A 144,179-nucleotide genomic window follows, 5' to 3' on the forward strand; every position below is an offset into this window, starting at 1 on the left:
CACTTTGAAAGAGTGTCAGCACACACCGCCGCAGCAGCGCAGACTCAGAGACACTCTGCCCAATGGGGGCCGGGAGATCCTAAACAAAGCCACACGAACAAGCCAATGGCCTTTGAAAGCCCTGCAAAGTGTGTGTGCCCAGGAAGCTGGGCTGAGGTGACAGAGGGTGACAGACAGAGGGAGGGAGAGGGAGAGAGAGGGAGGGAGACAGAGGGCGACAGAGGGCGACAGAGGGAGACAGACAAAGGGAGGAGGGTGACAGAGGGAGGGAGAGAGGGAGACAGAGGGAGACCAAATCACCCTTGGGTGGTGTGGGCATGCCCGCTCGTCAGCAGGTGGACTGTGTGCATGTTGACAAGGTTTGGCAGTGCGTGAACCACCCCTTTTTCGGTTGGAAATCACTGGGCCATGTGTCAATCTGTGCACGAGTAGATCCTTGCTGCAGGCACAAACCTAACCTTACACCCAGTATACCCACTCACTGTGTTTGTTAGAACCCAGTCACAAATGCATAAGTTACCTACCTGCATTCTCCAATAGATATGAAAAAGCACCATTTGCCCCCATACAGTGCAACACGTAAGGCGGTTCTGCATCGCTCGCTATGCCTGCTCGCTACACTGCTTACTGCGTTCCAAAATGATGCATCAACAAAGAGTGTTTCACACATAGGAAAAGTGTTGAAAGCTGTGGCCAAGGGACATACCCATGCACCATGCTCAATGCACAGGGACTTGCCAAGTACAGACAAGGTAGATGACACTTGGCCCTGCTGTAGACAGCACAAGGCACTCCTGTGACCACTGTACACTCAAACACCAACTCCACATGCCACCTACCTACCACAGGAACTCACATTCACTGTCATGCCAGCATGCACCATGAGGGGATAGACACATCACCTGGTAGACCCAATGACAAATCACACCACACCCAACAGCATGCCCGGTCACACACACCCCCCTTACACAAGCACACACCCCCGGGGCAGCCAACGGAAATTGCCACTCCCACAATGGACATGTGACACAACAAGACCAATCTATATCCAAATAAGCATCCCAACAATCATTAGACAGGCCAAATAACCAGGAGTACATATCAATCTGTCCCCCGCAACATACCCATCCACAAGTGCACTGTGAGAGGAATGCTAGACATATCCAACTACCCAGAGGAACTGTGCCAACTTGAATATGTATGAAACATGGATGTTGCATGAAACACCATTAACATTGTCTCTCTCTCACACACAGGGCAATGTCGTCGATCTCCCCCTAACACTGGGGAGGAAGAATCACAGGACCAGGCTTGGCGTGACGATGATCCCACCGACAGCGACAACTCTCACCACTCCGTGGATGACCCCAACCAACCTGGCCCCTCTGGTGCCCAAGCACCTGCAGCACCTGGGTCAGGTACAACTGTGCCAACCACCACCCCCATTCCTGCCACATCCCAGGATACACCCAGGAGCCCTGCTCGCACCCAACAACGCAGCCAGTCTGACCAGGTGGGACAAGGTACTCCGGGCACCCAGGAGGAGGCAGGCGACCCCGCAAATGCCATCCCTCAGGGGTCCCGGAGACCCGATGTGCCCACAACGGCAGGCCAGGCTCAAGTGGGCAGGGGTGGTGGGAGTGGAGGACGGCGGAGGCGCGAACCTGACCAGCCAGCTGAGGAAACCGGTATGTCACACGTACGCAACATCCTGGACACATACCGGCGTGACACCAGGGGCATCAGCCAGGTTGTGTCCACCCTCACAGACATCAAGGGGACCCTCGAGGAGATGAAGACCCTGCAGGCCGAGCAACATGCCAGTCAACGACAACACCAAGGACGGATGGAGGCAAGACTGGCTGAGCTTGTGGCGGTGCAAACAGACATGAGCCGTTCACTCCGTCGGATTGCCGAAAACATGGGCAACCCTCCCTGTGCCACCAGGCGAAGATCACCACCAGCCACAGGGAGGGATCAGGAGGAGGAGGATTCGTCCGACGGAGCATCACAGACATCGTCACAGCCTGCTTCTGAGGGTCCCCGGAGGAAGGTGGGTCGTCCATGCAAAAGACCATGAGAGTCAGCGGACCATCACCATCTCCCAGGTCACCTGGCCTGGCACCTGGCCCTCTGGCGCAACAGCAGCACCTCATCCAATGACATTCTCTGCCACATGGACTTGCTGGTCACAGTCTGACCAATGTTGACAAAGACTGTGGCATGGACTCTGATGACTTCCAATGCCAAGGATACCAATTCCTCCTGTGAACTTTGGATTCTAGACACCCGGCGAGCACCTCTTTTTATCCCCCCAAACACGTACCCCACCACTAATAAAAATCATCAAATCACCAGATGATGCCGTTATTTTGCATTATTCCATGACATGTGTGTGTTGTAATGTCAAACCATGCCTGAGTTTTGAAGTAACTCTAACCATCCATACCCTGGGGTCTGAGTCTGGCAAAGGACACACATGGGTCACAATGTATCATCCAATACAGACATGGAGCACCATACTCACCCGTGATGGCCTCAACCAGCTGAGGGGGTGCCTGCACAACTGTGCGGACAGACCTATTTCGAAGAGCAACAGTCATGCACAGAGGTCAGGGATCATGCGGAGTGTCCTGGGGTGGGAGTCCCAGGTATGTGTAGCCAGGTGGGAGGACTATGTCCTGCATGCTGGAGTCAGGTGGATGTGGAGAATGGTGGCCAGGCCAAGGTTGGATGCATGGAGATGGCACAATGGGGTCTTGGATGACAGTGCCACAAGGTTGTGGTGGGGTCGTGGTCATGGGCTGCATCCTGAGTGTGGGCGTGGATTGTGAAGGTCATTCTGCAGCTGACAGTGATCCATTGCAGCTATCTCTGTTGGACGGTGATGTGGCTGGGTCGCCGGATGTTGAAGCAGAGCTGTGCAGATGCACCCTGGATGTGGACAAGTATCATGGGAGTTGTAATGTACTTGTCCGTAGAGGGCAGGGTAGGATTTGACACGGATGTTGTAGTTGACATGGGGGATGGTCTGTCTTGCCTTGAAGTGGATCGAACTGTGGATCTTGTGCATAATGAAGAGTGTGCTGCAGCCTAAGGTACAGATGCTGGTGATCAGCATAGCACATGTGAGCAAGCAATCCATGATGCACACCAGCTCGTGTGCGTGGACACTGTGTGCCTGTGCAGGGCCCTTGCGGGTGGGACACAAGCAGTTGAGCCACCTGTAAGGGGACAATCCGCAGATGAACACCTCAGTCCTGTACAAGTCCAGCATCAGGTGGCTGATGTTCAGCCATCTGTCAATGGATACCATGCATTATTCAATATGAGAACTGGCAAGGACTGCGTCTTTGGGGAGGGTGAGGAGCACCTGGCTGTCAATCGGACACCAGATGATGATGAGATGCAGTGCGCATGTCATGGTGTAGAGGGGGATCCTGGACACATTGTAGACTGACACGCTGAGACATAATACCTGTGCCATGTGTCCCACAACGACACCATACTGCATGCAGAGGCCTGGAGTACCACTCCCATGGCCTTGTTGGGGTACAGAGCCGGTGGGGAGTATGAGGGACATGACCTTGTTGTTGTGATAGGCCCTGGAAGGCGTGCCAGCGCTGTGTAGGCAGTTGTAGTTGCACACTCATTATGCAAAGGTGTTGTGTGGGCGATTACTGCATGCCTGAGTGCATGCAACAGATGTATTGGATGGACATTGCTTGGTGGGTGGCCTCAACATCATGGTGTAGCGTGATGTGGCACATGCAAGGACATGAGGCACGTGCAATGTGCATGTAGCATGTGCAGACGGTCCAGCCTTTGCCACCGCAACTGTGTCACACACAAGCTGATTACACCCAAATGAATGGGTGGAGGGAGGAAGGGGGGTGCATCTTAGAGGCGTGTGTGTGAGGCCAAATATAGAAACTCTGTGGGGCCGATTCACAGAACTAACTTAAGGCAAAATCCTAAACTTACTACTTTTGGTATTCACAGAAGTTAGGATTTTGTCTTAAGTTTGTCTTAAGACAGACTTAAGACAGACTTAAGACAGACTTAAGACAGACTTAAGACAAACTTAAGACAGACTTAAGACAGACTTAAGACAGACTTAAGACAAACTTAAGACAGACTTAAGTTAATGGTCCCCTGGGGCACCTTTCCTAGGTATCATGTGTGTCATCCAACAATGTGGACATTCTCTGTGTCTTCAGCATAGGTTGGGCTCTGTGGCATTGTACCCTGGCCTAATTTGTATTTACGTTAAGTGTGCTACATGTGTCCACTGTACAGGGTGACCCAATTTGGCTTGTGCATACTCACAGTGGCCAGTGCCTGTGTGTCTTGGTACAACTATCTGATGATGGTTGTTTGTCAATTATATGTGTGGTCAGGCACACGAGGGGTAGTTCAGGATTTATTGTAGGGCATTTTTTTAATCCCCGAGTAAGAGGTGTAAGTACTTCCTCTGTCTCAATCACATTGTCTCAGGTAGGGGGGGGTTTGTGCGGGCAAGGCCTACATGTCCAAACCGTATGTCTCCTTGCCAGGTCTGGCCTGTGTGTGATGATTGTCTGAACATACACTCAACATGCAGTGACCCAGTCATGTTGGGCATGGTTTAATGTATTTGCTAAGCAGCATGTGCCAAAAGTTAAAAGACATGGTTCCTGCTCATCCCTTTTTTGGCAACGGTGTGTGGTCCAGATGCTGTGCTCGACTGTCCCCAGACACTAGCTCCTCTGTCTAATTTGATATCAAGTTATTTGCTGTTGTGTCATGCTCTCCATTGTTTCTCAGTGGCATGGTGGGTCAACCAACTGTGTGGTGCAGGGCCTACATATGTGCGTAGTATTGTAGATGTTACTCATGTTGCTTTTCATGCTATGCACTGTGACCTATGTAGTTTTGACTCATGTGTCATATGTATACAGGTGTCTGATTATTTCCTGTCTCTTCACCTTGCCCACAGCATCGTCGGGGGAAACCGAGGGAGACACTGGCACGGACCTTGAGGAGGGATCCAGCACCGGTGCCACCATTGCTGGCGAGTCTGGCGTAGCGAGTGGCATGGAGGCTGAGGGTAGTGAGGCGGAGGACCTGTCCAGTCTCACCACCGACTATGATGCTGACGGGTCCGAGGCTGAGCTCCCAGAGGGAGTAAACGTAAAGAGTCAACCCATATGAAGTCACTGGGACCTGGGTAGAGAACAGTATAGAGAAAAGTGGTCCCAGCATACAGATCATTCAAAACAAAACATTAAAAAACACAGTCGACCAAACGGCTCAAAAAAGTTCGAATGCCATTTAATCACATCGAATAAGTTAAGATGTTTCAAATGGAGTCAACAATTTAAGCAACAATTTGTAAAAGTAAAACACGTGCCCAAAGAGAGGGATAGGAGAGTGAGTGAATTAGTGCGGAATTTGAAAGGAAGTGAACACAGTGGTAAATATACTAAATTAAAATCAAATTGATCTGCATACTTGAATCTCTGCCGTATTTTATACACAGATTAAATCATAGTCACAATATCCACAATTCTGAGTAATGCCATATAAAGACGATCACAGTGCATCCTGTACTGTTGATGATATTGGCCAAAGATGTTGAGTCGACGTTTCGACCCCTTGAGTGTTGTAGGTGTTTGGTGCAACCTTACGAAGTGGGGTCTTCATCAGGACTGGGGTAAACAAAAAAGGAGCATGGGCACCTGAAGAAACAAAAAATGAATGAGTATAAGACTCATCGATCTCTTATTCAGGGGAACTAAAATAAATTAAAATATCAGCAAAAGTTACCATGTCTGTCGGAGGCCAGGCCTCTAAGACGTCCGAAGGTCGTCAGAGAGAGAGGGGTTCAAACTCCTCGGTGGTAACAAACGGTCATAGAGAGTGGTGGACACCTAAAATGAAATTAGGTGGATCAAAACACAGAACCAAGGTAATTAGTTCAAAAAGTGGTCGCTCCCATAGTAAGCGGAAATAATTTACCGTAGACCGCAATTCTTTCGGGTTGTGTCTTAAACTTCAATGAACAGCAATGCCTGGAAATAAATCCAGGTGATTTGGACGATTGAACTGCTGAGAGTTAAACACCGCTAGTTCACCATCAGGGAATAAATCTAGAAAGAGGAAAATAAAAAATCGTTTGAATGGAGAGAGGGGACCCTGCAAGTGAACAATCGAAAAATTAGCTAGATACCAAATGTCAACAGAATTGCTCTAAAACTTAAAGCTATTCTAGGAAGGGTTGCGGTGAGACATCTCTGTCCTGTGCGTGAATCCAGTAGGATCACGAAGAAAGTAAAAATTTAAAATAAGGGGCACTGGATCGAAACAAATAAATATGACCGTCAAAATCAAGCACAAAACATAGATAGCATTGATGGCCCAACTCAAAGGCTCCAAAGTTCTTGGATGGTCGGTGTTGTTGCTGTTTCTAGGAAAGAGTGGACTACATAGTCCTTCACGTTTCTCGCTTTCCTGAAGGAATTAGCAGTCCTCCACATTTAATCATTGGGAACTATATCTGTATATGATATATCTGTTTCTCTCCTCTCCCTAGGTCAAGGAGTGATGTCATCAGTGATGTCATTTGAGATGTCATCAGTGATGTCATGAGTGATGTCACTGACCATGTCATGAGTGATGTAATATGTGACGTCATCAGCAGTGCATTGCGGGCGCGCGAGTTATAGTTAGCTGAACTAACTATAACGGGGGAATTTCAATGGTTTTGTACAAGTGAAAAGTCCAGCTAACTATAAGACCCCTGAAACCTATGGTTTTTTCAGTGAATTTCTGATGTTTTTTAAATGCTAATTCCTAACTATAACGTGCCTGAAACCTATGTTTTTTTCTGTGAATTTCAAAGGTTTTTTAAATGCTAATTTCTAACTATGCCTACAGAGATAGGACATGTGGAGAAAGAAGAAAAAATGCACAGAAAGAAAAAAAAGAAGTGCAGAAAGAAGCAACAGAAGTCCTCGAAGACAAAGAAAAGTGCAGGAAGAAGGATAACGTGCAGAAAGAACAAAAAGAAGAGCAGAAAGAATCCTTGTTGCAAAATCATCCTGTACCCTCAACTTTTTCAGACGGATACTGGTGGTAACTGAGTCTGACTAACCAGTCCTAGAGCCAGTGCTATGTTAAAAGACACTTAGAATTCAGTGAAAACACCTACATACACTAGGGAACATTATGTGTTGGGGGCCCCCTGTGATTAGCATGACCTCCTCTGTAAGCCCCTAGTTTATAATAGGGCAGGGGGATTACAACTACCTCTTAAAACAGGCCACAGGGCGTTTTTGCACACGTTAACTCAGGCCTCGTCCCCTCCCTTCACCACTGTGTAAACACGCCCTGTGTCTGTTTTTAGTTGGGAGATTAAGTTCATTTGAATCCTGAGGGTCCCTAGGGTCCAACTAGCCCACTAGGTACCTCCAGTAAGTGCCACAGAGCTGCATTGCAGAGAGGTGTAAAAAGTGGCAGAGCCTGGACCACCTCTCTGCAATGCAGCTCAGTGGCGCTTACTGGAAGCACTTGGTGGGCTAGTTAGCCCCCAGGGGCCCTCAGTATTGAAGGGAAATTATATCCCCAATTTAAAACGTGCCATAGTGCGTGTTTGCACACGTCACCTCAGGCCCCATCCCCTCCCTTCACCACTGTGTAAATGCGCCCTGTGGCTGTTCTAAGTTGAGAGATTAAGTCCCCTTGAATCCTAAGGGTCCCTAGGGTCAAACTAGACCACTAGGTACCTCCAGTAAGCGCCACAGAGCTGCGTTTCAGAGAGGTGTAAAAAGGGGCTTGGCCTCAGAACAGCTGTCTGCAGCGCAGCTCCCTGTCGCATACTGGAGATGCCTGTTGGGCTAGTTGGCCCTCAGGGACCCTCAGTATTGAAGAGGAATTATTTCCCCAACTTACAACTCGCCAGGGGGTGCGTTTGCAGAGTGCTGCAAGGAGGGGGCGTGGCCTCCGGCACGATGCCAGTCTTTTATTTATTTTAAGTTTTTTAAGAAGGGGGGCTGTGTGGTTCCCCTTCTTATTCTAATTTATTGGCCCTGATGACCCCATCCCCCAGGGCCTGTCTCCTAATTATATTTTTTTGACCCCAATCCCCAGGGCCGGCCACTGTTTTTTATTATTTAAAAAAAATATATATTTATAGACACACCTAGGACATGCTGGGCAAACCGTACGTACCTATCACCATGACGATTTGAGTGATATTCATTAAAAGGCGACTATGCATACAATGAATCCACGTGGAATGTATTTACACCACTAGTGAAGCTCTGACATGTCTGATGCCCTACCGTGCCTAATCCCGGTAGACACCCTTGTCGTTTATTTATACAAACATGGGTAGCTATTGACAGGCACATTTAATACACATGCACACCAAGCCATTCAAAGGGGATTCGACAAAAATTCGACCAAAACTATGTAAGAAACCCCCCTCACGGTTAATAAAACACACATCCACTGCCGGATGTGTAATACTTTTTATTTTACTCTCTGGAAAGGGGACGAACATCACTTGAGAGTCACAGCGCGCTCCTGGCATAGCCCAATGCTGTGTTACACCCACCATTGCCTGCCGAGTGCCACACACCTCTGTGTTGTATTCCACCAGCTAGTGCATATGCTATGACACTCTCTAGCCCATGTGCACTGTAACACCACCCCGTGAATATGTCATGCCACACTTGTCTTCGCACGGATTATATTGCCCCATCTAACGTGCCTTCCTCGATGCCTATGTTATAACGCACAGTGCTATGCCATACATATTACAATCTGGGATCCATATCTTTGTCACAGTGCATATGCAACGTTACACTCCCCAGCACATATTTTATATTACAACTTTAGAGAATAGTTAGGTTACACAACACTGCCCTGTGCATATTACACTCCAAGGCGCACATCGCATAGCGCGCGCTAGTGCCTGTGCTATCTCACGCTCTCCAATGAATCTGTCATTGCGCACAATGTATTGCATATTATATTTCACGCCCGGTTCATCTTATATCACACTTTTTGGTGCATAGTTTATACCATACACTATATCTAGTTTTCATTTTCAATCGTGCTCTCAGGACTATGTTCTATATAACACTGTGTTCACCTACCCTTTTCACGGGCATTACATTTTGCGATAGGAGGTGGAGGGTCAGGGGGTGTTTCTGCCAAGTGAGCCCGGAGTCACTGTCACAAACGTCCTCTTCTTCCTGAATAAAAGTGAGATTATGCTGCATACTTGTTAATATTTTAAGTAGTTCGCACAGACACACGTTTTAAAAACAATAAAGTTCCTAATACTCGCCTTCTCTGAACAGTTAGCTTGCTGCCCCATCCCCCTCCTCCATTTCCTCTGTTGTGTGAATCCATGGACTAGCCTCCTCCCTCATGCCATGCATGGTCTGATATGCTGCCACTGCCCTCAATTTAGTATGATGTACCAGTCCCCTCCTCCTGCCCTCCATTGCCCAATTCTATGCCCCATCATTGACCTCCTGTTAAACTCTGTGCTTAGCTTGCTGCCCCTATTCTCCTTCCCCCTGCCCTCCGATGTCTTTGTGCATGCCCCTGCTCCATCCTTTTTGCCCACCATGTTCCATGGACCTGCCACTCCTATCTACTCTGAGTGTTCCGTTGAGCTGCCACTCCCCTCCCACCTGCCTAGCATTGTCAGATGACTGTAACCTGTCCCTGCCACCTCCACCCTGCCTGTCCACATGCCATGCCCCTATCCTCTTCCTCCTGTCCTACATGGTCCATTGTACTGCCACACCCTTCTGCCCTCCCTGGTCTGTTGTGCTGCAACTGCTCCTCCTGCCTGCCCCGTGCGGTCTGTTGTGAGGCCCCTTCCCCTGAACTTTCTTGTCTGTGCACAGGTCCTGACCCTCCCTTCTATCCTCCATCGTCCTTTGTGTATGCCCCTGCACCCTCCTTCTTGCCCATCATAGCCATTGTGCTGCCACTAACCCTCCCACTTGCCATGCATGGTCTTCTGTGCTGCCATGGCCCCTCCCACCTTCCCTGTGTGGTCCGTTAGCTGCCCCTGACCCTTCCCACCTTCCCTCAATGGTCTGTGTGTATGCCATCACAGTCTCACTGTTGCTCTTCATGGTGTGTCTTGCTTATAGTGCCCATCCTGCCTGACCTCCATGGCTATCTTGCTGCTCCTGCCCTGCCCCCTTGCCCCCAGCCCTCTGTTTACATGTGCAGACCCCTACTCCCTCCCTCCCTGCTTGTCTGTTCCATTGTAATGCCCCTGATCCTTCCCTACTGCCCTTTATGGTCTGTTATGCTGCAGCGTTCTCTCCTGTCTGTCCATTATGGTCAGCTAGCTACCATTGCCTCTTGCCCCTCTGTTCTCTGTTGTCCATGTGCATGGTCCTGTCCCCTCCCTCTTGCTTTCTATGGATTGTTGTGCTGCACTCCCGTCCCGCATGCCCTGTGTGGTGTATTGTGCTGCTGCAAACCCTGATGCCTGCCCTGCAGGGTCAGTTTGGTGCACCTCTCCATGTCCCTCCTGTCCTCTGTTATCCAAGTCCATGTCCCTACCCCATTTCCTTCCATGATCCAATGTACCATACTTGCGAACATTTTGAACTTGGTAAGAGGGAGATTTTGAAAAAAAAACTGGGGTATTGATTTTCCCCTTTGAGTTACATTGAAAAAGAGGAGATTGTAGACAGGAGACAGAGCAAATAAAGCCCATTTGAGCTTAAAAACATTGGACGTTTCCTGGCTGAATCGGGTCTGGTGGCATGTGTGGTTGTACTACCATTGCCTCTTCCTTCTGCCCACAATGGTCTATTACATTGCCACAGCCTCTCTTGCAAGTCCTGTATTGTTAGTTTGTTGCCCCTGCCCCCCTTTCCACTGCCCTCCATAGTCTGTTGTGCTGCCACGGCCCTTCCTGCCTGCTCAGTGTGGTTAAATTGTTGCCTTTGCACCCTCCTACCTGCCTTCAATTTTCAGAGTCCGTGCCCCTGGCCTCTGCCTCTCAACAGTATCCTAATGAACAACTAGATTGCTAACATTCTATATTTATTACAAAAGTGTGGAACGCCTGATGTCATCTTGATGTAATCAAAACTGTAATACCAAGAGCATTTCCTTTAGAAATTACATATATGAGAGGGTCTTATTGGCATCAAAATTATGGTTAGTGCTCTAAAAGACTAAAATAAGGACATATTTTCTGAGTTTTCAAATAGCGACAAAGCACTTTTAAATTATTTGTTATCTTTATGTTTTTTTATCCAGTTGACCACTTGATTAAATGTTGCACTTAGGAGAGAGGATGTGGTGTTACTTCCAGAACTGCAGACTTTGCAACTGGGGAACCAGGTTGGAGTTTCTGCTTCAGCTCGACATTCTGTGATTCTGGTCAAATCACTTAGTCTCCCCATGTCTACAACCAAAATGAATTTGTTCTTGTGTGATGTAACCAATGCTCATGTAAAGCACTCCAATACCTGACAAGTCTGCACTATATAACACTGCAAAAACACAAAATAATAAGTGTTTTGCACACTTCTGTCATTGGGCTATATTTGGGCTACATCTGGGAGATTTTGGGCTACATTTGGGCTCTTTTGTCTCCGGTGGCCATCTTGGGAGATTTATTTGTTATGAAGTTTCCTAATTTCCTCATGTACTGCAGTCTCCTCAGTAGGAAATGCTTTCAGTTTTTTACTTTGATTCCATCATGAAGGTATTCAGATATGTCACACATTTGCCATAAATTCTGAAAGTTAGCACTCTAGTTGCTCATTAGATCACTGTAGTAAAGCTACTGTTCACCATGGAAGTCTGCTCCTGGTATTAAAAGTGCATGTTTCAGTCTGCATGTCAGAATTTTTTAATGAAATAGAATAGGATTTGAGAAGTCACTCAAAATGTGCCCTCATTTTCTTTCTTCAGCATTAATCATAATTTCTATGGCAAAATGAACCCCCTCATTGTGTTCCTTTTTAAATTAAATGTTTTAAGTGTTACCAGTTTATTCCAATCAAGATGGCTTCAGGTGTTCCATACTTTTGTCATAATGACGGCAGTAAGCGCTCTAGTTGTTTTTAAGAACACTCTGGGACATTCTGTCATTGGGCTATACTTGGGCTACATCTGGGTGATATTTGGGCTACATTTGGGCTCTTTTGTCTCTGGTGGCCATCTTGGGAGACTTATTTGTTATGAAGTTTCCTAATTTCCTTATTTACTGCAGTCTCCTCAGTAGGAAATACTTTCAGTTTTTTACTTTGATTCCATCAAGAAGGCATTCAGATGTGTCACACATTTGCCATAAATTCAGAATGTTAGCACTCTTTTTGCTCATTAGATCACTGTAGTAAAGCTACTGCTCACCAGGGAAAACTGCTGCTGGTATTGAAAGTGCATGTTTCAGTCTGCATGTCAGAATTTTTTAATGAAATAAAAGAGGATTTCAGCCCCCCCAAGAACGTGCCGCACCCCCAGCCCCCGTATGTACGTGCCGTATCCCCAGCCCCCCAAGTACGCGCCGTACCCCCAGCCCACGTATGTACGCGACATATCCCCGCCACCCCCGTATGTACGCGCTGTACCCCCAGCACCCTGTACATACGCACCGTACCCCCAGCCCCCTGTATGTACGCGCCGTACCCCCAGCCCCCCCTCGTATGTACGCGCCATACCCCCAGCCCCCCGTATGTACGCAACTTATCCCCAGCACCCCCGTATGTTGGTGCCGTGCCCCCAGCCCCCTATGTATGCGCCGTACCCCCAGCCCCCCCGTATGTACGTGCCGTACCCCCAGCCCCCAGTATGTACACGCCGTACCCCTAGCCCCCCCGTATGTATGCGCCGAACCCCCAGCCCCCCGTATGTACACGCTGTACCCCCAGCCCCCCCTATGTACACACCGTACCCCCGGTTCCCGTATGTACGGCATGTACCCCCAGGCCCCTACACCCTGCCCGTGCCTGTACGCACCCTACCCCAGGCCCCTACACCAGCACCCTCACCCAGCATCGCGCATGTACGAGTCATACCAAGCCATAGCAAATGTGAGCACTGTACAACAACATGGCCGATGTACGCACCTTACAGATGCGAAAAACACTCGTACTGAACCAGGACACTGCAAAACACCACAAGGAGAGTCAATTCGAATCGCACAACACCACAAAAAACACGTCCAACAAGCCCAAATACATCCAATACACTGACCTGCAACAGCCAAACAGGTAAACAGAGGCCCAAACCACAACCACTTCTTTTAACACACCCACCCAAAGTTCAAACACAGCCACACCCACAAATGGACCAATAAAAAGGGCCCACACACACAAACCATGAGCCTTTGCAACAGACCCACTGCTGCCAGACCCCACAGACAACCCACTGCACCATACTTGAACCTTGACTACACCTTACACTTGCACACCTTCACACAACCACCTTCACAAACACCCCCTCATCACATTCACACACACACCTTCACAACCACACCCACACACCCACAACCATCCACACCCACACCCCACACCATGCCCACAAACAAGAATCCAAAGTTCACAAGGGAGGAGCTGGACATCCTTGTCGACAAAATCATCAGAGTCGAGCCACAGCTCTTTGGAACATTGGTCAGACAGACCAGCATAGCGGAGAAATCAACCATGTGGCAGAGGATTGTCAATCGGGTGAATGCTGTTGCACCCATCCGAAGGACCAGGCACGAATGCCAAGCAAGGTGGTACGATCTGCGGAGGACGGTCCGGCGCAAAATGACAGACGAATATGCCCAGGGGAACATCACCTGCAAAGTGTGTGTGCCCAGGAAGCTGGGCTGAGGTGACAGAGGGTGAAAGACAGAGAGAGGGAGAGGGAGAGAGAGGGAGGGAGACAGAGGGCGACAGAGGGCGACAGAGGGATACAGACAGAGGGAGGAGGGTGACAGAGGAAGGGAGAGAGGGAGACAGAGGGAGACCAAATCACCCTTGGGTGGTGTGGGCATGCCCACTCGTCAGCAGGTGGACTGTGTGCATGTTGACAAGGTTTGGCAGTGTGTGAACCACCCCTTTTACGGTTGGAAATCACTGGGCCATGTGTCAATCTGTGCATGAGTAGATCCTTGCTGCAGGCACAAACCTAACCTCACACACAGTATACCCACTCACTGTGTTTGTTAGAACCCAGTCACAAATGCATAAGTTACCTACCTGCATTCTCCAATAGATATGAAAAAGCACCATTTACCCCCATACAGTGCAACACGTAAGGTGGTTCTGCATCGCTCGCTACGCCCGCTCGCTACACTGCTTACTGCGTTCCAAAATGATGCATCAACAAAGAGTGTTTCACACATAGGAAAAGTGTTGAAAGCTGTGGCCAAGGGACATACCCATGCACCATGCTCAATGCACAGGGACTTGCCAAGTACAGACAAGGTAGATGACACTTGGCCCTGCTGTAGACAGCACAAGGCACTCCTGTGACCACTGTAAACTCAAACACCAACTCCACATGCCACCTACCTACCACAGGAACTCACATTCACTGTCATGCCAGCATGCACCATGAGGGGATAGACACATCACCTGGTAGACCCAATGACAAATCACACCACACCCAACAGCATGCCCGGTCACACACACACCCCTGGGACAAGCACACACCCCTGGGGCAGCCAACGGAAATTGCCACTCCCACAATGGACATGTGACACAACAAGACCAATCCATAGTCAAATAAGCATCCCAACAATCATTAGACTGGCCAAATAACCAGGAATACATATCAATCTGTCCCCCGCAACATACCCATCCACAAGTGCACTGTGAGAGGAATGCTAGACATATCCAACTACCCAGAGGAACTGTGCCAACTTGAATATGTATGAAACATGGATGTCGCATGAAACACCATTAACATTGTCTCTCTCTCACACACAGGGCAACGTCGTCGATCTCCCCCCAACACTGGGGGGGAAGAATCACAGGACCAGGCTCAGTGTGACGATGATCCCACCGGCAGCGACGACTCTCACCACTCCGTGGATGACCCCGACCAACCTGGCCCCTCTGGTGCCCAAGCACCTGCAGCACCTGCGTCAGGTACAACTGTGCCAACCACAACCCCCATTCCTGCCACATCCCAGGATACACCCAGTAGCCCTGCTCGCACCCAACAACGCAGCCAGTCTGACCAGGAGGGACAAGGTACTCCGGGCACCCAGGAGGAGGCAGGCGACCCCGCAAATGCCATCCCTCAGGGGTCCTGGAGACCCGATGTGCCCACAACGGCAGGCCAGGCTCAAGTGGGCAGAGGTGGTGGGAGTGGAGGACAGCGGAGGCGCGAACCTGACCAGCCAGCTGAGGAAACCGGTATGTCACACGTACGCAACATCCTGGACACAAAGGCGTGACACCAAGGGCATCAGCCAGGTTGTGTCCACCCTCACAGACATCAAGGGGACCCTCGAGGAGATGAAGACCCTGCAGGCCGAGCAACATGCCAGTCAACGACAACACCAAGGACGGATGGAGGCAAGACTGGCTGAGCTCCTGGCGGTGCAAACGGACATGAGCCGTTCACTCCGTCGGATTGCCGAAAACATGGGCAACCCTCCCTGTGCCACCAGGCGAAGATCACCACCAGCCACAGGGAGGGATCAGGAGCAGGAGGATTTGTCCGACGGAGCATCACAGACATCGTCACGACCTGCTTCTGAGAGTCCCCGGAGGAAGGTGGGTCGTCCATGCAAAAGACCGTGAGAGTCAGCGGACCATCACCATCTCCCAGGTCACCTGGCCTGGCACCTGGCCCTCTGGCGCAACAGCAGCACCTCATCCAATGACATTCTCTGCCACATGGAGATGCTGATCACAGTCTGACCAATGTTGACAAAGACTGAGGCATGGACTCTGATGACTTCCAATTCCAAGGATACCAACTCCCCCTGTGAACTTTGGATTCTAGACATCCGGCGAGCACCTCTTTTCATCCCCCCAAACACGTACCCCACCACTAATAAAAATCATCAAAATCACCAGATGATGCCGTTATTTTGCATTATTCCATGACATGTGTGTGTTGTAATGTCAAACCATGCCTGAGTTTTGAAGTAACTCCAACCATCCATACCCTGGGGTCTGAGTCTGGCACAGGACACACATGGGTCACAATGTATCATCCAATACAGACATGGAGCACCATACTCACCCGTGATGGCCTCAACCAGCTGAGGGGGTGCCTGCACAACTGTGCGGACAGACCTATTTCAAAGAGCAACAGTCATGCGCAGAGGTCAGAGATCATGCGGAGTGTCCTGGGGTGGGAGTCCCAGGTATGTGTAGCCAGGTGGGAGAACTATGTCCTGCATGCTGGAGTCAGGTGGATGTGGAGAATGGTGGCCAGGCCAAGGTTGGATGCATGGAGATGGCACAATGGGATCTTGGATGACAGTGCCACAAGGTTGTGTTGGGGTCGTGGGCTGCATCCTAAGTGTGGGCGTGGATTGTGAAGGTCATCCTGCAGCTGACAGTGATCCATTGCAGCTATTTCTGTTGGACGGTGATGTGGCTGGGTCGCCGTATGTTGAAGCAGAGCTGTGCAGATGCACCCTGGATGTGGACAAGTATCATGGGAGTTGTAACGTACTTGTCCGTAGAGGGCAGGGTAGGATTTGACATGGATGTTGTAGTTGACCTGAGGGATGGTCTGTCTTGCCTTGAGGTGGATCGAACTGTGGATCTTGTGCCTAATGCAGAGTGTGCTGCAGCCTGAGGTACAGATGCTGGTGATCAGCATAGCACATGTGAGCAAGCAATCCATGATGCACACCAGCTCGTGTGCGTGGACACTGTGTGCCTGTGCAGGGCACTTGCGGGTGGGACACAAGCAGTTGAGCCACCTGTAAGGGGACACTCCGCAGATGAGCATCTCAGTCCTGTACAAGTCCAGCATCAGGTGGCTGATGTTCAGCCATCTGCCAATGGATACCATGCATTATTCAATATGAGTACTGGCAAGGACTGCGTCTTTGGGGAGGGTGAGGAGCACCTGGCTGTCAATGGGACACCAGATGATGAGATGCAGTGCGCATGTCATGGTGTAGAGGGGGATCCTGGACACATTGTAGACTGACACGCTGAGACATGATACCTGTGCCATGTGTCCCACAACGACACCATACTACATGCAAAGGCCTGGAGTATCACTCCCATGGCCTTGTTGTGGTACAGAGCCAGTGGGGAGAATGAGGGACATGACCTTGTTGTTGTGATAGGCCCTGGAAGGCGTGCCAGCGCTGTGTAGGCAGTTGTAGTTGCACACTCATTATCCAAAGGTGTTGTGTGGGCAATTAGTGCATGCCTGAGTGCATGCAACAGATGTATTGGATGGACATTGCTTGGTGGGTGGCCTCAACATCATGGTGTAGCGTGATGTGGCACATGCAAGGACATGAGGCACGTGCAATGTGCACGTAGCATGTGCAGAGGGTCCAGCCTTTGCCACCGCAACTGTGTCACACACAAGCTGATTACACCCAAATGAATGGGTGGAGGCAGGAAGGGGGGTGCATCTTAGAGGCGTGTGTGTGAGGCCAAATATAGAAACTCTGTGGGGCCGATTCACAGAACTAACTTAAGGCAAAATCCTAAACTTACTACTTTTGGTATTCACCGAAGTTAGGATTTTGTCTTAAGTTTTTCTTAAGACAGACTTAAGACAGACTTAAGACAGACTTAAGACAGACTTAAGACAAACTTAAGACAGACTTAAGACAAACTTAAGACAAACTTAAGACAAAATCCTAACTTAAGTCTGTCTTAAGTCTGTCTTAAGTCTGTTTTAAGTCTGTCTTAAGTCTGTCTTATGTTTGTCTTAAGTCTGTCTTAAGTCTGTCTTAAGTCTGTCTTAAGTTTGTCTTAAGACAAACTTAAGACAAAATCCTAACTTCTGTGAATACCAAAGGTAGTAAGTTTAGGATTTTGTCTTAAGTTAGTTCTGTGAATCGGGCCCGGTGTGCCCTTGCTGCAGGGCCTGCAGCAGCAGGCGCCATGTCTTGAAAACCATGCCACAAGTTGCACACAAAGACAAGGATGTCAGAAAGGACTACTGCAAAAGGTGGATGTTAAGGAAGGAGTGTCTGGTTCAACATGGCACACACACAGACAATGGATGCATAATCAGCAAAGTGGCCGTTGTGGGGACTGAGATGGCAAAATACCTACACAGCCATGGGCATCATGCACAATACAGATTCTAATCCCTGACAAACAGCTTGCATCTTGCTACTCTACACATAGACTCATATGCACAATATGTGATAACTATGCCAGACATGCCGCATGAACAGTGGCAAGAGACCTGCATTGACAGAGATGAGGCACCTTGGAGGCTGAGGGACACCTTTATTAGTCATGTTCGCCGGTAGGCAAATGCATCTATATTAACAGATGCACAGGTCATGTGGATGAACATGTGGGACCTACACTGGCACCCCCCTTTGCACCACAGATGCTGGAAATCCATAGAACTGGCACACAAGTGATGGGTTTGAGCTAAACATCCCCTGCTGCTCACGGAGAGGCTGCTATTCACCATTGAGCATCTAATGGGGATGTCCCACACTATGTCAACCCGGTGCATCCCATATGTTTCCGAGGGCAATGTTACACACATTGATGCATTCAACACAATCCACAATCCCATTACAAATGACTGTCACCAAGTGTGACTATCAATTCATGTGAATACAGCTCCATGTCATGTGCCCCATGGTGATTCTACATGTATGCAAAGTAACCAAACATGAACAGCAGCAGTGCACACACATTCCAAACAAATACCACACCCAAAAAGCCGTGCTGCATCCCTGACCCTAAGGAGAATTTTCAACATGTCCGTGCATGTAACGCTGATTCAGCAGTGCACACGTTGCTGTATTCATGAGGAATAGCAGGAGCACAACGATGCCACCAGCAGACAGCATGCGCAAATACCTGGGGATGAGAGACACACAAGAAGTCAGCCAAAAGAAGCACATCCGCATGCATGGGCATGTACTCGACACGTATAAGGTTGTCAACATGCTAGGTCAAAATAGTGTCTCAGGAAAAACCTTATTTTATTACACCATCACTTGAGTGACACATCCAAACACACCTCTGACTCACTTGGCATACATGCAGATGGACACACACATTGCAACACATGCCACACACAGCCCAATGCGTGCACACTCAGACACTGGAACTCACCACTAAGCAAAGAAGTTGCGTATGAGCCGACTCCGGATGTCCTCTTTCTCCTCCTCCTCCACATCACTTGCCTCGTCACCAAGCCCTTCATCCTCCACGGGTGGATGTTCCTGCTCATCCGGATCCAGGATGAGTGGCACAGCTTTCTCCACTGCCATGTTGTGCAGCATGCAGCACATGAGGAAGATTTTGCAGACCTTCACCGGTGCATATGGGAGGGACCCGCCGGTCTTGTGGAGGCACCGGAATCGGCTCTTCAGGAGGCCAAAAGTCCTCTCTATCACTCGCCTGGTCTGCCCATGGGCGTTGTTGTACCGGTGATCGGAAGCCGTTCTGGGGTTGCGGAGAGGCGTGATCAGCCATGGCATGTTGGGATAGCCAGAGTCCCCTACATGGAAACATCATGGACAGAAGTGGGTCAGGAGAAGCAGTAAGACATAAAGATGATGCTAAATACAGGACTAACAGAGTATACCCACCGACAAGACATGCTCGTTCGTTGCGCAGCTGCAGCATCATTTCAGGCACCCTGCTACGCCTCATGATGTAGGTATCGTGTGCTGATCCTGGAAAACGAGCACAGACATGGGAAATCACCATGTTAGCAAGACACACAACAAGGGCATTAATGGAGTGGTAATGTTTATGGTTGGGATAGGCTACCTCCTGTGCCTGTGGTGGTACCAAAGCCACATGTGTCCCATCAATAGACCCAATGACATGGGGCATCCCTCCCAGGGCATAGAACTCACCCTTGACACCTGTCAACTGCTCACGAGTTGGGAAATGAATAAACTCATCCAAGTGAACCAACATGGCCTCTAAAAAATCATGCAGGACACGGCTGAACATGGTCTGGGACATGCCACCAACATCAGCTATGGTATATTGAAACGTACCCATGGCAAAGAAATGTAGGGCTGCCATCACCTTCATCTTGGGTGTCAGTGCAGTAGGATACCTGTGTAGCGGTTGGAGGTGTGGTGCTAGCCTTGCGGTCAAGTTCTCAAATAAAGGTTGGGAGAAGTGGTAGCGGAGTATACAGTCACTTTCCCTCAGGGCAGCCAAGTCTGGCATTGGTCGGGGGAGAGGCGGAGCCCTCCAGTAATTTGGAAGGGATAACGAAGAGTGAGTGCAGTACAACAGCAATGTCAATGTACTGAGCACATGTTCAACAGCCAATACACATATGCTACATACATAGTCAGGTCTGTGCAACATATCCTGGACACGTATGCCAGGCAGGTGACACTCCTACCAAGAGCCAGCTACAAACGTGGATTCTCAAGGTCAACATGACATGGCATGAAACTAGCTGTGGGCCAGTGTAAGTGAACAGGCAGATGCATTACAGGAGTGACAGATATCCACATATGTGCAGAAGAAGGATGTTTATCATACAGACAGGTTGCGGAACACTAGAGGCACAGGTCACATGTCCTTGAAAAAAGGACAGACCACACACCTTGCCATGAAGGGGTACATGTCAAGACTTAACACACACATTGAGACTACGCAGATATGTCCTTATCTCGCAAGTCCATGTTCGATGCATATATACACACGTTACGTCTGATTCCACATGTGTCCCGGTGTGCATAATAGTGTGCCATGCCCATCTACACACAGACACATGTTGGATGCAGCAACTGCAGATGCATTTGACGGAACACCAACAGCAAGCTTATGTGAACAGATGACACACACATGACATAGTCACATCGTGCCACGCCGGAATTTACATGTCAGGTGTAATTATCCGTGTACCTGGCATAAGGGGATAGTTGCGGGTGTTGGTGACTGTGCCATGCCAGTGACGCATTGCTCAACAAGTCTGTACTACATGCACACATGTCAAAGGTGTGAAGGGGATGTGTGGCACATAGTGCACCATCACACATGACATGTGTACACAGCTCATCATACATATATTGGGTTCAAACATGAGGAGATATGTGCCACATCACAGCCTGACACACCTAGTCCCGAGACATGAAGGACTGCACTGACAATGACTTGATATCCAGCCTTGGCCAAGTATGACAGCTCAATTCCTTTCTGTGTGCCGCCTGTCACCAGTGTAAGGTGTGAAACGCACCATACACATGCTCTGAGGGCGTGTGTAGGGTCCGTATCACTATGGTAGTGTTGCCATAGGCGTACGCCATAGGGATACTGTCCGTACACGCGTGTGTAGGGTCCGTATCACTATGGTAGTATTGCCGTAGGCGTACGCCATAGGGATACGGTCCGTACACGCGTGTGTAGGGTCCGTATCACTATGGTAGTGTAGCCGTAGGCGTACGCCATAGGGATACGGTCCGCACATGCGTGTGTAGGGTCCGTATCAATATGGTAGTGTTGCCGTAGGTGTACGCCATAGGGATACGGTTCGTACACGCGTGTGTAGGGTCCGTATCACTATGGGTAGTTGTACGGACCCTACACACGCGTGTACGGACCGTATCCCTATGGCGTACGCCTACGGCAACACTACCATAGTGATACGGACCCTACACACGCGTGTACGGAACGTATCCCTATGGCATACGCCTATGGCTACACTACCATAGTGATACGGACCCTACACACGCGTGTACGGACCGTATCCCTATGGCGTACGCCTACGGCAACACTACCATAGTGATCCGGACCATACACACGTTTGTACGGACCATATCCCTATAGCGTACGCCTACGGCAACACTACCATAGTGATACGGACCCTACACACGCGTGTACGGACCGTATCCCTATGTCGTACGCCTACGGCAACACAACCATAGTGATACGGACCCTACACATGCATGTTCGGACCATATCCCTATGGCGTACGCCTACGGCTCCACTACCATAGTGATACGGACCCTACACACGCGTGTACGGACTGTATCACTGGAGTAGTGGTGCCCTTGGGGCGTGGAACGCACCTTACCTGTGTGTGTATAGTGAAATTACATAGGGGACACATGAGGAACAAGTATAAGGGCCTAAATGCATGCTGGTTGTCATGGAGACCGAGTTTCAAGTTCACATTTTTTCATCAGGTGCCCAGCAAAAGTCGGTTGGAGACAATATACTATGTTGCAAAGTGGTTGTTGACTTGACATCATGCTCAATTTTTTTAAACCATGCAAAGGCCCTCACTGGGGTAGGTTTAAAGGTATTGGAGGAAACGTAGGATGCAAATGAGATTGACCAATCACTCTGTACTCCTGTAAATGAAACAGGCCAGCAAGGCAAATATAAGGCAGCCAGGTCCCATGAGAGAGCACTTGCCTGCACAACCTTTCATTCCACACCACTGCTGCTGCTTGTGATTCCTCTGGCACCATGTCCAGGTCTGTGGAGAGGGCCCAGCCATTCACCCTGGAGGAGAATGTGGCATTGCTGGATGTCATCCTCCCACAGTACCCCAGCCTGTATGGGAGACCAGGGGAGCAGGTGAGTGCTGACTCCACTAGCTTAGACTGTGCCCCTTTTTTGTGACTGTCACTTCTGACATTGTGTCCAGGTGTGACAGACATGCAATGTTCTTTAGAGTGGGTCCCGGGAGGGGGGGGAATGCCTCATGTCTCCCATGCAGAGCATGCTGCAGTGCATGTCTGCACTCCTCACTTGCATAGTGCTTACTGTGACAATCACTGCATGGTGCATACCACATTCAGCCTGGCTAATCCTCTTGGGAATGTTGTTTCTACAGTCCTGATGTGATTCTGTGGTCCCCCCAGTGTGACAGGTGACTGTACCCACAGATGTGTGTGAGTTGAGTGTACCTGTGGTGAGAGTGTCCAAATGATGTGTTCGTCCCCTGGACATTGGTGTGTGTGTAAGTCCCCTGTCATGTGGGTGAGTGTCTATGTGGAGAGTTGCAGCCCAGATGCATGAGGGATGCATATACCCTACCCATCTGATGTGAGCAGGGAGCAGTGCTGTGTGTCTGACGTGCTGGGCTAGCCCAACACCTGTGACACCCCCCAGTCAAGTGGCAAATGTGCAGAGTGAGGTTTGTGCCCGCAGTTGCCAATGGCAGGTGATTGTCCTGTGCCTGTGTGTGTCTGTGTACTCTGCTGAGGTTGCGTCAGTGGCCTGGGGCATGTGACTGCTTTGAGGTGCTGTACATAATCCTGGTGTAGCTTGTGATGCACAGTGTGAGCCAGGATCATTGATTGTGTTGCACCCCTCATTCCACCTGTGTACTTTCAATGCCACGTAGTGCATTTGGCCTTCCCCAGAGGATAATGTCCCTATGACAAAGGTGCAATGAGTTTGCTGCATACTATGCCCTGTTCAAACCAGCCAAATTGTTCAAATGTGTGTCTCTGTGACATGTAGCATGTGTATTTAAGTAGTCTCACTTTGTCATCCTCACAGGTAGGTGCCTATGCCAAGGGGGAGATTTGGAAGCAAGCCGTCAGTGCCGTGAGGTCGGTGGAGGGTCGGAAGCGGCGCCTGGCCCAGGTGAGGAAACGCTGGCAGGATATCCGGTGCTGGACCTGGAGGATCGCCCGGGTCCTGCTGGGGGACTCACCAGAAGGAAATAAGAACCGTGTGCGCCGGCGCCTGACCCACATAATGAAGCGTGTCCTGGCGGTGGTCTTCCCAGAGATGGATAGGCGCTTACAGGAGAAGCAGCAGCAGGAAGGGGGTAGGTACATGTGTGTTTGTTGTGTGTCACCAGCTTTTGGAAGTGTGCAGTCGCATGGATACACTGCCAGGGTTTATATGTGCAGAGCATATCCTGTTCCCCAAAGTCAACCCGTGCTGTTATTCCTCCCTTCCCCTCCTTGACATGTGTTCCCTGGTCTGTGTGTAGTCACTCTTGCACAAGGTTATCTAGGCTGGCAGTTAATCCAAGTGCCCAATGCTTGCAGCATCATGTGTGGGGGTGGTGTGTGACATGTGTTGGGACCTTGCCTGTGCCCTGGCCAGTTCAGTCATTGTGGGGTCCATGTTAGTTGGCACTGATGCTGAGTCTCGACATAGGAGTGTGTCTTAAAAGTGTACTGCCTTACAGCATGCATGACCAATGTTGTGCCCTCAGACATGATGTGCATGAGTGTGAGATATGCATAGTGCAGGGACGGTCGTTTCTGTTGCAGTCATATCCATACAGGACCATGGAGGAGTGTGGCCACTACAGTCCCCTGGGGCACCTTTTCCTAGGTATCATGTGTGTCATCCAACAATGTGGACATTCTCTGTGTCTTCAGCATAGGTTGGGCTCTGCGGCATTGTACCCTTGCCTAATTTGTATTTACGTTAAGTGTGCTACATGTGTCCACTGTACAGGGTGACCCAATTTGGCTTGTGCATACTCACAGTGGCCAGTGCCTGTGTGTCTTGGTACAACTATCTGATGATGGTTGTTTGTCAATTATATGTGTGGTCAGGCGCACGAGGGGTAGTTCGTGTACAATCAGGATTTATTGTAGGGCATTTTTTTAATCCCTGAGTAAGAGGTGTAAGTACTTCTTCTGTCTCAATCACATTGTCTCAGGTAGGGGGGGATGGTGCGGGCAAGGCCTACATGTCCAAACCAGATGTCTCCTTGCCAGGTCTGGCCTGTGTGTGATGATTGTCTGATCATACACTCAACATGCAGTGACCCAGTCATGTTGGGCATGGTTTAATGTATTTGCTAAGCAGCACGTGCCAAAAGTTAAAAGACATGGTTCCTGCTCATCCCTTTTTTGGCAACGGTGTGTGGTCCAGATGCTGTGCTCGACTGTCCCCAGACACTAGCTCCTCTGTCTAATTTGATATGAAGTTATTTGCTGTTGTGTCATGCTCTCCATTGTTTCTCAGTGGCATGGTGGGTCAACCAACTGTGTGGTGCAGGGCCTACATATGTGCATAGTATTGTAGATGTTACTCATGTTGCTTTTCATGCTATGCACTGTGACCTATGTAGTTTTGACTCATGTGTCATATGTATACAGGTGTCTAATTATTTCCTGTCTCTTCACCTTGCCCACAGCATCGTCGGGGGAAACCGAGGGAGACACTGGCACGGACCTTGAGGAGGGATCCAGCACCGGTGCCACCAGTGCTGGTGAGTCTGACGCAGCGAGTGGCACGGAGGCCGAGGGTAGTGAGGCGGAGGACCTGTCCAGTCCCACCACCGACTATGACACTGACGGGTCCGAGGCTGAGCTCCCAGAGGGGGCGAGGCTGCTCCCAGAGCTGAAAGCAGCACTCCAGCTCTCGCCGCCCCCTTTATTCCCATCACCGGCCTACCACTTGCTCGGGTCCCTTCTGTCCGTTCTAGGCGACAACATGTCTCCTTCGTGCCAGGCACAGCACCCCCTGCCCCTGTCTCCCCTGCTGCCGTCAATGCCGAGTCTGTGGACATTCTGCGGCAGTTGCAGGTTGGTCAGACATCGCAGCTTAATGCCCTCCATGGCCACACCAGACTGCTGACACAGATGGTGTCGTACATCGAGGGCATGTCAGCAGCGATGTCTGACCAACGGATGTTGCTGAGGTCCATAGACTCATCACTGACTGCAGCAGTGGGTCTCCTGCAGCGCTCTGTCCCCCCCTACCCCTGCACCATCCACACTTCCCACTCCCATGCCTGTCCCACGCACACCCAGACATCCCCATGCACGCACCCCACCAGACACAGGCAGCACACCACCAGGGAATGCCAAGCGCACACCTCCTGTCACGCACACACAGGGGGAAGTAGGCACAGCCACTGGGTCGGGGGGCAAACAGCAGCCATGCAGCCACAGTGGGAGTCCGCAGTCCTCACAACCCACTTCCTCCAAAACCACTCCCCTTAGCTCTCCTGCCCCACTATCGGATAAAGAGTCCTTCATGGCCAGTGTGTCCCTCAGCCCCAGTGTGGCACCACCCCGCAAGCGGTGGAGGCAGTACCCGGGCAGGGTAGTTGAGTCCCCCCCCTGTACACACCCTCCCCAGTAGTGCTGCAACCCATCCCTCTGACCCCCCCCCCCTCCTTGGGGCCTGTGGTTCCTTCGGGTGCAGGGGAGACGCTGGAAGACCTTACAACTGTGTGCAGCGCCCTGCTAACCACCACCTTTGGCGCTGCCCCACCCCTGCCCCATGGAAAAGTGAACTGTGCAGGCAAGCTAGGGGAGACGCGTCCCAAAGTGTCCCCCACCAGGACTTCGCACATGGCCTGGCCTATGGGCCCTGTATATAGTGGACATTTCTTTTGCAATCATTTTTTATGCTGAATAAAGCATTTTGTTTTTCATTTGCACACTAATGCTTTTCTTGTCTTGCTGTTGGTGGTGCTGCTCCATGATTTGGGGTGGTGATAATGTGTTAGGTGTCTGGGAAATGTTGTAGTGTGCTGCTCATGGGGTGGACCCTGGTATCTGTGTGGCATCACAAGGTATCTGCAAATAATCTTTGGTCATGTAAGCTCTTACTGTATGGTGACATTGTCCCAAGGTGTGTTCCTTCCTCTGTGGACGCTGACATCTTCTCTGCAGGGTGTTTCCCAATTGTTGTGCTGAGCTGTGTCTACATTTCCTGGGTGTGTGACGAATCCCTTCAACTTTAGCCATGCATGCTCAGCAATGTCTCCACCTGCATCATTTGTGGCATCCTTGGTGGTCACTGTACTTGTGTATGGAGTATATTGACATGACTTCATGTGGATATGTTCCTTTTTCCGCACTATGCATGTGTGTACTCCCAGCCTCGCACACATGTGTTACGTGTTCTGCAGGGTCTTTGGGTCTTTGGGCACCTGACTGACAATTGTGGGCATTGTATCTGTGGGTACTCCACCCTTTTCCTTCCATGGGAGGCAACAACTTGTTGGCTGCCCCAGCACCTGTACATTCCTATCAGTCCTGGAATGTGCGTGACAGTGTGTGTTCCCTTTGGGTCTCTTAGTTTAGTAGGGTGGAACATGTTGCATGCTCTCAGTGTGTGTATTGTGCTGCCAGCACCAGGGGTGGGTATGCATGTGTCATTTGTCATCACACCCACATGTGGTTTGTCATGCAGTGGGGGATGGACATCCACCCTCATGGGAGTAGGACACCGCTGTCAGTGATGTGTTGGCATGCCACTCTCAATATAGTCGCACTTTGTGTATTTTTTCATGCACCCATGGAGTTTTACTAATTGTAGGATGGTGTACACACCACCATGTCTCTGTCCACTGCTGGGAGTACTCTGCACCCTCCCCTAATATGTCTGGGCACTGCTGGGAATGATAGGCACCCACCCCTCCTATGTCTGGGCACTGCTGGGAGGACTCTGCACCCACCCCTCCTATGTCTGGGCACTGCTGGGAGGACTCTGCACCCACCCCTCCTATGTCTGGGCACTGCTGGGAGTGATAGGCACCCACCCCTCCTATGTCTGGGCACTGCTGGGAATGGTAGGCACCCACCCCTCCTATGTCTGGGCACTGCTGGGAGGACTCTGCACCCACGCCTCCTATGTCTGGGCACTGCTGGGAGGACTCTGCACCCACCCCTCCTATGTCTGGGCACTGCTGGGAGTGATAGGCACCCACCCCTCATATGTCTGGGCACTGCTGGGAGGACTCTGCACCCACCCCTCCTATGTCTGGGCACTGCTGGGAGGACTCTGCACCCACCCCTCCTATGTCTGGGCACTGCTGGGAGTGATAGGCACCCAGCCCTCCTATGTCTGGGCACTGCTGGGAGTGATAGGCACCCACCCCTCCTATGTCTGGGCACTGCTGGGAGGACTCTGCACCCACCCCTCCTATGTCTGGGCACTGCTGGGAGTGATAGGCACCCGCCCCTCCTATGTCTGGGCACTGCTGGGAGTGATAGGCACCCACCCCTCCTATGTCTGGGCACTGCTGGGAGTGATAGGCACCTACCCCTCCTATGTCTGGGCACTGCTGGGAGTGATAGGCACCCACCCCTCCTATGTCTGGGCACCGCTGGGAGGACTCTGCACCCACCCCTCCTATGTCTGGGCACTGCTGGGAGGACTCTGCACCCACCCCTCCTATGTCTGGGCACTGCTGGGAGTGATAGGAACCCACACCTCCTATGTCTGGGCACTGCTGGGGCTGATGGCCACACACCCCTATGTGTCTGTCCACTGGCGTGATACGACCCGTACCCACGTCCTTAAGGCCTGGGTATGGGCTGTACCCCTACGTCACCCCAACAATGGCGGTACGGCCCGTACCTACATCCCAAAGGCATGGGTACGGGCCGTACCACCATTGTTGGGGTGCCGTAGGGGTACAGCCCATACCCACGCCTTAAGAGTGTGGGTACGGGTCGTACCACGCCCACCCCTACGGCACCCCAACAATGGCGGTACGGCCCATTCCCACGTCCCAAAGGAATGTGTACGGGCCGTACCCCCATTGTTGGGGTGCCGTAGGGGTACGGACCGTACCAATGCCTTTAGGACGTGGGTATGGGCCGTACCGCCATTGTTGGGGTGACGGAGGGGTGGGCATGGTACGACCTGTACCCACGCTCTTAAGGCGTGGGTACGGGCCGTACCCCTACGGCACCCCAACAATGGGGGTACGGGCCGTACCCATGCCTTTGGGACGTGGGTACGGGCCGTACCGCCATTGTTGGGGTGACATAGGGGTGCGCGTGGTATGACCCGTACCCACACTCATAAGGCGTGGGTACGATGCGTACCACAATTGTTGTGTTGACGGTTCGCGTCCATGTCGGCTTCCGTAGTGGCGGACGCAGGCCTTGGTTGACACGCCCCCACCCCCGAAGTGACCAGGCCCTGGGGGTCAGGTATGTACAGGGAATGCATGTTTTTAACTTGGGTGGGGGTTATATTTCCTGCCCCCCCCTTTGCCTCTGGGTGTTGTTCTGACCTTCTGCGGCGTCTGCGTCGGTTCCTGTACACCAGGTCAACTGCTATGAGGGCCGGGATGACACGTAGGTTGGGGTCCATGGCTGTCCGTTGCGTACAGGTGCTCCTTCTGCGCGTCGTCCTGATTTCTTGGCAGTTTTTGGCTGCCGTAAAATATAGTCCGTGCGGAGTGACGTGGGCACGGATCGTACTTGCTGGTTCGTGAAACGCTGCCTGACTCCGTCTGGACGTCACGTCCGCGGTGTCCCGGATCAGAATTGTGGGTGTGTTTTTGTCGGTCAGTGGTTTTTACGGTTCGTACGGAAATGGTGTTTCCGTACAAATCGTACTTGCATGTTTGTAAGGTGTTATTCCTGGGTACGAGTCGCACGGTGAAAACGATCTGTCCGATGGTTCGTACCCGGGTTTTACAGGATCAGAATCGGCACCCTAGGTGCCGATTCCGATCCGGGTAGGAAAGCACTCTGACTGAGCCGGATCCAGTGTGTTTTCCTACCGAGCCGGACTCCTACAGTCCGACCGAGCAAGTACGATGCGCACGTATGCTGTCGGACTCGGTTCGGTCAGACTCCCATAGAAGGCAATGGGAGCCAGTTGTACGACGTATACATGTGCTCCCATTGACTGAATGGGTACGTCTCGTACAAGTTTGCCCACTACAGTGGGTATGCGTCGGTGCCATCTGCACCGTACATGCCTGTGTGGGGGAGACCCATGGGTCTCCCCCTGTGTGTGAGTCATACGGCTGCGGGTGTCGGGGGGTCCGACACGGAACCCTGAAGTCCGACTCCGGGAGCTTTTGCAAGCCAGACGTTTCAACTCGGTCGAGCTGTCCGATTTGAGCATCGTACTAGTTTGGTTGGGAATCGTCTCCACTGCGCGTGTCGGTTTGCATGCGACCGAGTTGGACGGATCCGGGTCGGAGCCGGGAATGAGTCGGTCGGAGAATTCGCGCATCTTCGCATCGTACTTCGTCGTCCGGACCCATGTACGGATCGGTCTGGAAAGTAGTATTGGAATCGGATCCGCTACGGCTGAACTCGATTCGGTGCCCTTCCGACCTAGATCAGAATCGGCCCCTTAATGGAGATCCAATGCTAACTATTTAGTTAAATTTAATGGACAATGTTGAGACATCTACATAATAATTGGACAACATGAAATCACTGTTAAACCCAAAGAATTTCTACTGGTTAATTAAAATAAAAGCACAAACCCCTGAAAAGCTTTATATTAATCATCCACTCTGGTGGCGGAATGCAATCAGTGACAGTACCAGCTCTAGTGATGTGGCAAAGCAAAAGCCCCCGATATAGCCTTAGAGCCCGACTTTGCAGGCTTTACCAGCCATTCAAGGCCCGCTCCAGCTTTGGCTCGGGCATTTACCATGGGAGCGGGCCTTTAATGGCAGGTAGAACCCTCTACGGCTATTAGAACGTTCAACCCCTCAAGGCCAGAATGTTCTAATTTGTAAATACAAAGGCTCAGAGAGGCCGTTGTTCACTGCAACAGCTGTGAAACGGAAAAAGAACATTGGAATTTTGTTCTCTGGGTTCTAACAGCCATTAGAAGACCGGAGCACTCTACATTCCAATGTTCTAACATATGTTATCATCTGAATTTTTCAATATTTGTTAATATGAATCTTTCATCGTGAATGCACGCAAAACCCAAATGGCAGGGGCATGATGCCTAGAGAACATTGGACAGAGCACAGATGGGTCTCATGTTTTGTCTAATATGTCAGCCAACCTTGCTTTTAGCCATGGTGACTTGCATTCTGGGACACGTATATTTACTTTTAACATTGAATGCACTTTTTCAAAAAGCACAGCCTGCAACTGTTGTTAGATAGTCATCACTGGCTAAAGGCGGGATATCTGCCCTGGAGAAAATGTTACGTTATGAAGTAGGTGGATAACAAAATACGATTTATAAACATTTTTTGATTTCAAGTAATTTTTATTGAAGATTTTAGAGACTAGAACACAAAAGAACTAAGGAGACAGTGAACATAAATACCAAACACAAGAAGAGATAAGATTAAAGCAGATGGGCAAAGACGCAAGTGTCCGTCATTGTGTAGAATTTGTTAGCGAGATTGAGTCATACCTGTTCATAAATTTTTGTTAGCAATAAAGACAGTGACATATTGAATAGCATTAATAATAATACAGTGCTACATATTCCAGGTTAAGAATATCTCAGTGCCTACTTCTAGGAGTTAAATCCTGTTATATAGCTAAAACATAATAAAGAATAAATAATAAAACCAATGGCTCGCAGTACTGAACACAAGGTGCACTTGAGGGATATCTGTAGTAGGCATACGAGGTGAATATCGAGCAAAGTTCAGCTAGGGAGCGTTAATCATCTTATATACCCCTAGGTGAGTTGATTCTTAAGGGTTGTCATGGAGGCTTAAAGATGAAGGAGGTTGAATCCATAGCATTCCACATTTGTTCTGTGGGCTGAGTGCCATGGGAAAAGTTGTAGAGCAGTATTGTTGGCCCCTCTCTTGCCAAATCTTGAAGTTGATTTGCTTGAAGTTCTTCCAATTACACAGAATTATTTTGCACGCCATAGGGAGCATTAGATCGAGAAGGTCCTGTTCATTGTCATTATGTATTTTTGGATCTAAGTATCCTAGCATAATATATGAGAATTCTCTGCATGGTCTAATGGGTAGAATGTGTGTTATATACTTGTAGACCATATCTCAGAACGGTTGCAGGATCGGGCAATAAAATAGCATATGAGGTAGGTCTCCTACATGAGAGACACAATTCCAGCGTAGGGGAGATTCAATGAGATTAAGCTTGTTGAGTTTAGCAGGAGTCCAGTAGGCTCTATTTATAATCAAATATTTTGTTTGTGAGAGTAAGGGAGAGACTTTATTCCTAAAGGGGGTTGTATGTTTGTTTTTGTAGACTCCAGTTTGTGAAGTAGGGCTTTCACCAGCATGCACCCAACTGGTTTTGGGGACCAGGAATAATTTCATGGCATCAGAACTACCATGCAAGGATGCAATGGGGGGACTGTGTTTACACTAATGTATGCCAGTCTAGGAGGTTTTGAACTACTGAGTCCTCACATCAAGTAGGCACTCTGTCTGTGTGTGATGTCCTGTGTTACAACTCTCACCCACATAGGTGCTGATTCCGATCCGTGAAAAATATACCCCGTACGATTCGTATCTGTATCTTTTTACGTACGAATCGTACAAGTCCCGTACAAACTGGCAAGTACGATTCGTATGTGAAAAACCACTTACAAATCGTATTGGGAAAATTCCCTGACATGTCCTCGGGTCGGGAAAAGTCCCCGACACGTCCCTGTACATTTTTACGTACAAATCGTAAAAATGAAGTCCGACCGCGCAAGTACGATCCGTCCCGTCCATCCGAATGTACAACCATATGGAAAAAACACCGTACGGAGCGAACATCAATAGCAACCATGGAGACGTCCAAACATGTGCCCGCATACGCGCCGAACACCCCCAGCCCCCGTATGTGCGCGCTGTATCCCCAGCCCCCCCGAAGTATGCGCCGTACCCCCAGCCCCCGTATGTACATGACATATCCCCAAAACCCCAGTATGTATGCGCCGTACCCCCAGCCCAACTCCGTATGTACGCGCCGTACCTCCAGCCCCCGTATGTACGCGGCATACCCCTAGCCCCCCCGTATGTACGCGCCGTACCCCCAGCGCCCGCATGTACGTGACCTATCCCCAGCCCCCGCATGTACGCGACGTATCCCCAGCACCCCCTATTGTAGGCGCTGTGCCCCCAGCCCCCCCTATGTACGCGACGTACCCCCAGCCCCGTAGGTACATGACATATCCCCAACACCCCCGTATGTACGCACCGTACACCCAGCCCAATCCCGTATGTACGCGTTGTACCCCCAGCCCGCCCGTATGTACGCGCCGTACCCCCAGCCCCCACATGTACGCGACGTATCTCCAGCCCCCGCATGTATGTGATGTATCCCCAGCACCCCCATATGTAGGCGCCGTGCCCCCAGCCCCCCCTATGTATGCGCCGTACCCCCAGCCCCCCGTATGTACGCGCCATACCCCTAGCCCCCCATATGTACGCGCCGTACCCCCAGCCCCCCCGTATGTGCGCCGTACCCCCAGCCCCCTCCTATGTACATGCCGTACCCCCGGTTCCCGTATGTACAGCATGTACCCCCAGGCCCCTACACCCTGCCTGTGCCTGTACGCACCCTACCCCAGGCCCCTACACCAGCACCCTCACCCAGCATCGCGCATGTACGAGTCGTACCAAGCCATAGCAAATGTGAGCACTTTACAACAACATGGCCGATGTACGCACCTTACAGACGCGAAAAACACTCATACTGAACCAGGACTCTGCAAAACACCACAAGGAGAGTCAATTCGAATCGCACAACACCACAAAACACGTCCAACAAGCCCAAATACATCCAATACACTGACCTGCAACAGCCAAACAGGTAAACAGAGGCCCAAACCACAACCACGTCTTATAACACACCAACCCAAAGTTCAAACACAGCCACACCCACATATGGACCAATAAAAAGGGCCCACACACACAAACCTTGAGCCTTTGCAACAGACCCACTGCTGCCAGACCCCACAGACAACCCACTGCACCATACTTGAACCTTGACTACACCTTACACTTGCACACCTTCACACAACCACCTTCACAAACACCCCCTCATCACATTCACACACACACCCACAACCATACACACCCACACCCCACACCATGCCCACAAACAAGAATCCAAAGTTCACAAGGGAGGAGCTGGACATCCTTGTCGACGAAATCATCAGAGTCGAGCCACAGCTCTTTGGAACATTGGTCAGACAGACCAGCATAGCGGAGAAATCAACCATGTGGTAGAGGATCGTCAATCGGGTGAATGCTGTTGCGCCCATCCGAAGGACCAGGCATGAATGCCAAGCCAGATGGTACGATCTGCGGAGGACGGTCCGGCGCAAAATGACAGACGAATATGCCCAGGGGAACATCACTGGAGGTGGGCCGCCCGCAGACCGGTACACTACCATCCCTGGGAGGAGAAGGTGATGCGCACGCTGCCGCCGGTGGGAGTACACGGAGTAGGAGTCGCCGAGCCTGGTGAGTACACAAACAACTCACGTCACATAGGGGAACCGCCTCCACAACCCAACTCCCAATAATGCACGCAACTACCCCAAAGCCATCACTGGACACAACCACACTCAAAAAACACGCACATGCCACTAACGGCTCCATGCCCCATGCACCAAGCAAGGCCATGCCAAGTCACAGGCCACACAAAACACCAACACAAGACAGGATGTCCGTGATGCCGGGAGGGTGGGCCTCACAAAACACATTGTGCAACTCAGAAGCAGACACCAATGCCCTCAGCCCATATGGCCTAGGGCAGAGCTATACAAACAGTGTGTCCCGACACAGTACTGTGTCGCCTGCAAATGGTGGCCGCGTCGCAGGATGACATCGGTATGAAGGCCCAATTTGCACATAACAGCAGCTAATGAAGAGGCATCACTTTGAAAGACACTCTGCCCAATGGGGGCCGGGAGATCCTAAACAAAGCCACACGAACAAGCCAATGGCCTTTGAAAGCCCTGCAAAGTGTGTGTGCCCAGGAAGCTGGGCTGAGGTGACAGAGGGTGACAGACAGAGGGAGGGAGAGGGAGAGAGAGGGAGGGAGACAGAGGGCGACAGAGGGCGACAGAGGGAGACAGACAAAGGGAGGAGGGTGACAGAGGGAGGGAGAGAGGGAGACAGAGGGAGACCAAATCACCCTTGGGTGGTGTGGGCATGCCCGCTCGTCAGCAGGTGGACTGTGTGCATGTTGACAAGGTTTGGCAGTGCGTGAACCACCCCTTTTTCGGTTGGAAATCACTGGGCCATGTGTCAATCTGTGCACGAGTAGATCCTTGCTGCAGGCACAAACCTAACCTTACACCCAGTATACCCACTCACTGTGTTTGTTAGAACCCAGTCACAAATGCATAAGTTACCTACCTGCATTCTCCAATAGATATGAAAAAGCACCATTTGCCCCCATACAGTGCAACACGTAAGGCGGTTCTGCATCGCTCGCTATGCCTGCTCGCTACACTGCTTACTGCGTTCCAAAATGATGCATCAACAAAGAGTGTTTCACACATAGGAAAAGTGTTGAAAGCTGTGGCCAAGGGACATACCCATGCACCATGATCAATGCACAGGGACTTGCCAAGTACAGACAAGGTAGATGACACTTGGCCCTGCTGTAGACAGCACAAGGCACTCCTGTGACCACTGTACACTCAAACACCAACTCCACATGCCACCTACCTACCACAGGAACTCACATTCACTGTCATGCCAGCATGCACCATGAGGGGATAGACACATCACCTGGTAGACCCAATGACAAATCACACCACACCCAACAGCATGCCCGGTCACACACACCCCCCTTACACAAGCACACACCCCCGGGGCAGCCAACGGAAATTGCCACTCCCACAATGGACATGTGACACAACAAGACCAATCTATATCCAAATAAGCATCCCAACAATCATTAGACAGGCCAAATAACCAGGAGTACATATCAATCTGTCCCCCGCAACATACCCATCCACAAGTGCACTGTGAGAGGAATGCTAGACATATCCAACTACCCAGAGGAACTGTGCCAACTTGAATATGTATGAAACATGGATGTTGCATGAAACACCATTAACATTGTCTCTCTCTCACACACAGGGCAATGTCGTCGATCTCCCCCTAACACTGGGGAGGAAGAATCACAGGACCAGGCTTGGCGTGACGATGATCCCACCGACAGCGACAACTCTCACCACTCCGTGGATGACCCCAACCAACCTGGCCCCTCTGGTGCCCAAGCACCTGCAGCACCTGGGTCAGGTACAACTGTGCCAACCACCACCCCCATTCCTGCCACATCCCAGGATACACCCAGGAGCCCTGCTCGCACCCAACAACGCAGCCAGTCTGACCAGGTGGGACAAGGTACTCCGGGCACCCAGGAGGAGGCAGGCGACCCCGCAAATGCCATCCCTCAGGGGTCCCGGAGACCCGATGTGCCCACAACGGCAGGCCAGGCTCAAGTGGGCAGGGGTGGTGGGAGTGGAGGACGGCGGAGGCGCGAACCTGACCAGCCAGCTGAGGAAACCGGTATGTCACACGTACGCAACATCCTGGACACATACCGGCGTGACACCAGGGGCATCAGCCAGGTTGTGTCCACCCTCACAGACATCAAGGGGACCCTCGAGGAGATGAAGACCCTGCAGGCCGAGCAACATGCCAGTCAACGACAACACCAAGGACGGATGGAGGCAAGACTGGCTGAGCTTGTGGCGGTGCAAACAGACATGAGCCGTTCACTCCGTCGGATTGCCGAAAACATGGGCAACCCTCCCTGTGCCACCAGGCGAAGATCACCACCAGCCACAGGGAGGGATCAGGAGGAGGAGGATTCGTCCGACGGAGCATCACAGACATCGTCACAGCCTGCTTCTGAGGGTCCCCGGAGGAAGGTGGGTCATCCATGCAAAAGACCATGAGAGTCAGCGGACCATCACCATCTCCCAGGTCACCTGGCCTGGCACCTGGCCCTCTGGCGCAACAGCAGCACCTCATCCAATGACATTCTCTGCCACATGGACTTGCTGGTCACAGTCTGACCAATGTTGACAAAGACTGTGGCATGGACTCTGATGACTTCCAATGCCAAGGATACCAATTCCTCCTGTGAACTTTGGATTCTAGACACCCGGCGAGCACCTCTTTTTATCCCCCCAAACACGTACCCCACCACTAATAAAAATCATCAAATCACCAGATGATGCCGTTATTTTGCATTATTCCATGACATGTGTGTGTTGTAATGTCAAACCATGCCTGAGTTTTGAAGTAACTCTAACCATCCATACCCTGGGGTCTGAGTCTGGCAAAGGACACACATGGGTCACAATGTATCATCCAATACAGACATGGAGCACCATACTCACCCGTGATGGCCTCAACCAGCTGAGGGGGTGCCTGCACAACTGTGCGGACAGACCTATTTCGAAGAGCAACAGTCATGCGCAGAGGTCAGGGATCATGCGGAGTGTCCTGGGGTGGGAGTCCCAGGTATGTGTAGCCAGGTGGGAGGACTATGTCCTGCATGCTGGAGTCAGGTGGATATGGAGAATGGTGGCCAGGCCAAGGTTGGATGCATGGAGATGGCACAATGGGGTCTTGGATGACAGTGCCACAAGGTTGTGGTGGGGTCGTGGTCATGGGCTGCATCCTGAGTGTGGGCGTGGATTGTGAAGGTCATTCTGCAGCTGACAGTGATCCATTGCAGCTATCTCTGTTGGACGGTGATGTGGCTGGGTCGCCGGATGTTGAAGCAGAGCTGTGCAGATGCACCCTGGATGTGGACAAGTATCATGGGAGTTGTAATGTACTTGTCCGTAGAGGGCAGGGTAGGATTTGACACGGATGTTGTAGTTGACATGGGGGATGGTCTGTCTTGCCTTGAAGTGGATCGAACTGTGGATCTTGTGCATAATGAAGAGTGTGCTGCAGCCTAAGGTACAGATGCTGGTGATCAGCATAGCACATGTGAGCAAGCAATCCATGATGCACACCAGCTCGTGTGCGTGGACACTGTGTGCCTGTGCAGGGCCCTTGCGGGTGGGACACAAGCAGTTGAGCCACCTGTAAGGGGACAATCCGCAGATGAACACCTCAGTCCTGTACAAGTCCAGCATCAGGTGGCTGATGTTCAGCCATCTGTCAATGGATACCATGCATTATTCAATATGAGAACTGGCAAGGACTGCGTCTTTGGGGAGGGTGAGGAGCACCTGGCTGTCAATCGGACACCAGATGATGATGAGATGCAGTGCGCATGTCATGGTGTAGAGGGGGATCCTGGACACATTGTAGACTGACACGCTGAGACATAATACCTGTGCCATGTGTCCCACAACGACACCATACTGCATGCTGAGGCCTGGAGTACCACTCCCATGGCCTTGTTGGGGTACAGAGCCGGTGGGGAGTATGAGGGACATGACCTTGTTGTTGTGATAGGCCCTGGAAGGCGTGCCAGCGCTGTGTAGGCAGTTGTAGTTGCACACTCATTATGCAAAGGTGTTGTGTGGGCGATTACTGCATGCCTGAGTGCATGCAACAGATGTATTGGATGGACATTGCTTGGTGGGTGGCCTCAACATCATGGTGTAGCGTGATGTGGCACATGCAAGGACATGAGGCACGTGCAATGTGCATGTAGCATGTGCAGACGGTCCAGCCTTTGCCACCGCAACTGTGTCACACACAAGCTGATTACACCCAAATGAATGGGTGGAGGGAGGAAGGGGGGTGCATCTTAGAGGCGTGTGTGTGAGGCCAAATATAGAAACTCTGTGGGGCCGATTCACAGAACTAACTTAAGGCAAAATCCTAAACTTACTACTTTTGGTATTCACAGAAGTTAGGATTTTGTCTTAAGTTTGTCTTAAGACAGACTTAAGACAGACTTAAGACAGACTTAAGACAGACTTAAGACAAACTTAAGACAGACTTAAGACAGACTTAAGACAGACTTAAGACAAACTTAAGACAGACTTAAGTTAATGGTCCCCTGGGGCACCTTTCCTAGGTATCATGTGTGTCATCCAACAATGTGGACATTCTCTGTGTCTTCAGCATAGGTTGGGCTCTGTGGCATTGTACCCTGGCCTAATTTGTATTTACGTTAAGTGTGCTACATGTGTCCACTGTACAGGGTGACCCAATTTGGCTTGTGCATACTCACAGTGGCCAGTGCCTGTGTGTCTTGGTACAACTATCTGATGATGGTTGTTTGTCAATTATATGTGTGGTCAGGCACACGAGGGGTAGTTCAGGATTTATTGTAGGGCATTTTTTTAATCCCCGAGTAAGAGGTGTAAGTACTTCCTCTGTCTCAATCACATTGTCTCAGGTAGGGGGGGGTTTGTGCGGGCAAGGCCTACATGTCCAAACCGTATGTCTCCTTGCCAGGTCTGGCCTGTGTGTGATGATTGTCTGAACATACACTCAACATGCAGTGACCCAGTCATGTTGGGCATGGTTTAATGTATTTGCTAAGCAGCATGTGCCAAAAGTTAAAAGACATGGTTCCTGCTCATCCCTTTTTTGGCAACGGTGTGTGGTCCAGATGCTGTGCTCGACTGTCCCCAGACACTAGCTCCTCTGTCTAATTTGATATCAAGTTATTTGCTGTTGTGTCATGCTCTCCATTGTTTCTCAGTGGCATGGTGGGTCAACCAACTGTGTGGTGCAGGGCCTACATATGTGCGTAGTATTGTAGATGTTACTCATGTTGCTTTTCATGCTATGCACTGTGACCTATGTAGTTTTGACTCATGTGTCATATGTATACAGGTGTCTGATTATTTCCTGTCTCTTCACCTTGCCCACAGCATCGTCGGGGGAAACCGAGGGAGACACTGGCACGGACCTTGAGGAGGGATCCAGCACCGGTGCCACCATTGCTGGCGAGTCTGGCGTAGCGAGTGGCATGGAGGCTGAGGGTAGTGAGGCGGAGGACCTGTCCAGTCTCACCACCGACTATGATGCTGACGGGTCCGAGGCTGAGCTCCCAGAGGGAGTAAACGTAAAGAGTCAACCCATATGAAGTCACTGGGACCTGGGTAGAGAACAGTATAGAGAAAAGTGGTCCCAGCATACAGATCATTCAAAACAAAACATTAAAAAACACAGTCGACCAAACGGCTCAAAAAAGTTCGAATGCCATTTAATCACATCGAATAAGTTAAGATGTTTCAAATGGAGTCAACAATTTAAGCAACAATTTGTAAAAGTAAAACACGTGCCCAAAGAGAGGGATAGGAGAGTGAGTGAATTAGTGCGGAATTTGAAAGGAAGTGAACACAGTGGTAAATATACTAAATTAAAATCAAATTGATCTGCATACTTGAATCTCTGCCGTATTTTATACACAGATTAAATCATAGTCACAATATCCACAATTCTGAGTAATGCCATATAAAGACGATCACAGTGCATCCTGTACTGTTGATGATATTGGCCAAAGATGTTGAGTCGACGTTTCGACACCTTGAGTGTTGTAGGTGTTTGGTGCAACCTTACGAAGTGGGGTCTTCATCAGGACTGGGGTAAACAAAAAAGGAGCATGGGCACCTGAAGAAACAAAAAATGAATGAGTATAAGACTCATCGATCTCTTATTCAGGGGAACTAAAATAAATTAAAATATCAGCAAAAGTTACCATGTCTGTCGGAGGCCAGGCCTCTAAGACGTCCGAAGGTCGTCAGAGAGAGAGGGGTTCAAACTCCTCGGTGGTAACAAACGGTCATAGAGAGTGGTGGACACCTAAAATGAAATTAGGTGGATCAAAACACAGAACCAAGGTAATTAGTTCAAAAAGTGGTCGCTCCCATAGTAAGCGGAAATAATTTACCGTAGACCGCAATTCTTTCGGGTTGTGTCTTAAACTTCAATGAACAGCAATGCCTGGAAATAAATCCAGGTGATTTGGACGATTGAACTGCTGAGAGTTAAACACCGCTAGTTCACCATCAGGGAATAAATCTAGAAAGAGGAAAATAAAAAATCGTTTGAATGGAGAGAGGGGACCCTGCAAGTGAACAATCGAAAAATTAGCTAGATACCAAATGTCAACAGAATTGCTCTAAAACTTAAAGCTATTCTAGGAAGGGTTGCGGTGAGACATCTCTGTCCTGTGCGTGAATCCAGTAGGATCACGAAGAAAGTAAAAATTTAAAATAAGGGGCACTGGATCGAAACAAAGTATCGGGAACTGACACAGCATGTTATATAACAAATGCGGACAATTCGCACTAGAATAGGGAGCCACAAAGGGCAGGTCAGGGTATCGCGGACAGTATACAAAGCCCCAATGTCAGCTTGGGAGTTTGAAATTGCTTACCCTGAGTCTCTGCTTCTGCTGCACAAGCGAATGGAAAGGGCGCGCCGGGAGCCCATATTATTAAGTAGGGAAACGCGAGGTCAACGCATGTTCTCCGTTACCGTGCTGGCGCTAGATGCCGGTTAACAAACGTAATGAAGAAAAGACTATAGTTGGAAAAGTGCAGTCGCGAAGTAAACAAAGTCTTTGAGTTTTACAATTCGTGAACATGACAGGAGTGTAAACCTTGTAACGCATGTTAATGTGTCTGTAGGTTAAAAATGACCGTCAGAATCTAGCAAACCACATAGATAGCATTGATGGCCCAACAAGAAACATTGTAATTTGTATACATATTGGTTGAAAAACGATTTAACAATAAAATTCATTTCTCATTAGTGCAAATTAGTGAACAATAAATTTACAAGATGATAACTCTTTGACCTAGGTGGAGAAGAAAAACAGATATAACATATCCAGATATAATGCCAAATGATCAAATTTAAAGGACCGCTAATTTGGGCGTCAACAAAATCATTGAGTATTGCAGTTCTTAAACAAGACGGGCATGTAAACATTGTAGCGCATACTAATGTGTCTGTATGTTATAAAATGACCGTCAAAATCAAGCACAAAACATAGATAGCATTGATGGCCCAAATCAAAATGCACTATACGTTGTCATTTGTATACATGTAGGTTGAGAAGGATTTAGCATTAGAAATCAGTTCTCATTATAGTATATTGGTCAACGAGACGTTAACTCCTTGACCTAGGGAGAGGAGAGAAACAGATATATCATATACAGATATAGTTCCCAATGATTAAATGTGGAGGACTGCTAATTCCTTCAGGAAAGCGAGAAACGTGAAGGACTATGTAGTCCACTCTTTCCTAGAAACAGCAACAACACCGACCATCCAAGAACTTTGGAGCCTTTGAGTTGGGCCATCAATGCTATCTATGTTTTGTGCTTGATTTTGACGGTCATATTTATTTGTTTCGATCCAGTGCCCCTTATTTTAAATTTTTACTTTCTTCGTGATCCTACTGGATTCACGCACAGGACAGAGATGTCTCACCGCAACCCTTCCTAGAATAGCTTTAAGTTTTAGAGCAATTCTGTTGACATGTGGTATCTAGCTAATTTTTCGATTGTTCACTTGCAGGGTCCCCTCTCTCCATTCAACCGATTTTTTATTTTCCTCTTTCTAGATTTATTCCCTGATGGTGAACTAGCGGTGTTTAACTCTCAGCAGTTCAATCGTCCAAATCACCTGGATTTATTTCCAGGCATTGCTGTTCATTGAAGTTTAAGACACAACCCGAAAGAATTGCGGTCTATGGTAAATTATTTTCGCTTACTATGGGAGCGACCACTTTTTGAACTAATTACCTTGGTTCTGTGTTTTGATCCACCTAATTTCATTTTAGGTGTCCACCACTCTCTATGACCGTTTATTACCACCGAGGAGTTTGAACCCCTCTCTCTCTGACGACCTTCGGACGTCTTAGAGGCCTGTCCTCCGACAGACATGGTAACTTTTGCTGATATTTTAATTTATTTTAGTTCCCCTGAATAAGAGATCGATGAGTCTTATACTCATTCATTTTTTGTTTCTTCAGGTGTCCATGCTCCTTTTTTGTTTACCCCAGTCCTGATGAAGACCCCACTTCGTAAGGTTGCACCAAACACCTACAACACTCAAGGGGTCGAAACGTCGACTCAACATCTTTGGCCAATATCATCAACAGTACAGGATGCACTGTGATCGTCTTTATATGGCATTACTCAGAATTGTGGATATTGTGACTATGATTTAATCTGTGTATAAAATACGGCAGAGATTCAAGTATGCCGATCAATTTGATTGTAATTTAGTATATTTACCACTGTGTTCACTTCCTTTCAAATTCCGCACTAATTCACTCACTCTCCTATCCCTCTCTTTGGGCACGTGTTTTACTTTTACAAATTGTTGCTTAAATTGTTGACTCCATTTGAAACATCTTAACTTATTCAATGTGATTGAATGGCATTCGAACTTTTTTGAGCCGTTTGGTCGACTGTGTTTTTTAATGTTTTGTTTTGAATGATCTGTATGCTGGGACCACTTTTCTCTATACTGTTCTCTACCCAGGTCCCAGTGACTTCATATGGGTTGACCCTTTACGTTTACTACTTCAGAGCAGGTGCACACCTGCGAGGTCTTTTGGTGATTAATCACCTTTCAGAAGATGGCTGAGAGTGAGACTCTTTCATACACAGAGGATTATATTAATCGGTTGTTACAGGACCCTGCTAATCAATTTTTATCGTCAGATACCCCTAATATTGACTTTACTCTGAATGATAAAGTGGCACGTTTAGAACGCCTTGAGAAGAAGTTAATACGTACCCGCCTTCATGGTCACCTACTCACTAAATATCTCCAGGCCAATGTAATACCAGTCGGTCTACAGATTAAGAACGAACCAGCTATTTTTGTTGATATACCGAAATTCAAAGAAGGCTTTAGTTTTGTGGCCAATAACGCCTCACGACACTGGATGGTGTTGGGAGTTGAAACGGCAGCAGAACAAGTACAATCATTGTCCAGAGAAATTTCCTCCCTCAAACAGGAAATTGCCGGTGACTCAACCCTAACTAATGCCAAGGAGGCCTTGGCAAATTTGGTTAAATCTTTAAAAGACTTTGAGCTCACAACTCAGAATAAAAAATTGGACAAACTTGCAAAAGACATCCGCTTCTATGAGAAAAAGAACACCTATCCCTACCTAAACGAGGATTACTACAAACAGGACAACCAAGGCAGATTCACGGGCAGGGGCAGAGGCTCTTATAGAGGTAGAAGGAACTTTACCAACTTCTCTGATTCTTCATTTATCTCTGGAAGTGACAACGAGCAACCATCCACTAGCTCTGACCAGAGTTACCGTGAAAACTGGTATCCCCCACAAGGCTACTACCCTCCCTCTTTTTTAGACGAGGGTCAATGGAGACCCCCCAGAGGACGAGGCACTTGGCAAAGGGGACCGCAGAGAGGTCGACAATCCAACACAACCAACTGGGAGAGAGGCAGGGCATCTGCAGGGAAGCAGGTGCGTTTTCAGACGGAGAACCATGGAGAAATATCAACAAGACGAAAGGTCTACAGATGGTAGAAAAGGATAACCCATTGGTGAATATTTCATCGTACACATTGACTGAAGATGAGGAACGTATTCTTTCCAAGGGGCTCTCCTTCATACCAACATCTCATCCAAATAGCTTTGATACTAGGGTTGAATTACATGCCTTTTTTAGGAAGATCCGTTTGAGATATTTTTTCAAACATTCTGCTTCTGATGTATCACAGTCGGCCACTGGATTAAGGGCCCCCTCCACCTTTGTCCCGCCCACTAATGCGATGTCCAGCAAGATCTTGGCATATGAGAACATGGTATTAACCGACGTGACGAAATTATTGGGTACCTACAAACATACCATCCCCAATTCCAGGAAATTGGAACGAACAGCGTTAACCAAATTGAAGAACAACAGAGATATTGTGATAAAGGCTGCCGACAAGGGTGGTGCCATCGTCATCCAAGATACAACTGCATACAAGGATGAGATTTTGAGGCAGCTCCAAGATGGTGTAAGCTACTCCAAATTACGATCCGATCCAACTAAAGAACTGGCAGAAGAAATTTTGCAAGTTACCTCCGAAGCATATGGACAAGGTATACTTAGCAAACTTGAGTTTGAGTATCTCAACCAGAAATATCCTCGTTTGCCTACTATATACACCCTACCTAAAATTCATAAGGATTTCCATAAACCACCTGGACGCCCGATTGTTTCAGGATGCGGTTCCCTACTGGAACCATTATGTAAATATGTGGATTTCTTTTTGAAACCACTGGCGGAGAAAACTGAGGCCTATCTAAGGGATACGATGCAGACGATCAACCTGGTCGACCAATTATCCTTTGATCCAAGTAGCCAGCTACTGGTGACCTGCGACATCGTGTCCTTATATACCAGCATTCCCCAGATACCTGCCCTGGAGGTGATGAGTGAAGTCCTTAATACCAGACCAGCACCTATGAGAGTTCCAACAGAGTTCATAATTCTACTTTTGACGATTGCCATGCAAAAAAAATTCTTTATCTTTCAAGGAGATTTCTACATTCAGACTAAAGGTGTTGCCATGGGAGCAGCCTTTGCTCCTGATCTAGCAATAATCTTCATGGACCACTTTGAACGGCTATTCATCTTCAACAACAATCCATTCTCTGGCAAGATCAATTTATGGAGACGTTACATTGACGATATACTCCTGATTTGGAATGGAGACGCCACTGAATTGGCGGTGTTTCATGAATGGCTCAATCTACGTAATGATAACATCCAGTTCACGATACACTCGGATGCCAAAGAACTTGCCTTCCTGGACATCAAAATCTATTGTGAGGACAACAAATTGCACACAACATTGTATCGGAAACCTGCTGAACGCAATTCCCTACTTAGATACAGTAGTCACCACCCACGCGGCCTTAGGGATAACTTACCTTTTGGACAGTTTTTGAGGATCCGCAGAAACTGCACCAAAAAAGATTACCTTGTCGAATCTGAGGATTTGAGCAATCGACTACTATTAAGGGGATATCCGAGGAGACTGGTTAAGAAAGCACGCAAGAGGGCATGGTTCAATCCCAGGGAAACCCTCCTAACACCCAAGGCCAAACAAGATGCAGCATTGCAGAGAATGATTTGTGTCACCACTTTCTCGACACGAAGCAATGAAATTAAGAAAGTGATCAATAAGCATTGGAAATTAGTGGCTGATGACATCGATCAACCGAACCCGCCGATGCACTCCTTCAGGAAAGCGAGAAACGTGAAGGACTATGTAGTCCACTCTTTCCTAGAAACAGCAACAACACCGACCATCCAAGAACTTTGGAGCCTGCCACCAGTGATCGGACATTTTAAGTGTGGTCACTGCAAGGCCTGCGATACCACTGACACAACGAAGATCTTTACGTATAGAGGACACTCGATTACTCTCAGCTCTTTCACTAACTGTAACTCTCTCAATGTAATTTATGGTATTGGTTGCCCTTGCGGCTTACTCTATATTGGACAGACACAACAAAAGGTGAAAGCCAGAATTCTACAACACCACAGCAGAATCCGGTGTAACGTGGCGGGAGCTCCCCTCGTTGAACACTGTTTTTTAAAAAATCATAAACCGGATGATCTTAAATGGCTGGTTCTTGAGAAGGTGAAGGTGGGCCCCAGAGGTGGTAATTTATCAGCCATCCTCAATGTGAGCGAATCTAAATGGATGTCTATGATGGACACTGTGGCTAATGGGCTTAATGAACTTGATGGCAGCAACGCCCAATTAGCAGTCCTCCGCATTTAATCATTGGGAACTATATCTGTATATGATATATCTGTTTCTCTCCTCTCCCTAGGTCAAGGAGTTAACGTCTCGTTGACCAATATACTATAATGAGAACTGATTTCTAATGCTAAATCCTTTTCAACCTACATGTATACAAATGACAACGTATAGTGCATTTTGAGTTGGGCCATCAATGCTATCTATGTTTTGTGCTTGATTTTGACGGTCATTTTATAACATACAGACACATTAGTATGCGCTACAATGTTTACATGCCCGTCTTGTTTAAGAACTGCAATACTCAATGATTTTGTTGACGCCCAAATTAGCGGTCCTTTAAATTTGATCATTTGGCATTATATCTGGATATGTTATATCTGTTTTTCTTCTCCACCTAGGTCAAAGAGTTATCATCTTGTAAATTTATTGTTCACTAATTTGCACTAATGAGAAATGAATTTTATTGTTAAATCGTTTTTCAACCAATATGTATACAAATTACAATGTTTCTTGTTGGGCCATCAATGCTATCTATGTGGTTTGCTAGATTCTGACGGTCATTTTTAACCTACAGACACATTAACATGCGTTACAAGGTTTACACTCCTGTCATGTTCACGAATTGTAAAACTCAAAGACTTTGTTTACTTCGCGACTGCACTTTTCCAACTATAGTCTTTTCTTCATTACGTTTGTTAACCGGCATCTAGCGCCAGCACGGTAACGGAGAACACGCGTTGACCTCGCGTTTCCCTACTTAATAATATGGGCTCCCGGCGCGCCCTTTCCATTCGCTTGTGCAGCAGAAGCAGAGACTCAGGGTAAGCAATTTCAAACTCCCAAGCTGACATTGGGGCTTTGTATACTGTCCGCGATACCCTGACCTGCCCTTTGTGGCTCCCTATTCTAGTGCGAATTGTCCGCATTTGTTATATAACATGCTGTGTCAGTTCCCGATACTTTGTTTCGATCCAGTGCCCCTTATTTTAAATTTTTACTTTCTTCGTGATCCTACTGGATTCACGCACAGGACAGAGATGTCTCACCGCAACCCTTCTTAGAATAGCTTTAAGTTTTAGAGCAATTCTGTTGACATTTGGTATCTAGCTAATTTTTCGATTGTTCACTTGCAGGGTCCCCTCTCTCCATTCAACCGATTTTTTATTTTCCTCTTTCTAGATTTATTCCCTGATGGTGAACTAGCGGTGTTTAACTCTCAGCAGTTCAATCGTCCAAATCACCTGGATTTATTTCCAGGCATTGCTGTTCATTGAAGTTTAAGACACAACCCGAAAGAATTGCGGTCTACGGTAAATTATTTCCGCTTACTATGGGAGCGACCACTTTTTGAACTAATTACCTTGGTTTTGTGTTTTGATCCACCTAATTTCATTTTAGGTGTCCACCACTCTCTATGACCGTTTGTTACCACCGAGGAGTTTGAACCCCTCTCTCTCTGACGACCTTCGGACGTCTTAGAGGCCTGTCCTCCGACAGACATGGTAACTTTTGCTGATATTTTAATTTATTTTAGTTCCCCTGAATAAGAGATCGATGAGTCTTATACTCATTCATTTTTTGTTTCTTCAGGTGCCCATGCTCCTTTTTTGTTTACCCCAGTCCTGATGAAGACCCCACTTCGTAAGGTTGCACCAAACACCTACAACACTCAAGGGGTCGAAACGTCGACTCAACATCTTTGGCCAATATCATCAACAGTACAGGATGCACTGTGATCGTCTTTATATGGCATTACTCAGAATTGTGGATATTGTGACTATGATTTAATCTGTGTATAAAATACGGCAGAGATTAAAGTATGCCGATCAATTTGATTGTAATTTAGTATATTTACCACTGTGTTCACTTCCTTTCAAATTCCGCACTAATTCACTCACTCTCCTATCCCTCTCTTTGGGCACGTGTTTTACTTTTACAAATTGTTGCTTAAATTGTTGACTCCATTTGAAACATCTTAACTTATTCGATGTGATTAAATGGCATTCGAACTTTTTTGAGCCGTTTGGTCGACTGTGTTTTTTAATGTTTTGTTTTGAATGATCTGTATGCTGGGACCACTTTACTCTATACTGAGCTCCCAGAGGGGGCGGAGGCTGCTCCCAGAGCTGAAAGCAGCACTCCATCTCTCGCCGCCCCCTTTATTCCCATCATCGGCCTCCCACTTGCTCGGGTCCCTTCCGTCCGTGCTAGGCGACAACATGTCTCCTTCGTGCCAGGCACCGCACCCCCTGCCCCTGTCTCCCCTGCTGCCGTCAATGCCGAGTCTGTGGACATTCTGCGGCAGTTGCAGGTTGGTCAGACATCGCAGCTTAATGTCCTCCATGGCCACACCAGACTGCTGACACAGATGGTGTCGTACATGGAGGGCATGTCAGCAGCGATGTCTGACCAACGGATGTTGCTGAGGTCCATAGACTCGTCACTGACTGCAGCAGTGGGTCTCCTGCAGCGCTCCGTCCCCCCTACCCCTGCACCATTCACACTTCCCACTCCCATGCCTGTCCCACGCACACCCAGACGTCCCCATGCACGCACTCCACCAGACACAGGCAGCACACCACCAGGGAAGGCCAAGCGCACACCTCCTGTCACGCACACACAGGGGGAACTAGGCACAGCCACTGGGTCGGGGGGCAAACAGCAGCCACGCAGCCACAGTGGGAGTCTGCAGTCCTCACAACCCACTTCCTCCAAAACCACTCCCCTTAGCTCTCCTGCCCAACTGTTGGATAAAGAGTCCTTCATGGCCAGTGTGTCCCTCAGCCCCAGTGTGTCACCACCCCGCAAGCGGTGGAGGCAGTACCCGGGCAGGGTAGTTGAGTCCCCCCCGTCCACACCCTCCCCCAGTAGTGCTGCAACCCATCCCTCCGACCCCCCCCCTCCTTGGGGCCTGTGGTTCCTTCAGGTGCAGGGGAGACGCTGGAAGACCTTGCAACCGTGTGCAGCACCCTGCTAACCACCACCTTTGGCGCTGCCCCACCCCCTGTGGTGGAGTCGTCCGTCCCTGCATCCACAACACCTACCCTTGCCGCTCCTGTCCCTGCGGTGCCTGGTCCTTCCCCCCCACATGATGCCCACCCTTCTGTGGATGATATGGAACAGTGAACTGTGCAGGCATGCTAGGGGAGACGCGTCCCAAAGTGTCCCCCACCAGGACTTCGCACATGGCCTGGCCTATGAGCCCTGTATATAGTGGACATTTCTTTTGCAATAATTTTTTATGCTGAATAAAGCATTTTGTTTTTCATTTGCACACTAATGCTTTTCTGGTCCTGCTGTTGGTGGTGCTGCTCCATGATTTGGGGTGGTGATAATGTGTTAGGTGTCTGGGAAATGTTGTAGTGTGCTGCTCATGGGGTGGACCCTGGTATCTGTGTGGCATCACAAGGTATCTGCAAATAATCTTTGGTCAGGTAAGCTCTTACTGTATGGTGACATTGTCCCAAGGTGTGTTCCTTCCTCTGTGGACCCTGACATCTTCCCTGCAGGATGTTTCCCAATTGTTGTGCTGAGCTGTGTCTACATTTCCTGGGTGTGTGACGGATCCCTTCAACTTTGGCCATGCATGCTCAGCAATGTCTCCACCTGCATCATTTGTGGCATCCTTGGTGGTCACTGTACTTGTGTATGGAGTATATTGACATGACTTCATGTAGACATGTTCCCTTTTCCGCACTATGCATGTGTGTCCTCCCAGCCTCGCACACATGTGTTATGTGTTCTGCATGGTCTTTGGGCACCTGACTGACAATTGTGGGCATTGTATCTGTGGGTATTCCACCCTTTTCCTTCCATGGGAGGCAACAACTTGTTGGCTGCCCCAGCACCTGTACATTCCTATCAGTCCTGGAATGTGCATGACAGTGTGTGTTCCCTTTGGGTCTCTTAGTTTAGTAGGGTGGCACATGAATATACAGTCTTGTTGCATGCTCTCAGTGTGTGTATTGTGCTGCCAGCGCCAGGGGCGGGTATGCATGTGTCATTTGTCATCACACCCACATGTGGTTTGTCATGCAGTGGGGGATGATCATCCACCCTCATGGGAGTAGGACACTGCTGTCAGTGATGTGTTGGCATGCCACTCTCAATATGCTAGCTGAGAGACTGCCATAGAATCTCTCTCTCCTTGCGATCTTTTAGATTTGCCTATTTGCACAGTCCGTTTTTAAAACTTTTTATCTGTACTCGATAGCTCTGCTTTTTAAAAAAAAACGAAATCTGTTGTATGTATTGTGTTGTTGCTTGTGTGCTTTAGAACATTTGGGGAATCAAACCGGGGTTATCTTTTCTAACTCAAAGGAAGTGCCGCCATTTTCTTCACTCCAGTCAGCGTTCTAGACGCTCTGGAGACTTTAAAGGGGGACGCTGCGCTAGTGCGCGCGTTTCTAGCTGAGAGACTGCCAAAGAATCTCTCTCTCCTTGCGATCTTTTAGATTTGCCTATTTGCACAGTCCGTTTTTAAAACTTTTTATCTGTACTCGATAGCTCTACTTTTGTTAAAAAAAACGAAATCTATTGTATGTATTGTGTTGTTGCCTGTGTGCTTTAGAACAGTTGGGGAATCGAAGTGGAGTTATCTTTTCTAACTCAAAGGAAGTGCCGCCATTTTCTTCACTCCAGTCAGCGTTCTAGACGCTCTAGAGACTTTAAAGGGGGACGCTGGGCTAGCGCGCGCGTTTTTAACTGAGAGACTGCCAAAGCATCTCTCTCTCCTTGCGATCTTTTAGATTTGCCTATTTGCACAGTCCGTTTTTAAAACTTTTTATCTGTACTCGATAGCTCTGCTTTTTAAAAAAAACGAAATCTATTGTATGTATTGTGTTGTTGCTTGTGTGCTTTAGAACTGTTGGGGAATCGAACCGGGGTTATCTTTTCTAACTCAAAGGAAGTGCCGCCATTTTCTTAACTCCAGTCAGCGTTCTAGACGCTCTGGAGACTTTAAAGGGGGACGCTGCGCTAGCGCGCAGCGGACGCGCGCAGCGGGCGTGCCGCGGACGCGCCGAAGGCGCGCACAAGGCAAGCCCGTCTGCGCCCGTCCGCGCTCTGTCGGCGCACGGCGCACGAACTGCTGTAGCTGGCCCTACTCACAGGAATGAAGGGAATATGCTAAGGCGGAAATACAGTAAGTCCGCATTAATTAGGCTTAGAATGCCAGCTTGTACTTGCTTTCCCTTTAATTTAGCTACTAATATGGACTCTATGGTCTGTAATGTGTGGGTACTGGGAGGCTGTACTTTCATGCGCCTCTGATGCGACTGTTTCCATCTCTAAATCCCCTCTTCAACTTAATAATAGGGCGATGGGCAGGCTCACGGCTTTTCTTGTAAATGCACGCTTAGTGAAAAAGCATGAATTTATTTTACATGATCTTTTAAGGGACGACAAGCCTGATCTGGTTTTCATTACTGAAACCTGGCTCCATGACGGCTCCAATCCCACTCTTGCGAACGCTATACCCCCTAATTATAAAGTCCACTTTGCGAAAGTTCGCAATGAGAAGAAAAAGTTTTTAGGTAATAAAATTGAGTCTACAAAAAATTGCAGCAAGGCACTTTTTAAAGTAGTGAAGGATTTCGTTAATCCTAGTGTTACCCAGAATCCATTCACTCCTACGGCTGTATGGACGGCTAATATAGCCACTTTTTTTCTACAACAAGATTAAATCCATTCAGGACTCTTTCGCTGTATCCCCACAGTTAATTTCCGAGAGCGCCTCTGATCTATTCGTTGGCTCCCAGATGGATATTTTGGAAGAATTTCCGCCAATATCCCTGGATGTCTCTCTAGCCATCATGAGATCATTAAAATCTGGTGCGCCTTCTGACCCGTGCCCTGCCAAGATATTACCATCAATTGCTGAAGTTATGAACCCGGCCACCAACCATGTGTTTAATTTTGCACTAAGTACGGGCTCTGTCCCGCTGAGTTGGAAACATGGCATGATACTCCCTCTTTTTAAAAAACTTCGGCTGACCCCGCAGTCACAAATAACTATAGACCTATTACGCTGCTTTCCTTCTTTGCTAAAACCTTAGAAAAATATGTCAATGCAGTAATTACCAAGCACCTAGAAACCACCAACGCCCTTCATGCTAGCCAATCTGGCTTTAGAGCAAATTACAGTACCGAGACAGCGCTGTTAGAAATCTCGGAAAGCATCAAGAACACTCTCGATAAGGGTGGAAAAGCAGTTCTTATACTGCTTGATCTTTCAGCTGCTTCCGATACCGTGCCCCATGACCGCCTCCTTCAGAGACTGAGGGAGTGCGGCCTACGGGGCACGGTTCTTAACTGGTTCTCTTCTTTCCTCAATGAGCGTCAGCAGTCTGTTTGGTCCCCTCCTTTCTCGGCTGCCATTTCCCCATTAAATGTGGGAGTACCTCAGGGCTCAGTGTTGAGCCCGACCCTTTTTAATATATATATATGGCCCCTTTAGCTTCTCTTGCTGAAAAATGTGGAGCTAAGATCATAACATACGCTGACGACTCCCAAATCCTGTTTTCCTATGGGAAGGATGAACCGTTTAATGAAGTTTTAATCAGGGAATGTCTGTCTAATATCTTTGGATGGTTTTGCCTGAACCAGCTAGCCTGTAATTCGGCTAAGACGGAAATCATCTTTTTTGGCCACTCGCCCGGAGACGAATGGAAAAATTGGTGGCCTCAGGACCAGCCTTCACCACCCAACCCTGTGTCCACTGTGAAAAATCTTGGAGTCTTACTGGACTCCGACTTCTCTATGAAGTCGCAAGTGAAAGCTGTGACTGGCACTGGTTTCAGGCTCATCAAAATGTTGAGGAACTTTCTTTCCCTCCTGTCCAGGTCTCATAGACAGACTGTAGTGCAGGCTCTTATTATCTCCAGATTGGACTATGCAAATGTCCTTTATTTGGGTATTCCGAAATTTCTACTGAATTGCTTGCAATTAGTTCAGAACGCTGCAGCCAGGTCTGTTCTGAGGGTCGGCCCTAGGACCCATTTGACTAGCCTGTTCAGGGAACTTCATTGGCTCAAAATAAAAAATAGAATTGATTTTAAGGCTTTGGTCCTTGCTTTTAAGGCGCTTCATAATATAGGAGCTGCTTATCTTCAAAAGCGAATTATCCCTTATTGTCCGGTGAGGACGTTAAGATCTTCTGCTCTCTATTTGCTTCAGGTGCCAAAGTTCCTTCTAACCAGAAAGGGTGGTCGCTCCTTCCAGGTGATGGTTAGCAAATTATGGAACACCCTCCCTCTTGACCTCAGAAGTACCTCTGAACTCTACAGCTTTAGAAAGCACCTTAAAACCTTGCTGTTTCTCTTATAGACTGTTGTCGCATCGCTTGGTGAGGTCTCAAGAAATCGCATATGAGCTCCTTGATTCTTGGCAGGTTACTCCTAGCGCCGGGACACTCTTTTTGAGTAGCCGAGCGCTTTATAAATCTCCACTAACATAACATAACATAACATAACAATATAGTCGCACTTTGTGTATGCCTTCATGCACCCATGGAGTTTTGCTAATTGTAGGATGGTGTACACACCACCATGTCTCTGTCCACTGCTGGGAGTACTCTGCAACCTCCCCTAATATGTCTGGGCACTGCTGGGAATGATAGGCACCCACCCCTCCTATGTCTGGGCACTGCTGGGAGGACTCTGCACCCACCCCTTCTATGTCTGGGCACTGCTGGGAGGACTCTGCACCCACCCCTCCTATGTCTGGGCACTGCTGGGAATGATAGGCACCCACCCCTCCTATGTCTGAGCACTGCTGGGAGTGATAGGCACCCACCCCTCCTATGTCTGGGCACTGCTAGGAGTGATAGGCACCCACCCCTCCTATGTCTGGGCACTGCTGGGAGGACTCTGCACCCACGCCTCCTGTCTGGGCACTGCTGGGAGGACTCTGCACCCACCCCTCCTATGTCTGGGCACTGCTGGGAGTGATAGGCACCCACCCCTCATATGTCTGGGCACTGCTGGGAGGACTCTGCACCCACCCCTCCTATGTCTGGGCACTGCTGGGAGGACTCTGCACCCACCCTCCTATGTCTGGGCACTGCTGGGAGTGATAGGCACCCACTCCTCCTATGTCTGGGCACTGCTGGGAGTGATAGGCACCCACCCCTCCTATGTCTGGGCACTGCTGGGAGGACTCTGCACCCACCTCTCCTATGTCTGGGCACTGCTGGGAGGACTCTGCACCCACCCCTCCTACGTCTGGGCACTGCTGGGAGTGATAGGCACCCACCCCTCATATGTCTGGGCACTGCTGGGAGGACTCTGCACCCACCCCTCATATGTCTGGGCACTTCTGGGAGTGATAGGCACCCACCCCTCATATGTCTGGGCACTGCTGGGAGGACTCTGCACCCACCCCTCCTATGTCTGGGCACTGCTGGGAGGACTCTGCACCCACCCCTCCTATGTCTGGGCACTGCTGGGAGTGATAGGCACCCACCCCTCATATGTCTGGGCACTGCTGGGAGTGATAGGCACCCACCCCTCCTATGTCTGGGCACTGCTGGGAGGACTCTGCACCCACTCCTCCTATGTCTGGGCACTGCTGGGAGGACTCTGCACCCACCCCTCCTATGTCTGAGCACTGCTGGGAGGACTCTGCACCCACCCCTCCTATGGTATGTCCTTAAGGCCTGGGTATGGGCCGTACCCCTACGGCACCCCAACAATGACGGTACGGCCTGTACCCACCTCCTAAAGGCATGGGTACGGGCCGTACCCCTACGGCACCCCACCAATGGCGGTACGGCCCGCACCCACGTCCCAAAGGCATGGGTACGGGCCGTATCGCCATTGTTGTGGTGACGTTGGGGTAGGCGTGGTATGACCCATACACACGTCCTAACGGAATGGGTACAGGCCGTACTCTTACGGCACCCCAACAATGGCGGTACGGCCGGTACCCACGTCCCAAAGGCATGGGTACGGGCCGTACCGCCATTGTTAGGGTGCCATAGGGGTACGGCCCGTACCCACGCCTTAAGAGCGTGGGTACGGGTCGTACCACGCCCACCCCTACGTCACCCCAACAAAGGCGGTACGGCCCGTACCCATGTCCCAAAGGAATGGGTACGGGCCGTACCGCCATTGTTGGGGTGACGTAGGGGTGGGCGTGGTACGACCCGTACCCACGCTCTTAAGGCGTGGGTACGGGCCGTACCCCTACGGCACCCCAACAATGGGGGTACGGGCCGTACCCATACCTTTGGAACGTGGGTATGGGCCGTACCGCCATTGTTGGGGTGACGTAGGTGTGGGCATGGTACGACCCGTACCCACGCTCTTAAGGCGTGGGTACGGTGCGTACCACAATTGTTGTGTTGGCGGTTCACGTCCATGTCGACTTCCGTAGTGGCGGACGCAGGCCTTGGTGGAATCGCCCCCACCCCCCGAAGTGACCAGGCCCTGGGGGTCAGGTATGTACAGGGCATGTATGATTTTTAACTTGGGTGGGGGTTATGTTTCCTGCCCCTGCCCCCCCCCCCCTTTGCCCCTGGGTGTTGTTCTGACCTTCTGCGGCGTCTGCGTCGGTTCCTGTACACCAGGTCGATTGCTATGAGGGCCGGGATGACACGTAGGTTGGGGTCCATGGCTGTCCGTCGCATACAGGTGCTCCTTCTGCGCGTCGTCCTGATTTCCCTGCAGTTTTTGGCTGCCGTAAAATATAATCCGTGCGGAGTGACGTGGGCACGGATCGTACTTGCTGGTTCGTGAAACGCTGCCTGACTCCATCCGGACGTCACGTCCGCTGTGTCCCGGATCAGAATTGTGGGTATGTTTTTGTCGGTCGGTGGTTTTTACGATTCGTACGGAAATGGTGTTTCCGTACGAATCGTACTTGCATGTTTGTAAGGTGTATTTCCAGGGTACGAGTCGGATGGAGAAAACTCGCCGTCCGACGGTTCGTACCCGGGTTTTAACGGATCGGAATCGGCACCATAGTGTGATCTACTTCATCCATCCAGCACTGAGGAGCATCCTGTGCAAGAGTTTGAGTCAGACTTATTGCCACTCTGTTGTGATTTCTTTGCTGTGAATGAAGTGAAATTGAGGTTGTTGTGCGGTTTCCATCTTGTAACGATAAATTTTAGATAGACTCCTTTCTTCTTTTGTCACCACTCCTGGGCTGCACAGCACCTTATATCTAACTGATGTAGGCCAAGAGTGAGTTAAGCACAAAGCATCGGAATTTTAAAAAGGTGAATGAACATGTAGGGCTCACTCTAGTGACAAAGGTTAACAAGCATTGGCATAGCCAATAGGTCTCGCTTTTGGAACCTTATAAGTGTTTGGCCATGCAACAATTGCATAACTAAATACTTATAAGGTCCCAAAAGTGAGACCTATTGGCTATGCCAATGCTTGTTTCTGTTTATTAATGCTCTGTAGTAACGCCAACAAGGGATTTTGTTTGAAACAAACTAATTACTTGTACATTTCCAAAAACTTAATTGGTAGGTGTTTTTAAATGAGTTAACACCAAAGTGAGGTCAATCAATTGATCTAATCATCAGCTATAAACAAACAAACACACGGGGATTCAGATTTGTGAATTAAACACAATTCTTTTTATATATCCATCAAAGATAAAAAGGAGTACAGGTGAAACAATAGTTTGAGCAATATTTCATGAAAAAAGGGTTACATCAGAGCATGGGTACAGCCCGTACCACCATTGTTGGTGTGACGTAGGGGTACGGGCCATACCCACTCTCTGAGGGTGGGGGTACGGGTCATACCACGCGTACCCCTACGTCACTCCAACAATGGTGGTACGGGCCGTACCCATGCCCTCAGAGCGTGGGTACGGCCCGTACCCCTACGCCCCACCAACAATGGTGGTACGGGCCGTACCCACGCTCTGAGGGCGTGGGTACGGCCCGTAACCCTACGTCACCCCAACAATGGTGGTACGGCCCGTACACACGCCCTCAGAGCGTGGGTACAGCCCATACCCCTACTCACACCAACAATGGTGGTACGGCCCGTACACACGCCCTCAGAGCGTGGGTACGGGCCGTACCCCTACGTCACCCCAAGAATAGTGATACGGGCCGTACCCACGCCCTCAGAGCGTGGGTACGGCCCGTACCCCTACGTCACCACAACAATGGTGGTACGGGCCGTACCCACCATTGTTGGGGTGACATAGGGGTACTCGTGGTACGACCCGTACACATGCTCTCAGAGCGTGGGTACGGACCGCATCACGCGTACCCCTAGGGCACCAGTATATCAGTGATACAAGGCATACACACGCCACGAATGTTGTCATAGGGCCTGGTGCAGCATCTAACCAGTATATTGGGGGGGTGTATGCCCAGGAGAGCAGTGTACTGCCCCAAGGGTGCAGGCGGGTGGGTGGGTGTCTGGCTAGGATTCACTTCAGTGGACAGAGACATGGGGGTGGGTGCATATCACTCCCAGCAGTGCCCAGACATATGAGGGGTGGGTGCATATCACTCCCAGCAGTGCCCAGACATATGAGGGGTGGGTGCATATCACTCCCAGCAGTGCCCTGAAATATGAGGGGTGGGTGCCTATCACTCCCAGCAGTGCCCAGACATATGAGGGGTGGGTGTGCCTATCACTCCCAGCAGTGCCCAGACATATGAGGGGTGGGTGCATATCACTCCCAGCAGTGCCCAGACATATGAGGGGTGGGTGCAGAGGACTCCCAGCAGTGCCCAGATATATGAGGGGTTGGTGCCTATCACTCCCAGCAGTGGACAGAGACATGGGGGTGGGTGCATATCACTCCCAGCAGTGGACAGAGACATGGGGGTGTGTGCAGAGGAATACCTGCAGTGGACAGAGACATATGAGGGGTGGGTGCCTATCACTCCCAGCAGTGCCCAGACATATGAGGGGTGGGTGCCTATCACTCCCAGCAGTGGACATAGACATGGGGTGTGTACATCATCCTCAGATGACCACAACTCTATGGGTGTATGAAGGCATCCACAATGTGCGACTATGTTGAGAGTGCCATAACAACACATCACTGACAGCAGTGTCCCACTCCCATGAGGATGGATGTCCTTCCCCCACTGCCTGACACACCACATGTGTGTGTGATGACAAATGACACATGCATACCCACCCCTGGCGGATGCAGCACAATACACACACTCAGATCATGCTACAAGACTGTCTAGTCATGTTAAAGGCTAGTAAACTAAGAGAGCCAAAGGGAACATATGCTGTCACGCACATTCCAGGACTGATAGGAATGTACAGGCGCTGGGACAGCCACCAAGTTGTTGTCTCCCATGGAAGGAATAGGGTGGAGTTGCCACAGATACAATGCCCACAATTGTGAGTCAGGTGCCCAAATCCCCTGCAGAACAAGTAACATAAGTGTGCTAGGCTGGGAGTACACACATGCACAGTGCGTAAAAGGGACCATTTCTACATGAAGGCATGGCAACATACTCCATACACAAGTACAGTGACTACCAAGGATGGCACAGACGATGCAGGCGGAGACACTGCTGAGCAGGCATGGCCATAGTTGAAGGGATCCGTCACCCACCAAGGAAATGTAGACACAGGTCAGCACAACAATTGTGCATCTCCCTGCAGGGAAGATGTCAGGTGCCACAGAGGAAGGAACACTCCTTGGGACAATGTCTCCAAACACAAAGAGCATACATGACCAAAGTTTATTTGCAGAGACCTTGTGATGGCACGCAGATACCAGGGTCCACCTCATGAGCAGCACAATACAACATTTCCCAGACACCTAACACATTATCACCACCCCAACTCAGGGAGCATCAGCACCAACATCAATACCAGAAAAGCAATAGTGTGCAAAGGAAAACCAAAATGCTTTATTCAGCATTAAATTAAAACGTAGAAAATAAAACTATTTACAAAGGCCATAGGCCAGTCCAGATGCGAAGTCCTGGGGGGGACACATCGCCACGCGTCTCCCCTAGCTTGCCTGCACAGTTGACACTTCCTGTTCATCCACTGGGGGGAGAGCATCATGTGGGGAAGGACCAGGCACCGCAGGGACAGGAGGGGGAAGGGTAGGTGTTGTGGGTGCAGGGACGGACGACTCCACCACAGGGGGTGGGGCAGCGCCAAAGGTGGAGGTTAGCAGGGTGCTGCACACGTCCAAAAGCTCGGCCAGCGTCTCCCCTGCACCCGAAGAACCCACAGACCCCATGGAGGGGGGGAGGTTGGAGGGATGGGTTGCAGCGCTACTGGGGGAGGTGGTGGACAGGGGGGAGTTCAACTCCCCTACCCGTGGAGTGCCTTGCCCGTTTGCGGGCTGGTGAACCAGTGGGGCTGAGGCCCAGCACAGCCAAGTAGGTGTCCTTCTCCGATTGTGGGGCAGGGGAGCCGAGGGGTGTGACATTGGAGGGACTTGGGAGTGAGGAATGCGGACTCCGACTGTGGCTGCGTGTCTGCCTGTGTGCCCCAGACCCAGTGGGTGTGCCTTCTTCCCCCTGAGTGTGTGTGACAGGAGGTGTGCGCTTGCCCTTCCGTGTTGGTGTGCTGCCTGTGTCTGGTGGGGTGCGTGCCTGGGGACGTCTGGGTGTGCTTGGGACAGGCATGGGAGTGGGAAGTGTGGATGGTGCAGGGGTAGGGGGGATGAAGCACTGCAGGAGACTCACTGCTGCCGTCAGTGACGAGTCCATGGACCTCAGCAACATCCGTTGATCAGACATCGCTGATGACATGCCATCCATGTACGATACCATCTGTGTCAGCAGTCTGGTGTGGCCATGAAGGACACTCAGCAGCGATGTCTGCCCAACCTGCAACTGCCGCTGAATGTCCACAGACTCGGCAGGGAGGGCAGCAGAGGAGATAGGGGCAGGGGTTGCGGTGCCTGCACGAAGGAGACACAGTGTTGCCTAGCAAGGACAGAAGGGACCAGAGCAACTGGGAGGGCGGTGATGGGAATGGAGGGGGCGGCGACAGATGTAGTGCTGCTGCCAGCTGTTGGAACAGCCTCCGCCCCCTCTGGGAGCTCAGCCTCGGACCCGTCTGCGTCGTAGTCGGTGTTGGTACTAGACAGGTCCTCCGCCTGACTCCCCTCGCCCTCCGTGCCACTTGCTGCGCCAGACTTGCCAGCACTGGTGGCACCGGTGTTGGATCCCTCCTCCATGTCCGTGCCGGTGTCTCCTTCAGTGTCCCCCGATGTTGCTGTGGGCAAGGTGAAGAGACAGAAAATAATCAGACACCTTTATACATATGACACATGAGTCCAAACAAAATAGGTCACAGTGCATATCATGAAAAGCATCATGAGTAACATCTACAATACTACGCACATATGTAAGCCCTGCACTCCCCAGTTGGTTGACCCATCATGCCCCTTGAAAACAATGAAAATACGGACACAACAGCTAATAACTCGATATCCAATTAGACAGAGGATATGGAGTCTGGGAATTGTTGAGCACAGCCAGACTCTGAAGGCATGCCACCTCGTGTTCACTGTGAAAGAAACAGTAGTGGTGCCCCCAAGGGCAAATAACTGTCGCCAATGCTGAAGGTGTCCCCACACTCAGAGACCTGTGAGTAATTATGAAAGCCATAATAAATACATTGTGGACCCTTGGGAATCACAACACTTTACACAATCAACGTGTTTGGAATGTGTGAATGTGCCACTTTTTGATCAGAACACACATGTGCCTGTATAACAGAAGTCACACAAGGAGGTGCACAAAAACCTACTTTTACATAGTCATTGTATGAGCTGGCAGCCCAAATCATATAAGCCACAGTAAAGGAGAAATGGGGTATCAGTAAGTACATATACATGGCACCATGGTGGTCTGGATGACTTTACACTCATAAGTTGGTATCAGCAACAACCAAGGACTTACCCAAATGCAACCACACAGTGGGAACTTGTATATGTATCATCTCTAAAGAAATATTTTTCTAAACTGTGCCTTTGTTTTAAATGTACCAGCGTGTCCAATAAGATTGTAAAGGTGGTGTCTTGTGCACTTCCTTGGGAGACAGCTGTCATGCAGGCACATTATTGTCATTCACCACAAAACATCAAAGTCATGCATATCAACTATTGAGACATGTTGACAAGTGTAGTGAGTGCCAACGCACAAGACTGCTTGACTAAAAACTTGCATCATGCCACCTGTGACATGGCCATCCGTACCATCATGACACATTTGGCAACACATCTGACCCACTACCTGTCATGTGGAGTGGCACACATGTCCAAACACAGGACAATGCCTTAGATAATGGCCCTGCAATTGTGTGGGAACAAGGAGCACCTGCACTGAGGAGACACCCTCATGGGAACCAAGATTGTCCACACAGATGTCAGCACACACAGACCAAACTACGTAGCATCTGGACCACACACCGTTGCCAAAAATGGATGAGCAGGAACCATGTATTTCAACTTTTGACACATGCTGCAAAGCACAAACATTAAACCCTGCACAACATGACTGGGTCACTGCATGTTGAGTGTCTGTCCAGACAATTATCACACACAGGTCAGACCTGGCAAGGAGACAAAAGGTTCTTGCCCGCACAAACCCCCCTACCTGAGACAATGTGATTGAGACACAGCAAGTACTTACACATCTTAATCTGGGTTTACTAAAATGTGCATCAAGAACTCCTAAATGTACTCAACATCACCTCGTGAGGCTGACCACACATATTAGTGACAAACAACCATCATCAGATAGTTGTACATAGACACACAGGCACTGGCCAGTGTGAGTATGCACAAGCCAAATGGGGTCACACTGTACAGTGGACACATGTAGCACACTTTACGTAAATACAAATGAGGCCAGGGAAAAATGCCACAGAGGCAAACCTATGCTGAACACACCGAGAATGTCCACAGTGTTGGATGACACACATGATTCCTAAGAAAAGGTGTCTCTGGGGACTGTAGTGGGCACACTGCTCCATGGTCCTGGAATGATTTGACTGTAACAGGAGCAACCGTCCCGGCACTATGCATATCCCACACTCATGCACATCATGTCTAAGGCCACTACATTGGTCATGCATGCTGCAAGTCGGTTCATTTTAAGCCTCACACTCCTATGTTGAGACTCAGCATCAGTGTCAACAATTATGGACCCCCAAATGACTGAACAGGACAGGGCACAGGCAAGGTACCAACACATGTCACAGACCACCCCCACACATGATGCAGCAAGCATTGTGTACTTGGATTAACTGGCAGCCTAGATGACCATGTGCAAGAGTGATTACACACAGACCAGGGAGCACATGTCAAGGAGGGGAAGGGAGGAAGAACAACAGGATATGCCCTGCACATATAAACCCTGGCAGTGTATCCATGCGACTGAGCACTTCCTAAAGCTGGTGACACACAACAAACACACATGTACCTACCCCCTCCTTGCTGCTGTCCCTCCTGTAACCGCCTATCCATGTCAGGGAAGACCACCGCCAGGACACGCTTCATCTGGTGGGTCAGTCGTCGACACCCGCCGTGGGGGCGTGGAGGTGAGTCCCCCAGCAGGACCCGGGCGATCCTCCTGGTCCAGCACCGGATGTCCTGCCAGCGTTTCCTCACTTGGGGTAGGCGCCGACACCGACACTCCACCGACATCACGGCCCTGATGGCCCGCTTCCATATTCTCCCCTTCTCGTAGGCGGTTACCTGTGAGGATGACAAAGTGAGACAACATCACTACACCTGCTCCATGTCACAGAGACACACATTTGAACATCTTTGCTTTTTTGAACAGGGCATAGTATGCAGACAACTCATAGCACCTTTGTCATAGGGACATTAGCCTCTGGGGAAGCCCAAATGCACTACATGGCATTGAAAGTACACAGGTGGCATGAGGGGTGCAACACAATCACTGATCATGGCTCACACTGTGCATCACAAGCAACACAAGGATGATGGACACCACCTCAAAGCAGTCACATGCCCCAGGCCACTCACGCAACCTCAGCAGAGTAGACAGACACACACAGGCACAGAACAATCACCTGCCATTGGCAACAGCGGATACAAACCTCACTCTGCACATGTGCCACTTGACTGGGGGGTGTCACAGGTGTGGGGCTAGCTCAGCACGTCAGACACACAGCACGGCTTCCTTCTCACATCAGATGGGTAGAGCATATGCCTCCTCCATGCAGCTGTGGGGCAACACTCCACATAGACACTCACCCACATGACAGGGAACATTCACACACATCAATGTCCAGGGGGCGTACACATCATTTGGACACTCTCACCACAGCTACACTCAACTCACACACATCTGTGGGTACAGTCACCTGTCACACTGGGGGGACAACAGAATCACATCAGGACTATAGAACTAAAATGCCCAAGGGGATTAGCCAGGCTGAATGTGCCATGCACTATGCAGTGAATGTCACAGTAAGCACAATGCAAGTGAGGAGTGCAGACATGAACTACATCATGCTCTGCATGGGAGACATAAGGCATTCCCCCCCCGGGACCCACTCTAAACAACATTGCATGTCTGTCACACCTGGACACAATGCCAGAAGTGACAGTCACAAAAAAGGGGCACAGTCAAAGCTAGTGGAGTCAGCACTCACCTGCTCCCCTGGTCTCCCATACAGGCTGGGGTACTGTGGGAGGATGACGTCCAGCAACGCCTCATTCTCCTCCTGGGTGAATGGCTGGGCCCTTTCCACAGACCTGGACATGGTGCCAGAGGAAGCAATGACAGCAGCAGTGGTGTGGAATGAAAGGTTGTGCAGGCAAGTGCCCTTTCATGGGTCCTGGCTGACTTATATCTGCCTTGCTGGGCTGTTTCATTTACAGGAGTACAGAGTGATTGGTCAGTCTCCTTTGCATCCTAAGTTTCCTCCAATCCCTTTAAACATACCCCAGTGAGGGCCTTTGCATGGTTCAAAATTTGAGCATGATGTCAAGTCAACAACCACTTTGCAACATAGTATATTGTCTCCAACCGACTGGAAACTCGGTCTTCATGACAACCAGCATCCATTTAGGCCCTTATACTTGTCCCTCATGTGTCCCCTATGTAATTTGGCAATCCACACACAGGTACGGTGCGTTTTACACGTACCCCTATGGCACCAGTTGCACATAGCGTTTGACACGTCCGTGTACACACTGGTCGCACACGTACGTGTACGACCAGTGTGTACACGTACGTGTACGACCAGTGTGTACACGGACGTGTCCGACCAGTGTGTACACATCCGTGTACACACTGGTCGGAAACGTACGTGTACACACTGGTTGTACACGTACGTGTACGACCAGTGTGTACACGTCCGTGTACATACTGGTCGTAGATGCATGTACGACCAGTGTGTACACGGACGTGTACACACTGGTCGTACATGTACGTGTCCGACCGTGCACCACACAGACGTGTACACACTGGTCATACACGTACGTGTACACACTGGTCGTACACGTACGTGTACATACTGGTCGTACACGTACGTGTGTACGGTCCTTACACACACGCGTACTACTACGCCAACACAATATAGTGATACGTATCGTACACACGCCCTCAGAGCATGTGTACGGTGCGTTTCACATCTTCCACTGGTGATAGGAGGTTCACAGGACAGGAATGGAGGTCTCACACTCGCACAAGGCTGAACATCAAGTCATTGTCAGTGCAGTTCTTCTTGTGCAGGGCCTATGTGTGTCAGGCAGTGATATGGCACTTTTCTCCTCATGTTTTTGCACAATAGAAGTGTGATGACCTCTGGACAGATGGCATGTGTGATGGGGCAACATGTGGCACACTTCCCCTTCACATTTTGCACATGTGTGCATGTAGTACAAACGTGTCAGTAACTGCATCACTGGTATGGCACAGTCACCAACACCCGCAACAGTCCCCTAATGCCAGGGACAGGGACACTGACACCTGACATCTCACTACCAGCGTGGGGCGATGTGACTATGTTGTGTGTGTCATGTGTTCCCATGAGCTTGCAGTTGGTGTTCCGTCAACTGCATCTGCTGTTGCTGCATCCAACATGTGTCTGTGCGTAGATGGCCATGGCACACATATACGCACGACATGCCACATGTGGATTCAGACGTTACGTGTGTCTGGATGCTTCGAATATGTTCTTTAGACATGAGGACATATCTGCGTCGTCTCCATGTCTGTGTTTTCTTTTTTCACGTGTACCCCTTCATCGCAATGTGTGTGAGCTACTAATTTTTAATGACATGTGCCCTGTGCGTGTAGTTTGCTGCCAGCTGTCGGTATGAGATGACATCCTTCAAAAGCTGATATGTGGATGTATGTCACTCCTGTGATGTCTCTGGCAGTTCACTTACACTGGCCCACAGCTTGTTTCAGGGCATGTAATGTAGAACTTGACAATCAACGGTTGTAGCTGGCTCTTCGTAGGAGTCGCATCTGGCTGGCAGACGTGTCCTGAATGTATTGCACAGACCAGACTCTGTATTTAGCAGATGTGTATTAGCAGTAGAACATGTGCTCAGTTTATTGACATTGGTGTTGTGATGTACTCACTCTTCGTTATTCCTTCCAAATTTCTGCAGGGCACCGCCTCTCCCCCGACCAATGCCAGACTTGGGTGCCATGAGGGAACGTGACTCCATACGCCGTTACAGATTCACCCAACAGTTAATTGGGGACCTGACTAACAGGCTGGCACCACACCTCCAACCGCGACACAGTTATCCTACTGCGCTAACCCCCAAGATGAAGGTGATGGCAGCCCTATATTTTCTTGCCACCGGTACTTTTCAAATCACCATAGCTGATGTGGGTGGCATGTCCCAGACCATGTTCAGACGTGTCCTGCATGATGTTTTAGAAGGCATGTTGGAGCACCTGGATGAATTCATCCATTTTCCGACTCATGAGCAGTTGAAGGGTGTCAAGGGTGAGTTCCATGCCCTGGGAGGGATGCCCCATGTAATTGGGTCCATTGATGGGACACCTGTTGCTTTGGTGCCACCGCAGGCACAGGAGGTAGCCTATCGAAACAGAAAACATTATCACTCCATTAATGCCCTTGTGGTGTGTCTTGCTAACATGCTGATTTCCCATGTCTGTGCACGTTTTCCAGGGTCAGCACACGATGCCTACATCATGAGGCGTAGCAGGGTGCCCGAAATGATGCTGCAGCTGCGCAACAAACAAGCATGTCTTGTTGGTGGGTTGACTCTGTTTGTCCTGTATTTAGCGGTATCTTTGTATCGTACAGCTTCTCCTGACCCACTTCTGTACATGATGTTTCCATGTAGGGGGCTCTGACTATCCCAACATGCCATGGCTGATGACGCCTCTCCGCAACCCCAGAACACCTGCTGATCACCGTTACAACAACACCCATGGGCAGACCAGGCGAGTGATTGAGAGGACGTTTGGCCTCCTGAAGAGCAGATTCCGGTGCCTTTATAAGACAGGCGGATCCCTCCCATATGCACCGGTCAAGGTCTGCAAAATCTTCTTCGTGTGCTGCATGCTGCACAACATGGCAGTGGAGAAAGCTGTGCCACTCATCCTGGATCGGGATGAGCAGGAACATCCACCCGTGGAGGATGAAGGGCTTGGTCATGAGGCAAGTGAGGAGGAGGAGGAGGAGGAGGAGAAGGAGGAGGACATCCGGAGTCAGCTCATACGGAACTTCTTCTCATAATGATGAGTCCCTGGGTCTGAGTGTTTACACTTTTAGCCTTGTGTGGCATATCTTGCGATGTGTGTGTCCACATCACTGTATGCTAAGTTACTTAGAGGTGTGTTCTGATGTGGCACTCAAGTGATGATGCCATTCCCCACATTGTGGATGAGACAGTACATTTAAAACTAGCATGGTGACAGCCTTATTCCTGTAGAGTCAATGACCATGCATGAGGTTGAGTATCTTTTCCGTGACTTCTTGTGTGTCTGTCATCCCCAGGTATTTGCGCATGCTGTCTGCTCGTGGCATCGTTGGGCTCCTGCTATTCCTCATGAGTATTGCAACGTGTGCTGAATCAGCGTTACATGCATGGACATGGTGACAATTCTCCTTTGGGTAGGATTACAACAAGGCATTTTGGGTGTTGTAGTTGTTTGGAATGTGTGGGCACTGCTCCTGTGCATGTTTTGTCACTATGCATACATGTCGACTCACCATGGGGCACCTGACATGTAGCATGACTCCCATGACTTGATGGTCACCTTACGTGGCAGTCATCTGTAATGGGATTGTGGATTGTGAGGAAGGCATCAATGTGTGTGAAACTTCCCTCTGAAACATACGGGAGGCTACGGGTGGACATGGTGTGGGACATCCCCAGCCTTTCCGTGTGCAGCAGGGGTTGTTTGGCTCACACCCTTCACTTGTGTGCCAGTTCAATGGATTTACAGCATCTGTGGTGTGAAGGGGGTGTCCAGTGTAGGTCCCACATGTTCAGCCAAATGACCTGTTAGTCTGTTCACATTGATGCCTTTCCCTTACTGTTGGCCTGAGTAATAAAGATGTTCCTCAGCATCCAAGGTGCCTCATCTCTGTCAATGCAGGTCTCTTGCCACTGTGCATGCGGCATCTCTGGCATAGTTGTCAAAGATTGTGCATATGAGTCTATGTGTAGATGAGCAACATGCATGGTGTTCTTGATGGATTTGATTCTCTATTGTGCATGAGGTCCATGGTTGTGTATGTATTTGGCCATGTTGGTCCCCACAACGGGCCCTCAACACCTGCTGAGGGTGTGTTTCCTGTGCGCAGCTCGGCCTTCAGTTTCATGATCCGGTGTCAGTCATCTTTGGTGATTGTGCATCCATTGTCTCTTGGTGTGCCATTGGAAACTGGACACTCCTTCCTTTACATACGCCTGTTGCAGTTGGCCTTTCTGACATCCATGTCTTTGTGTGCAACTTGTGGCATATTTTACAGGACATGCTGCCTGCTGCTGCAGCCCCTGCAGCAAGGGCACACAGAGTTTCTGGATGTGGCAACACACACGCCTAAAAGATGCTCCTCCCTTCCTCCCTCCACCCATTCATTTGGCTGGCATCAGCTTGTCTGTGCCACTGTTGCCGCCACGCGGTGCCAAAGGCTGGACCGTCTGCACATGCTACGTGCACATTGCACAACCCTCATGGCCTTGCATGACCCACATCACACTACAGTCTGATGTTGCAGCCACCCTCCATGCAATGTCCATCCGCATATCTACCGGCTGCTCTGAGGCATACACGAAGCGCACACACAACACCTTTGCATGATGAGTGTGCAACTCCGACTGCCTACACAGCGCTGCCATGCCTTCCAGGCCCTGTTACACCAACAAGGTCATGTCCCTCCTACTCCCCACCAGCTCTGTACTCCAGCAAGGCCATGTGCGTGGGAGTCAAGGCTTCTGCATGTAGTATGGTGTCGTCATCTGGCACATGGCCCAGGTATCATCTCTCAGCATGTCAATCTACAATGTGTCCAGGACCCCCCTCACCACCATCACATGCGCACAGCACCTCATCATCAGCTTGTATGCCATTGACAGCCAGGTGCTCCTCACCCTCACCAAAGACGCCGACATTGGCAGTTCAAATAATCAAGAATGCATGAGATCCATTGATGGATGGCTGAACATCAGCCACCTGAGGATGGACTTGAACAGGACTGAGGTAATCATCTGCGGATTGTCCCCTTACAGCTGGGTCAACTGCTTGTGTCCCACCCGCAAGAGCCCTGCACAGGCACCCGGTGGGCACGCACAAAAGATGGTGTGCATCATGTATTGCTCACTCACATTTGCCATGGTAATCACCATCATCTGTACCTCAGGCTGCAACACCCTCTGCATTATGCACATGATCCACAGATAGATCCACCACAGGTAAAGACAGACAATCCCCCAGGTCCATGACAACCTCCATGTCAAATACTGCCCTGCCCTCGACGGAGCTAGAACATCCACACTCCCTGGAAACTAGTACACATCCAGGGTGCTTCTGCACACCTCAGCTTCAAAATCCCGTGCCCCAGCCACATCACCGTCCAGCAGAGATAGCTGCAATGGATCACTGTGTGCTGCAGGATGACCTTCAGACTCCCCACCCACACTCAGGAGGCAGGCCACAACCCCGACCCAAAACCAACCTTGTACCACTGTCATCCGAGACCCCGTTGGGCCATCTCCATGCATCCAACCTTGCCCTGGCCACCATTCTTCACATCCACCGTACTCCAGCATGCAGGACATAGTTCTCCCACCTGTGAAAACATACCTGGGACTCCCTCCCCGAGAACCTCCAAATGAAGCATGACCTCTACGCCTTAATGATACTCTTCCAAATAGGTCTGTCCGCACACTATTGCAAGCCCCCCCTCAGCAGCTTGAGGCCATCACAGGTGAGTTTTGTGCTCCATGTCTGCATTGAATGACACATTGTGACCCATGTGTGTCCTGTACCAGACTCAGATCCAAGGGTTCGGATGGTTGGAGTCAGTTCAACACTGAGGCATAGTTTGACATTTACACACACATATGTTGCGGACTAATGCAAAATGACTGCAACATCTCATGATACCAAATAAATTTGTTTATTTGCGGTGGGGTACGTGTTTTGGTAGATGAAATTAGGTGCTCTACCGGGTGCATGGAATCCAAAGTTCACAGGGGGAGATGGCATCCTTGGCATTAGGAGTCATGAGAGTTCACAGTGATTGTCATCATTGGTCAGAATGTGACCAGCAAGTCCATGTGGCAGAGAATGTCATTGGATGTGGTGCTGCTGTTGCGCCAGTGGGCCAGGTGCCAGGCCAGGTGACCTGAGAGATGTGGATGGTCCGCTGCCTCTCACAGTCTTTTCCGTGGACGACCCACCTTCCTCCGGGGACCCTCAGATGCAGGCCTTGACGATGTTTGGGACGCTCTGTCAGACGAATCCTCCTCCTCCCTCCCTGTGGCTGGTGCTGGTCTGCGCCTGGTGTCACAGGGAGGGTTGCCCATGTTGTCGGCGATCCGACGGAGTGAATGGCTTATGTCCCTTTGCACCGCCAGGAGCTCACCCAGTCTTGCCTCCATCCATCCTTGGTGTTGTTGTTGACTGGCGTGTTGCTCGGCCTGCAGTTTCTTCATCTCGTCGAGGGTCCCCTTGACGTCTGTGAGGCTCCCCACTACCTGGCTGATGCCCCTGGTGTCACGCCGGTATGTGTGACATACCGGTTCCCTCAGCTGGCTGGTCAGGTTCGCGCCTCCGCCTGCCTCCGCCTGCCTCCACTTCCACCCCCCCTGCCCACAATAGCCTGGCCTGCCGTTGTGTGCACATCGGGTCTACGGGACCCCTGAGGGATGGCATTTGTAGGGTTGCCTGCCTCCTCCTGGGTGCCCGGAGAACCTTGTCCCTCCTGGTCAGACTGGCTGTGTTGTTCAGTGCGAGCAGGGCTCCTGGGTGTCTCCTGGGATGTGGCAGGAATGGGGGTGGTGGTTGGCACAGATGTACCTGAAGCAGGTGCTGCAGGGGCTTGGGCACCAGAGGGTCCAGGTTGGTCGGGGTCATCCACTGAGTGGTGAGAGTCATCGCTGCCGGTGGGATCATCTTCACGCCGAGCCTGGGACTGTGATTCTTCCCCCCCATTGTTGGGGGGAGATTCATGACATTGCCCTGTGTGTGAGAGAGAGACAATGCCAATGCTGTTTCATGCGACATCCATGTTTCAGACATATTCAAGTTGGCACAGTTCCTCCAGGTAGTTGGATGTGCCTAGCATTCCTCTCAATGTCCACTTGTGGATGGGTATGTTGCGGGGGACAAATTGATATGTTCTCCTGAGTGTTTGACCTGTAGAATTGTGGCTAGAATGCTTATTTGGCTATGGATTGATCTTGTTGTGTCACATGTCCATTGTGAGAGTGGATGAATCCGTTGCCTGCCCCAGGGGTGTGTGCTTGTGTAAGGGGGGGGGTTGTGACCGGGCCTGCTGTTGTGTGTAGTGTGATTTGTCATTGGGTCTCCCAGGTGATGTGTCTGTCCCCTCATGGTGCATGCTGTCATGACAGTGAGTATGAGTTCCTGTGCTAGATATCTGAGCTAGTGGGGTTAGTGTTTGAGTGTACAGTGGTCACAGGAGGGCCTTGTGCTGCATACAGCAGGGCCTGGTGTCAGCTACCTTGTCAGTACTTTGCCAGTCTCTGTGCCTTGGACATGGTGCATGGGTATGTACCTAGGCCATATGGGCTGAGGGCATTGGTGTCTGCTTCTGAGTGTCACAATGTGTTTTGTAAGGCCCACCCTCCCAGCATCCCGGACATCCAGTCTTGGGTTTGTGGTTTGTGTAGCCTGGGACATGGCATGGCCTTGCTTAGTGAATGGGGCATGGACATGTTAGTGGCATGAGCGTGGTGTTTGAGTGTGGTTGTGTCCGGTGAGGGCTTGGGGGTAGTTGGGTGCATTTGTTGTATTTGGGGTGTGGAGGCCATTGCCCCCATGTAACGTAAGTAGTTTGTGTACTCACCAGGCTCTGCGACTCCTTCGACTCCATGTACTCCCACCGGCGGAAGCAGGGCCATCACCTTCTCCTCCCAGGGATGGTAATGTACGGGTCTGCGGGGCAGCCCACCTCCAGTGATGTTGCTCTGGGCGTATTCCTCGTTCATTTTCCGCTTGACTGCCCTGCGCAGATCATACCACCTGGCTTGGCATTCATGCCTGGTCCTTCGGATGGGTGCAACAGCATTCACCTTATCGACGATCCTCTGCCACAGGCTAGTTTTTTGGGCTATGCTGGTCTGTCTGACCAATGTTCCAAAGAGCTGTGGCTCGACTCTGATGACTTTGTTGACAAGGAGGTCCAGCTCCACCCTTGTGAACTTTGGATTGTTGTCTGTGGGCATGGTGTGGGGTGTGGGTGTGGATAGTTGTGGGTGTGTGGGTGTGAATGTGACGGTGTGTGTGTGAATGTGAAGAGGGGGTGTTTGTGAAGGAGGTTGTGTGAAGGTGTGTAAGTTAAGGTGTGAGTAAGGTGCAGTTGTTTGTCTGTGGGGTCTGGCAGCAGTGGGTCTGTTGCAGAGGCTCATGGGTTGTGTGTGTGGGCCCTTTTTATTGGTCCATTTGTGGGTGTGGCTGGGTTTGAATTTGTGGTGGGTGTGTTATAAGAGGTGGTTGTGATTTAGGGCCTCTGTTTGCCTGTTTGGATGTGCCAGGTCAGTCATTGAGATGTATTTTGTCATGTAGACATGTTTTGTGGTGTTGTGCGAGTCGAATTGACCCTCCTTGAGCTGTTTTACAGTGTCCTGGTTCTGTATGTGTATTTTTCGCCTAGGTAAGGTCAGTACATACGTGATGCTGGGTGGGGTGCTGGGGTATGGTGTTGGTGTATGGTGCGTACAGGTACGGGGCTGGGGCACAGTCCTGGGGTGCGTCGCATACAGGTGGGGGGCTGGGGTACGATGTTGGGGTACGGTACGTACAGGCACTACGGTCCTGGGGTATGGTGCATACAGGTGTGGGGGTGGGGTACGGTGTTGGTGTATGGTGCGTACAGGTACGGGGCTGGGGTATGGTCCTGGGGTGCGTCGCGTACAGGTGGGGGGCTGGGGTGCGGTGTAGGGGTACGGTGCGTACAGGCACTAAGGTCCAGGGGTACGGTGCATACAGGTGCGGGGGTGGGGTATGGTGTTGGTGTACGGTGCGTACAGGTACGGGGCTGGGGTACGGGCCTGGGGTGCGGCACGTACAGGTGGGGGGCTGGGGTACAGTTTTGATGTACGGTGCGTACAGGTACGGGGCTGAGGTACGGGCCTGGGGTGCGGCACGTACAGGTGGGGGGCTGAGGTACGGTGTTGGGGTACGGTGCGTAGAGGTGCGGGGCCGGGGTACGGTGTTGGGGTACAGTGCGTACAGGTACGGGGCTGGGATAGGGGCCTGGGGTGCGGCGCGTACAGGTGGGGGGCTGGGGTACGGTGCGTACATGTACAGGGCTGGGGTACGGTGTTGGGGTACGGCACGTACAGTTGCGGGCCTGCGGTACGGTGTTGGGGTATGGCACGCACAGGTGTGGGGCTGGGGTACGGTCCTGGGGTACGGTGTGGAGAGGGGGGTACGGTGCTGACATACGGGGGTACGGTGCTGACATATGCGGGGGAAGGGGGGGCTGTACGACTTGTATCCGGGCACAAGTTTACCCATGTACATGTGTGCTACAGCGTTCGCTCCGTACGGTGCCTTTTACATGCAGTTTATTCGGATGGGCGGTACGGATCGTACTTGCACGCTCGGACTTCAGTTTTACGATTTGTATGTAAAACTGTCCGGGGACGTCTCGTAGACTTTTCCCGTAGCGATTTGTATGTATTTTTCACGTACGAATGGTACTTCACCGTTTGTACGGTACTTGTACGATTCATACGTATAAAAATACGGATACGAGTCGTACGCAAATTTATTTTAAACGAATCGGAATCAGCACCTAAATAATAATTTTTGGGAATTATTAATTATTTTTAATATATTTTGCGTTTTACTTCTGTAGCGGGTTGTGGGTTTATAGGGGAATAGGGTGGGAAGTAATTTATTTGGTATTAAGTAATTATTGATTGGTATTGAAAATTGGTTGTTGATTAATTATTAATTGGCAAATAATTTGCATTAATTGGTAATTAATTTGTATTAATTGTTTAATTGTAAATTATGTTAATTGTATTAATTTATTATTTGTAGCGGGTTGTGGGTTTATAGGGGAATATGGTGGGAAGTAATTTAATTGTAAATAATTAATTATTGAAATAATTTTAGTATATTGAAAATTAATTGGTTGTTAATTAATTATTAATAGGTAATTAATTAAAAAACATATTTGTATTTATACTTAATTAATGATTAAATATTGTGTGATTGGTAATTAATTTTAATACTTTTTTTGGTATTAATAATTAATTTTTTTTTGATAAAATATTAAATTATTATTTTCCCTACTATTGCACTCACTGGAGTGGGAATATTAATTTTTACCCCTACGCTATCCAACGCTTTCCCTACTATTGCTCTCACTGTAGCGGGAATAATAATGTTTACCCCTACGCTATCCAACGCTTTCCCAACTGTTGCACTCTTTGGAGTGGGAATAGTAATTTTTACCCTTATGCTATCCAACGCTTTCCCTACTGTTGCACTCACTGGAGTGGGAATAGTAATTTTTACCCCTACGCTATCCAACGCTTTCCCTACTGTTGCACTCTCTGGAGTGGGAATAGTAATTTTTACCCCTACTCTATCCAATGCTTTCCCTACTGTTGCACTCTTTGGAGTGGGAATAGTAATTTTTACCCCTACGCTATCCAACGCTTTCCCTACTGTTGCACTCTCTGTAGTGGGAATAGTAATTTTTACCCTCCCGCTATCCAACGCTTTCCCTACTATTGCACTTACTGGAGTGGTAATAGTAAATTTTACCTGCCCGCTATCCTACGCAAAAAATATTGAATATTTTTAATTAATACTACGTTAATATATATGTATTAAAACATTTTATTTTTTTACTTACATTAATTATTTTAAAGTTATTTATGTATTTTTAAGTATGTTTTAGTTAATTATATGTATTATTTCATTAATTTTACATTACTTTTAGGACATTTAAAAAATTCGATATTTTGACCAACTATCTTTTTTCCTCCCCACTTTGGCAAGTCGATATTCTCCTTCTCGATATTTCATCAGTGATCCATTCTTTATACCTGCAGACCCTGTGTGGACAGCCCTGTGATTTGAGACAGTTCAAACAGTAATACCTGTTATGTGCAGAAAACAACTAATTAACCAAGAAATGAGTCCAAGACATCGCACAAAAAAATTAGTTCTTTATCATATATCAAGCTCAGGAAGATAAGTTGCATTACCAGCAACGGCATCTGATTGGTTGTAGTTTCTCTGAAAGGATATACATGTCCAGCATAATTATGGGGTGCTGCCCATCACCATGGCTTCTGGGGATATTCCATCATGGCTTCCTCGATAAATGTGACTCCAGTGCATAACAAGATTGTTCCAGAGGAATTCAGATAGCTACTTTCATATTTACCAGCTCTACACCTTCATTTGTCACTGACCTGACACCAACTTGAGATATGAGCAGCCTGTGAACCAGAACATAATTTATCCACTTTACTTCATGTTGAAGTTCTGTGCACTAGAACGAGGAACTGAAGGACCTGGGCCAAGGTTATGTTGCAGCTCTCATTTTAGAGTCATAGAAAGACTCTGGGACTGGGAAAGAAGCAAACTCTTGCATGAAACTTAGGGCATGCTGAGTCTGCCACGTGTCCCGCCTTGAAGACCTCTTGATTTCCATGATAAAAGAGCTACTCAAGACATGAGCGATGCTGCTGCTCAGCCCGACCAGAAAACGACATTTTCATCTATCTCCACATCTCCCATCAGAAAGCATTAGAGTGCCATACACACATCACCTGGAGAATGAAGTCAGAACTCCAGAATCTTCGGGGTGAACTACTGTTGTGCTGTTTTTATCCTTAGGCACTTTTTCCCCTCTTGCAGCCTATTTTATGTTTCTCCACAGGTGTGGTATGCAATCCATTTGGCACTTGTACCCTGGTTGTGTATCTGCCATGTGTGAAGAGACTGCTAATTTCTCTCCAGCACCCTCTGGTTGCCTGCCCAACTGGAATTCCTTTTGTCAAAACAAATATTCTGTGTTCTTGGAGTCACTATCTGCTGCCAGATAGAGGTGTTTCCTTCCGTGAGCAGGTCACCAGGGCATGACTTCTAACCTAAGCCAATGCCCAGGACACAATCAGTAGCTGCAAAGATTCTGCTGTACCCCATGCTTATGTAAAAATGTATATCTACAAACAGAATCAGAACTTTCTGAACTGATCACTCAGTTCAGGGGCTGACTAGAACCTGGGCCACATATATATCAATGAATGCTTGTGTGGAACTATCTGGCCGCATCATAACAAATCAGGAAAATTCAAAACCTGCCTCCTGCTCTGTCTGATCATACATAGCCCTTATTGCACTACCCAGCAGCAAATAAGAATACCAGCTTCCTAGAGGCAATTGATCACTATGGCCGGGTCCTTTGCCATTGGCTTAGCACTATGTAGAAGATAAGCAAACCAGCTTATCAGTGTTTCTGGAACAATCTTCAGGATGAGGGTGCTGCTGCTGCCATCAGTCTAACACCACACATGTCACAGGGTTTGTGAACAGCCAGAGTGTTACATAGAGGGCAAGTAGTATACCAAAAGAGTCAGATGGCAGGTTTGTAGAATGTATCCATGGGTGCATTTAGAAGCACATTGTTCCCGATATGTGCATAAACCATGAAGTGGTAGGGCATGCACAGAGAGCACATTTTACATTAAAAATCCCTCTACAAAAGCCTACCAAAATTGCGTCAGGTATGAATCTGTACTTCTAAACCTATATTGTGCAAAAACAACAATTTGTAGAAATGTGGTTTTGTGCATACTTTTTTTTATATCTTTATTGGCATTTATAGTGATACATCACAAAGGTGTCATAGAGAATATAGACTATTCAATAAAAACAGTGAACATCATAACAAGAAAAGTCCTGATATTCATTTAGCAATTTCTACCTCAACCCAAAGCTTATCTAAGGCCCCAGGACCTATATGGGTTTCGCACCTCTATGAAAGGTAGATAAGTTATATGAGGGCCCAGATTTTGTCAATCGTTAAGTCCTTGTACTGCTGTTCTGTATTTTTCGATCATTCTTGACTCTAGCTTGTCAAGGGCCAACTGTAGCTTTGATTTGTTCGCGTTTTGTACCACAATCAAAACGGACCACTGAATCTCAGTCTCATTTTGTTTGCACTGTTGATAATGCTGTACCAATGGTGCACCCTGTGTAATGCATCTCAGTCTAGATTTATGTTGTAAGATGCGTGTTTTTCACAGATTGTGTAGTTTGTCCTATGTAAAACATCTCACATGGGCGTTTAAGACAGTAAATCACATTTTTTGTGTTACAGTTAGAAAAATGTTTTCATAAAGTTTTTTTGCTGTTGATCATGATAGATTTGGAGTCATCTGGCAGGCTGTACAGTTGTTGCATTTGAAATGTCCAATCAAGGGAGCAAGACCAAGCATTCCTCGTACATTTTGTTTATCTCTATAGGTTGGGTTGCCTTAATGATTTGGTGGTGTAAGTTCTTTCCTTTGCTAAAGGAAAACATGGGTTTGGGAATGCCAAGATGGCTAACAATCCTCCAATTGCGTAAAATTATCTTTTACATTTTGTTCGCCTTAGGATTGTTTGTCAGGACACATGTCAAAGGGTTGGGCTCAGATCGATTTTTTGGGGTCACAAGTTCTTCTTTTGGAGTAAACCATGCTCTTTTGAAGGCAGATTTCACCAGCTTCTTTGAATATACTCGTTTAAAAAGCTTGTTTTGCAGGATCTCTGCTTTCATAAAGTAATCTTCTTTATTGGTGCAATTTCGATGGATCCTTAGAAATTGCCCCTAGGGCAAGTTCTTTTCAGACTTCGAGGGTGTTCACTTGTAAAATGTAGTAATGTATTCCGGTCAGTGAGTTTAGTTTATAAACTCACTTATAATCTTCCATTTTTGCTCAAGATCCATATAGCTAAGAAATTGATCTTGTCATTGCTACTGGACACTCTAAAATTTAGATCTGGTGTTTAGTGTTCAACCATATATGAAAGAGTTCTAGAGTAGCATTATCCTTACCAAACCGTCAATCTATCATCAATATAACAAAACTATTGGGAAATGTGTGGTTTGAAAGGGTTACTAGAGTTATAGATCCACTAGTTTTCAAAGCAATCCATGACAATGTTCGCTTTCTCTGGGGCGAACCTACACCCCATCGCTACACCCTTCACTTGCAAGAACAACATGTCTTTGAAATGGAAAAAGTTATTCTTTAGCTAATGATACTACAAATCCCATAGGGATCTGATGCGGTCACTCTCTCTGATCTAAGGTATTCTTTAATACAACAAGAGCTTCGTCTTGGGGGATGTTTGTATACAAACCTTCAATGTCAAATAAATCCAATTGTTGTTTATTCATATCGAATTAAAGATTTTCTATTTTAGAAATCAATTCCATCGTGTCTCTTATGCATGATCTCATCTTCTTTACAAAAGGTCTCAAAAAAGTGTCTATATATTTAGCAAACAAACAGTAGGAGTAGTACACTCGGGAGACAACTCAATGTCTCCGAAATACTGGGAGAGGTGCACAAGAAGGGAAGTTCTCCTTTCTTCAAAAGACCCCTCACTCACCAACCTAGTTGTTGACATGCTTCATCATTGGGGTCCCACCCGAATAGCTGAATGCTATCCGGATGTGCTTTGACACCTGATTACAGTGCAGCAGGTTAGTTTTTTTGTGCAAGTGAGTGAAGAGTGATAAAAAATTGGCCAGATATAACTCACTAAAATTTTTTTATTCTGGAGCAACTGGACAATATTAAAAATGTTGGTAAGATGCCGCTCTCGGTTAAATTGACGTTCGGTATCTTTGTAGTGAAAAAATGTGCATAAAAAGTGCATAAAAAGGTCTACATGTTCCAACCTGAAGATGATAGTACCAGGTTTTTGTCAGGACCAGTGAACGTGACCAGGGAGGTATACACTCGCTAAGGTGCACCCTACCCGTGATCACTACAACCTAACCATGTACTCACATTCAGGCGTCCTTTCGTCCAATTTGTAGAAAGGAGAAAAACTGCAAATACAAACATATAATCACAAGCAAACACAATACCTAGCTGTAATGTAGTGTCTAGAGGGATAAGTGCTCCTTATGCTCCCAATAGCGTGTATTAAGAACGTGAGAAATACACACATCTTGACGTGTGCCTCACAGAATAAGAGGCAGTAATTGGTAGTTGTTGGACTTGGCCCTTTTTGCAGGGTCATCCCAAAACTTTTTGCCTTCCTCCTATATTTTTTCTGACCTGCTGTTGGCTGCTTTATGACTCTGGGCACTTTACCACTGCTGACCAGTGCTAAAGTGCATATGCTCCCTATTGTAAATTAATGTATGAATTTGTGATTCCATGATTGGTTGGTTTGGTTTACCTGTCAGACTCTAGTACAGTGCACCATGAGTGCCCAGGGCTTGTAAATCCAAATACTGCTGGTGGGCTTGCAGCACTGGTTGTGCCACCCACAGAAGCAGCCTGTAAACTTGTGTCTAAGATCTGCCATTGCAGAGACTTCATGCAGTCTGATACTGTCATGCTGACTGGGCAAGTGCACCCACTTGCAAGTCCCTAAACCTTCCCTCTTCTTCATATCAGACACCCCTATGGTAGGCCCAAGGGCAGGGTGCATTGTAAGGATACGGTAGGACATGCCCTGGTGTTTGTGGCATGTTCTAATCGTGAATTACAGCCATTTTCTTTTTTCACTATTGCAAGGCTACCTGTTCTCCATAGTCCAGAATGGGCAGTTTGGTTATTACATTTTATAATCCTAACTGACTCAGTGAACATGGTAGAAATTCGAATTTAGTATGCCTGAATTCAGGATGATAAAATACATCTTTTAGTGAAGTTGGTTTTAACATTCTGTGTTTGAAAATACCACTTTTAGAAAGTAGGTATTTTCTTGCCTAACCGTTCAAACCTGCCTCTGCTAGGCTGTGTATTCCCTGTCTGGAGTTTGAGTGACAGGGCTGGGGAATTCCAGGAGACAGGGTGAGGTGTCCCAGTGGTGAATAGAGAGATCTGCATCTAGATGTGTGTATTTCTCACATACTTAATAAATGCTATTGGGAGCATAAGGAGAACTTAACCCTCTAGACACTACATTACAGCTACGTATTGTGTTTGCTTGTGATCATATGTTTGTCTTTTCAGATTTTCTCCTTTCTACAAATTAGACGAAAAGATGCCTGACTGTGAGTACATGGTTAGGTTGTAGTGATCACGGGTAGGGTACACCTTAGCGAGTGTATACCTCCCTGGTCACGTTCACTGGTCCTGACGAAAACCTGGTACTACCATCTTCAGGTTGAAACATGTAGACCTTTTTATGCACTTTTTATGCAAATTTTTTCACTACAAAGATACTGGAGGTCAATTTAACCGAGAATGACATCTTACCAACATTTCTAATATAGTCCAGTTGCTCCAGAACAAAAAAAAATTGTGAGTGATATCTGGCCAATTTTTCATCACTTTTCACTCACTTGCACAAAAAAACGAACCTGCTTCACTGTAATCAGGTTTCGAAGCACACCCGGATAGCATTCGGCTATTCGGGTGGGACCCTACTAATGAAGCATGTCCCCAACTAGGTTGGTGAGTGAGGGGACTTTTTAAGAAAGGAGAACTTCCCTTCTTGTGCACCTCTCCCAGTATTTCGGAGCCATTGAGAGGTCTCCCGGGTGTACTCCTTCTACTGTTTGTTTACTTTGGTCAAAGGGAACCAGGAGTATTCCCTTTCAACTCATGAAAATCCCTTTCTCTCTCCTGTGTTTTTTGTGTATATATTTAGCTGCAGTTCTAAAAGTGAACCGCAGGCTCAGATTGATTTGGATTTGTACAGCACCTGGTTGTGCGCATTTTGGTTTATTTTTAGTTTCCTTTCTCATTGTATAGATGTGCATTTGTAAACAGAAACGCACATCTTTCGGAGAGACCACTGTGCCCCTCACAGAGGAGACAACTCAATCTGTAAATTCCCCTGGTGGCTTTTCATACTTCATTTGAATTGGTTCCACCCTGAGGTGTAATTTAGAACTTCCTTTCCTATCAAACCTATTTTCTGTGCTGGTGTAGACTGTTGTCGCTGATGCACTTTTCTCTTCGGAACTGTGTACGATATGGTATTTCTTTTAATCTTTGATAAATAAAGGGGCCTTGAGCATTTTTCTGAATCAGGGTATTCTTTTGAACCAGGGTACATTAAACAACTTTGTGTGTTTTTCTTCACACATAAAGTGGTTCGATGCATGTCTCTTGACTGAGTTTATGGACTTTATTGGCACTAATCAGTATGATATGTACATGATTGAATGATGTAACGATACAAGCAACCATTTATAGATGAATCTCACAACATACATTACTTTGTAGATTGTTTGTTCCTTTTTCCCATGTCCTAATGAGGCCCGATTTAATGGGCCGAAATGCATCGACCTTACAGAACAGAGGAGTCTGACAGAACATTAGTGTTACATAAAGAAATTGAATACACAATTTACTGGACTGTGTTGAGGGTTGAGTAATCCCCTTATGTGTGTGTTGGACTACCTCTCTCTCTTTTCGGCTTGCTTAAAACTTGTGCTTATATTTAGCAACCATTTTTTCCAAAAAATGGGTATGAAGGAATTGTGTTTATGTAAACCATTTGTTGTGTGTATATAGTTGTAACCCTTTTTGTGTTGTCAGAAATGATAAAGAATTATTCTATATTTGATTTGGAGTTGGTACGTGATTATGAAAATAAGCATGAATAATACTGTGGGACTTAGTACCTGTAAGTAGGTATTCATTTGTTTTTTCCTGCTTGTAATTTGTGGGCTATTTATTCCTCCGCATCATCCTATTTTTTGTCAGGTCTCAAGTCTGTAGGTCAGCATGGCTTGTGTGTAGTGCAGTGTACAGGGCTGAGACTGCCTGGCGATCCAGGCTGTGTGTCAGGAAGAATTGTAATCCAGAATGCAATGGGGGTTCGGTCTGTCCAGTCGATCATGTAGTCCCAATCGCGGTCACTATTGCATTATGAGCAAGAAAGGGGACTGGCCCCAATCCATGAAGCTTCCTCAGGCCTTAAAAGGAGAACAAACCACCTTCTCATGCAAGTCACCCAGCTGAGCAGTCCCCGCCTTGTGCCAAGGGGAAGGGTTGTGTACCCGGAGTAAGGTCTTAAGAGTGGGCGTGCTCCATTGGGGTACCTGCGGTGCATAAGGGACCGGTGCATGGCGAGGTCGCATGTAGCGTATCTAGACCAACTTGGCCAAATGAACAACCCAGTCTTCTTTCATGGCCCCCAGACACATCAACCAATTCAGCACAGCCAAGTCACACAGGTCTGCACATATAAGTCTTCCCTCCTCAGCTTCTATATCAGCTAGCCAGCACAAAGGCCATTGTAACTAGGCTGCCATGAAATACATTTCCAAATTTGGAACCCCAGGCCCGCCTTCGAGCATTGGACGATGAATCATTTCAAGCGAGACTCAATTAAATTAAATATTTATTAAAGATTTGGATCTCCAATGAGGTCCACATAACAATGTACATACAAATTATTACATGAAATATGATAAAACATAAGGACAATTAATTTGTCAGTCCATTAGTGACTATCGAAAGTCTTCATAGCAGGTCTTAGATTTTCCCTTACATACAATAAGTGGATATTGTCAATTAGCCTAATGAGTGAGACAGATAAGGTTCTCAGCATTACAACCAAGTGGCTCATGGGCAGCAACAAAAACATAAAAGACTTCCACCAAAACAAGTAACATAAGTTTAGGTCCATACTAAATAATAGCAGCTTCATGTAATAATCAGTATAGGATAATGTACATCACATCAGTTGCTTGGTAAAAAGATAAAAAAGTATTCTAAAACAATCAGCATAAGTGGATAAACAATACATTTTCCGTTTACAACAAAACCTAAAAAACGAAATCTAATCTAATTTTGTGCGAAAACGCATTAATGGCAGCAACTACATATACAAATTTCTAAAACATTTTGACAGCCACACGTAACAGCTTTGGTAGAAAACTGAGTTTGAAATTAGTAGCAAGAGAGTGGGAGTAACAAAACAATTCCCAAATTGTGCAAAGAGCATTTGAGTAGCAGCCAATACATGTGCAAAATACAATCCAAAATCCAACTTCGGTGGAAAATTGAGTTTGAAATTAGCAGCAAGAGATTGGGAGTAACAGAACATATCCCAATTGTGCAAAGAGCAGTTGAGTAGCAGCCAATACAAGTGCAAAATACAATCCAAAAAAGGAGAGAATATCAAAACTCCATAAAAGGACATCAGGCTCGGGGGTTAACACATAATTGAAGGGAGAGCCATGTGTCTATAAGTAGAGCCCATTTAAAAGAATATATAAAAAATTTAAATATATACATAAACTCCTTAAAAAAGTAGAATAGTTTTAAACAGACTGCTTAGTTCTTCGGGCAAAAGAGAAAGTTGCGGGCTGAAGCTACATTTTAAATATAATTTTGTAAAAACATCGGCCGAAGCCAGCGACGACGATTCAAAACCAATGCTGGACAGAAAAACAAGACATGATCCAGGTTCTGAATGCTCAGCTCACAGAAATTACTGATTTTTCAATTTTTCATGCACTAGGACCAGTTTACTGTTAAGTCGTTTAAATGTAAAAGATTCATGTGACATAGGGTAAGCCATCGTCGAATTCCATGTTCTAGATTCCAGGATAAATATTTCTGAGAAATTCTCAGAGAATTCATCCTGGCTATTATCTTTAATCTCTCTTTAAAATTACAAAATGAAATATCTCTATTATAGCTGATCTTATCACTTATGGTTTCTAAAAAGGATTTAAAATCTGAAGGCGGGAGGGTAATCACTGATTCTTCTTGTACACAGAAAACTTTTAGTGCCAAAGAAAAATCACGATAGAGGGTATATTTACCTACAAGGCCGGCGAAAATTTCTTGACACATGAAACCTCTTAATGTATAAGGCTCACTATTTTTTTACTGATATCCCCAACGTAAAACCCTGGATAAACCTTGGATATAGGAGCCTATCAAGCCAAATTCCAATCTAATGGCAGCTGATGGGACTAACGTGTTAAAATTACATATTTTACGTAAAATCTGGCCTTCAATCCTTTCTAAAAAAATCAGCCCTTTACAGGGATTGATTCAATAGCATAAGGCAGAGTCGGAGGGAATTTTGCTTTGAAAACCGTGAGCAGATGTAAAAAGTGCCTTCTGCCCATTGCACTATAGAAAATACGCAACCCATTAGTGTGAAAAGCAGCTTTACAGGAACTGTGTTCGATATGAAGTTTATTCTTTGTACTGCCTGCTATTAGTTTGCCTAAGTAGAGATATGAATCTACCACCTCAAACTTTTCATGACCAATTTGCCACTTAAAATTACATGATTTTCTACTTCTGTTACATTTCATGATTAAAATGTTGCTTTTCGATAACTTTATCTTCAAGAAATGTGCCACTGTGTAATTCTGTAATGATATCAGCTTTCTGTTCAGCCTAATAGGGGTTAGGTCCATCTCTGCTATATTGTCAGCATATAGGAGACATGCAAAAGAACGGCTGCCTATTTTTGGTGTATCTCCCTCTAACTGAGAAAAACATTCGGGTAAATCTGATATATATGAGGAAAATAACAGCAGTGCTAATAAACAACCTTGTTTCAGGCCATTTTCTATGGGAATCACAGATGAGAAGCCTTGGTTTCATCCCATTAATACCTGGCACCATGATTGAGAATGTAAGGCAATAATTAAAGATAGCAAGGGAGAGGGCACTCCCATTTTATGCAATTTTCTCCATCGTAATGGCTACTACCTTATCAAAGGCCGTTGAAAAACCTATGAAGGCCGTATACACCTTTGACCTACGAGAAATCGTGTATTTCTCCTCAATTACTTTCAACATGGAGATGTTATACAGGGTGGAAGGATTTTTCCTAAAACCTGTTTGCTCTTTCGGAAGGACCTTCTTCTCCACCACCCAGTCAGTGAGGTGATCAAGAATACTACGTGCAAATATTTTCCCCACCGCATCTAATAAGGCTATTTGCTGGTAGTTACCTGGATGGGTTCTAGGGCCCTTTATGTACAGAGGGATTAAAATAGTTCCAGACCAAGATGGTGGTGTCTTCCCCTGAGAGTAGCAAAAATTAAACAGTGGAGCTAGATAGGTGGCCAACAACATTGGCTCCTTTTTAATTATCTTCATGGGAATTCCATCAGGCCCCATTGCTCCTGAGGGTCTAATTTTTCTAATAAATCCTACCATGTCACTCATTGAGGGTGCATAGTTGAATACAGGGACTTCGAGCGAGTAGGGTACAGAAGGGACAGAGCTAGTAGAGTTAGAATTCGCAGAGTAGAGTTCTACCAGATGGAATTTCAATTCCTCTTCTTTATTAGGGATGGGGAGAGATTTCACTCTTGTGCCACAGCAGTCAGCGATTATTTCCCAGTACCTTTTAGAAATATTTTTTGAGGCCGTCTCTTTTAATTGCACCCATACACCATCTTCTTTTATGTTCTTTAAGGAGCGTTTTTTCCTCTATCTTTTCCTCTATAAAAGGTTTATTAGATTACTTCGTTCGAGAGAAAAATTCAGGAAATGAGCCCTCACTAATTTATTTATTTCCTTATTTATAGTGAGCAATGGATTAGAATGTGATCTCCGTTTAGCTGGAACATGCGATGATTTACATGATGCAGCCAGAGAACCTACATTATGGGAAAAGGCTTAGAGTAAATCAGATTGAGGAGAGTCACACACATTGTTAAGTGCTGCTGATCTCTTATCAGAACTGTCAAATTATTTTTTTGTTTAGCGGTTGCAGGAGTATTCCAATGAATTCTACTATTTGTTGCATTAAACCCTACTGTACTGCCATTAAAGTTCCAGGGGCGTACCTTAGCACAAGTAAATTCAAATTTAGAGCAGATCAACATATGGTCGCTAAAATCATTTCCCAAAACTTCCATTCTTATGAGTTTACAAAAGAAATCTGCAGAATCAATTAGATAATCTATAATAGATCTACCAGTTGGCGCCTTAAAGGTATAATTTGCAGGAATATTGTTTTCTAACCTCCCATTAGCAATTATACGGTCTAAGCTTCTCAGACCTTCAAGTAATGCAGCTCCTCTTTTGTCTGTCCTGCTTTTATTCGGAAACTGGACAGAGCGCATGTTTAAGGCTTTGTTTTTTGGGGTGTTAGAAAATACCCTTATACTATGAGAAGAGACATTAGAATTCAGATCTCCAACTAACATTAGGAACCTGCAATCTTCACTTTCCAAGGTAGAGAAGATAAAAACAAATAGGTCCTTTAGTAGATGAGAGTAAGATGCATCAGGAGGTAAATATGCATTTACAATCAACAGGGAATTTGAGTGATCTTGGGTATCCTTGAGATCTAGCTTAATCGCCTGAGTTAAGTTAGAGGCTTGAAAGAATTCTTTATATGACCATCTAAGACCTGTACTTAGCATAATAGCAATGCCTCCTTTAGCATGTCCTCTATTTACAGGGAGCGCAGGCCGGCTCAGCACTAAATTATCTTCAGTGGACCAGTTCTTTGTGATCCAAGTCTCTTGTAGACATATTATATCAGCACTCTGCTCTTTCAAAAATAAGAGTTTATTTTTGTTGGTGCTTAAGGCGGCTGCGTTCCAAGATATCACATTAATATCCTTGCTGGGGAGAATTCCCACATTTTAAGCCTAAGGATCTATTTGTTTTATTAAGAGAGCCTGCTACCCAACTCCATTTCTCATCTTCCTGATCTGCAGGAAGTGCATACAGGGTCTTTTCTCTGTGAGGAGTGAAACCCTCCTTCCTTCTTTACCAAGGGAGACCTGCAAGGGATCTCCAGGAAGGGTATGCCCCTTGTGGTGATTTCTGGATAAGTAATAGATTGCTGATTTTGGAACACCTCTTCAGGTATAAGAACATCAATACCACAGCATCATAATTTATCACTGTGTGACATTATCAAATGGGAAATAGCTTTGGATGCAAACGTTACTCTTGCTCCCCTAGATTTATTATATTTTTTAACCTGAACCAGAGCGTGATCATTGCTTTGGATCATTTGGAGGCCAGGGATTTCAGCAAAGCAACCCAGCAGTAAGGGCCTATTCATATATTGTTCTTGGTCAAAAATAAACAAGAAATCAAAGGTGTAAGGGGCAAAAGGTGAGTTATTGACTTGGCAGGTTACCTCAGGAAGATTTTCTTTAGGATTATAAATAACCTTATTACCTAAGGAGGAAGCAGATAGTGAAGCATTAGGGTTCAAATTACCCTGAACAGTAGAGGGAACACATATATCTAATACAAATGCATCTTGGGAGGATTGAATTGGAGCACTTGGGTTCAAAAAAGGAGAACATGGTCCCAATAGATTGATTTCTGCTTGACCATCTTCCTTCTACATAACGTTTGAATCGGGGTTCGATGATAGATTGAGAATTAGATTAGGGTCGCAGCGTAGCCATTTTGCACTTTTCTATTTATCCTTCGACATTTTTCCCTTTTTTCCTTCTTCTTCTTCTTCTTCTTACAAACGCTGTTACTTTTATTCTTGATATCTTTCTCCTTAGTGGGCGAGCAACCAACTTTTAGCCTCTCAGGATACTCAGGAAATTTTGCACCTGTTTTTAGGAAAATGGAAAAAACCTTTCGAATTATACTTGAATTTTCCTTCATAGCTTGCTGACAGGACATAGATACAGCCACTGAAGCTAAATTCTCAGGTTCGAAAAGCGGTTGGAGAGCCGAAGGGTGTAATTTGTTGAGTATATCTTCATTTCTTTACCTTTCAATTTGATTTTGTTTTCCTACTAGAAAAGGGCTTACCAGCCTGAACGCTAAAGTCCGGTCCTTTCACGTGGGGAAGAGAGCCAGTTTGAATAGATTTGAGCTGATTAGGGTTATCCTCCAAAAATAGAGGGGAAGAGGACAAATGTTCCCTCTAATTTCTTTCCTCTGTGTTCGGCAGTGTAAGGTCTCTGTCCACTGCAGCCAAAGCTATGTGCGCCAGGAACCAGACCGCACATGTGGGTGCGTCGACCAATGTTCCCTCTAATTTTTTGTCTCTGTGTGCGGCAGTGTAAGGTCACCTTACAGGGAACAGTGGTTGGTTGGTAACTTTAGGACTCCTAAATGCCTTCTGTGAATACCGAAAGTCTTAAAATTAGGATTTTTCTCAGTTTAGGAGTCCTAAAGTTAGGACTCCTATCTTTACTACTACTAAACTAAGAATAATCCTAATTTTAAGGCTTTCGGTATTCACAGAAGGCATTTAGGAGTCCTAAAGTTAGGAGTCCTAACTTTACTACTACTAAATTGAGAAAAATCCTAATTTTAAGACTTTCGGTATTCACAGAAGGCATTTAGGGGTCCTAAAGTTAGGAGTCCTAACTATACTACTACTAAACTGAGAAAAGTCCTAATTTTAAGACTTTCGGTATTCACAGAAGGCATTTAGGAGTCCTAAAGTTAGGACTCCTAACTTCTGTGAATACCGAAATGAGTAAGTGCCTTCTGTGAATACCAAAATGAGTAAGTGCCTTCTGTGAATACCAAAATGGTAGTAAGTTTAGGATTTTATCTTAAGTAAGTTCTGTGAATCGGGCCCGCAATGTTCCAGGAGGAGGGAAAAAAGGAAAGGAAGGTAAGCCCACACAAGGAAATTAATAATGAGCAAGCTGACAGTGAAATTAAAGCCAACCAATGGGAAGCAGTGGGCAGCGTCTAAGATCACTGCAAGTTTACGATAGGTCTTTTCACAGCCAGACAGATTGAGCTGTGTGGTAGGCGAGACCCAAACAATCCCAGATCTGGCGAGAAAGCAAGGTCTGTAGATTTATAGTAGGTGGCCCTTATGTGCGTTAAATACCTACTTTTCTGAGCACACGCCACCCTCTGCAGCAGGGTCCGCTGAAAAGTAAAGCAATTGTGACATATTATACAACACATATCAGAGCTTAGTGATATTTCAAACAAAGGTGTAGATCCATATGCAAGGAGGAGGGATCCAAGTGAACCAGTAACATTCTCATAGATTATGGGACCATCTGTGCTCCTGTGTTTATTTATGGGCATGCTGTTGAGGGTTTTGCCAAAGCTCTCCTTAGTGGTTTGTTGGACACACTAAATTTTTTGTGGTCTCCTCGAAAGCAGGCAGCCATATTGGATCCCCAACAGTGTGGCGCTTGTCCGCGTGTCCAAGCGGAGAGTCTCGAAAAAGATGGGACATCAGGTGCAAGCCACATCCGTGTGTCTCTTCCAATGGGAGAGTAAGTAGTCCCATGAATTTGGCCCCTCTATTTCGTGCGCAGTTTATCTAGTACTTTAAGGACCAAATGTTTTGTCTGCAAGCATGTCGTCTGAATATTTCTTCAGCATACATAGGTAATAGATCACCTAAGAGATTGGCATGGGGGGGCACTCTGCCTAATACATTTCTAGGCAGGGCTTTAAGTGGGCTGGGTCTCACCGGTGCTGAGCACCTGCAGTCTATTAAAGGGGGCCTCGAAATGGGCTCTGTTTTGTGGCCTGGCACAGGCGGTCCATTTTCTTCCGGACTGCAGTGATAGCAGGACCATCGATGTGCGCTGCTCACACTGCTCACTCCTCACTAGTGGAGAAGTTACGGCATGATATCATGCCATGTGAGCGTTGTAGGGGAAGGGAAATCCTTTAAAGAGAGTAATTTTCTCTCTGGATTTCCCTTCTCTTTTTGAAACTCAGGAGCAGCAACATTGTTGTGGTGTCACCAGGGCTTTAAGTGGAAAAAATTTCAATATTATATACAAGCCATAGTTGCTGCTTATTTATCTAATGCACCTAGCCACCATTGACAAAGCCAATAGTCCAGACTTGTAGGTATGATGTTTCTTGTGGTATCATATATCTGGATGCAGTGACAGAAACAGCAAAATACAAGTCAGACGGCACACTATGTTAAGCACAGATTTTTAGCTTATGTGTTTTTAAGCCACGCCCTTAATTGCATTGGCCAGGCCTCTTCGAGAGACACCCACCCCTGTTTTTTCATCCCTGTTTAAAGCCCTGTTTCTAGGTAGTCTGTAATCCCACCCCCTGACAGAGGTTTAGCCAACTACCCTTGCCAATCTCTTGAACATACTGAACATATTTTGTGTAGTCTCCCATTGCGATGTAGTTTAGTGGTGTGTCGAAAGAACAAAGGAGTGTGCTACGACCTGGATTACTTAGATACACAAGTTGTTTCTGTTTATTCATGCCCCCTTTTCGCTAAGCTCAACTCCAGATCCAAACCTCTGCAATGAGACTCAACATACAACACTTAGCACGTGACTTCAGATGCCCTCTCAAATTTGCACAAACATTTTTAGCTTAAGTCATCTTCTGTCATTGGTGTCAGATGTCTCGTGCCCAAATCTCCGAAGTCACAGTGTTGTCTGTAAGAACCTCTTTTCCTGAAAAAACCCTGATCCGATTCCGATGTGGAGGCATGTTGATTTCTCATCTGTAGGACATCTACTACCAACCAGACACATTTCTCTGTGGCAAGTTCTTTAGTGAGTCATTCGATCATTGAATCATTTTGTGCCCTTCTGCGTCTGTTTGATTCTCTTGGCTGCCGCGCTTCATCATCTGGAGTAGGTCATGTGACATCTCGGCAATCTTGGCACAGTATTGTCCAGGTATAATACATTTGTTAAAATATTTAATATTAGTCAGAGAAAAGGGGTCAATGTTTTTACAACTTTAGTCTCCCGGCCCCAATCAAAAGTGTAAAAGTCTTAATCAGCTTACTGTGGGGTGTCTGTGGGGGCAGAGGAGGACAGTGGGGAACACCCGCTGTCGAAAGAGTGTGCGAATATCACCAATTACATTCTCTGACATAGTGCCTATATAATAGAGCGTGGCACACAATCTGGCACACTTTATTATCAAAAGAGATTCAGCAAGTCTACAGGCAGGACGTGTGCTTTTAGAAACACCTGAAAGCACACGTCATGCTGGTAGACTTGCTGCCATTCATTTGTTAATAGGGCACAGCTGCGGGGCAGATTGTGTGCCTTTGTGAAAGTATTCATGTTACTTGCAGCGCACACGGGCGCTGTAATTTAACATGAGTACTTTAAAAAAAGTATACAATCTGCCCCACAGCCGAGCCCTTTTAAACAAAAGAAATGCAGCAAGAGCCACTTGTTAACGAACTTCGGATGGTCTCCCTTCACCTTTCATGCTGCACGCATTTTAAAATCGGCGTCGCGAACGGGCCTCAGCTGAGTGTGCTTAGCATATTACACTGCGTGCTCTGGGAGACTTACGTGCGCTGGCGCCCGGGCGCGCACATTGCAGGGATCAGTGAAGAGGACCCATTCCCAGGATTGGGCTTACAGGAAAGAAGTAGGCCGGATTTACCAGGCGAGAGTCTTTGCTCAGAGACTATGAACTTCGTCAGGGCCAAAAGAGATTCCAGAATGAAGTCGGAGTTACTTGCTGATTTCTCCATTCAGGCTAAGGTAGAAGACAGCACTCTTTCCAGGCAAAGTAATGATTCAGACATCAGCATTTTTTACTCTGGATTATTATTTAGGGGTGAAAATTCAGGGATACATAAGGAGTAGTCAATCCCCGTTAATTTAATATGCTGGGTGTATTACTAAACAGCTGCATTTTAACAGGGCGATCCTGAGGGGTATCCCGTAAATTGAAGGAGAGTGAAGTGGCAGGAATATGAATCCTGGACGACTACAGATTAGGTGTGTGAGACATCTCTGAAGACTGATTTATATTAATGTTGTGGTCAGGGAGAGTAAAATCTTCCATAATAGGGTGTCCAACTTTTGGGACTGGATGAGGTACCCCTTCAAGTTGGGAAACTACATTAGCAAGGGAGTGAATGGTTACATTTGCCAGCAAAGAGTAGCCACCCTAGATTCCGAGTGTTTGACATCCATAGACCAAGTTCCTCCAGTTTTGGAAGATAGTTTAATAGGTTCTACTGGAGATGATTTTCCAGGGTCTACTTCAGCCTCTCCGTGAGCTTCTCGAGTAGACTCCAACATCTCTGTTGTATTTAAGCTTGTCTCTTTTTTTGGAAAAAAGGAAAATATGGTGTTGAAACTTTTCAAGATGTTTAATTGTAATGAGTTGTTCCTTAAAGGATTAGCTTTAGTTATTTTGCACGCTCTTGTATATAGCAATTTACCAGAGCTCAATTTCTTTGCGGTCATATCTTATTCTTTTAATCTTTTAGGTTCTCCTACGAGCAGGTGCTAGCATAAACCTTAAGAGGGCAGAGGCAAACGAGTAGAGAGAGTACACAAAAGGCGGGCGGGGAAGGTTGGGATGACATATAGAGTGTTGAGTGGTGACCCCACTGGCTCCCCCACTGACTCACCGTGACTCCTTTTGCACGATCAATTTCTTTAGCTTCTTCACCTCCTTCAAGCCCTCAGCAACCCCCCAAACCTGTAAATCTGTTGGTCTATTAAAGGTCTATTGAAAGTTCCCCAGGTGGTTGGTAGTGGGCTGACAGGCGGGGCACAGAACTCCTGCCACCTGCCAACTGGAAATAGACTGGGGTAGGGGAGTGGGGTCACCTATGCGGTGGAACCCTTAGCCGGCCGGCCGGCACAACCAGACAGGCACTGCCCGATGCGCCGCTAATGCTACACCATGCACCGAGCGCCGAGCTCCCACGCTCCAATGCACATCTCCGCTCGCAGACTCACAGGTTCAAGCAGCACAGCTCCGGATGATTAGTGCTGTCGAACATAGGCTATGGCCTTGGGACAGCAGAGTTAAAACTGAAGTAGGTCAGTGGCAGGATGGAGTTACAGCTGGACCAGGTTTGTGTCTTTGGCCGGGGTGGTGTAGGGATGATTAGTGATGGGTAGCAATGATTATGGTGAGACATTGGAGGGCTGGAGCAGGAGCGAGGACGAGCGAGGACAAGGCAAGTGGGGCTCACAAGGCTGTGTTGCAGGCTGCACCTGGACTAGTCAGGCAGCCTGCGCAAGACGCCAAGGGCACACACTTGCTGCGGCTGCCTGCTAAAGGGCAGCCGCGCTTGCCTCCAACTATTGCCTGCGATCACCCTCTGTTTCCAGTGGTCTCCAGCAGGGTCTTCCCCTCACCAAGCTGGACGGGTTTGGACAGTTGTGATTGGCGGTATTTGGCGGAGTCTGGCGGGGTTTAGCAAAGTGGAGCAGAGCCGAGCCGCGAGGGGCGGTAAGCTCCACAGGTTTCTTCGCTTGCGCCCGCCCAGGCACTTCAGCCTCTCTTCGCCTCTCACCGTTCATATCCTCCATTCCATTCTGTTCGCCCCACTACGCTCGCTCTGCTCTACACTTCCGCAGCTCCCGCTGCTCTGCTGCTCGCTACGCCGTCATCCGGCTCACTCTCTCGCAACCACAATCACGTGACCGTAACTGGAATACCGGATAAGGACAGATTCTAAACTACATAAGGCAGCAAAAAAGGACCTCAGGAGAACTACCGGCAGAGCAGCAAAAAAATATAAGAGCCTTGGGAGAATAAGCATCTTTGCTATTGAGGCTCTGCCCATAGGTGAGAGAGGCAGTCTTACCTAAAAATTGAGGGATTGGCGCAGCAAAGTCAGAGTCTTACCATAATTCCCATCAACTGAGTCCCTATCTGTGTGACAGACATTCACACCCAAATATCGAAAGGTCTCATAACTTCAGCGCTGGCATCCCTCCACAGTGTCGAGCGACGTTCAGGTGCTACCCACTGCAATCGGAAAATTCAGGACTATCCCCAGTTCATCATGAGACCCGTTATGTCTCCTCCAAATGTATCATGTAGAGCATCAAGGTCCAGTAGGGCAGGAGCATGGTCCCAGAGGAATAATAAGACATCATCTGCGTACAAAGATACAGTGTGTAAGTCCATTCATGCCCTGACACCCCATGCTGGGCCCCTGGTGCACATTTGGAGATCCAATAGCTCCATGGCCAGTGCAAAGTCACCAGTGAAAGGGAGTACCCTTGTGGTGTCCCCCTACCGATTGGGAAAGAATGTGAAATCTGACAGCCAGTACAGACCCTTGCCTGAAGAGCAGTGTATAGTAGTTTGATCCATTGGAAGAAGTCAGGGCCTATCCAAAAGGCCTCCAACACTTGGAGCAAGTAGAACCAACCCAGCGTATCAAATGCTTTCTTGAAATCCAGAGAAACCTCTACTGGAAGGTCAGCTCCTGGGGACACAGCATGTACCACATTTCATTCTAAACAGTTTTTCAGTTTATCCTAGTAGCGTGATGTTCCTTGGGATGAATGTCGCGCTTTATAAAATACAAATACAACATCAATGATATGATATAAGCACCTGATATGAAAGTGAGTTGCTCATCGCTGCACAAGCCTACACTGTTCTGAGTAGGCTGTAGAACCAAGCACAGGGATCAGCCTGTTGACGAGAACTTTGCTTAATATTTTATAATCCATTTTCAGTATGGATAGTGAATGGTAGGAATCCACCTCGAGAGGGCCCCTGCCTGGCTTGGGCAACACCACTATTAGGGACTCCTGAAGAGTTCCTGGAAAGGGCCTCCTGGTAAAGCACCAATAGTTGAGGGGCAAGGGTTTCTTTATAGGCGGCATAGTATTCCACAGAAAACCCGTCGGTACCCAGGGTGTTATTGTGAGTGATCTGGTAAATGGCCAGCTTAATCTCATCCTGCTGGAGGTGTTATTTTAATTCCCATAGCTGTATCGGGGACAAACAAGGAATTGCTACTGTGTGAAGGTAATGTCGCAGTTGGGCTGGAGCCGGTTTCGGTAGGTGGAGGAGTATAGCCGCTCATCGTAGTATGTAAACGCGTCATTGATCTCACTTTGTTTTTTCACCATCTTGCCCACATTGTCCCACATGGCGCCAATCATGGTCCTGGGGATCTCAAAGTGCAGAAACCGTCTTGGTTTATCACCATTTGCGTAGAGGCAAGCCACGGAGGTCTTATAGTCTAGAGCACACAATCGGTCAATTTTTTTCATATTTTGATTACGTAAGGCTGTGAGGTGGGGACGAGCAGCAACTGCCGCCACTGCCTCTGTCGCTCGGATGCGAGGTTCTAAGTCCAGTACTGTGCACATAAGTGCTGTTCAAACACCCCATGTTGTGTTAATACAGTGCCCTCTCATGATCACCTTCAAGGCATCCCAATGGAGCCCTCAGGGGTCCGCTAAGCCCGCGTTATTGGCGAAGTACTGGCTGAGGTGTGTAGCAATGGTAACCCCTATACACTCTGCCCTGTAGTGCCTCCGGACAGAGTCATCAGGTCAGTATGAGGGCCCTCGGCCTTCCCCATCTGAACGTGACTTGCAACGGATTATGGTCAGATAGAGTCCCGTCTAGATACTCAGATCTGGATATGAGAGGCCAACAGTCGGTGGTTTTGAAAGAGTAGCCTAGTATGATTCTAGTGTCCTGCTGCAGAATACGAATATTCCTCCTCCCTGGGATGTACCAGGTGCCAAACATCATGTACATTAAGGGCCTGGGTCCAGCATCGGAAGTGCTTTGTGGCTTGCAGACCCTGTGTAGCCAGGAGCGGGGGTACAGAGCTTTCCAGGTTTTTATCATTTATGCAGTTTAAACACCGCTACATAGTCCCGGAGCTTGTGGATCAAGTAACATAGCTAGAGCGAGTGAGTCCAGAAACTTGCACTGTGAGATATTGAGTGGATATACAGTTAGCAAGAAAAATGGTCAGCCATCCAGGAACTCCTCCAGGGTCACATATTTGCCTTCCCTGTCAATCAGGAGCCTGCGCTTCTATAAGGGAACTCCTGGAGCAACCCAGACCAAGACCCCCTGGGCATAAGCCAAAAAGCTTGTACCATATACTCAACCGCTCCAGCGTTTACTAACTTTTTCAAGTCTCCCTGTGGTCAGATGTGTCTCTGTGTCTCTTGTAAACATGCAAAGTGAACATGATGGTGCCTAAGGAATTTTTATATCCTGTGTCTCTTAGCAGGGGTAACCATGCATGGTACATTCCAATTCAGGGCATTAAATGTGTCAGCCATTCTATGCAATCAAAACACAGCAAACCAGATGATATTAACGTTACCCTTTATTTCCTCCCACCTCAACCACCCCGTCACCCAGCCCACCAGCCAAAGGGTAAAGAAAAACACAAAAAAGAACAGTGATACAAATGCGATAAACAACTCCCCAATCCCAGGCCTGCACATGTTCCGTCGACATGCCACAACACACCAAACAATTCAACATGAACATGTCAATACGGAATACTCTATCTGGGGCTAGGCAGTGTCACTCATCTATGCACTAAAGCTTCTGCTACCCTAGTCAGGCTTAACCATAGAACCAGCAAAAACAATGTCTCATGCTTGGATCCAATAGTGTCCCTGAGGTCCCATAAAGTTCATGACTAGGTGGCCAAGAGCATCCCCCCGCCACTCAAAGCATTAGCGACTCAGCACCTATGCCAGCTCTGGAATTTAGAGGTTCCGGCAAGGGGAACCCATTGTTGTCTGCCACATGTCCAACCCTGAGGTGTCCGAGCTGAGGGCACCCAGATCAGAGTCCTTATCTGTGTCTGGAGAAATCGATTGGTATCAGTTTGTGGTGTGGGCTGTGATCCCGGCAACCGCCTTCCTCAGTGGTCCTGATCTGCAGGAGTGCATGTGTCGTCACCTGGTCTTCTTTTCAGACCAGCCCATCTTGTCATTCTCAGGGGGTTCTGGCAGCTCGGGCACCTCCTTGCAGAAGAAAAGCCACCTCCAGGCCTTCTCTGGAGATATAAAGAAGTGTGTGGTATTAGCATCTACCATATGCAAGAAGGCCGGGAACAGCAGAGCATATGGGAGGTTCAAGGTACGCAGTTGAGCCTTAACCACCGTAAAGGTGCTGCGTCATCTCCGGACCTCTGCAGTGTAGTCCAGATACGCCATGATGGTGCTATTGCCTTCGTATGTCTGAGGGCCTTTAGCTCTGGATAATTATAGAAGTAAGCCACTGTCTCGCCAATTAAGCAACCAAGCAATGATCAGGCGTGGTGGAGCCCCTGGTGGACGACCTGGAACCTTGTCCTTTCTCCCGATGGAGGAAAATGTTGGTACTTTTTTGGCCAGTACTATAGTCATAAGGCAGTCTTTGAGGAATAGCTCAGTGTTTGGGCCCTCAGCCCTTTCCGGGAAACTCAGGAGGTGTATATTATTACAGCACAAGCATTCTTTGACATCTTCAGCCCTGGTTTTCGGTATCCGCATCTCAGTTTGAAGAGTTTTCAGTTGGTATTGAACAATCTTTATTGAATGCGTAAGGTAGGCCAGCAAGGAATAGGACTCATCCACTCGCTCCAACAGGCAGATGTGATCCGCTCGTATTAATCCAGTCTCGCCCTGCATAGCTCCCAGTTGAGCTTCCACTGCCACCTTAGAGTCCTGTATGACCTGCAGTATTTTATCAGACAGTTTTGCGTGCTTCTCCAAAGTGGTCTCCAGCTGCTTGATCTGGTCCACATGAGATGGTACCATCCCCAACATGGCCATGATGGACTTCTGAGGAGGAGGCCCTGCTGCCTTAGGGTGAACCACATCTGTCAGCTTCACTCATCGCAGACTAGGACAGGCAGCCGTAGGTGCACAGGCAGCACATGGTGAAGTCCCTTTGACCACCTCCACCCAAGCAAGGTTTTGCCAGATCCAGCTCCCTGATTCTGTGCGTAGTTCTCACACAAGTACAGTGTCTCAATTTGGTCTGTCTCTATTCAAATCTTTGTATGCACAACAGTCCACAATGGAAAAATTGCAATGCCTCATTTGGTCTTTGTTTGCAGAATATATTTTGAAATTTTTATGAAGTTCATTTACTGTGATATCAGTTGTGTTTTGTGTTAGGAGAAATTTGACATACCGCAGCCTTCTCCTTTCACACTGTGACCTCTAAGAGCATCGTAACTTGGTTGAAAAACTCACTCACTTTGCAGTAAGGGAGGGAAAGGTAAACATCGATTTCAATGGTAAAAAAAAAGAATAAGCAGCAATTTGTCAGAAGACATTGCATGGCATTTGATATCTGGCTTTGAATGTTCAGCAAGAGATAAAAACAAAATTTGAAGGCCTCTTTAGTGATCATTCAGCTTTTGAAATCCTCTAAACACCTCCTGCACCTCTAATTTCAGCACTTCTGCAGCATATACACACAATTTAATGCCAGTCACCGTTACCACAGTTGCAAAGTTGCCTAAAGAGGACATGAATGACACAGAAAAATAAAATGCCCAAGTGTTGGCCTGCTAAGTGGCTATGGCCTCACCTTAAATGCATAAGGACTGGAGGGGCGTGGTTTTGATGCTGTTCAAGATGGCGGCGCACCATTGAGCTCTGGTGAACACCGGAAGCATTATTGGGACCTGAGTAAGCTATAGCACTCACTGGCGGAGGAGACAAAGAGGCGTCCTTTGTTCTGCCGTGACTCCTCGGTTTTGTGAAAGCCTGGCCCGAGGATTTCTCTCTTGTGAATTTGAGGTTGGGCACACCATATTGTGAGGCAGTGTGCACAAGTCTTGCCATGCTGAGGCTCCAGGAGCAGCCTTGCTCCCACTACATCAACTAGCTGGCATTTCAGACTTCTGCTAAGTGGTGACTGCTCCTAAATTTAGGTGTATTGTACTTTTTTATATTCAGGAGGTGAGCACATTTTTGCGTACTTTCCTGGCAGGATGTTTGTTACCTCAGCACTCCTGTCATACTTATCGAGGTGGTTTTATGGAGCCTTTCTTTTAACAGCAATTATAAGGATGTGATGTGGCAGCATGTCTCAATGTTAACAACGTAAATTTGTAGTCTATTTCTCTTTGAGGTTTGGATCTCTGGAGCGCTGTTTTACATTTTCATTCAATACATTTTGTGCAGGTGCATCAGGGAAGATACCCACCCTGATTTTCATTGTTGTTCTCATGGCGATTTCTCCTCCTCAGTGTTCATTTTGGTCTTATCCAATGTGCTCTTAATAACTCTAATGTGCTTGGGTTACTTCTTTACCTTGGGAGATTGTCCGCATCCCGTTCAGTCCTGGTATTTTTCCGTGTCAGCTCATTAACGTTATATGGGGAAGAAACCTTGAGTTATCTGGTACCTCCATCAACGTTGCATTATCTGACTCTGATTCTACTTACACCGATATGGATGAACCTACTTCTCAGAAACTTGGCTCTCACTAAAGAACAATTCTAAAGACATCCTCACTAGGTAAAATGTCAGCAGAGTGAAATAAGTGGGCAACAAAAGATCTCCCCTCAACAGTGAAATCTACCCTGGTCTCCATTGTTGTGATCCTTGAGAAATGTGTGCATTAAAACAAACCCTTTATGGAAGAGACTACTAAGATGATGCAACATCTTGATGATAAATCGTCTGCTTTGGAATAACGAGTTTTGCTGGTGTAGCAAAAAACAGTCAATCTTCAGCTTACAGCTTCACACATTTCCCATCTAGAATCAGAAATTGCTCTAATTAAAATTCACACAGAGGATCTTGAAAATCAAAATCACAGAAATAATCTTTGTATATATGGTCTTCCTGAAACACAGAGGGCTCCAATCTGAGCGTCTGCTTTCAAACCTTTCTACCAAAACTTCTTGACATGTCTAAAATGGGAAATTACTGGGAAACTATTTGAAAATTAGAAAGGATAGAACAGGAGTGGAATCTTTAAGGAGGAGTGAGGGGATTACTCTTTCTAAGGACAAGGATATTTTAAAATATTTTGTTAATTTCTATACAAATCTAAACTCCCCAGAGACACAGCAGTTACATTTAGATCTGGCTACGTATTTTCAATCCCTTCCACCCCCTAAATCTCAGCATCTTGATTTTGGCCTTTAGGTACAGATAATGTATTGGCAGAAATCACCCATGCAGTCTCTATCTTATGTAGAGGTAGAGCCCCTGGACCTAATGGTTTTATAATCAAATGTTATAGTCACTGGGCAAAATACCTCCTTCCCAAACTTCTACTCTTGTTTAACACTTTAATTAATAGTGTTTTTTCTCAAGGCTCCTTCCTGGATGCCATGATTTGTTTAATTGTAAAAGATAATAAAGATCTCATGCACTGTAAGAATTATTGACCCATTTCTTTCATTAACACTATGACATTTTGGCTCAAATTTTAGCATTGTGTATTGACCTCATCTTACCTGGTCTAATAGGTCCAAAAAAAACTGGTGAAAGGCAGGCTGGCCTCTGACAATGCTTCTGTATTTTTTAACATTTTAAGTAAAGCATCCTCTTTGGACCATCCTGTTGCTGCTTTTTCTTTGGTTTCAGAAAAAGCTTTTGATAGGACCATATGGGATTTTATGTTTTTAGTATTAAAGTGGTTAGGTTTTATTTCCCAAACTGATTACTTTCACCTCCTTGTTGTATACAGGTCCTAAGACTGCAATTTTTGCCAATGGTATGCTATCGGATTATTTTCTCCGGTTCAGAGGTGTATGACAAGGATACCTGTTATGCCCTTTTTTGTTTATTATAGAACTCAAAGCCTTTTTAACCAAAATTAGACAAGACCCACACATCTCTGGCTTTCAAATTGGGGCACAACAAATTAAGATGTCAGTCTCTGCTGATCACATTCTCCTATATTGCTCTAATCCTACAGAGTTCCTCCCTCCTTTCCTTGATCAGGTCTTTGCTTTCTCTCATCTGTCAGTTTATCAGCTTAATATTGATAAAGTCATAAATACTACCTCTAAATGTTTATGTAATAAGCAACTTTTCCCTCATAATGGTTTCGCCAGGCAACCCACAAAATAAAATATTTTGGGCTGTGTTTTTCACAGACTATTTAAGATACCCTCAAACTAAACTTTGATTAAATGAATGAAAAACTAAACAATAACCTTACTCATTGGCAGCCATTATTTCTCTCTTGGTGGGGTAGGATTGAGTCTATCAAAAAGATGCTCGCTCCTCTGATTATATATTATCTCTATGATTCCAAATCACATTCCCGATTACTATATTAAAAGAATTGATTCCCTTTTACCAAAGTTTCTTTGGAAATGTAAATCGCCATGTATAGTTCTTTCAATTTTGAAAAGAGATAAATCTGACAGTGGCCTCAAATTTCAAAATTTTAAGAAGTATCATCATGCCTTCTCTTTAAAACTATCCGGTCAATGGCTTTCTACAGACCTCCCCTTACATCCCGCCGTATGGATATTGTTGGAGAAGTCTCTCATTTCTCCTTTTGACTTTAAGGAAGTCCTCCCTTTCACAACGAATATCTCGCAAATACGTACTCCAGTTGTTACCCATTCTTGTAACATCTTGATGCCTCTTTTACCTTCTACTTATCCCTCGTGGCTACATTTCAAAAACAACCTATTTAGCATAATAAATCTCTACTAATTAACAATCGTTCTCTATATTGGAAAGCATGGCAAACTAGAGGGTTGTGCCGGTTATCGCAACTTTTGAAAGTCTATCAGATCCTGTTTTTTTCTGATCTCCAAGCTCAATTTTCCCTATCATTTACCTCTAGAAAAAAATATGATCTTCTACACACCACTCTCACTCATTACATTTCCATGCTACCACACACGACCCCTTTCCCTCTACATCAGCAATACTTTCCCCTTTAATAGGTACCATCCCCTCGGCTTCTAGTACTTATAAGTCACTCCATGTTAGCCATGATAGAACTAAACCAAAACTGAGTTGTCTTGGGAAAAACATTTCATAGGAAGTTGGCCAACTGCTCTGTGGGGTAAGATCTGACTTAAACATCATACATCTACTTGAGCTGCAAATAGCACACAAACTATTTTCTTTGTTTACCACCATTCAATATTTACTCCCATGACCCTAAAATCCTCTTCTCCAAATTTGAGTTTCTCTTGCTGGTTGGGTTCATGCTCAAATGCTGGTTTGAAACATATGCTGTTCGAATCCCCTTCCATATTCCAGTTTTGTCAACTGGTATGGCAGCAAATTAATAGGATTTTCAAGGCTGATATTCCATTGTCCTCAAAAAATGTTTTCCTGGGCAGTTTAGCTCCTCAGTGGCCTCACTTACCTCGATGTCATAAGCTGCTACATTGATTATCATCTGTTGCTTTCCATTTAATAATGCCCAATTGGAAACAAGCCCATAACGTTACCTTTTGATCTTAGTGGAACTCTATATGTTTCCATAATAGACTGTATACCAACTATGTCTCTCCTACATCAATAGCTATAAATAGATATTTGTTATGGCTTTCCATGACTGCTTATATATCTCTTTTTATTTTTTTTTTACATCCAGCATTGATAAGCATGTACAAAGTGAAAGGATGCAATATTGACAGTTCTAGACCAGTTAACTTATTCAGATAGTATGACAAGAGACCAAGTTTTTACTGCCTATACATAAAAATGAAAAAAAAAGGAAACAGAACCAAATTGACGAACCCTCCTATATTTGAGTTTTGTTACTTAAGATCATTCACCCAATCATTAAGTGGTCTCCATATCTTAAGTCCCTTAATTCTCCCTCTTTTCCCTTTTTGGGCATAAAGAGCATTCTCTAAGTTAAATATATGTAGCAGTCGCGCTTTCCATTTCCCGAATGTTGGTGGTAAAGGATCAAGCCACGAGGAGGCGATACACAATCTAAGTACAGACATCGCGTTAAACAGAAACTCCTTACAGTTGTCTTCTGGTATGGCTACTCCAAGTAGCATAAGTTGGGGGGTTAACAGTATCTTTCTGTTCAAAACATGTTGCAGAAAAGTCGAAACCTCAGACCTTAATTGCTCCAACTCTGAACATGTAGAGAACATATGCACCAAGTTCGCCCCCAAGGTTTTACATCTAAAACAATGAATACCCTCCATACCCCCCCATTTGATAAATTTGACAGGAGTAATATAGAGATCAAAGACTGTTTTAAAGCATTGTGCCCGGAGATTTGCTGTAAGTAGTACTGTATTAGCCAGTACAATAGCTCTTTCCAGACACGAATCTATAACCTCCAGCCTTTCCTGCCATTTTGTAGAATGTTTTTCAATATCGACTGGTACCCCTTCAAGGAGTATCCTATAGAGCTTTGAAATTGTAGGGGAGTTCCTGCCAGTAATAGCCTCCAACAAAGAAATCTCGGAGAACCCAACTATGCCACCTATTTTCTTAGTAAAGAAATCCCTAATCTGTAAGAACTTAAAAAAATCCATGTTCCTAAGATTAAACCTATTTTAATTATCTCAAACGTGGCTAGCTGGTCTCCATCCAACAGGTCTGCGATCCTACGCACCCCTGCCCTTATCCACCTCCCAAAATATCCATCCAACAATGTTCCAGAGATCTATTATCCAGAAGAGGAGTATATCTGCTAAACCTGCCCATACCAAGTTTTTTTCTAACCCGAGTCCAGTTTTGATATGCGGTTATCAGCGTCTTAAATCGGGTCTTTTTAAAATAGTTAGGCTCATATATTTTTAAAAGACAGCCATTTGCTCCAGAGCCTATTAAAGTCTCAAATATGGAGGGTACTTCATTTGAGATCGTAATCCTATTATCATCTATTCGAAACATAGGCCAGTAATATTTGAGAGATGCCGCTAGGTAATATAATCTAAAGTTTGGTAGACCTAGTCCACCCCTTCCAACTGGAAGTGTTAGAAAACAATTTGCTCGGCGCGTTTTTTTATAAGACCAGATAAATCTCGCTATTTCCCGCTCGATCTGCCCAAACCATATATTATGAATTTCCAGAGATATTGTACGAAAAATATATAATAGTTTGGGCAGAACTACCATTTTAATCAGGTTGCATCTACCTATTATAGATAGCTTCAGATTGTCCCATCGACCCATATCCTTCTTAATTTTGGTCACTATAGGGGTAAGATTTGCCTCTACTACTTCCTTGGTTTGTGCCCTGACTCGAATACCCAGGTACACAGCCTCCTCCACTATTCTATCGTCTATAGAAGTCATAAATGTATTAGCTACAATCTGAGTTTTCTCCCTATTGAGTCTGTAGCCAGAAACCCGGACAAATTTCTCCGCCAACATTTCGACTTCGGCCAGTGTCTTAGCTAATTCCGACGTGACAACAGCCACATCATCGGCATATGCCAATATTTTCGTATGCCTATCATTCAGGCTAAAGGGAGATACGTTCTCTGAGCCCTCCAGGAGCCTAAGAAAAGGGTCCATATAAAATGCATATAGTAAAGGAGAGGATGGACATCCTTATCTTGTCCCTCTATCTATAAAAAAGGGTTCTGAGAGACCACCCATGATCTGGACCTGGGCTGAGGGTTTATAATAAAGAGCCTGAATTGCCCTAATAAATCCATCTTCTATATTGTTAGCTTCAAGACATTTCCACAGGTAGTTCCAAGAAACCCTGTCGAACGCCTTTTCTGCGTCTAGAAAGGCCACTGCCAAAGAAAGTTTTAGAACATCAGAAGCATCTAAGAGTGTGATGAGTCTCCTTATGTGGTCTTCTGTCCCCTTTCCCTGAATAAATCTGTGCTGCCACCGGGACACCAATTGTTGCATAACTCTATTAAGACGAGAGGCAAATATCTTAGAATATAGTTTAGCATCACTATTTAGAAGAGTTATTGGTCTATATGAGCCCATGTTTAAGGGATCTTTCTTTTTCTTTAAAAATATTACAATGTTTGCCGAACCCCACGAGGTCGGCGGAACGACTCTCCCCTTAACGATATTAAAAAGAGCAAGAAGCTCCGCACCTGTTTCCTTAAAAAAGGTTTTATAGAATTCTAATGGTATGGCATCAGTGCCTGTAGCCTTGGCCGATGGTAGATCATATAACGCTTTCTGGAGTTCCTCATATGAGATTTCTGCTTCCAGACGATGCGCCTCCTCTGTTGTCAGTTTTACTTTGGGTAAAAAAGGAGAATCATAGCCTTCGACAGGTAATATATCTGCTGTATATAGTGCCCTATAGTAATCTTTAAAAGATTCTCTGATCTCGCTCTCGTCAGGTATTATAGCGCCGTTCATATCTTTTATTTGACTTATATGGCATGCAGATATTCGTTGCCTGGTCCTGACTGCAAGCAATCATCCTACAGTTTCGCTATATTCATTATACTCTTGCTTTTTAGCTAAATTTGTGCCTGGAAGCTTAATTAGATAGAAATCATTTAAGGCTGATTTAGTCACTAAAATTGAGTCCAAGGTTACAGTTCCCTTCTATCTCTTATATTTGCTATTAATTCAATTTCCAAATGAGAAAGCTTCGGATAATAACTCTTGACTTGTTCAGTATATTTCTTCCTTCTACGTACTCCAAATCTAAGGGTCTCCCCTCGTATCGAGGCCTTAAACGCATCCCAGACCAATCCTGGAGATGCGGTGCCCTTATTGAACCTGAAGAATTCACCTATCCAGCCTCTCATATGTTTAATATAGTCTTGGTCTAAGAGGATAGCCCTTTCAAATGTCCATTTTTTATGTATATTTACCATCCCATCCCAAAGAAATTAAAAAACTAAGGTGTTATGATGTGATAAAACCCTGGGATATAGTTCAATTTTTGCTTCCTTTAGGAACGATGGTGAAACTAAAAAGTAATCTAACCTGGCACATTTTTGATGGGGAGCTGAATAGTAGGTGAATCCAGGATCGAGACCCCTTAGCTTAGGCCATACATCGGTAAGCCCTAAATCAAATATCAAATCATTTAGTGCTTTACGTACTTGTGGTTTACGGTCTGCGCTTACAATACTGCCAGGATCTTTAGCCCCGTTAATATTTAAATCCCCACATAGTACATAAGGAGCTGGCCAAGATGGAAGCTCAGTCGATAAATGTTTCAGAACTGATGGATCATCTAGAACTAGAGAGTATATTGAACATAGCGTAAACACCCCCGAGCCACATTTAATTACCATAAGGATCCATCTTCCAAATGTATCCACAATTTTTCTGTCACAGGTAACACTATTATTTCTACAAAGCACTGCAACTCCTTTTGTCCTACAATCCTGAGTTGTATGTGCAAATCTTTTAAGCCCCAAGGTGTTTAATAAATTATAATCTTTATTAGCTATATGTGTCTCTTGCAGACATACCAAGTCTGCACAGAGGACTTTAAGGTCTTCTTGTACCCTTCTCCTTTTATTCTTGTCGTTAAGACCACATATTTGTAGAAGCTATACGGATATAAGAGCTACCCATTATTTGATAGTGTTGCTTCCCTCGAATAGACATAGTGCTCTAGGAGCAATTTTTGGTTATATTGAATTTAGGAATTCTTGGGCCTGACTCTCCGATATAAAAAAAGATGTATGTCCCTGGTGCAGTACTTTTAACTTCGCAGGATTAAGCAGAAATACTTGTGCGCCCCTCGCCTGGAACATCGGGATCAATGAGCGAAGCTGCCACCTTCGCTCAACTGTAGCCTGACAGAAGTCTGGTCTAACAAAGAATTCTTGTCCCTTTTCCCTTTCTCTTCCTGTTGGGTCTGGCAGCATGAAACACGGCTTCTCGGGCCAAGAAATTGTTAAAAGAGATCAGGATGGGACGGGGTAGCACATTGTCCTGGTTTGATTGTTGTCGCAGCTTGAAGGGAAAACGATGAGCTCTTTGTATTTCAGTCTTCCAGTCCCAGTTCTTTAGATCTGGAAAAGCTTCAGAAAATAACTCTATAACGAACTGACGAGCATCTGATCCTAATGAGCCCTCCAGTATACCAAGAATACGGAGATTAATCCTTCTCATTCGGTTCTCTAAGTCGGAGCGCTTCCACACAACATCCTCCTTCTGACCTTTCAAGATCTCTGTGATCCCTTTCTGCACGTTCAGTTCATCCTCAAGCTTTGAGATCCGCTCTTCAGCTTCAAATGTTCTATCTGCTATATCTACACAAGTTATGGCGACTCTTTTAATTGAGTTTTGTAGTTTACGACAGGCACTTTGGCCCGGGACCTTTCTGCTCTGGTCTCTGCTCTGTGTGCCATAATAAGCTGGTAGATAGAATGTAAGGTAACCTCCTTAGGGGCCCCCTGATCCCCGCAGCCAAGGCTCAAGTTATCGCCCCTTTCTCCAGTAATTGCGTCAGTAATATTACTTGAGAACGAGTAGTCCCAGGCCAGTGTCTCCTGTATGTTATTAACAAAAGGCTCTCCCGGGATCCCCTGTGACTTAGCCTTCCGGATTGTTCCTGGCCTGAGCAATGTCTTTTCTTCTAGTTGACTCTCTTCGTCAAGAGAGCCTGTGCTGTCGCTATCGTCTTCACACCATTCTTTACTCAGGCTGCCTTCTTCCGATGACGTAGAGTGGTCAGACATCAAATAAAACTTTTCCCCCATTTCCTGCTCCTTAGGATGTTCTAGTCTCCCATCTATTAAAGCCCCCCCAGAAGGGATGCCTCCAACCGTAGTACTTGTGGCACTTACTTTGTTACAGCTAGTTTTCTCATATACAGTCTCAAGGTTTGCCGGTAAAACTACAGGACCCATAATGCCTCTATTAAGTTCGCTAGCGCACTGACCTGGACTGCGGTTCTTGCTGTCTTCCACCGAAGTTGCAACATTCCCAGAGTCAGCAGCCAGCATGGAAATCACTTGCCCACCTACTGGATCAGGTAAGAAACTGAAGTCTGTAACGCCTTCTGCAGCTATGTCCAAAGCTACAGCTACGGGTGTGAAATTTAGTTTGCTTTCACTTCCAAGGCTCTCCGTCTTAACGTCCTGTAGGTTCGCCGGTTTTTTATTGTTCTTTGCACTCTGTAGCTTAAAAAGCGAGTGGACACCTTGTTTTGCACGGACAGTCTTAGGAGTCCCCTCCTTCGATGCACCGCTTGCCGACAGCAAACTTTTAGAAGTTTTTGTCGGGCTATTAGTGCCTCCTAAAGGTTGTCGAGTCCTGGCATTTTTCGGGGGAGCCTTCGGAGCCATACCGGTGCCGATTAGCGTTGACCAAACAGCGAGCCTCTTCACTCGAAAAACTTGAGGCACATAAAATGCTCAAAAAAAGCCTGCAGCTCATCTTGCTGATACAGCACCAAACGCCAAATCATTCCACTAGTAGTTTTCCATACACAGTCAGGTAAGAGACATTAGCAGGGGAGCCCGTTTCACCCAGCTCCCTCGGCTGACTGACCAGCCGCCATCTTGCCCACGTCTCTTGCTTATATATCTCAATGTAGTTCACTTGTAAACAAAACTATCACTGTGTCTGATGAAGTAAGGCAGCCCCCTTGAACTCTTTCATCTGCCTTTTTTATATTTATATTATTAACTTATTATGTAGTGTTACAAATGTTTATAGGTAATGTTCGCGTTATTCTTTTTCATAATGTCTACAGTTTCTATTAGTATTAATTTTCTCTTTTATTGCATAATTGTATATATCCTTATTTCTCCTCCTTCCTTCCCTCATACATCCCATACATTTACATGTTTTTTTACAGCATTACATATTTTATCTCTGTACTCATGCACATATTTCAACAGCATTGCATTTGCTATGTGTTGTATTTTATACCTATTATTACTGTCTTATTTAATTCTCTTTGCTTGTGTAATCTATTGAGTGCTATTTATTGTTTTAAATACACTCAAACTAAAGAACAAATAACATAAGTACCGGTAAGTAAACTATCAGAACAATAATTCCTAAAACCATTAGCAATCAGCCATGCCTAAGCTTGAAGTATCTTCCTTTCCTCTGTAAATGTGATGTGAATCTCGCCCAAAAACCGAAAAGTGACCTGTTAACATTGTAGTAAAGATAATAACCACTCTTGATGTCAGCGCTAAGAATGGTCTTTAATAACATAGTACAGCAGAAGATCAGACATCCACAAGTGATGAGTGTTGACGTTTTCTATTTAGTTTCTTGGATTCCTGTTTAGACCAAGGTAGCTGTTTCTGTAAAAAAAAAACACAATAAAAACCTTGATTAGTGCCACGAGCCGTCAAATTGCTTTTCGTATTCTCAAACATAGATGATTTGTATATATTTTAGAGGCTCATCTCTTTCATCAAGATGTTTCTGACATTTTCTAAATGCTTCTTAAAGGATTGGCTACTTCTTCGGAAGGCTGTTGCTCTACTGACGTCTAAAGACATCTTTAATGACGCATCTCGTCCCCAGTATTTTATCAACATTCATTAAGCGCTGCTAAGGATATAGCTATTTTAAACAAATCCAATTTTGTTTGGCTAAGAATCGTTCCAACACGCTTGGGGATAATCAATCCAGACACATCTTATTAGAGATTTGACACAGCTCTGTAATCCTATTCAAGTAAACATACTCGATTTACACAGTTAGGCAGTTGCTTATTAAACAGCTTCCTTGTAACTAAATTACTTGCTGGGCCAAGCACGCTCTTATTCTGGAGCCCACTTAAAACTTTGAACAACATAAATGGATATATAGGTGTAAGAAGAACCTCTATTAAGCGAAAACAAACTACTCTGGATTGCATTAAAAAAATAATTCTATGCGTTTTACACAAAGGGCGTAGACCCCCCACTTTGAGCCACATAAAATGTCCCAAGCAAAGAGCTCGATCCTGACCCTTTGAATGAAGGCCTGTAGGACTTGTATCCCTGAGGACATTTTGCAAGAAGTCTTCAAAATGATGCATTTACAGCTTCATTTATAATTCGACGTTTCTGCTTTCCTTATTTCTCGTTTTTATTCCTTATTCTTTTTTTCTTGCTACCCTTCTTTCCAAACTTAATGTTCAATTTCCTTCCCCCCTTTCCTTTTTCCCTTTCAATCCTTCTATTCTTTTCTAGTAACTATATTCTATCTGCTTCCTTTTAACTGTCCTTCGTTCTTTCCGTATTTCCCTTCCTCTTTCCTTCCTGCGTGATGGTTCACTACATTTGCCTCCTCTATATTTTTGTTTTCCACTTTAAACACTTGTCTCTATTAACATTTTAAGCTTCTTTGGCCCACCATACTAGAGCTGTGCCACACTATTTTTTTCTTCTTCCAGGATTTATTATTTTCTCCTACGGGCTTGAAATAGCGTGTGATACAGGGTTGAAAATTATGAAGGGCCATAAAACATTTTAGTCTGTCGTAGGCACCCCAGCTTAAGCTGGTATAGGGGTTCTTGACTAGCCGTTGAGAGCAGGAGTTGGGCCTCCAGCATCAGCAGATGAGTGTGTGTGTGTTTGTGTGCACATTGTACTGACCATATGTGAGTGTGCAATAGGGTGCACGTGTAGGCATGTGTCACAGTGACTGTGCACAACTGTTATGCGTATTGCCCAATGCTGGTAAAATCCTGACTCTTGCATAATTCTTCTCGCACTTCAGCTGCCATTATCACTGACCGGGAGGCGCAGCCGACCCTAGAGGGAGGGAGGCAAATCCCCCGCCCCCGTGGGCGGCAGACCAAAGGGCACAGCAGCAATAGGGCGCACTCTCGTGCCAATAAAAACAAGCATTGGCATAGCCAATAGGTCTCGCTTTTGGGACCTTATAAGTATTTAGTTATGCAGCACAATATCCTTGCGGCAACAACATCAACTGTTGCATGGCTAAACACTTATAAGGTCCCAAAGGCGAGACCTATTGGGTATGTCAAAGCTTGTAAATGGATCGCCTTCACGTGGAAATCAACCAAAAAGGCCGATGGACTCCCAGCATCCTCTCTGATGTCAAACATGCCTTTGTGCTCGAGCCTTCAGACTCTGTGAGGTAATATAGCGGGTAAACTGGCTGAAAATCGCGCACCAGTGCAGGTTTTAAGTCTGCAACGGTGGTCCGTTCTTGTGTGTTTGTGGGAGGAGTTCACATTTCATCTCCTGTCAGACCCCCTAAAATGTGTGTATAACACACAGCGCCACTTGTCACAAGTGTGACCCATTAGATTGTATCGCTTTCCTGTCCATGTGTCAGGAGCATGGATGTTTGTTTCTTGTGCGGATGTGAGATGACTGTACCCCCTATCTCATTGTGTCTGTTGTTTCCCTCATGTTTACTCATGCTTGATCTGTTTCTCCACCCCTTTTGCCAGTAGTGTTTAACCTGCTTTCGTACTGTGCTCCCAGTCGACCATTTCTGTATTTGACTAGGCTACATAGCTGTCTTTTTCATATAGAACTTCATCGTCCTGATCAAACTTCTGACCTGAATGTGACCTTCAACACACTGCATTTTAATTCACTCGCTGGCTGTTGTAATGCATAGGAAGAGATCTGCATAAGAGCAAGGGCGTGGGAATTTGCACATTGTATTTTTATGTAATCTTTACAAAGATTTAGAGGAAATATTTCCCGCTTTGTGAAAGATGTTAATTGTTGTGTTTCCCACACTTTCTTGTGAAAATCCTGACAGTTTGTCACACACTACTTAGTTAACATTAATAAAATCGATCTACAGAAGATATACTTTACATAGAGAAGTTGGTGTGCTTTTCCTGCTCAATGCCATTATGCACAGAAAAGAAATGCAAATGATAAATACACCAAGAGAAGTCGAGCAAATATATAAAAAACATAACGGTAACCAGCATATTTCAGATCATTTGCAAAGGGCGACAATCAGAATTTTTTAAAACGTTTCTGATGAAACATTATTACCAAGACGATTGATCGGGGCTGTGTTTATTGCAGCAGTGGGAATGACTGCCAGGACCGAGTCAGCACTCTTGCTGTTAATCTTGGATATTTAATCAGAGTGCAGGAAGCTCTGTTCATAGGCTGGCTGCAGCATTTCATACTCTGGTTATCAAAAGTATTCATCGAATGCTCAGGCCCTCGGGTTTCACATCTGGACAGGTTGGTTCATGACTTGAAGCAGTCCGAGTGTAACTGACAGGAAGCATTATCAACATTTACAAACCACACTACAGATCGGTCATACAGACAGATACTGTATCGACTGTTTTTACCCAGCGCTGGCTCCTGTAGTTCTGTTGTCCTTTAAACAGCGGGTATTAATATTACCCAGCTCAACAGAACTCATTTATCAACCTACGAAGGATGAAATGTAAATAAGCAAGTTATGTTGCCAATCGCAGGCACACAAACACAAAAAAGGTCCTCAGTTCTGCTTCCTCCACCTGCTCAACTTTGTATTTACAGACACACAAGGCATCGGATAATGTTAAAACAATGCTACTACCAAATGATTAAGAATATATGATTTTAATTAATCACGTAGTAGGCAAGGAAAATAGCATACGGTACTTAAACTTAGCGAGGAAGGGGAGAGCAAAAGGCAAGGTTGCTCTGCCTTAGAGGTTGGGGGTAAACATACTCGAATTTGAGGTGGTGGGGGCGGTGTAGCGGGACACGAGTGCCCAAAAAATAACCTTTTAAACGTTGGGGAACAACTTTGAAAAGATTTAGGCCCCGAAGTTGGGTCGCTCGGAAACAATATACATTGATGCTTAACGTGACTGGTTAAATGACGTTTTTTTACGGAAAAATGCAATTATAAATTACAAGTCCCATAGCTTACAAAATGATAGTGCATGAATGGAGTCTTTGTTTGGGGGATTATATATCGTCCGGAGTCCAATTATGGGGGTGAAAGGATTTTAGTAATAAAGGGAAAATGTATCAAAACACACAAACGAGCGGCGTCTAACAGAAAATGCTGGCATGTGACATTGGGAGCATGTTGGTCACATAGAAAAATCAAGCCCGGGAGTGGTATCTCTGCTCAATGATGGGATAGTAAATATTTATCACGTACAATCACATTTTCAAAATTTGCTGTAAGTGGCTGTGCGAGACGCTAAAGGCCTTCTCTTCTGCTTGGTGATCTCGGTGTGTGTGGGAGTCTGCCGCCTGGCCGGTTGCTTACTTCTGGACACGTTGGAATCACCCAGTGGGAAGCGGATTAATGTGGGCTCGAGGGACGGGGGCAGGGTGCAGCAGCCCAGGTGGGGCTTTTCCTGTGCACGGGATGTTTGTGAAGCATGGTCTCTTTTTATTTTAGTTACAGGAAACAAGGTCAACGTAAGAGCCGGGATACTGACCTAGTTGCTCAATGTGTGGAGCACGTGATTGCTGGGGAAAAGGGTAGGGGGGGGTGTTGAGGGTGCGTTTTAACATTGAGCACCTAAAGCAACCGCTTTCAGCCTGGATGTATCAAGAAATGGTCACGCTCTCGAGCACAGTCATCTGTAACATGAGAACTCAAACAAGCATTGGCCGAAAGTGAAAGTGATCGCGATCAAGCAAGGGAGAAGGGAGGAGGGAGTGGGAGCAGCAGCTGTGCATAAACAAGCCGAGGTGACAAGAAGGGCTGGGCGAGAAGGGAGGGGGGAATGCCAGCATCAGAGAAGCCTGATTAAAGCTGACGAAAAGGGAGGGGGAGGAGGGAGTGTGAGCAGCAGCTGTGCACGTGCACGCCATCGTGCACTCAAGCTTTAGGCCTGCCAAATCATGTGGGTAGCACTTTTGAAAGCCCACTTACAAAATGTCTCAAAGAGACAGCTTGCGCTGTCTCAGCGAGACCTAAAAGGCCAGGGTGTGACCGGGAGGTTTGAGTTCAAAAGGCCCGATAAGGAAGGAGGGGCGAGGTCACAGGCATGGTCTAAAAGGCGACTGGGACAAGCCATTCCCAGCTTCATTGACAGGATAAATTGATGTCGCCACCATAGGAGATGCCACACATGAAGATGTGGCCATGTGGTTCATCAAGAGAGCGGAGCAACCACCCCAGCTGTGCCGCCAGCCGTTTCCGGAGGAGTGTGCCTGTTAGGACAGTGTTGCCCATGAGAAAAAGGCTGTGAGTCTAGTACCTGCAGCGGGATAGCGGAGGACGAGACGGGCACAGGAGACGTCGAGGTCACCAGTGCCTGAGCATAGCTGCCAAGGTTTCAGATAGCCATGTGTGACATGTTCATAATTTTCAGTAATTATGAGTCACATTTCAACGACTATGAGTGACACTTTTTCCTAAGTAAGATGAAGCAATGGGAAACATAGAGGCTGTATTATTTTGTAAAGACTTTTAGCGTACGCTGATAAAAATCTTTGATAACTGAGAGGCCTACCGCCCAGGGTTGGCCACGCTGCCCGCTACCTTCAAGTTCAGTGGCACCAAAATCACTGGCGCTAAGTCACCCTGGCCCAAAACGAGCTAGTGTGCTTTCGCACAAAACTACTGAAAGAGATGACGTCACTGCACAGTTCTCGGTTACCCAGTTGCAGGCAGATCCGGATCAGGCTCGCAGGCCAGGTCGCTCCCCACGCCGCACAGCTCCACCAGTTGTGCCCGTGCCGTCCCCCCTGCTGCCTCCTGCCTCGTACGTTCGCTGCTGCTGTTGCTCTGCTGGTTCGTGTCTTCTGCCGCAATTGTTGTATTTAGTAATTGTACTGTACTGTAACTGTATTATTTCCTTATTTCTTTTGTGCCTCTTGTGCCCCTGTTTCCAGTCTTCCCCCCTTCTTGACTTCTGTACCCCTCGCCACTGTCCCCGCTCCCGCTGCTGCTCCCCAGCGGCCCGCCCCCTTTTGCCTTCTGTGTCCCGCTCCCACGCTATTTTCCGCCCCGCTCCTGCCTTCCAGCTGCTCCTCCCTCCCACCTCACCTTAAATGGCGGCCGCTGCATGGTGGTGAGAGCGACCCCTGACCCTGCTCGCAGGCCAGGTCGCTCCCCATGTCGTACAGCTCCACCAGTTGTGCCCGTGCCTTCCCCCCTGCTGCCTCCTGCCTCGTAAGTTCGCCGCTGCTGTTGCTCTACTGGTTCGTGTCTTCTGCCGCAATTGTTGTGTTTAGTAATTGTACTGCACTGTAACTGTATTATTTCCTTATTTTTTTTGTGCCTCTTGTGCCTCTGTTTCCAGTCCTCCCCCCTTCTTGACTTCTGTACCCCTCACCACTGTCCCCGCTCCCGCCGCTGCTCCCCAGCGGCCCGCTCCCGTTTGCCTTCTGTGTCCGTTCCCACGCTATTCGCCGCCCGCTCCCGCCTCCCAGCTGCTCCTCCCTCCCACCTCGCCTTAAATGGCGGCCGCTGCGCGGCGGTGAGAGTGACCCCTGACCCTGCTCGCAGGCCAGGTCGTTCCCCATGCCGCACAGCTTCACCAGTTGTGCCCGTGCCTTCCCCCCTGCTGCCTCCTGCCTCGTAAGTTCGCCGCTGCTGTTGCTCTGCTGGTTCGTGTCTTCTGCCGCAATTGTTGTGTTTAGTAATTGTACTGTACTGTAACTGTATTATTTCCTTATTTCTTTTGTGCCTCTTGTGCCCCTGTTTCCAGTCTTCCCCCCTTCTTGACTTCTGTACCCCTCGCCGCTGTCCCCGCTCCCGCCGCTGATCCCCTGCGGCCCTGCCCCTTTTGCCTTCTGTGTCCCGCTCCCACGCTATTCGCCGCGCCGCTCCCTCCTCCCAGCTGCTCCTCCCTCCCAACTCACCTTAAATGGTGGCCGCTGCGCGCCGGAGGCGTGCCTGAGGCAAGCTCATCTGCGCCCGTCCGTGCCTGGACCGCGCCCAGTGCCAGAACCCCGGGACCCCGCAACCGCCACGCCACCAGACTCTGCTACGATGCCAGCACCCTCCACGCTATCAATGCCGGCCGAGACCACCGCTGCTTCCAGGCTGCCCCGAAACGCACCCATGGACCTTTCTCCTGCCACACCTGCAGCTTCACCTGCGACAGAGCCACCAAACCTCCAAGGACCGGACCCAACCACCTTCGCTGCATACTCCTCAACACCCGCTCCACACGCAAACATGCCATCGAGCTCTGGGACCCAGAGCTCGACACATCCGCCCCAGATGTTGCCTTCCTGACCGAGACCTGGTGGAATGACTCCTCGGCGCCTGACATCGCTATAGCCATCCTGGACGGCTACAAGATCACCCGCAGGGATCGCACCAACGGAATCAGAGGAGGAATAGCCATCGCGCACAAGTCCACCCTCAAGGTCTCCACCCACACGGACGACACCCTCAACACCGCCGAACTCCTGCATTTCAGGATCCACACCGACCCCAACACCATGCTCAGAGGAACACTCATCTACAGACCCCCCGGACCCCGGGCACAGTTCAGCGACTCCATCGCCAACCTTGCCAGCATCCACTCATGCGCCTCCACGGATTACATCCTCCTCGGGGACCTGATCTTCCACCTCGAGAACAACAACGACGCCAACTCCGCCACCCTGATCGACAACCTCGCCAACCTCGGCCTCAGACAACTCGTCACTGCACCCACCCACGCTGCCGGACACACACTGGACCCCATCTTCTCCACTAGCACCCACGTCACCTACCACCACACCACCGAGCTCCACTGGACCGACCACCGCTGCATCCATTTCACTTTCAAGAAACCAACCACGCACCACCACACCCAACTGATGCCCCGCCGCTGCCGGAGCAAAGTCACCGAAGATCAGCTGACCACCACCCTCACCCAGAACCCACCCACCGAACCCACCGACCCAGACGCCACCGCACGCAACCTCAGACAGTGGATCAACGACTGCGCCAACACCCTCGCATCGCTCAAGAAACCCTCCAACAGTCACACCAGCAAGAAAGCCACCTGGTTCACCACCGAGCTCCAGAACTCCAAACACGCATGCCGGAAACTGGAGAAGAAATGGCTCCACGAACGCACACCGGACATCCACTCAGCCCCGAAAGGACGCCACCCGCAGACATCACCACCTCATGAGATTAGCCAAGAGATCTTCCTTCAAAGACCGCCTGGATAACAACGCACACAACAGCAAAGAGCTCTTCAGCGTCATGAAGGAACTATCCAGCACCAACACCAATTACGTCCCGCCCTCACAAGAACTGTGCGACTCACTGGCCACCTTCTTCCACCGCAAGATCGCCAACATCCACGACAGCTTCCACACCACAACCGCCACAACTACGCCGGACTCCACCCACCCTGCGAACACCACCCACACCATCCGCCTGACCTCCTGGGCCAACGCCAATGATGACGAGACACGCAAGGTCATGAACTCCATCCACTCAGGATCTCCGTCCAACCCTTGCCCACGCCACGTATTCAACAAAGCAAACGCAGCCATCACACCCCTACTACGAAAGGTCATTAACATCTCCTTCAAAACAGCGACATTCCCGGACAGCTGGAAGCACGCCGAGGACCCCAAGAACTTCCGGCACATCTCCCTACTCCCGTTCCCGGCGAAGGTCATTGATAAAATGGTCAACATACAACTGACCCGCCACATCGAAGACACCAACATCCTAGACCAGTCCCAGTCCGGATTCAGACGAAACCACAGCACCGAGACAGCCCTCATCGCCGCCACAGACGACATCAGGCGCCAACTAGACAACGGCGAAACATCAGCCCTCATCCTCCTAGACCTGTCAGCTGCCTTCGACACAGTCTGCCACCGCACTCTAAAAACACATCTCCAAGAAGCCGGAATCCAAGAGAAGGCCGTCGACTGGACCACGTCCTTCCTCTCCGGCAGAACCCAGAGCGTCCGCCTCCCACCCTTCCGATCCGAAGCCACTGACATTATCTGCGGCGTCCCCCAGGGCTCATCCCTCAGCCCTACGCTGTTCCACATCTACATGGCCCCCCTCACACAAGTGGCCCGACAGCATGACCTCAACATCATCTCCTACGCCGACGACACCCAGCTCATCCTCTCCCTCACCAAGGACCGGCACACCGCCAAAACCAACCTCCACGAGAGAATGAAGGCCGTCACCGACTGGATGAGGAGCAGCCGTCTGAAGCTGAACTCGGACAAAACAGAGGTCCTCATCCTTGGACCCACCCCCTCAGCCTTGGACGACTCCTGGTGGCCGATCACAGTGGGAACAGCACCGACACCCACCGACCACACACGCAACCTAGGATTCATCCTCAACTCCTCTCTCTCCATGTCGATGCAGGTCAGTGCCGTCTCCTCCTCCTGCTACAACACCCTCCGCATGCTCCGCAGGATCTACAAGTGGATCCTGACCGAAACCAGAAGAACAGTGACACAGGCCCTTGTCAGCAGCAGGCTGGACTATGGCAACGCACTCTACTCAGGCATCCCAGCCAAACACCTGCGTCAACTACAACGCATCCAAAATGCCTCCGCCCGATAGACCCTCAACATCCCCCGCTGCAGCCACATCACCCCGCACCTGAGAGACCTACACTGGCTCTCCGTCAACAAGAGGATCACCTTCAAGCTCCTCACCCACACACACAAAGCACTCCACCACGCCGGACCGGCCTACCTGAACAGCAGACTCAGCTTCTACACCCCCAGCCACCAGCTCCGCTACGTCAGCCTCACCCTCGCCGCTGTCCCCCACATCCAACGAAAGCCCTCCGGCGGCAGATCTTTCTCCTACCTTGCCGCCAAGACCTGGAACACCCTCCCGACCCACCTATGGCAGACCCAAGACCTACTCACCTTCAGAAGACTCCTCAAGACCTGGCTCTTCGAGGGGTAGCGGCACTCCCCCTTCAGCGCCTTGAGACTCTCACGGGTAAGTAGCGCGCTTTACAAATTCTTTGATTGATTGATTGATCACCGCTGCGCACTTTTAAATGCATAACAAATTATGTACAATTACAAGAATCAGGCACAGTACCTTTTTTCTTTACTGCGTGAGCAGGTGCCACGGCAACAGGCCTATCATGGCTGCCGCAGTCGTGGACTCCTACTTCCCCGGCAACCAACGCCAGGTTGCAGGATTCTGGCAGGCACTGTACACTCAGTGGACTGGTGACAGTGCTATGGGCTGAGGAGGTCCTGGTTGGCTCTCAGCCTGGCCTCTAGTTTGGGGTAGGCTGAGGTCGGGTCAATCCGGTCTCGGGTGGATCAATTTAATTAATAAACACCACCGCTGGGTGAGCGCCTCTTTCATCATGTTGCCAGAAGTCTCTTTCACGAGTCTGCCGCTGGTAGCACTAAAATCGGTTTCGGTCGGGTATCATAACCACTGCAGTGCCATGATTGCCTGCTGTATATGTCAAAACATGCCGCCCGTTTGCTACACAACCGATTTGTTCTCATAAACACAGTTGCTGGAATGGAAGTAGCCATTGGGCATTCCCGGCACTGACTCCTGATGTCAATCAGTGAAAATTATTTGCCAAGTGGTGTCGGGTGCGTGTACTGGGTTATATACATTGTTGCAGCTAACAGAGCTGCCTGTGTGCAAATGAGTCCGCCCCTGAGCTTCCAGGAGAAGCATTGAAAGCGCATTGCTACTGCAGCTTTCTCAGCATGGTACATTTTAGCAGCGCTCCGGCTTCACAGAGGAGGCGTTATAATGCATGACATTTCATTTCAGTGCGGTGATGCGGACCACCACACTGAAATACATTAGTCAAGTCAAGTCAAGTCATAAAATTTGTATAGCGCACTACGTACCCAGAGGGTTTCAAGGCGCTTAGGAAGGGGAGGAGGATTATTTGTCAAATATCCACGTTTTAAGCTGCTTTCTGAACGCTAGGTGGTTCTGGGTGAGGCGAAGGTAGGCGGGGAGTGAGTTCCATGTTTTAGCAGCCAGGTATGCAAAGGATCTGCCTCCCATGGTGGTCTTGTTGATGCGAGGTATAGTGGCGAGGGCTTGGCTGGAAGATCGTAGTTGGCGGGAGGGGGTGTAGAAGGACAGTCGAGAGTTGAGGCAATCTGGTCCGATGTCGTAGAGTGATTTGTGTGCGTGGGTAAGCAGTCGGAAGGTGATCCTCTTATTGACGGGTAGCCAGTGGAGGTCTTTAAGGTGATCAGAGATGTGTTCGTTGCGAGGGATGTCTAATATGAGCCTGGCTGATGCGTTTTGGATTCGTTGGAGTTTCTTCTGGAGCTTTGCGGTAGTACCCGCGTAGAGGGTGTTTCCGTAGTCCAGTCGGCTCGTGACTAGAACGTGGGTAACTGTTTTCCTTGTTTCGAGGGGGATCCAGCGAAATGTTTTTCTGAGCATGCGAAGAATGTTGAAGCAGGAAGAGGATACGGCGCTGACTTGTCTGTTCATTGAGAGTGAAGAATCCAGGATGACGCCTAGGTTCCGTGCGTGGTCTGTCGGGATGGGTGCTTTTCCGAGGGCTTCAGGCCACCAGGAATCGTCCCATGCAGAGGGGGATGTACCTAAGATGAGGACTTCAGTTTTGTCTGAGTTCAGTTTCAGACGGCTTTGTTTCATCCATTCGGCAACTTCTTTCATTCCTTCGTGTAGGTTAGTTTTGGCGGTGCTAGGGTCATTGGTGAGAGAAAGGATTAGTTGAGTGTCGTCCGCGTAGGAGATGATGTTGAGGTTGTGTCGGCGTGCGAGGGCCGCGAGGGGGCTCATGTATGCGTTGAAGAGGGTGGGACTGAGTGAGGATCCTTGAGGGACGCCGCAGATGACTTCAGAGGCCTCGGACTTGAATGGAGGAAGGCGGACTCTCTGGGTTCTTCCGGTGAGGAACGAGGTGATCCATTCAAGTGCTTTTCCTTGGATTCCGATGTTATTGAGGCGTTGTAGAAGGGTGCTGTGGCAGACTGTATCGAATGCTGCAGAGAGGTCGAGGAGGATGAGGGCGACTGTGTCTCCGTTGTCCAGTAGAGTTCGAATGTCGTCTGTTGCTGCGATGAGGGCGGTCTCAGTGCTGTGTTTGGCTCGGAAGCCGGACTGTGAGGAGTCGAGGGATTTGTTGGCTTCGAGGAAAGCGGTGAGCTGGTTGTTGACGGCTTTCTCGATGACTTTTGCCGGGAATGGAAGAAGCGAGATGGGGCGGTAATTTTTGAGTTCGGTGGGGTCCGCTGTTGGTTTTTTCAGAAGGGCAGTGAGTTCGGCGTGTTTCCAGTCTTCTGGGAAGGTAGCGGAGTTGAAGGAGCAGTTGATGACGTCTCGGAGGTGCGGTGCTATGACGGAGTCTGCTTTGTTGAAGATGTGGTGAGGGCATGGGTCTGTGGGGGATCCTGAGTGGATGGAATTCATCAGGCGGATGGTGTCCTCAGTGGAGATTGGGTTCCAAGCGTTAAGGGTGTTCACGGGGGGAAGGTGGTCAGCAGATGGTAGGGTGGGTTGGTTTCCGGGTTGATTGTCAAAGCTGTTGTGGATGTCTGCAATCTTGTTGTGGAAAAAAGAGGCTAGGGAGTCGCAGAGGGTTTGAGAGGGGGTGATGTCGTTGGAGTTGGCCGAGGGATTGGAAAATTCCTTGACGATGTTGAAAAGTTCCTTGCTGTTGTGGGCGTTGTTGTCAAGTCGATCCTTGAAAGCTGTTTTCTTGGCTTTTCGGATCAGTTGGTGGTGGGTGCGGGTGGCGCTTTTGAAGGCGTCCTTGGTGCTCGTGGTTGGGTCTTTTTTCCAGGCCTTTTCAAGGGAGCGGCAGAGTTTCTTGGACTTCTTGAGATCATCGTTGAACCATGAGGCTTTCTTGCTGCCAGGTTTGCTTTGACGTTTTTTCAGTGGAGCTAAGGTGTCGGCGGTGTTGGATAACCATAGGGTGAGGTTGGCGGCGGCTTCGTTGGCGTTAGAAGAGAGGGCTGGGGAGTTTCGAAGGAGCGATGCGGAGATTTGGTCCGTGGTGATTTTGTTCCAGTTTCTTTGCAGGGTAGGTTGGGAGTGGATGATGGGTTTCGGCTTGTTGTAGATGAAGTGAACGCAGCTGTGGTCGGTCCAGAGGAGATCCGTAGTGTGGCAGAAGGAGATATGATTGCTGGATGTGAAGATGGGGTCGAGTGTGTGACCTGCGATGTGGGTGGGGGAAGTGACTAGTTGTTTAAGTCCGAGGTTGGCGAGGTTGTCCACGAGGGTGGAGGTGTTGTGGTCGTTGGTCTTTTCAAGGTGAAAGTTGAGGTCTCCCAGAAGGATGTAATCTTTGGAGGGGAGCGCGTGTGGGGTGATGAAGTCCGTGATGTCTTCACTGAATTTTGCGCGGGGTCCTGGTGGTCTGTAGAGGAGAGTGCCTCTGAGTGTTGTTTTGGGGTCGATGTGGATCTGGAAGTGAAGATGTTCGGAGTTGGCGAGATTGACGTCAGAGCTGGTTGAGATGCGGATAGATTTCTTGTGGACGATGGCGATTCCTCCTCCTGTGTGGCTGGTACGGTCTTTGCGGGTGATCTTATAGTCTTCAGGGATGGCAATGGTGATGTCTGGTGCGGAGGAAGCATTCATCCATGTTTCCGTAAGGAAGGCGATGTCCGGGGAAATGGTGTCTAGTAGATTCCATAGGTCAATGGCATGCCTATGGACCGATCGGGTGTTGAGAAGGATGCATTGTAGGTGGTTGGGGTCGGGAATCTGTGGTGTGGACATAGCAGAGATGTTGTCGGTGCTGCTGAATTTGCAGGAGTAGCAGGAGAAAGGGCCATGGGTGTGTCCAGGAGCGGCATGGACGCAGTTGGGGGCGCGACCGGGGTCGTGGGCTAGGAGGGAGGCGGCATCGTAGGTAATGCGGGAGGGCTGGGCAGCTCGAGGGGCAGGGGGTCTGGCGCTGGGCGCGGTCCAGGCGCGGACGGGCGTAGACGGGCTTACCTTTGGCGCACCTTCGGCGCGGGTTGGGCGCGGGCGCTGCGCGTAAACGCTGCGCGTGGGAACTACTGTCATATATGGATAGCGGAGGGGGAGGGGCGAGGGCGGCTCAGCTGGGAGGCGTGGCGGGCTCAGGGGAACACAACAACAGCAGGATCAAAATGGAGGGGAGGTCAGAGCAGGGCGCCGGGGGAAATCACACACAACAATGCAATCAAAGCAATGTAAGCGCTGTGGGATAATAGCGCTATGAAATTACGAAGCTTACTAAAAATGGAGCTATGCAGATATCACAACTTGGTTACAATGCAGCAATACGATACCACGCTGTGAGGAGCAGCGAGGGGAGCGATCACTCAAGGCGGAAGCAGCGAGTGAATCACAGCGCTGCGAGGTTTGGGGAATGCTTTTGGGTGCTTGTGGGAGGGCGGCTCAGCTGGGAGGCGTGGCGGGCTCAGGGGAACACAACAACAGCAGGATCAAAATGGAGGGGAGGTCAGAGCAGGGCGCCGGGGGAAATCACACACAACAATGCAATCAAAGCAATGTAAGCGCTGTGGGATAATAGCGCTATGAAATTACGAAGCTTACTAAAAATGGAGCTATGCAGATATCACAACTTGGTTACAATGCAGCAATACGATACCACGCTGTGAGGAGCAGCGAGGGGAGCGATCACTCAAGGCGGAAGCAGCGAGTGAATCACAGCGCTGCGAGGTTTGGGGAATGCTTTTGGGTGCTTGTGGGAGGGCGGCTCAGCTGGGAGGCGTGGCGGGCTCAGGGGAACACAACAACAGCAGGATCAAAATGGAGGGGAGGTCAGAGCAGGGCGCCGGGGGAAATCACATACAACAATGCAATCAAAGCAATGTAAGCGCTGTGGGATAATAGCGCTATGAAATTACGAAGCTTACTAAAAATGGAGCTATGCAGATATCACAACTTGGTTACAATGCAGCAATACGATACCACGCTGTGAGGAGCAGCGAGGGGAGCGATCACTCAAGGCGGAAGCAGCGAGTGAATTAGCCTATCGCCTGATCCATGGTACTTGGCAGGACTGCCTGAGGCAAGCGTCAATATGGCGATGGAGGTTGTTATGATCCTGGCAGTGGAGGGAAGAGAGTGGAAATGGTTGTCATGAGGCTAGGAATAGTTTGGCCTTCCCGAAACCTTCTACCCAACTACCGACATGTTTGGTAGGAGTGGGTGCGGGTTGGAGGCTTTCCTGGCACTTAATAACTGCTGTGCCCACGGCGCACTTCAGGGCCTAAAAATGGTGTGGTGCGCTGCTTTGGAAAGGCCCGGGCTGCCCTGTCCTTATAGCCGGGGAGTGTAAGATCCAAAAACAGCTTAGGTGGAGTCCAGCCGACAGCTTCCAGGGTTAAGTTATTGACCGGTGAAACACACCTGAAAACAAGTGAGGTCACTTCTGCTCAGGCCCCCTACACATTAATTGGCTGGCCCAGAGAGAGAAAGGGAGTGACACTTCTGCCTGTTGATAAAAGGGAGGTAATGGACTCCCATCTGCCTCCAGAAAGGCCACTCAGGCACCCACTGGGCCGCTGGCGGTATCCGAACCATGCAGAAACCACCCAAATCGGCCCCCCAGACTTCTCAAAAAGCAGCCCACAGCTGGAACTAGACACCGGCCCCTCGGGCATTGCCCGAGTGCCCACGTTACCAATCCATCCCTGCTTCTACCTGATTAGATGTTTTCTTATCACACATTCGTCCGATGTCCTCCAGCTCCCTGCTCATGCCCCTGGCACGTGCTCTTGGCGGAATCCTCTTTGGTGTTTTTGGAAACTTTTGCAGGACTGTCTGGTAGTTCCTATATAACCCTCGATCTCTTAACGTACATAACGGATAATCAACAGTCATTACTTTTCTAGAACCTTCTGCTTTTCCCCCAGTATTGCTGTAGAAGTTGTGGCATAAGACTAGAGTTGCCGCCTTTTGGAGCTAAGGGGAAGTAGGTTCGAGTCTCGGCATTGGCTCACCCCTTTGTGATCCTGGACAAGCCCCCAAACCCCGTGCCAACCAAAAAATAATATGGGCATTGTCTTTGTGTAATGTATCTAGTACCCATGAACAGCTCTCCAATACCTTCGATCGAAAAGTTACATTTTACCCATGCTGCATGAGCCATACCGATTTAGTCAAATGATAAACTCGTACATCTGTAGCACTCAACACCCTTGCTGACGTCTAGCGCCAGATTTACCGCACTCATGGGGCCTGATTCACAGAATTAACTTAAGACAAAATCCTAAACTTACTACTTTTGGTATTCACAGAAGTTAGGATTTTGTCTTAAGTTTGTCTTAAGACAAACTTAAGACAGACTTAAGACAGTCTTAAGACAGACTTAAGACAGTCTTAAGACTGACTTAAGACAAACTGAAGACAGACTTAAGACAGACTTAAGACAGACTTAAGTTAGGATTTTGTCTTAAGTCTGTTTTAAGTCTGTCTTAAGTCTGTCTTAAGTCTGTCTTAAGTCTGTCTTAAGAATGTCTTAAGTCTGTCTTAAGACTGTCTTAAGTCTGTCTTAAGTTTGTCTTAAGACAAACTTAAGACAAAATCCTAACTTCTGTGAATACCAAAAGTAGTAAGTTTAGGATTTTGTCTTAAGTTAGTTCTGTGAACCGGCCCCTCCCACTCTAAATTTGCGGAGCAGAGCTGGGGCTCTTCCATAGTCCACTTCACGACTGAGCTCCACCTCCATGGGGAGGGCATATCCCGTAGATGCAGGGATCAAACGTCTCTTCCAGCAAACACAAACTTCCTTGGGCCCTTGGAAATGTGCATGCTTTCTAACTAAACACACTTCTCCCATTCCAGAAAAAAAGTACAGACTGCCTCGAGGGCAGACTTTTAAAGATACCATTAGCAGCAAGTGTCAAAATATTGGCCCAATCAGAAAGGTAGGGGCAGGGTCACAAGCTCGCACAACTGTGGGGGGTGGGGGGTTAGTGGATGCTTGACTACGCCCTTGTCGTCTCACCCACACAACCTGTTGTGTGAGATTAATCCAAGCTATTGATTCTTGCTTGCAGGACGAGAGAGGGGCTGAGTGTGCCTCTGACATGTGTAGGTCGGGACCCACCTTACCGAGAATGCACTTGGGAAATTGCAAACAGGAGACTATAGTGGTTTGGATAATTTTATTTTTGGTTTACTATTTTTTCCCTTTAAACAAAATAATTGAATTGCTTTAGAAATGAGTAATACTCGAGCAACTGTAACATACTTAAATGTCTAAACATACACCTTCTGGGAAATTGGTGCTTCTGTCATTTAATCTTAAGAAAAAAGAGAGGGGGCAAGCAAGTCGTCCTCGAATTGATCTAAAAGAAGAATGCGCGTTGTTAGGTTATTTAAACAGAAACAATGGTATCCTAAAAATAGTGGGGCAGATTTACAAGCACCTTGCGCCACCAGTGTGACACTTTTATTATGGGAAAAGGTGACTGTTAGTAATTGGATTTCTGGTTGGCTAAGGCTTGTGCCAAAACCCGGCAGAGACCACCACTCTAGTCAGGGTAAGGGAGTTACACGCCAAAGATAACCCCTGCTCACCCCCTTGGTAGCTTGGCAAGAGCAGTCAGGCTTATCCCGGAGGCCATGTGAAAAGCGTTTGCGCACGCACACAGCAACAACATCCCAGGCACACCACAAAAGGAACTCCACACAAGGTTATATCAAAAGTAACCTTTGTATGCTCATAACACATTAGAATAGTAAACACATAATATACATCGTGCCACCTGGCACTATGTCATATCCACAAGGGATTATATACACCTGACAGGGCCCACTGAACCACTGTCAGAACCATCACAAAGCGAACTTAGTAAAAGTAAGACATATCACAAACGTACAACAAGTAATCACTGGTAACCACTGTACTCAGCATCAGCCTGTAACATAAACCACATTATGCACAGTATCACATTAGGCACCAAACACATTGTACGCCAACCTCATCAGTCTAACATTTTAGACCCTAACCTCCGAAGCATCACTTACATTAGGGGTATACTCACAGTAGGAAATAATCTCGCTGGCATAAACACATTACGCCCATAATCTCATCCCCAAACGCATTTAGAGGCATGAATCAAAGTACAGCATCACATTTCTTAATATCCTGTACATCACTGACCCCTTGGCCAACTGGCCTTCCCAAAGGGGCTCAAACACCCTGTGTCCAGAATGTCCGGGCTGCTGCCTATGCAGCAGAATCAAAAGTGTGCCATTGCGCTAGGGCAAAGGAGTGCATCTCACTCCTCTCTCAAAATATGCCCTCAAAGAACTGTGGCCTAAACGTAGCAGCTGTCCACTACTTGCTGGGCAGCCGTGAATATCAAATGAGGCCTGGGCTTTCACTGGGCCCTTGGGGTCTCCATTGGGACTCAGTATCATGGGGAATGGCGCCAAAAATGTTGCAGCTGCCTGTTATCAGTTGGGGCAGCTGGAAAAGAAAATCCCATATGCACTGGCACCGGGGCTCCAACAATGTGCCCAGACACACCCCAAACCACCGTATACTGAAAATGGCCCACTCGTTGGAGCGGCACGCTATCAGATGGGGCCGCTCAGCATCTGTGCCTTCAACAGGCAGAAACAAGAAGAGCTGTTACTCACCAGCTCTTTGTCTCCCTCGCGCTGGAGCCGCATTGCTGCATTTTGCCTGGGCCCCTCCTGGGACCCGGGACTTCTCTTGGATGCGGCGGGGGCAGGCACCGACAATGTGCCTCGGGTCCCCTCCGCTGGTAACACCAACATGCTGCTGCGCTTGTGGGGCTCTCTCCACTCCCAGGAGCCCCGCTTCACCATGCGCACGCTTCACCCGGTCCCCCTTCTCGGGACCGGGACTTCGATATGGAACCCGCGAGGCTTCAGGCTGCTTCCTCCTCACGGCTGCGATTGTGGGGCTCTCCCTCACACATGGGAGCCCCGCCTCACCACCGGCACTGGACTTCTGCCCCCTCTTTCGTTCGCCAGTGCAGGGTGGGCTCCCGCCTGGCTTCTCCTCACTTCACCTGGGCTGCAACACACACGGCTCCCTCAACTCCCCGAAGCCCCGGACTCTTCCGGCCGCACCCTCCATGCCCCGCCCATGTCCCAGGCAAGGTTGCCTTTCTTCCAGGTCACGCTGAGAGTGGCCTGTAGAAGGCTTCCAAAATGTCTGGAGCCACGGCGGTGAAACGCGGGGTGGGCTCCTGCTTCAGTCAAAGATCATGGCGGGGTGGGCACCCACCAAACCGAGCCTATAGGCGGCCATGTGGGGTGGGCACCCACGGATTAAAATAAAAATAAGTGGGGTGGGCACCCGCCAGGATCGGCATTACAGGGGGATCCCTATACTGAGGATTCTCCCTCAAAGGGCTGCAGCGCCGCTCTGCGAAGCGCACGCTCCCCCGCAGCAGCAAAGAGCCAGGTGCTCTTTAAAAGTGAAAGCGAAGCGCTCCCAGGGCGCAGGAGGTGGCATAACGTCCTTAAGGATAAAAAATGAAGCAAAAGGTCCCAGGGGCATAGCTGGGCCCAGGCAGGCAGCCCTTCTGGGCCCCAGCAGCAGCACGCCCCGTCAGGAATCAGGAAACAAGACTGCACAACATCATGGGGTCACAGCCCCTTCTTTTATACACCCTTTCTCATTTGTGTCACAGCACAGGGCTTGGGGATACCAGTCAGAACTGGTTTAGGGGGGATTTGGAGCACTTTGTTTGCCAAGCTCCTCTTCCCATTTGTCAGGTGGGGGGCTCGCCATCAGACACACCACAGGGGGGCGGAGTCAGCATTCACTAGGGAAGCACCATCCTATACAGAGTCAGGGGATTACCCCTCCCACCACTCTTCCTCCATGTGTCCCATTCAGCTCAGCACTGACTCACCCTGCCCCTTCTGGAGCCACCCACACCTCTCAGCTTCTGTCAATCACAAGCCAGACATGCAATTCACATCAGGCAGGCAGACACATAGCACACAGAAATGCCAACTTCTAAAAGTGGCATTTCTCCACCATCACCCTAAATCTGTGCACACCATTGCACAGCATTTATCCTCACGAGTTCATACATACTAAACTCGACCCTGCACTCCTCTCATACCAGGAATTACCATGGACCCACTTATCCCCCATGCATTCCTATGGGAGGGCAGGCCAAACTCACCAAATGTACACAGAGAGCGCACGCACTTTACACTGGGCCACAGTGCTAAAGTGCCCAGAGGCCTAAAACCACCACCACCATGTCAGAGGCAAAAAGTTCAGGGGTGAACCTGCCAAAAAGGGCCAAGTCCAGCAGTGACGTACCAGCGGCACAAGGGGCTTGCAACTAGCCCCAGTAATACTATATCACCGGGGCCAGACTGGGAACAGAAACCGGCCCTGGCAAACTGCTCAGCCGCCCCCCCCCCCCCGGGGCTAGGGGGAGTGCAGCTGAGCAGTTTGCGAGGGCCGGTTTTGGCCGATTTTGTTACAGGGGCCGATATTGCCGACTCCCGGTAACAAAAACGGCCCCCAGGGGTCCAAAACCGTCCCCCACTCTAGCGCCCTACCGGGGAAGCACCCGGTGCCCGCTATAGCCAGTCCGGCCCTGTATATCACCTAGACAATGTAATGGCAGGCAATTCGCTGAATGATATAAAATTGTACTCCATATTATTTATAGGGTCAAGCAACCCTGATGGATAACCACTCAAGTGTTAAAAAAAAGTAATGTTCATTTCATGCTGCAAATTGTCACAGCAAATAGGACACACCCTGCCTTATGAGGAGTCATCAGAGGTGTGCCTGGCCCTTTACTTAACTTAGACACAAGAGTCGGGGTCTTCTAGGTATCCCATTTTTACTATTTACTTATTTACTTCAGCTTTAAACATCCACCTGCAACTTGCACATAGACTTGTACGGAGCACGCAGTCATGTCCCTATCTACGTCCTCTCAGCATCATCCCGACTTGAGTCATGGTTCATATGCCACTTTCCTAATATGTGGTTTGGTGCCCCCTTAAGGTCCTCTGTGTATTTTGTGCTATTTACTGTATTTCTAGCTAAAGTGCATTTTGTTGTATCTTTGTGTGGGAGATACTTGAGAATATTAGAGAGTATTAAATAATACATACATATTTTTATAAATACTTGGTGTGGTTCTTTTTTACTTAATCTATACTATAAGTTTGAATTCTAGTAAAACAAGCTGCTTTACGCTCCTTCTGGACTAAGCATGTAGGCTGCTCTCCACAGATACCACTTAGAGAGCTTTCTAAGGTTGTCTAAGACCTCTTAACCCCTTCGATGCTCATGACGGAACGGTTCCGTCATGAGCAGCGGTTGAGCTGTGCTCATGACGGAACCGTTCCGTCATGGCCCCGCCCGCGCTCAAACCCTTCAGCACCGCGGGGGAATCCGCGCAGCGCTGAAGGGGTTAAATCACCATAAGGGTTGTTTGGACTGGTGCAAGGTGCCCACTTACAGGAGTGGACATCATATACCAGTCCATCTTCTCACAGAGGTCATGCTTCACATCACATCTGATCTTTTTGCAGCCAGTGAAGCACAGCCCCCCGTGCTACCCAGGGATTGGGAAAAAGAAACAGCCAGAGGTAGCAGTGGTGCAACATACAGAGATACGTACATCGTTAAAATGTTAAAAGAGATTGATTGGGGTTATCAGCAGTGAAAATGATCTTGCTAAGAGAAGCCTTTCCACAGATTCAGTTCATGTACACCACCCTGTAGATCCGCCAATTGAGGTTGACTGATATAGTGCCTCTGTGGCTAGCCTCTTGCTGGTTACATTCATCAACCAGATGGGCCACACCTCTAACGAGGTCTCCAGCTCACCCATAGTTGTAGCCCTAAATGTAAAAGGAAAAAAGTGTACAACACCACAACGGTTAAAACTCTAATGCAGCAGTGGCCGTGAGACGAGGTGGACGACTTTTGGAGGATTACTTCATAAGCTTCAGTACCCTGCTTCAGGCCCAGTTGGCCCCTATTTTGGTGATATTGGTTCCACATCGAGTCAAAACTCACTTTACTCACTGAGAACACTTGTCCTACCCCCCCGCCCTCATCTACAGCACCTGTGCTCGCTCCTGCCCAATTGCTATCAATTAGGAATGGACTTTGTGTGGAAGAATTATTTTACCTGTTAAAAGTATACCAGACTCCTCGTTGATATTTATTGATACAGAAGTTGTCTTACATGTTCAATATGGGCTGGTATTAGTTTGGATAACTTTGTATTATGAACCATGATAGAAGACATAAGAAAGAAATTATTGAATTTATTGTAGCAGGACTCTGTTTGATTAAAAATCTTTTTTTTTGTGGTTGGTCCACCTCATTGTCATTTCCCTTTCTCTAAGTCAACATCAGGTGGATTATTATACTTACTTAATTGTAAGTGCACAAATTACTCCTTGTTATCTTAATGGGATTTGATATAGTGTGGGTGACTCACTCCTGAAGGAGTACCTCGGCACTCTAAGCAATTCTAGGCAGAAACGAAATTCAGAATAGCCAGATCTTTCGGAGTTTTTTTAAAACTGTTGAAGTTTCAGCAGGAATGGATAAGAAAATGAAGTTTGTTCCAGTGATGAGGAGCAAGATAGGAAAATGACGACTGCGTTGTTTTGCCAGACGGATATTGCGGGGACATAGCACTAGTTGATCCTTAGATCTGAAGTTCCTACTGGGCAGGCAAGGAAGACATTTCTCTAGAAGATACAATGGACTTATGCCAGAAAAAGATTTCTGAATGAGACAAAGAAGCTTAAACAAGGCACGTTTTTTCAAAGAAAGTCAGTGAAGGAGTTTTAGAGTAGGTACCGAAGGAGAGCCAGAAGGAACTTTGCAGACTGAACCTTCAGAGGTATTCTGAAACACTTGCAATTTACAGTAGTGACTCATTAGTAGCTACCAGCACTGCATTCCCATAATCAAGGTGGGTCACAATGAGCACTTGAATAAGAGTTCTTCTAGAGCTTAATGGGAGTCACTGAAACACTTCTTTGAGCATGTGCATAATACCAAAGAATGTGCCACATGTTGACATAATCTGTTCTCTCACGGAGAGATACCCATCAACCAGGATGCTGAAAAATTTTAAGGCCTTGTGAGGAACAGAACCTAATTCAGAAGGCCACCAGTTGTCAGACCAGTGGGCCTGGCCAAACAGCAAAATCTTGGTCTACGTTAAGCTGTCGAGAATTTGAAGTCATTCAGCAAGTGACTTTCCTCCTACATTCAACAACCCTACTTTTGCCTTTTTCTGGTTTGTGTCTCAATGAGATGATCAATTGTGTGTCATCCACATTTGAGATGTCTTCAAAGCCACATTATTTGACTATTTGGGCAAGGGCTGCCACATAGATGTTGAAAAGCATGAGGCTGAAGGACGAGCTTTGAAGAGCCCCCTTGTCCAGCGTCATACTGCGAGACTTAAATTAATCAAGGAACACCGTCATGGTCCTGTTATCCAGAAAGTCCTTGAGCCAGCTCAAAGCTTTCCCATGGATAACAATTTCATAAAGTCTGTAGAGCAAGATGGAATGAGAGACGGTATCAAATATTGCTGACAGGTTAAATAACACTAATATCGCTGGAAGGCCAGCGTCAAGAGAAAGTCTTGCAGAAAATGCAGGGGATGTAGCCAGGTTTCAGAAATAAAGCAAATATCCAACTGATTGGAGGAGATTAGATTTCAAAATTCAGTGCCATGTTTTGTACTAGATCGTGTGTTACAATAAAGGCCTTGGAGCATGGTCCGGTTACTGAAAGATAGATTTTTCCTCCAAGGACTGCATCAAAACAGGGTGGATACCCTCCCGCCCACTAGAAGACTCCAATGGGAGGTAGATAGAGCAGGAAATGGCACAGTCAGCACAAAAGGTAAGTCTTTCCAGCACAAAGGAGAGTTGAGAGGTACAGAGCAATTTGGGGACCCTGTGCGAGATGGCCAGGTCCTTAATGGCTTTGGCTCATTGTTAAAATAGGGAGTCTGGGATAAATGACTTGCCTTTCTATTAAAAAAGCAGGGTTCCTGGGGGGTGTGGCCTGCTGAGCAGCGAAATGGCCGCTCTCTGAGTGTGCTCCGCCAGCCGGAAAACTATCCTTTACTTATCCTGCACTTCGGGGTGATGACGAACTGCCCAGACCGTCAGAAATAGCTGGTGTAGCAGTGCGGCATCAGCGGAGGTCCCTCATACCTGTCCTGCCTCGGGCGGCTTGGAGCTGTGACCCGCTGGAGTCCGAAACGAGGGAAGCCGGCGGTATCTGCTGGTGCGTAGACGGGAGGCGCTGGAAATCGAGGCCGAGGCGAACCTGCTGAGCGCGGCCTGTGATTGGGAGGAGCGGAGCCTGGACTGGCCATAAGTTGATTGCCTCTGGTGGCAGATGTCTCCCTCCCCCCCCCCGGTGGTGAAGGGCTGTGGCGCTGACTGCATCTGATGCCTGCTGGGTCGAATGGCGATACAGAGGCCGGCAGGAGATCGAGGCGCTGCGCTGTGCGCCAGATGCCATTGCGGTAGGCGGAGTGGTGATCGGGTGCCCCGGGGAGCGCCGCATATGTGTGGATGACGCTGGAGCTTTGGAGTGTTGGGACGGGCTTATGATGGCGGCGAGACGTTTGACACGGCATATCGGTCAGTGAATGGAGAGGTGTGGGGCCACCATCTTGGGAGCGCTGGTGTGAAGGCCTGTGAGAAGCGCCTCGGCGGGGCAGCATTGGCACCTGGAAGACGTATGCACATCCAGAGGGCTGTCACGATACAAATACATAACGGCTGGGGCTCCTGGGGTCGCGGTGACGAATCCTGGCTGCCCGGAGGGCATCGGTGGCTGCACTTGTTGCCGGTGCCTGGGGGCGCCACTGCTGGCCGGACTAGGAGAGGCCCCGGCTGCACTCGACCTCATACACGATCGCGGCACTATTCGCCTCTGGTGTGGGTTTTTGCTACTGCACGAGTGGGGGCATCTGTGGAACAATTGGAGACTGGGCCCTCTACGAAAGTGGAGCTGGTGTAGGGGTCACATGTGATCTACTGGTGTGGAGGTTGCTGGTCTCTGTGCCGGAGCTGGCGAGGACTCACCTGCTTTTTGCCGTCTGTGGGTAGGTGCTACATTGCCAACCCCCTGTGCAATCTGTGATCTAGCGAGCCGCTGTTGGAAAGTCTCCCCTGGAGGATACCTGGTGGGGGGCGGTGGGCCTCGCCACCTGCTGAAGCTGCGGTTGCCTGGTGGTGAAGCTGGCCTAAGTAACATAGCGGCACGTGGTGTGCATCGGCGGTACGGCCAAAGCCTTCCAAATCCCAAAAATAAGCATAGACAGGGGGCGGCACTGCCCAGGATGTGAAGCGGCATTGCCGCCCAACATCTGCTGTTGTGGACTCGGGGGGTGTATCTGCTGCTCATTTCCGCGAGTTATTGGTGCATCCTACCGGCAATGGGCAAGCAGGACTCTAAGCAGCCAAAGCTGACCATCGAACATAAGCGCTCCACGCGGCAGGCGGACTTGGAGCCGGAGACTCCAGCGGAGGAGCAGCGGGATCCCACGGCCGAAGATCGGGGAGAGGATTTGCGGACGATTATGCTGGAGATGCGTTCGAGCCTACGCAATATCGACACTAAACTGGATAATTTAACCTCTCAATTAAACTCTGTGAAATCACAGGTGGCAACCCACGAGATGCGGTTGGATACGCTTGATAATCGTCAAACGGAGTTTCATGAATTCCAAGTTGAAACGAAGGACGAATTGCTACATATGGACAAACTGCTCGCGTCATCAGGGCTAAGAATGAAGACTTGGAAGCAAGGTCAAGGCACAATAACCTTCGCGTTACTGGTATTCCGGAGACAACGGCGATATCAAAAATGGAAACCTACATAACTGACCTGTTGCACGAGCTATTTGATCCACACCTGTCCACGATGTTTGTGGTGGAGCGGGCACACAGGTCCCTGGGACAGAAACCTCCTGTTCGGGCGCCGCCTCGACCTATTATTGCGAAGCTTTTGAACTATCATGATCGTGATCTCATCCTACGAATGGCCAGGGAAAAACGCAGCATCACGCATAAAGGCAATAATATCTCATTCTACCCAGATTTCACTCCAGCTGTCCAGGCGGCACGTCTTGAATTTCTTCCAGCAAAGCGGGCTCTCCTACAAGCGCAGATTCCATACTCTCTTCTATACCCCGCTAAACTGAAAGTGACGTTTTAGGGAACTGCCCACATATTTACTGACGCTAAATCGACATTGAAGTTCGCCAAGCATGTGGGAGTCAAGAAAACAAAAGGGCATCGGGGTGAAGCGGAAGCAGCAGGAGGCCGGCTGAGTGACAATGATTAACATGGGTATCGTATTGTGAATATATGGGACCTATCAAATTATTCGACTGGGGGCTGGAATATGGTCAATTGTAGTGTGCATTTGAATGCCTCTGGACGCCAATTCACACTGTCTGTTCTAATGTTTTTTCTTTTTTTTAAATAAATGAGTCTTGGGCGGTTCACATCCCCTGCAGGTTTTCTGGCCACCCTGTTAAATACAGGGTAGAAGCCGGCATAGCTAGACCCCCTCTGGAATGTTCCCTTGCTTGTTTTATGTAGGTTTAGGGTTATTAGATGGGTTGGGTACTCTACAACCCAGTGGGGGGTTGGAGTGGGTGGGGGGAGGAGGGTAGGGTCTGTTTACTTGTTCAATGCCAGCACCAAGATCATACAATGTAGGTCTAGTGTCCTCTGCATATGGAATGAGTCTCGTCGTACTGTTATTATCCTCTTCTGGACTATAGCGGGATATGCACAAAGCAAATAAAACGTTGAATTGTTTGACCTGGAATGTTCGGGGGCTAAATGACCATAGGAAGACAAGGTTGGTGCATGCCTACTTAGTACGTGACAATGTAGATGTCTGCCTGTTGCAGGAAACGCACTTAAATACCGCACCATCCCAGCACTTGCGGCATAATAGGTGGGGACACGTTTATTCGGCTATCTACTCCAACTATGCCCGTGGGGTGGCAATATTGATCAGACGAGGGTTGGATTGGAGGGAGGGATCGGTCCAATGCGACCCGGAGGGTCGGTATGTTTTGGTACAGGGACGGATATGTGGCCTCTCGTTGATTATTGTGGCTGTTTATGGTCCCAATATTGACTCTCCCACTTTTTTTTCCCAAGATTTGGGGACAAGTTAGAGCTACTGGTTGCAATACGATTCTCTGGGGGGGAGATTTCAATGCGGTTCTTGATGACAAACTGGACAGGAAAGGGGCCGCTCGTGCACTGAACCCGATGGCCAATACCGCGCTACAGGAAATAATAGCTGATGGCGAACTCATTGACATTTGGCGTAACAGACATGAGGCACTGAGGGAGGGCACCTGCATCTCGGCCCTCCGCAACGCTTGGTCCCGCCTAGAATATTGGCTAGTGTCGCGAGACATAGCCCTGTGGACTGTGGATGTAGAATATATGCCCGTTCTCCATCTGACCATGCTCCTTGCATGTTGAAATTGATGCTCCCGGGCGGTCTACGCCCGGCATTTACATGGCGCCTCCCACCTCACGCTCTACTAGATGATGCATTTAAGGAGGAGATTAGGAAGGATATCACTGACTATTTTGAACTTAATGCAGGATCGGTAGACACTGAGACATCCCTATGGGAAGCATTTAAAGTTGTCATTAGAGGCCAGTGTATTGCCCGGCAGGCTGGAGTGTTAAGGGTGATACGGAGCACCCTTGTATCGCTGGAGGCCCTATAAAAAAACTCAAACAAACATTTTTTGATACTGGCGAACAATGTGAGGCGAGTCTGATGAAAGCCAAGTTATTGAAATATGCCGAGGAAGCGCAGCTTGAGGTTACATTTTTAGGTAAATATGCGGAGGATAGACGGTATGGTGAGGGTGGAAGAACAGGGAAAGCATTAGCAGGAATGTTACAAGCACCAAGATCTGCGACATACATACATGAACTGCGCACAAAATCTGGCGTCCAGGTTAGGGGACAAGAAGCGGTCCTTGGGGCCTTTTCTGATTTTTACTCTAAATTATACACAACTACCCAGGAAACGTGCCCGGCTGGGTTGGAATCCTTTTTGGATTCAATTGCGTTGGTATGGTTTAATAACACACACAGGGAATACATGGAGTGGACCTCCCGATAGACGCCACGGATGTGGCACAGGTCATAAAGAGCCTACCACCAGATAAGGCGCCGGGTCCGGATGGCCTAACCACGACCTTTTATAAGGCATACACTGAGGAGCTGGCGCCCAGACTGTTAGCAGTTTATGAAGAAGCTTTGGAGACGGGCGTCTTGCCTGCATCCATGCGTGAAGCTTTGATTATCACACTGCTAAAGCCGGATAAACCGGCAGAAGACTTAGACTCCTATAGGCCCCTTTCCTTGATAAATGTAGATGTGAAGATCCTTGCCAAGCTGCTTGCGAACCAGGTGCAGCCCATGTTACCTATGATAGCGCTCCCCGATCAATCGGGATTTATCCCAGGGAGATCAACCTCACACAATCTACGCACGATCTTCTCAGCCCTGCATTACTTGCACCCAGATGTTAGGGCTGCGGTGGTGTTCTTAGACGCCACCAAGGCCTTTGATACTCTGGAGTGGCCCTATTTATTTACTATATTAGGCAGGATGGGCTTTAGTACACTCCTCATCAAAAAAATTCACTTGCTATACACAATGCCCAGAGCCCGGGTGAGGGTAAATGGCCTGGTTTCGGAACCTTTCTCCATTTCGCGGGGAACGAGGCAGGGTTGTCCCCTCTCCCCGCTGTTGTTTGCCATAGCTATGGAGCCTCTGGCTGGCAGAATCAGACAGCATCACACGGCAAGGGGTATAGGATTCAGTTCTAGAAATCTCCTAATATCGCCATACGTGGATGATGTGACCCTCTAACTTATCAATCCGGACGAACACTTAAATCCGGTATTACGTGAATTTGTCCGCTTTGAGGGTCTTGCGGGCATCTCCGTCAATTGGTCCAAGTCGGTAATTTTTCCCCTGACTGATAATACAGCGAGGATGTCCTCTGAATACCCCCTGCGATGGGAGGCAGACGAGGTCAAATATTTGGGAATATGGATCAGTCGAGACCTTCAAGCGATCTGGAATCTTAACTATGGGAGAGCGATGATGTGGTTGGGAGAAAAGGTGAAGATATGGGCAAAACTGCCCCTGTCCCTCACAGAGAGGATAGCGCTGGCTAAAATGATTATATTACCTAAATTCCTCTATCTATTTGCAAATATACCGATTCCGCTCACATCACATTTTTTTACCACCCTGAGATCCCATCTGGTTGCACTAGCCTGGGCAGGCGGACACGCGAGGGTGGCATGAAACATGCTGACGCTGCCTTTAAAGCAGGGAGGCCTGGGAGCCCCAGATATGAGGCTATATGCACTTTGCGCTCAAGCCCAATTTTTGCATTTTTGGACCCTCCCAACTCCCTTTCAGCCACATGTGGCAGTGGAGCGGGATGCAGTAGCGCCAATTACACTAAATGTAGCGATATGTGCCACAGCGAAACGCCCTAGAGATGTGGATACTGCTGGGACACTACAATGGGCGTGGGAGGAGTTGCGCAAGCGGGCTGGAGTCCCGTTGCTTTATGCCCCCCTGCTTCCCTTGATGCATAACCCAATGCTGCCGTGTGTTGCGGATGGAGTTGCCAAACACCTAGTGGGTAAAATGCACCTTCATACATTTGCAGACCTCTTCCCCGACAACAAGTTCATGTCACCCCCGGTGGCAGAGGAGGGCTGTACTGTGCCTTTCTCTGAATTATTTTTGTATCACAGGTTGCGGGCGGCATGCCGCACACTCAGCGGGGACTTCCCTGAGGCCCCTCCGACATTCACTGCTTTGGAGGGTGTGGTGGTCTCCCCGTCCCCGCGCAAGTTAGTCACCCGTATCTACCGGCAAGTGCAAAGCACGGCGCCGGTGGTCACACCTAAATCCCTTCAGTATTGGAATGGGGAGCTCCAATCCCCACTGTCCGAGGAACAATGGAATTCCTGCTGTGGGCAGCTTACTGAGCTCTCCCCTAACTATAAGATACGATTAATACACTTTAAATACTTATACAGGTTCTACAGAACCCCTATCAGTCTAAAAAGAATGGGGCTCCGAGAGACTGATGAGTGCTGGAGATGTAGGCACTCCCCTGCCTCTTTTTTACGCATAGCATGGTCTTGCCCACTGATAGAGAAGTATTGGTCTAAAATTTTCAATTTGGTAAACCAGATTGTTGGGCGCTCAGATATCCCATCCCCCATAATTGGTATATTGGGATATGTCAGGGACACTCCACCAAAATCGCGCAAATTGCATGCGCTGCTTCTATTATTCGCTAAAAGGCAAGTGGCGCTGCATTGGGGCAGACGGAGGGTGCCTACATTAAAAGGCTGGCTGGCTGACGTAACATATGGGCATACACAGCTGAACACGTTGTGGGAGTTGATGCCGTCCGCGTCCCGACCTCGCGATATCTGGGAACCGTTTGTGAGTTGGGCTCGGGAGCGTCAGGGCATGGAAACAGAGGGTGACACCTTGGATGGGTAGTCTCTGGAGTGGGTGAAGGGGGGAGCTGGGGGAACTTTCCGCAAAAAGAGGTAGCACTCTGATTTCCCCACGCTATGTGCTAGAATACAATTTACGGCCAATTGCACGGGTTAAAGTGGAGCAATATGACAGCTATGATGATGGCCTGGGAGTCCTGAATGTTTGCGTCTACATGTATTTATGCTGATGGTTGTAGCCCCCGTGACTCATGGATTTACTCTAGCATGGTAATTCGCCTAAAATGGAATTGACGAGATCAATATTTTGATATGTAAACCTTTGTATGGCACTTGACAACATCATGTATATGAATATGCTATAACAATGACTGGCTGGTTATGTTGGTTATATTGTTCTTGTAATTATTGAAGGGGGAACAGCCATTACAACGCGGTTATTACCACGCTGTGCAGTTACATCGCATGCGTTACAACGCATGCGATGCTACAATGCTATGCCATTAGAACGCAAGTCTGTACATCGACTTGCGCTAGATGGCGTGCTAACATTACAAATAGTGTAGTTTACTATCCCAACACCTTCCCTACTGTTAAGTGGACTGGAGTTGGAATAGTAAATTACACTTTTTTAATGTCAGCACGCCATCTAGCGCAAATCGATGTAAAGACTTGCGTTCTAATGGCATAGCGTTGTAACATCGCATGCGTTGTAACGCATGCGATGTAACTGCACGCGTGGTAAAAACCCGCGTTGTAATATCATACATCCTTATTGAAGATATAACTAATAAAAAAAAATAAAAAAAGCAGGGTTCCTGTCATCAGGCTTGTTTTGTGCCAACTGCTTGTACGCGTCATGCTGACATTTAAGTATGGGGCTGAGAAAAAGACCAGAGAGATTTGACTGCTGACCTCACAAATGGCAGTCACAGCAGTCCCTCTGTTCCCTCCACAGAAATGGCAAAGCCGGTGTGGACTGGGAAGCAAAAGTGAAGGGAAAAAAGGAGCCCACAGAGTAACACTGAAATCCTACTTGTACCACCTGCCTAACTAAAGTGTATTGAGTGTTTCAAGTAAGTTTGCTATGTGCAGTAATCAATAAAACAAAAGGTAAAAAAATTAGGAATGTATTGTTGTATTTAAACCTGTATCTAGTCATAGGCATATATACCATAGCTGGACGCAGTCCCTTGCATCTTGCCTTTATGGAACATACATGCTAAGTACACTTAGGTACATCTAGTAAGGGTTGCATCATAGGCGTACTGATTATTAAAGTCATGTATTTTTCATACCTGACTGTATTAATTGGTTTAGAAATGCGGAAGGAATCTACCATCCTTTCACCCTGTTAGTGAGTATAATCATTTATTTCTGCTTCTGTCTTATGGTTGTTTCAGAACACCTTTTTTACGCTAGAATGACGCTGGTTCAATAAATACTTATAGAAAACGTCCCCACCATTTATTCTGTGTATTTCTTTCGGACAAAGTGAGCACGAGTGACTGAGCGAAAAGTATTGCACTGTTTCCACAATCCATAATGGGACAGAGTTGTCATGTTCGATAGTTGCCAAGAACTATTCTCTCTCCTTGGGAAGTGGAGTTCACAGTGGCACTGTGAGGTAGCTGGTTTACAGGCTAACATACCCAGTGGGGGTGTCCGTAATCAGTTTGGACACCAATACCGCAGTGTATGTTGTCTAAACGTGCAGATCATATATAGGTTTATAGGAACTACACGACATGGCGCCACCAACGTTAGTTTGGTACTTATTTAACTGTCAAATCTGAGTGGTTCAGTCGTGCTATTCTGAAGTGGATGGGACTTACCCTATATTTTGTGGAGTATAATAGTCAGTGAATGGCTATTGCAGTCTTTGGTGCTGGGGTGCTGGGAACCACTGATTGTGGTGTCTTACAGATTGAGGGATCTTGTCTCCTTAGGAAGGTATTATGCATCCCACCCATCTCTTCCTCCTAATATACATGAGGCACTGGGCTTCAGATACCTTGAAGACTGGATTAAATGATGGGCCCTCATAGCACTATGGCTCTCGGGAAGGGGCTAACCCGGAGGCTGACCCTCCGCTCAAGGACTGTTTAAACCTTGATAAGGCTTCTAGCATCCCATGGTTGGCCTACATTTCGAAAGCCCTCAATGATCTGAGTTTTTCTCACCATTTCTTGATACTTCTTTAATTCGACCTCAGAATAAGAAAGCTGCTAAGGCTCTGTTCCTAGGAAATATACATATAAAGAAGGAAGATATAAAAATGGTGAAACTCACTGTGACTGAATTTTCTACTTTCAAGACCAGATGGTGGTGTGGCATTTGATCAGAGTCTGGAGCTAAGTAGATGGGAGAGGTTGCTGTTATTTAGATACCGGACTGTGACTATTGTCTATTTATTATGCTTTCCATTAGGTTTCCAAAATGCTTTTCTGACCAAAACTTGTCCGTGTTAGGGGAAGTGTTAAAAATCCCTCCTACTTTTTATGTTTTTTTTCTTCAGATTTATACTTTACACATCAAAAGGGTTATAATTCCTTACTTTAGAAATATAGGGGTCGATTCACAAAGGTAATCTGAGACAAAAGTCTAGCTTTACGACTTTTGGTATTCACTGAGATCATTTACGAGTTGTATCTTTACCTCTGCAGTTGGGCCGGAATCTCCATACCCGGGCCGTGCTCTCCGGATCGGGTCGGATGAGGTGTATTCAATGGGCCAGAATGCAATGTTTACAAAAGGGACCATTAGGAACATGTGATAAATGGTGGAGGAGGTCATGAAAATCAGCTTGTGCAGGGACAAGGGTGTGGCAAGACACTACACTATATCCCAGAAAAGTTTGTTCCTTTGTATCATGGTACACACAGTGCACAATTTGCATTCCCCTCAGTGTTGACTGTAGTGTCAACACTACAGTCAACACTAAGGGGAGTGCCCTTAGTGTTGACTGTAGTGTTAACACTACAGTCAACACTGACGGGAGAGCAAATTGTACCATGATGCAAAGGAGCAAACTTTGGGCTTGACTAATATCCCAAATACATTTCTAGAAGGGGTCTACTAAATGATAAGTTAAGAGTGCCTGGGGGTCACCAAGGTATTCCTTTATTTCAGTGAGTCTAGTAGGGCTAAAAGCAAATAGTTCTCGGGTGTCAGAATAAAGTTCTACGATATATTACGATATATTACAATCTACTTTTTCTGCGTGGTTAGGGCACTATTGGACGTGGCTCTCATCAGGACTACTATGTAGATGCCCCATGATATCTGTAATTCCTAGTTGGTCGAAGTCAGGGTGACACAGACAAACATGTAGCACTGAACACTCATGCCAGGCCTACTTGCCTGGTTTTCATATGAGAGCACTCATTGATGGCCTTGTTGGTATGTCTCCTACTCTAATTAGACAGGCACGCCTCTGTAGCCTAGCTCACTACAAGGGTGCCGTGCTGCTGGGAAACCTATCTTATCCTCTACTCTGTTCCTGAATTTAAAAGAAGTATGGCCAGATGAAGAAATAATGTGCTTCTCGAGATCATCCAAGGTAGAATATTTTAAACCGTGGAACCTGTAGAGGAGGCTTTTGCACAGAAGACAGTCAGAGATACACTGGTGGCCCATGCTTCAGAAGTGCTGGAGAAAGATAGGATGACATAGAGTCTTCTGAATGTCAAGGAAAAGTCCTGACATGGGTTTGCTATCAGTGCCGCTGACTGAGGCCCTGCATTACTGACAGGTACCTTTGGAAAGGCCACTTAGTAATCATGCGCAACATACTCATCATCTTGGTGTGCAATGAGGCAGTTTTTAATTTGAGCCAGTTGTTGCCTCAATGTAGTCCCAAAACAAAAAGCATACACAAAGTTGTCGAAGCCTCCCCCTAACGAGTGACATTTCAGACAGCAAAACAATAAAAATGAAACTAGTCTGAGTAGAGGTATTGGAGTGGTCAATCAGTGCCTCAACTTGTTGAAATCTAAATATACGATTGCTAAAAAAGGGTATCATACACTTGGCCTTTATGGATTTGTCAAATGCATTTAATTGAGTGAATTAGAACAAGTAGAGGCACAACATGTTGGCCTTGGGCATTGATCCTCTTACAGTTAATTTCTTGTTGCAGCGACATACTAACACAAAAGCTTGCATTAGATATGGTGCAACGGTGAGTGCACAAGTCACTTTAGGAAAAGCAAGGGGTGAGGCAGGGATGTATATGGGCTCCATTCTCTCCACATTGCACATTAATGATTTGGAGGGATACTTAATAGCCGGGAGGAAGGTCATGCCACAGATAAGGACTCACCCACTTCCTCTATATTTCTACACAGATGATGCACTATTAATTGAAGAATAGCCAATAGCTTGCAATGTTTCTTAGATTTGTTTTTCCAGTTTATGGAGAATCGGGATCTTGATACAAAAGTGTCCAAATTTTTTGTGATGACCCGTGGACTTCCCTCTGTGAAAATTAAGTAATTTCGTCCAAGGTCCACTAATTCATATCATAGAGTAAAAACCTTCCAGTGCCTTGGGGGACCATTTCCACTCGCAATGAGAAGTAATCATTGGTGCTCAGTTTGAGGACCGCAATTGGCAGTGGCATAGCTAGACCTGTAAGAGCAGGGGAGGAGGGGGTGTGTGTGTCTGGTCTGGGGGGGGTGGCTGCTGGCAGATTCCTGCGACGGTCGTAGGTAAAGAGGGGCTTGCGATTCCCGCACGTTTGCAGTAGGTAGAAGTGGGGGGGAGGCGGCAGGGGGGGGGGGATAGACTGCAGACCTCAAAACTCATGTCGCCCAGGACGGTCCACCCCCTCCTTGCTACTCCACTGGCATTTGGAAAGAGCCATTGATTCAGTTTTAAGGTTCCCGAGCACACTGAGATCCAGACCTCGGAAGGAGATTTTGTCCATTTACCAAATCAAATGTATTTGCATTGCAAGTTATAGGGCAGAATTACAGATATAAAACAA

The sequence above is a fragment of the Triturus cristatus genome, chromosome 2_2 (assembly GCF_964204655.1).
Source record: "Triturus cristatus chromosome 2_2, aTriCri1.1, whole genome shotgun sequence".
Taxonomy (NCBI): Eukaryota; Metazoa; Chordata; class Amphibia; order Caudata; family Salamandridae; genus Triturus; species Triturus cristatus.